General features: G+C 43.6%; 3 protein-coding genes and 1 pseudogene across 3 annotated transcripts; 1 reads left to right on the plus strand and 3 right to left on the minus strand.

Annotated features, from left to right (window-relative positions):
• Nucleotides 1–29,775: 29,775 nt before the first annotated feature.
• LOC134407088 (5S ribosomal RNA) lies at nt 29,776–29,884 on the minus strand (annotated as a pseudogene).
• A 325-nt stretch (nt 29,885–30,209) lies between these two features.
• On the minus strand, nt 30,210–82,168 carry IKZF3 (IKAROS family zinc finger 3). The gene is made up of 8 exons (XM_063138775.1): nt 82,031–82,168; nt 74,128–74,181; nt 73,603–73,716; nt 53,598–53,861; nt 52,884–53,051; nt 52,122–52,238; nt 42,984–43,100; nt 30,210–31,173 (listed from the first exon to the last, which is right to left on the minus strand). The coding sequence occupies exons 1-8, from the start codon at nt 82,035–82,037 to the stop codon at nt 30,464–30,466; spliced, it is 1,551 nt and encodes a 516-aa protein (XP_062994845.1). The 5' UTR covers nt 82,038–82,168; the 3' UTR covers nt 30,210–30,463.
• Nucleotides 82,169–83,809: 1,641 nt separating this feature from the next.
• On the plus strand, nt 83,810–103,334 carry ZPBP2 (zona pellucida binding protein 2). Its single transcript, XM_063138153.1, has 9 exons — nt 83,810–83,849; nt 85,057–85,140; nt 87,952–88,032; nt 94,618–94,743; nt 96,278–96,439; nt 97,641–97,859; nt 99,624–99,709; nt 101,545–101,722; nt 103,237–103,334. Exons 1-9 carry the CDS (start codon nt 83,810–83,812, stop codon nt 103,332–103,334), a joined length of 1,074 nt encoding a protein of 357 aa, XP_062994223.1.
• Nucleotides 103,335–108,320: 4,986 nt separating this feature from the next.
• Nucleotides 108,321–126,466, minus strand: LOC134406522 (gasdermin-C-like). Its single transcript, XM_063137988.1, has 10 exons — nt 126,256–126,466; nt 122,941–123,115; nt 119,402–119,564; nt 117,828–117,931; nt 116,561–116,598; nt 115,505–115,537; nt 113,545–113,684; nt 111,635–111,812; nt 110,155–110,228; nt 108,321–109,220 (listed from the first exon to the last, which is right to left on the minus strand). Exons 1-10 carry the CDS (start codon nt 126,464–126,466, stop codon nt 108,990–108,992), a joined length of 1,347 nt encoding a protein of 448 aa, XP_062994058.1. The 3' UTR covers nt 108,321–108,989.
• Between the last annotated feature and the right edge of the window lie 17,713 nt (nt 126,467–144,179).

Below are 144,179 nucleotides of genomic sequence, written 5' to 3' on the forward strand. Positions count from 1 at the left end.
CACTGCTGCTTTATGTTTTATTTGCATGCTTTAACCCTATGGCTTTAATATAATATTTTAGGCCCTTCTCTGCAGAAGCTGAGGGGGTTACGGGAAGTGGGACATGTTGTATCCGAGCCGAGCTTGGATAGGAGACCACTTGGGAACTCTGAGTAAGCTGCTCTAAGATCCCAGGAGGAAGAACAGAGTAAAAAACTAACAAAAAAGAAATCTATTAAATCATTTTAAACTTCCTCATTTCCACACTTCTTTAATCCTCCAGTGTGCATACAAGAATGTTTGTTCTTCATTCATTTTCACCTTTTAAATCAGCCACTTTTTCATCCCTCTTTTGTCTGTTATTGTTATGTGCGTGCGCCCCACCTCTGAACGGGAATTAGTTTCAGGGCTTCCACTGCTTACTCAGGGTTCAGTTTCCCTAGAAGAAGGTGCCTGGAAACCTATTGCATGTGTTTAGCTACACATATATACAGGCTGACCATAAGATGGGGCTTCACAGCATTAACCCACTGACAGATTCTTGTTCCCATCAGATCTTTATGGGAACCCAGGGTGCCAAAAGATTTCCCACAGAGAGCCAACTCAGCTCTCTGCCTCCTTTTCAAGCCTAGTTCCAGCACATACTGGCTTCCTGTTACTCACATGGCCCTCTCCCCCCATCCTGTTGTCTGGTGGGGGAAAGAAAGATGACTAATCTCTGCCCATCTCTGATGCCTTCTTAAATCATCTTACCTCCCATTGAAACACATCATTAGAATGCCACTGGCTCTCAACTGTCCTTTGCCAGATCTTAAGAGGTATTGACTCAGGGCACCCACACGGAAGAATTTTGTACCACCTAGCCTGATGAAGAATTCTGGAGAACTTTAGAGCTTGCACTTTTTTGTGGAATTTTGGTTGATCCTAGTAAAGGTATTACCCAACTGTGGAGACTTTATAGGAATCCTTAATCTCTTTACACTCAGGGTCATTGGGTTAGAACGACCCCTGAAAGATAATTTCAGACCAACTCCAAAACCCGTAACGTATTTTTTTTACCTTTTGGTTCATGCTCTTCTTTCATTTTCACTCTTTTTGCTGCCCCATAGTCACAATATATTAGTTGTTATTTGGTATTTGAAAGCTTTGGCCTTTCCACTCAGTGCAATGGCTTTTCTGAGCCATTCTGAGAGACAACGAGAAGGTGTCAGTAAGTTAGGGTGACCATATTTTGGAAACCAAAAAGGAGGACAACATGGCCACCCCTAAGGGGGCGTGCCCTTGAACATGACCAGCTCCCAAGGGGGAGTGCCCACCCAAACATGCCCTTGGTCATGTCTGATTTCACAGCACACAATTAAGACAAACATGTTCTACATAACATCTTAATTAACACAATTATCAGCCATTGTTACAAAATATACGTCCTGCCAATTATAGTAAACAAACTGGAGAGGAAGGTCTATGGGTCAAAATGCATTATTTAATAGGAATATCACCTCCAAATCATTCCCCCCAACTCACACAGGAAACTACAGCCCTCCTCCCTCACACACTGCAAACATGCACATGCATTCATTCATAGTCAAACACCCCATGCACCCCATTCAGACATCAATACACACACTGCCAGCAAGAGCGAGTGCACACACACACAGACACTCAGGATTACCCACTCCAAAACACACACATGCACACATCCATTCACTCAAATACCCCATGCAGACAACAATACACACACTGCCAGCACACACGCTCACGCAACCCCCCCACACCTTAGTCTTACCCGCTATTTGCTTCTTCTCTTGTTGCTTGCGTTTTCTTCTTTTTTTCTTCTTCTTTTTCTTCTCCGGAGGAGAAGGATCTGCGCCAGTGCTGCCAGTGCAGATCGAGAGGCAACGGGCGATAGGAAACAGGCGGGGCTCCATTTTTGCTCCCTGTCCCGGGGCAGGCAGCAAAAACTGAGCCGCCTAGATCAGAGCTGGGGGGCGGGGGCTGGGAGACGTGTTCTGGACTTCTGGGAACATGTCTCCCAGCCCCCGGGAGATGGCTCTGGGAGGGCTGCCACATGTGTCCATGGCCATGCCACATGTCTTTTGCCCAGACATAACAGGGAAAGCACGGATTTCCCCACAGATCAGGTTTGTGCCCCTCCCCCCAATTCCGGACATGTCCGGGCAAAACCGGACGTATGGTCACCATAAGTAAGTATCTGTTGCAGTTTCACTTGGGGTTCTGGAATTAACTCAGACTGTAGACTCCTGGGGGGGTTCCATACTAGTGTTTTTGTCTGGAATTGCCATACCAGGTTTACTCAATTTTTATAGGGCATTCAGATATGGAAAGCTAAACTCACATATGTTATTCATCCCAGAGCCAGAAGTGTTCGGAAGGAGCAGAAAGCTGGGCTGGGAGGAGGAAGGTGAGTGTTGGAGTTGAGCAACAATGCTTGTGAGAAGTCATTTGAACCAGTGGGGGGCGATAGACAGAGAGGGAACCTGTTTTCTTCCTCCATAATGGCTGCACTCAACTCTCTCTGAAACCACTTTTGTTTCCCCAGGAGCTATAAGGTCTTAACACCACTATCTTTTAACTACAAGTAGCAGTGTGTGTGTATTTCTTTCTATAGCCTTGCCTTACACCAAATACACGCTGAAGTTACGCAGCTGAACTTTACCAAACAAAACATAACTAACAGTGAGGGCTTCAGGAAGGAATCCTTCCCTCCGATCTTTCCCAGAAGGCTCTGCCACCATGGTGACCTGGCTGGCCAGCAGCAGCAGCATAAGCAGAGGGAAGAGCTCTCCGCCCCCACCTCAGTTCTACAAGTTACTGCTGCTGTGGGAAAATGCAGCCAGGGTGCAAGTGGTCAGTGATCCTGACCCAGGGTGTGCACCAACAGTTTGGGTCCTTCCCTCTCACCTCACCTCCTTTTGCTGCTTTGGAAAAGATTGGCCAGGGGGCTGGGATGGATTGGGCCGTTGGGTCGCTTGGCCTGCGCCAGCTCAGGTCTTCCCATCTTGCCTGCCCACCACCACATCTTGTGAACTGAAAGAGGCTGCACTGTGTCCACACATATACATCCAGCCTCCCCATAGTAGCAGTGTGGGCATTGGGGTAGAGACTTGATCTTCAATTTTTTTAAAAAAATATATTTTTATTTTCACTTTGGCAGGTGCAAATAAAATATATAAAAACAACGGTAGGAGCTGAGGGCAGTTGAAGAACCAAATGTTCTTTCCAATCAAGGAAAGAGTTAAAGGACCAATTTGGATCATGTTGGGAGCTGAAGCCCCTCCCTTTTACACTGCAACAGTCAGGCCGACTTTGCTCGGTGGAAGTCAGCAATCCTGAACATGCTTACTGGAGAGCCCCATTCCACCAAGTGGGGTTTACTTCTGAGTCAACAAACTTGCCCATGGGGATTGCACAATTGTAAACAGGGAATATAGCACTTGCCATGTGGAACCAAAGGTATAATTGTGCGGTTGGACAAGACTGATGTTAACACTGATGCTATGAAATCTATAAATGGAACTATTCTTTATGGAAGATTCTGTGGCTGTTGAGGATTTTCCATTTTCTTTAGCAACATCTCAGCAGCACTTAAGGGAGGCTAGTGTGGGGAAAGTACTGGGTCCAAATCCCTACGCAGCCCATAGACTCACTAGGTGACATTTCTCGCAAGTGAATGTACCCCATTTTCTCCTTGCCACAATCCAGTGAGGTGACAGATACACTGCACTCCTCCGAGTGGCTCTGGTGTCAGTGGGGTGTTGAATGTGCCCCGGTTTTCAGTGAGAACCAATGTGAAACACCGTGGACAGCTCCTTTAGAGTTCTGACTGGTTCTGACTGAAACCTGTAACTGATTCATTGCTCCACTGATATCGGAGACACCAGCCTCCACTGGCTGGATGCAAATGTGATTAATTCTGAGAATGTTGCCAGAAGAAGAGAAGTAAAAAAGAGAAAGAGGATTGCAACCGTGGTGTGCCTTCTCTGCGTGTGGGTTTCTCATGGTTTCTTACAATGGAGGCAAGAAGCTTACTTGCCTAAATTTGAAAATCCAGAAGAGGGAGGTGTTGGCCTCCTTCCTCACTAATCTTGATTTTTGATTGTTGCCCACTCTCTCTGTCCGACGAGCAAAGCGTTTCAAAAATCCAAGGTCTATAGCGTCCTTTTACATTCAGTCAGATCCATATTCCTTAAAAAGGGTCAGAAGTGATCCACTTCTGGGGACTTCAATGTCAAGATGCCAGTTTTAACTTATAAAGTATTTTGTTTTGATCCAGCACAGTGGCTTTCCAACTTATTTTTCATTTTCTTAACACTTTTTAGAACGGTTTGCACACTGTGCAAAACAGCAACAAAGTTATTCTTGTCTATAGCCCATCCCTTCCTCTGCCTCAAACTGCCCTAGTTGTAGAGATTGACTGAATCTTCTCTGGAACTGATAGAAAGGAATAAATAAAACAACCTTTTCTTTTCTTTTTTTTAAGGCAGGGTACATGGTGTAAATATAGAGTAATATCGAGTCAGCATACATATCGAGTCGTTATTATTATTATTATTATTATTATTATTATTATTATTATTATTACTATTTCTTACATTTGTACACTGCCCCACAGCCAAGGCTCTCTGGGCGGTTTACATAGGCTAGAAACACTTAAAAACAACATACGAAAATTTTAAATCACAAAAACATACAATTTTAAACCACAAAAACATACAAAAACAAACCCAAGCTAATTACATATTGCTAAATGCCTGGGAGAAGAGAAAAGTCTTGACCTGGTGCCGAAAAGATAACAATGTCGGCGCCAGGTGGGCCTCGTCAGGGAGATTGTTCCACAATTGGGGGGCCACCACAGAAAAGCCCCCCTCTCTTGTTGCCATCCTCCGAGCTTCCCTCGGAGTAGGCACCTGGCCTTGGATGTTGAGTGCACTGTATGGGTAGGTTCATGTCGGGAGAGGCGTTCCATCAGGTATTGTGGTCTCAAGCCATGTAGGGCTTTATAGGTTAAGACCAGCACTTTGGCATTGAAGTTCCCAAAACTAGATCATTGAGTTGAGCCTTGCTAGTGCAAGTAAGATGTAGGGCCTAAATGTATGTTAATTTGTTTAATCCTAGGCATTTCCCTCAGGACCACAACACACAGGGAGATGAGGTTTAACCCTTCCCTCCCAAACTGCAATCCTGAGGAAAATCAAGCCTCTCTTTGCTGCAGTTAGTGATAGGGAAAAAAGCTCCTAGATTTCCCTTGGTGCTGTCTCAATGAAAATTGGGAGGCTCCCACATCTAAGGTTAAATTTAAACTATTCTCCCATCATTGAGGTGACACAGTTAATGTAATATGTCGTTAGGCAGTCCATTGACATAAATCAGGGTTGCTTCCTAGTGGGGATTCTGCAACCGAAATGAAACCTCCCAGAAAACATGAAAAATGGTGTCTGTGTCTGTGTGTATGAGGACACCTAGTGGTCTGTATGGGCGATTCTCTTCATTCTTTCTGGCTTTTGCCTTGAGATTCCCCAGCAAAAATATTCCCTGAGCTCGGATGAGAAATACCTCCCACTGCGACCCTGGACAGCTGCTGCCAGTCAGAGCAAATATCCTGATTTGGTACAAGGCAGCTTCCTCTGTTCCCTTCCTCTGAGGCTTCAAGATAGGTCCCAGCTAGAGATTGGGTGATATGTGTGGAGTCTATTCACCTACGGGTTTTTTTCCCCTTTGGAAAGACTGCTGGAGCATCAGCTAATGCTCACACTCTCATGTTATTTAGGGTGACCCTATGAAAAGGAGGACAGGGCTCCTGTATCTTTAATAGTTGCATAGAAAGTTGCATACAAATGACACCTGCTGAAATTCCCTTTTCAATACAACTGTTAAAGATGCAGGAGCCCTGCCCTCTTTTTCATAGGGTCACCCTAATGTTATTCACACTTTTAGGGCTAGGCAAGAATTTCCAGCCTAGCTTACATCAGCTAGGGTTGTGTTTTGCAAACTCCCCAGCGCCAAGGGTGCCATCCACTCAGCACAATGAACCACAAACACAGCAGGGCTGGCCTGCCAGTCACAGTTTGAAGTAAGATATTGCCATCTAAAGTGGGGCAGTGGGTGTGCTCTGTAAGACCATTAAGTCCAGAGTCTAAAATTAACAAACCACACCAACATTAATAGGTGAGACTCACTTTCCTCTGAATTATCTTTGGGGGGATTTGTTGCTTTGGCACCACAAAAGGTTTACCTTTCTGTGTGTAAAAAATAAGGGGCCCTGCCCTCAGAAAAGCTCACCCACTGAGTTTTCTACTTGAGTCATTTCTGGGTGGGTTTTCTGATTGGAATAAGCCATTCCAGAACAGTTACTCACACACAGATGCAATGCTTCTCAGAGAACAAGGAATGTGGCTGCTTCTCTGCATGAGGAGCAAAGAATTGATCCAAGCATATGCAGTGAGGATGTAGAATCATCTGCTATACTCCAGCTGAGCCTCATTTGTAGAGGCGAGGACAGAGCATTCCATCATGCTGAGATGCAGCAGGCAGCCTCCTCTGTGACAGTACTTTCGATGCATTAACTATTTATTTAATGTATTTCTGCTGGCACTCTTGGAATTCCTTTGCCGCAGACTAACGTGCCCTGGAGCACAGTTTGAGTGAGTGACTGTAATGGCATTTATTCTTTGCTTTGAGTGGAATGTGTGTTTTGCCCCACTGGCTTAAATCATTGTGAGTGCTGTGCCCCTACAGTAGGGTGACCATATGGAAAGGAGGACAGGGCTCCTGTATCTTTAACACTTGTATAGAAAAAGGAATTTTAGCAGGTGTTATTTGTATGCATGCAACACCTGGTGAAATTCCCTCTTCATCACAACAGTTAAAGCTACAGGAGCCCTGCCCTCTTTTGTATCTGATCAAGTAGGCGGGGTTCCTGCAGCTTTAACTGTTGTGATGAAAAGGGAATTTCACCATACGTTACATGCATACAAAGAACACCTGCTAAAATTCCCTTTTCTACACATCTGTTACACACCTGTCCTTTCTACATGGTCACCCAACCCTACAGGCATTTTTCTCTGTGGTATAGTAACATGCTCTCTGCTTGGGGTGGGAATTATGCAGGTCCAGATTATGTGGGTTTCTTGTGGGTGGATCAGTGTAGTACATTTTGAAGTGCAGTTGCTCATCATGACATTCCCCAAACCCTCACCCTACCTAAGGAGAGTCCAAAATGTAGGTGTGTGTGTGTGTGTATTCACCCCCCTCCCCCAAAAGAGCAAGCAGTGCACATCATAGTACCCAATTTATTATGATCAGCTGGGAGTCACAGAATAGTGAGCAGTCAAAGAGCAGTGTGTTTGACTTTAGCTAGAGAGACTGGAGAAAGAGCGGGAGGCAAGAAGCCCCCAAACAGCATAAGACCACCAGCTCAAAGTTTTCCAGGAGTTCCTTTTTCCAACACTAGGGAGAAACATTTTATCTCAATGTCAACAAAACAGCTCCAGCAGTCCTCCCCCACCACACACACATCTCAGGACCAAGCCATGGCAAAATACTTTGCATTGATAGATCATTACTGGGAAAATGACAAACGTCCCCGTCATCAGAATGTCTTGGTGTTTCAGCCTTGCAGGGTCACTACATCACTGGAGGTGGGGATCGGGGTGTGTGTGGCTGAGTACAGGCAGTATGGTTGGGTAAGATTGCTGCCGGCCCTTCCCAATGATGCTATGAAACGTATAAATGGAACCATTCTTTGTGGAAAGGCCTGTGGTTCTTGACGTCTTTGAGGAATCGGGGTTGTTATTGCTGTTCTTATTAAGGTGTCATCCATTTACATAGTACTTTACGGAGGAAAATAATGGACAGTTCTCTGTCCCAAACAGCTAACACAGGCCAGATCCTGTGTTAGCTGCCACAGTCTCTTCTGGAGCTGTTTTGCAAATCAATCAGGGCATAAGCAAGCCAATCACTTCAGCCTTTGCTATACTTCCTCTGGATCACTAATTGGTGGAGGAACATGTGAAGGTTTCCCCTTACTAGTATGGGCCAAAGGGCTCATCTACACCAAGCTGCATATTCCACTATGAAAGAGGTATGAAAGCAGTATATAAAAGGCAGGAGCCACACAACTGCTTTATAGTGGTACTGAAGTGCACTGATGACAGGGCCGGATCTACACTACTGATTTAAAGCACTTTATAACAGTTTTGACAACTGAATATGGAGTGTGTCTGGACCCCAACAGTTGTCAAAACTGTTATAAAGCGCTTAAAGCAGCAGTGTAGTTGGGGCCCATGACACATCTACAGCAAGCAGGATATAGTTCTATGAAAGGGGTATGAAAGTGGTATATGGGATGTGTCATGGGCCCCAAAAGTTGCCAGTGCACTCCAATACCGCTATAAAGCAGTAGTGTGGCGCCTGCCTTTTATATACTGCTTTCATAGTGGAATATCCTGCTTGGTGTAGATGAGCTCTTAGTCACGGGCAAGAAAAAGGAGTCCAGGGAGGGGGTTGCAGGCTCTCATTGTGTTTATCGGTCACATGGTTCTGAGGTAGACAGCCCATGACCAGCCTTAGGAGTTTCAGTTCCCAGTCCCAGACAGAAATATCTCCAGTGAGCGGTGCTTATTAGACCTTGACACAATATTTTTAGCCAGCTTAGTGTTCAAGTGGTAAAGAAATGACTGCAAAGTGCCAAATTTCCTTTTTATGACTGTATGGACTTAAACACAAATGCCACATAGAAGGAGGGTTCAAGTGTTGTGGTTTGCAAGGCAGAAGGATCATCAGCTGTAAGCAGAATAGTTTTTTTTAAAAAATGAGATACTATCATGGTGATGACGACAACGATGGAGTTTTTTAAAAATGGTTTCTTTAAATTGATATTTTAAGGGGGGGGGGAAAGCTCTTCTGTCACATTCTCATTAGAAAGCAAAACCAGGTTTGTTTTTCACTGAATTTGAAAGGCGGGCGATGGGGGAAGGAGCCCTCCTCAGGCCACAGAGCAGTCAATCTGTCCATATTTACTAGAGCTAAGAGAATTTCTCAGAAGACATTGTTCTGAGAAAAGTTCTGAGGTTTTTCTTTCCTTATCTCCCTAGAAAAAGGAGGCTACTTTTCAGAATTTCCTCCCAATAGTCTCCACCATTTTTTGAATGGCAGCTGCCATTTGTGTCTACTAGATCCTTGCCCTTCCTGGCTTATAAAAGCAGCCAGAGGGGGACTGGCCAAGTGGGTAAGTGGAGTGATCAATGCCTCCCTTCACCAAGGTAGGGTGCCAGCCTGCTTGAAGGAGGCAGTGATAAGACCTACATTGAAAAAGCCCTCTTTGAACCCCACTGTATTGGATAATTACCTGCCAGTCTCCAATATTCTATTTTGGGGCAAAGTGTGGTGGCCTCCCAACTCCAGGGATTCCTGGATGAGATGGATTATTTAGGCATGAAGATGTGGACAAGATGCTTGGCCAAGTCCGGTCGACCACCTGTGTGCTTGACCCTTGCCCTTCATGGCTTATTACATCAAATAAGGAGGGGATTGCCGGCTGGGTCCAGGAGGTTGTAAATGCCTCCTTGAGAGAAGGAGTGGTAGCCTCTTTAAAAGAGGTGGTAATCAGACCACTCCTGAAAAAGCCTAACCTGGACCGGGAAGATGCTAAAAACTATAGGCTGGTGGTAAACATCCCCTTCCTGGGCAAGGTGCTTGTGGTTGCAGGACAACTCCAGGCACTCTTGAATGAAACGGATTATCTAGATCCATTTCAATCGGGTTTTAGGCCTGGTTTTGGAATGGAAACTGCCTTGATTGCCCTGTGGGATGACCTTTGCCAGGAGAGAGAGACAGGAGGAGTGCGACCCTGTTGGTTCTCCTGGACCTCTCAGTGGCTTTTGTACCATTGACCATGGTATCCTTCTAGATAGGTTGTCTGAGCTGGGAGTTGGAGGTACTGCGTTACAGTGGTTCCGCTCCTACTTGGATGGCCGATTCCAGAAGGTGGTGCTGGAGGATTAGTAAAAGGAGTAGTAAAAGGCAGAGGAAAGAAATGGTGGTTCAACTGCTTAATGAGGATGGCAAATTGATAACAGACGACAAACAAAAGGCTGAAGTGCTCAATTCCTACTTTGCCTCGGTCTTCTCCCAAAAGCGGGTCTATGACCCCCCTGGAAAAAGTGAAGCAGAAGTTGAGGGGGCAGGATTGCAGTTTGAGATTGATAAACAAATGGTCAAAGAACACCTAATTTCCTTGAATGAGTTCTAATCTCCAGGGCCCGATGAACTGCATCCAAGAGTAATGAAGGAGCTAGCGGAAGAACTCTCAGAACCTTTGTCTATTATCTCTGCAAAATCATGGAAGACGGGTGAGGTGCCGGACGACTGGAGGAGGGCTAACGTTGTCCCTATCTTCAAAAAGGGCAAAAAGGAGGAACCTGGGAACTACAGACCAGTCAGTCTGACATCCATCCCTGGGAAAATTCTGGAGCAGATTATAAAGAAGTCTATCTGTAAACACCTTGAAATCAATGCAGTGATTACTAGAAGCCAACATGGATTTGTCAGGAACAAATCCTGTCAGACTAATTTGATCTCATTTTTTGATAGGATAACCTCCCTTGTGGACTGTGGGAATCCTGTGGATGTCATATATCTTGACTTCAGCAAAGCTTTTGACAAAGTACCACATGACATTCTGATTAACAAACTAGCTAAAAGTGGGCTAGATGGAACAACTATTAGGTGGATCCACAGTTGGCTACAGAATCGGACTCAAAGAGTACTTATCAATGGAACCTTCTCAAACTGGGGAGAGGCAACAAGTGGGGTGCTGCAGGGCTCAGTCCTGGGCCCAGTGCTCTTCAATATTTTTATTAATGATTTGGACGAGGAGGTGCAGGGAACGCTGATCAGATTTGCAGATGACACAAAACTGGGTGGGATAGCTAATACCCTGGAAGACAGAAACAAACTTCAAAGTGATCTTGATAGGCTGGAGTGCTGGGCTGAAAACAACAGAATGAAATTTAATAGGGATAAATGCCAAGTTCTACATTTAGGGAATAGAAACCAAATGCACAGTTACAAGATGGGGGACACTTGGCTCAGCAATACTACAAACGAGAAAGATCTTGGAATTGTTGTAGATCACAAGCTGAATATAAGCCAACAGTGCGATATGGCTGCAAGAAAGGCAAATGCTATTTTGGGCTGCATTAATAGAAGTATAGCTTCCAAATCACGTGAGGTACTGGTTCCTCTCTATTCGGCCCTGGTTAGGCCTCATCTAGAGTATTGCGTCCAGTTCTGGGCTCCACAATTCAAGAAGGACGCAGACAAGCTGGAGCGTGTTCAGAAGAGGGCAACGAGGATGATCAGAGGTCTAGAAACAAAGCCCTATGAAGAGAGACTGAAAGAACTGGGCATGTTTAGCCTGGAGAAGAGAAGATTGAGGGGAGACATGATAGCACTCTTCAAATACTTAAAAGGTTGTCACACAGAGGAGGGCCAGGATCTCTTCTCGATCCTCCCAGAGTGCAGGACACGGAATAACGGGCTCAAGTTAAAGGAAGCCAGATTCCGGCTGGACATCAGGAAAAACTTCCTGACTGTTAGAGCAGTTAGACGGTGGAATCAGTTACCTAGGGAGGTTGTGGGCTCTCCCACACTAGAGGCATTCAAGAGGCAGCTGGACAACCATCTGTCAGGGATGCTTTAGGGTGGATTCCTGCATTGAGCAGGGGGTTGGACTCGATGGCCTTGTAGGCCCCTTCCAACTCTGCTATTCTATGATTCTATGATTCTATGATTATTGCTCTGTGCTGTGGCATCTAAGCCATGGGGTTCCACAGGGCTCTATTTTATCCCCTATGCTTTTTAACATATACATGAAGCCACTGGGGGAGGTTATCCGGAGATGTGGACTGAGGTGTCATCAATATGCAGATGATACCCAGCTCTACCTTTCCTTTTCATCAAACCCAGTTGAAGCAGTCCCTGGGCACAGTAATGGACTGGATGAGGGCTAACAAACTGAGACTCAATCCAGACAAGACGGAGGTACTGTTAGTGGGTGGTTCATCTGTCTAGCAAGGTGATATTTACCCTGTCCTGGACAGGGTTGCACTCCCCCTAAAGGATCGGGTCCATAGTTTGGGGGATGCTCTTGAATGCAGAACTGTCACTTGAGGCACAAGTGAACTCAGTGGCAAAGAGCACCTTTATCAGCTTAGGCTGATATACCAACTACGCCCTTATCTGGACAGAGATAGCCTAGCTACAGTTATCCATGCTCTTATAACCTCTCGTTTAGATTACTGCAATGCGTTATGCGTGGGGCTGCCTTTGAAAATGGTCCGGAAACTTCAGCTGGTACAAAACAGGGCAGCCCATTTACTAACAGGGACTGGCCAGCGAGATCACATCATGCCAGTCAGTTTACAACTTCATTGGCTGCCAGTCCAGGTCAGGGCCCAATTCAAAGTGCTGGTATTGACATTCAAAGCCCTAAACGGTTTGGGGCCAGGTTATTTGAAGGAACGCCTCCTCCCATATGTACTTGCCTGGACTTTAAGATCATCCACAGGGGCCCTTCTCCGTGAGCCCCTGCCAAAGGAAATGAGGCAGGTGGCTACTAGGAGGAGGGCTTTCTCTGCTGTGGCACCCCAGCTGTGGAACGAGCTCCCCAGAGGGGTTCGCCTGGCACCTACACTGAACTCCTTCCGTCGCCAGCTGAAGACCTTTTTATTTTCTCAGAATTTTAACACATAATTTAACTTAAATTTAAACTCTGCTGTTTTAATCTCATATTTTAACCTATATCAATTTTTGCTGCGTAGTTTTATCCTGGTTGTGCTTTTTATATTTTATTTTGTAATTGTGTTTTTAGACTGTTGGTTGTTTTATTAATGCTTTTCTTGGTTTTAATTTTTGTAAACTGCCCAGAGAGCTTTGGCTATTGGGCGGTATAAAAATGAAATAAATAAATAAATAAATAAATAAATAAATAAATAAATAAATCTGGCTTCACGCCTGGTTATGGGACAGAAACCATTTTGGTCGCCTTGGTGGATGTCCTATGCTGGGAACTGGACAGGGGGAGTGTGTCTCTGCTGGTTCTGCTTGACCTCTCAGCGGCGTTGATCTAACGCAGAAAAACTTCCAAAATGCACCTCTTTCTATAGCCACCCCCTCACCATTACTCTTCAGAGGTAACAGTGAGAAGTAGCACAGTGCAAAAATCCACCGTATCAATTTCTACTCCCAAGTAAGAAGGATCAGTAAGAGCATAGCCAGCAGGTTCTAAACATCCAAACTCATTCTAACCCTTTCACTGAGCTTCTTCACAACCACCACTCTCAATAATTCCTTAGACATAACTGTGAGAAGCAGGACAGTAAAATCCCAATTTACGTATCTCTTCTCACAAGTGAGAAGGACTGGTTTATTCAGGAGTAAGCATGGACAGCAAGTTCTGAGAGCATCCCAAAATCTATCCTTTTGCATGAGCCTCCCCAAGATTGCCTCCTTTAGGCCTATTCAGAAGTAACATTGAGAAGCAGGACAGTACAAACACCCAGCAAATGCATCTCTACTCATAAGTCAGAAGGACTGGATTACACAGGGGTTAGCCACTGCCACTCTCAATGCTCTGGGTGTGACATGTGAATACATGTAGGTAGGTGCACATGTCATTGTTGGCTGCTGAGGCTGCTGCTGAGGAGACAGTCAATATTGTCCAGAGAGTTGAAGTAGGGATGCTAGAGGCTCTGCTTCCCACAGCACAGGCACACTCCTGTCTTAGGCCTCACTGCCATCAAGGGCTGGACCGATCTGTCACTTTCGCTTTTTCTCGCAGTCTTATTTTTTAAAATCTCAAGTGCTTTCCATCCCATTTCTGAACAAATGTGTGGATTTTGGCAGGGTTAGGGTTAGGATCTAAATGAAATTCTCACCCATATGCACTGGTCAACTACCCCTATTCCCAGCATGGAAAGGATTCCCATGCATGTAATTGTAAAAGATTAAGAGTGTAACAGGAAAAAAGAGAGAGGTGGCAACACTAATTCAGTACCAAAAACAAGATGTGGGGATTCAAAAACCCAGACATTCATATCTAAGCAATCAAAGCCCCACTGGTCGACTAGATGAATCTCTTGGTTTCGCTTTCTCTCATGTTCCATTTTTTTAAAATCTCAAGTTCTTCTCTTTTTTATGCCCCATTTATGAAGATACTTGTGGATTTTGTTATTATAAAACCCCGAGATCAAAATAAAATCCTCACCCTTCCAGGGGCTTGATTTGACAAGGGGTTGGCCCTGGGGCGGATCCACAGTGGCAGCGGGGCATCTGCATGATGCTGCCGCCATCGTAAAGCCATCGAGGGTTAAACAAGTCAGCCACTTACCGCAACTTTTTTCTCTTGGAACGAGGCAAAGACGGCATCTGCGGCATCTGTCGCATAGGACAGCCAATGGTGAGCCCTGATTGGCCACCCAGCCAGGACAGGGGAGAGGGGGCGGGGGAGAAGCTGAAAAAAGGGCAAAAGAACAAACAAGCTTTTATTAGGGGCAGGTGCACCTCCGCTAAAGAAAAGGTTAAAAAAAAAAGGACGCGAAGGAGAACAGATGCAGGGATTTGGGGGCTTGCAGCACCAAAGCGCCATTGTCGAGATGAACCCCAGGTGAAATAGGTTTTGGAAGCATTTTCATGTCACAGTTCTAGAAAAACTGCACCAAGAAGGGACAAGAATGGCACCCAGTGTCAGCCACCACTTAAGTGTCTGACAAAAACCTGTAAACAACAGATAACAGTGGGGCCAAAGAAATGGGTGAGCACCTGAGAACCAGCGCCTCTATCACAGCCTGCTCCAACCTGGTGCCCTCCAGATGTGTTTGACCACAACTCCCATCATCCTCCAGCCAGCATGGCCTTGCAGCCTGGGGGTGATGGGAGCTGTAGTCCAACACATCTGGAGGGCACCAGGTTGAGGAAGGCTGCCCCATCATCATATCTCCTTCAATTAGTGGGGCAGAGTGCGCGGCCCAAAACATCCTTTGCTTCCTGCTCCAGCCTAAAGTTCTGACCCTGCTCTGCATGTCTGCTCTGGCGTGCCCCCATGGAATGAGGTGAAGTGGGGGACTGCAAGGAAGATGGCCTTTCCAGTAGTGGCACCCAAATTATGGCATAGCCTTCCCAGAGAGGTTCACCTGGCGCCATCCCTGTGGTCGTTTCAGCACCAGCTGAAGATCTTTCTGTTCAGCCAGACCTTTTAAATATGTGAGGTACTCTGGGACACTCTGTTTGAACATCTGTGTGTTTAATTTTGGGGTGCTGTGAACTTTCTTTTCTTGTCTTTTATGTTGGTTTTGATAGTGTGGTTTCATGTCCTATTTTTCTATTTAAATTATTGTTTATTGTAACCCACCCAGAGATCATTATGTTCTGAGGCAGAAAACAAATGCCATAAATAAAGAAATAGTGTATTACAGAAAAACATTGGGCACAATCCATTCCACAGTCTCACTGATTCAACTGGAGACTTAAGCATATTCTGAAGTTGGTGGAATGTTAAAGTTAATTGTTAACCCTGCGAATTCTTCTCAATCTCTCATCAGCTTTTGCTACAACCAACCACGGTATCCTCCTGGATCAATTCCAAGGGATGGGCATTTGAAGCACTGTGTTACATTGGTTATGGTCTTACCTACGGGCCCAATTTCAGAAAGTAACATTAAGTGACCAGTCCTCGGCCCCATGGCAATTGAGCTATGGGGTACTGCTGGGCACCATCTTGCTCCCAATGTTTTTTAGCATCTATATGAAGCTGCTGGGAGTGGTCATTAGGGGATTTGGAGCTAAATGCCCTCAATATGCTGATGACATGCAGCTCTATATTCCTGTGACAACTGAAACAGGTGAGGCTGTGCTGGTCCTGCTGAATAAACTGAAACTGAATACTGGCAAGACAGAAGCCCTGTGGGTGAGTGGTGCCTGTGTCCGGGAGCTAGGCTCATTGGATACTCCTAGATCCACTACTGTTGGCTTGGAGTGCTTTTTACCAGCTCTGGCTGGTTCACCAGCTGTGGCCTCTCCTGGGCAGGGATATCGTGGCCAAAGTGGTACAAGTGCTAGTAACCTCAAGGCTGGATTACTGCAATGCACTCTATGTGGGGCTGCCTTAAGGCTGCCCTGGAAGCTAGAGTTAGTGCAGAACGCAGCAGCTCAGCTGTTATTGGGAGCTGTCCCTATTCAGCATTCAAGTCCTTTGCCAAGGAAGCTGCACTGGCTGCCTCTTCCCAACCGAGCCAGGTTTAAGGATTTGATATTGGTGTACAAAGCCCTAAACAACTTGGGAGCAGGACACCCGAGAGAGCGCCTTCTTCCTTACCAACCTGTCTGGTCACTGAGGTCATCTGAAGGCACACTCCTGGTGGTTCCACATGAATCTATGGCCTGACTGGAGTCCACCTGGAGAAGAGTTTTCAATGTGGTGGCTCCCTTCCTATGGAACTCTCCACCTCTGGAAGTCAGCCAGGTGCCAACGCTCTGTGTGTGTGTGTGTGTGTGTGTGTGTGTGTATGTATATATATATATTCAGCACCTCCTGAAAACAGCTCTTTTCCAGGATGCATTCTTTGGCTGATCAGCCTTGGTTTTTTTGGCACTGTTTCTTAAAGAATATTTTTAATATCATGTTTCATTCTTTTTACCTTTTGTTCCTTTTATCTCTTATTGTTTACTGCTCTGGAATCTGTCTAGATGTGGAGCACGATACAAACGTTGTAAATGAATAATAAAGTGCAGAACTTTAGCAGGGTGGTCCTTTACTCGCTTCTTTATCTTTTCTTTTCTCTTCTCAGACATCTAGTCTTCTGTACTCCCTACATTTTTGAACAGAAGAAAGTTTTATTCAAATTCTCTGAAACCACAGAGTCAGGGCTGGCTGCATCTTTTAGGGTCTTTGATGGGAACACATCTGAACTGTGGATCCGGCAGGTGTTCTTCCTGTTATAGTGGCAGCGGAGGAGGAGGCAGCTGACTGCCAGGCAGCCAGGAGGGGGGGGCCCTTCTGGGCTTATGCTTTTCTTTTTTAAAAGTAAGATTCAGCAAGCACGGAATAATAACCTGTGGAGAGAGGTAAGAAGACCTCCTCTGATCCTTTGATGAAGAGAACAACTGGGAAAATGCCGTAGTGCTCAGTTTCAGTAAGATTAGAGAAATACATAGTCTACATTCACAGTTTATTGAGTTGGATCCAAAATCTGCCTTCTATGGACAAGAGGCCTCCGCTTACAGAAGGTTCTTCAACCCAATTTTTAGGGCTTCCCTCCCTCTCACAGGTCATCCCATTCAGCAGAGCCCCCTGATCTTCTGAGGAGCCTTTTTAAGAGGCTGGAGGGACTTTGTGGGGGAGGGAGGGACATATGCTTCCACCAGCCTAGTGCATAAATCTGGACTCACCCCATTATTATTATTATTATTATTATTATTATTATTATTATTATTATTAATAATAATAATAATAATAATAATAATAATAATAATAATAATAATTTAGATGGTGAAAGTTCCAGCCATTGAAAATAAGCAGCAGAATGATGGCTAGAAGGATGAGAGAGATTGTTAGACCATTTCCCCTCACTTGCCTCCTTCTCCTTGGACTAGGGTGGCCATATGAAAAGGAGGACAGGGCTCCTGTATCTTTAACAGTTGTGTTGAAAAGGGAATTTCAGCAGGTGTCATTTGTATATATGGAGAACCTGGAGAAATTCCCTCTTCATCACAACAGTTAAAGCTGCAGGAGCTATACTAGAGTGACCAGATTTAAAAGAGGGCAGGGCACCTGCAGCTTTAACTGGTGTGATGAAGAGGGAATTTCACCAGGTTCTCCATGCATACAAATTTCTCCAGCTGAAATTCCCTTTTCAACACAACTGTTAAAGATACAGGGGCCCTGTCCTCCTTTTCATAGGGTCACCCTACCTTGGACAGGAAAGAAACTCTTCTCGTTCCTGGAGGCATCAGAGGCCCGAGACTGGAATGGGCGAGGGCAGACTGGATTCATTCCCATTCTCTGAACTCCTCCCCTTAGCTCCAGAGCTGGTGTTAACAGAGTGATGGGCAGAGCAATCCTAGACTTGAATTGCATCAAGGTGGAGACATGCACTGCCACAGATACACAGCTGCCATCATGGCCAGCGTCAAGGGTAAGCTTGGTTGGGCACTGGCTCAGGGCCCACACCCTAACCAGGGCACCCTGACAAAGGTGCTCTGGACTTGCTCCTCCCCCTCCCCATTGCAACCTGCTTGTTCACCTGCGTCTTGCTCTAGTCCAGACAGCAATGAGGAGGAGGAGGAGCAGTAGATCCTGCTGCCTGCTTACTTGCTGGCTCTCTGCCTGTCAAGCAAGCAAGTGGCCACAATGATGAGAGAAAGGCTAAGGAGCAATAGCAGCTGGTGACCATGGTGATGATGTTTTAGGGTGCATCAACAGAAGTATGGCTTCAAAACCACGGGACGTAATCGTTCCACTCTACTCTGCATTGGTCAGACCTCACTGCATATACTGTGTCCAGTTCTGGACACCACACTTTAAGAAGCATTATGATAAATTGGAAAGAGTTCAGAGAAGGGCACCAAAGATGTTTAGGGGACCAGAAAGCTAGAGAGTAAAGTAAAGTCCCATGAAGAACGATAGAAGGAAATGGGTACATTTAACCTTGAGAAGAAAAGAATAGGGGTGGGGTGGGGGCGAACCTAAAGTGTTGTCACACTAAAGAGGGACACAACCTGTTTTCTAGCATCTAAGACTGTAGGACACAAAAATGGGCTTTAGTTAGAGGAAGGCAGACTTCAGTTGAAAAATGTCCTAGCAAAGACTGGACAGCCATTCGGCAAGGATGGCTGGACATGATGGCTTAAATGGCCCCTTCCAACTATGATTCTGTGATTCTCTCCAGCCCTGACTACTTGCTTGTTGCCCAGCTCCTAGTTCCTGACTCATCATATATTGGTGCCCACAGCCCAACCCAGACAACTAGCCATGTCAGGAGGTAAAAACTGCCCAAATTGGGAAAGCAATAGGATCCATCTCATGTCAGAAGCAGGTGCAGCCTAACTCATCTTCATCCCTGCATGGGTTAGATGTCAATCACCTAAACCTTACTGGCTGACGAGCTGTTCATGACAAGGGATTTGTAAATTTTTCTCCATACCCATATCATCAGTAGCCAGATTGGGTTTATGCACTGCCAGATGTGTTGGGAGTCAAGATGATTTGGGATAGCCCCATGGTTGTCATGGTGGCCATGAAGTCCTGCGTTGCCCTTACATGCTGGGTCTTGCCAAGGATATCAGTTTCCCCAGGACCAACAACATCATGGGAATCCTCAACATGAAGTCTAAGACCACCTCTATTAGCTCAGAAAGGGAGACTGTTGGGCAGTGAGGTGGATGGTACACCAAGAGTACATTGATGGTGCTATATAAATAAATAATAATAATAATAATAATAATAAGAGCACCCCCAATCTCTCCTTAAACCTCAGCACCAGATGCAAACACGCAAAATGGGGACTCTGCCCAACTGGAGACCTGGCAATGGAGATTGTGCTATCGTGACAGGCCAAGGCACTACTTCTTCTGCCAACCATCACAGGCAAAGTGCTGGCACCAAAATGGGGTTGACCACAATGGGAAGAAATTTCCCCTTCAACCAGTCAGTTTCTCTAATACAGCGAAGGTTGGTGCCTTCACCCAAAATTTTGGCCTGGGTGAATTGTTTTTAAATGCAGTGGCCTACATTTAATAGAAGCACTGCCAACAACCTGGGATTCTGTGGCTGGGAGAGAGACCGGAACATACCCTTTTCCACTGAGGGGAGCAAAGCCATTTCTGAGAATGATAGAGAGAGGCACTGCTGATGTAGACCAACCTTCCCCAATCAGATACCACCCAGATGTGCTGAAATCCCATAATTCCCAGCCAACATGGCCATTGGTCATGCTGGCTGGGCATGTCGCAGGCACCATAGCAGGCAATGATGTCCATACTGCTGAAGTACTTCAAAAACCTCTTTCACTGGAAATTATGATGGGTCAAAAAAGAGAGTGAGTACCCTACAACCACATGAAACTGCCTTATATTGGGTATAACCATCTTGCCCAGTACAAACTCTACTGGCCTCACCTCCAAGATCTCAGGTGGCGAACATCCCCAGGCCTGCTACCCAAGAACCTTTCCAGCTAGGGACATCTGGGACATTCCACTTGCAAAACATGAGCTGTCACCACTGAATTATATGGGCCTTCTACATAAGCACTGGTATTTCTGTCATTCCACCTTCAGCCCTTTTAAACTATTGTGTGTCTCCAGCTTAAGGCACCTTGAACTTAAAATTCCATTTCCTTGTTGCTACACAAAGAGAGAACATAAGTGAGACTGCTGGAAGAAAAAAGAATAGTGTGTGTCTGCTTAAATCCTCCCCTCCTCCCAAATGATAGGAACATGCCTTCTGAGGGCTGTGAAAACCTCTTTAAAGAATTTTAAAAGATACAAATCGTTCTTAAACTTCTCACCTTTTCAGTGGTTGCTTGCTCACTCAGGGTGGAAACGCATGTGTGGGTGGTTTAGGCCTAACTCGGGCCAAGGTGGCTGGCAAGAGGAAGAGAGAGAAGAGTTGCAAGGCAAATTCTCAAGGATGACAGAGTAGCATGGGAGAGGAGTAGCTTGGGTTGGATGGGTTGGTGCCTCAGAGTTCTGCTAACAGGTTCCTCTGCATCACTGGTGTAAAGGGTTGGCAACTGATCAGAAAAAGAAGGCTTTGATGGTTTTGCTTTCGATGCAGTTGTCAGAAAAGCAAGAGGAAAGAAAGGCCCATTGTTGTTTTTGCTGTCCATTCTTAGATGAACACATAGCTTTGGAGCTGCCAAAATCCACCAAAACCTGCTGAGCTCTGCCCCTAGAACCGTGCCCCCCCCCAGCTCTACAATGGGCTACACTTTCAAGTACAGAAGGCCCTAACTCAGGTCCTAACTAGCATATACTTGCTTATTGCAATAGTTGACAATTCTATTTAGGATTCCCCTCTACATTTCACAGTAGCACAGCTGCTTGCAGGCTTCCCAGGGCATTTAGCTGGTTTCTGTTAGATAGGGTGACCATATGAAAAGGAGGACAGGGCTCCTGTATCTTTAACAGTTGTACTGAAAAGGGAATTTCAGCAGGTGTCATTTGTATATATGGAGAACCTGGTGAAATTCCCTCTTCATCACACCAGTTAAAGCTGCAGGTGCCCTGCCCTCTTTTAAATCTGGTCACTCTAGTATAGCTCCTGCAGCTTTAACTGTTGTGATGAAGAGGGAATTTCACCAGGTTCCCCATATATACAAATGACACCTGCTGAAATTCTCTTTTCTATGCAACTGTTAAAGATACAGGAGCCCGGTCCTCCTTTCCATACGGTCACCCTATGTTAGAAACAGGAAGTGGGACTAGATGGCCCTTAGATGCCAGCCAGCAGGGCACTTTCTGAGGTATTATAATAGTGTAATATGTCTTTCGCTGGGGATCAAGAACAGGCAGTCAAACAGGAAATGGGCTGTAACAATGTATCCTCTTTCAAAGTTGACATTCTTTCTTGACCTTAGAGTGTTTCCCTATGTGGGATGTAGGAAGTGACCCTGTTGCAGTGGGTGGGAAGCATAGGGAGGAGGAGTTTGGGGAGTTCATGGTCATCAAACAGAGATGAATTGACAATTTTTGGTGAAAAAAATATGAACATGGCATTGAGGCATCTGCTAGGTGGGGAATTAGGCCCTCCAGCGCCTTTGGATGTTACCACCTTGCACGTTCAGGCATTAATACATTCTTTTACAAAGAGTGTCCTTTCCAGGGGTTGGCTCTTCCGACCTGGACAATCCCTAGGGACAGCTGCTGGGTTTTGGAGGTAATTCATGTGAGTGCATTGATGGGGGAAATGGTGTTTCAGGTGGACTTTGAGGCACCGATGTAATATTCTGGCCACTATGAGTGTAGCCCAGGGAGTCCACAGTTCAAATTTTGCCTTAGCCCTGAACTCTAGGCAGCCTTAAGGTTGAACTATGTGCGACACACAGTTTTTCCTGAGGTGGCATTTTTTAAAAAATTATCAGCCAAAAGCAGCTGCAGATGTTTGTGTGGGTACTAGGTTTGTCTCTTTCCTGTGGGTTGTTTTTCTTATCCAGATTATCCCCGCGATTCCACAAAGTTGTTTTTCTCTCTATAGAGGGTATATATATTTCCAGCAGAGGGGTGACATTGGTAAGAAAAATGGGGAAGCGATAAATGCCCCTTCCCAAATTTCTGATCCAGCTGTGTTGGACTATAACTCCCATCATCCCTCAGCCAAACATAGTACAACACATCTGGAGGGCACCAGGTTGGAGAAAGCTGGCACAAAAACCTCAGGGCAAATATTCACATGATAGTACAATGTGTAGTTTGATTCCAATTTTTCTAAGGCTCTCTCCCTACTTCTCAGCTTCCACGCCTTGATCCAGTGGGACTTGTATGGGACTAGCAAACCCATACAAAAGCACAACGTAGGCTCCATCACACCTACTTTTTTTTCTTGGTTTGCCTCCGCGATTTCCACCTCCGTTTCATTAGTGCATCACGCTAATGGTCCCTTTCACGTTGTTTATGGTATTGTCATTGTACCAGTGAAATCTGTTTTGCTTGTTTGTTCTCTCACTCCACCCTCCAGTTCATTGGTTCTTGTCATTGATGGACATTGTGATGAACGGGTAACTCCTGCCCCCCCCCCCCCGCTCTGGCTTTGTTGACTAGCAGAAAAATCCATTCCATTGAGTCAGTACAAGCCCATTCGTTCTACACAGTGTGCTGGAGGAGGAGAACCACCCTGCCCTCCTCTTTCATCAGCAAGACCTCCCTTCAAAGCACCCAACAAAGGACATGGCAATACACAGGGGTGGAAAGGCACTTTAATCCCGCATGGAGGAAATAAATGACTTTCCCAGCTCTAGGAAAACACAGGAAATGGAGGGGAAGAGGTGGGGTGACTGCAGGACAGGCACGACGTCATGTGAGCATTGTGCTGCAAAATGGCAAACCCGGCATGACGAGAGTGCAATAAAATGCTGGTGTGATGGAGCCCTGTGTGTGGGATAAGACAGGATTATTATGTTACTGGATGCAGTCTCCTGTTCATTTTCTGCACTGCAGACTGCAAATTCACACATGCGCAAATTGTGCTCACTGGTTCAGAAAGGAGGCTATGCCCCTGTTTAGTCCACAAACTGTGCTCTGCCTTCCCCTTTAATATTGGGATGAAATAATAATAATAAATTGAAACATACAGAGTCATGGATACTGAAAAGTACATTGTATTAAAAACAAATGCACCACTTAACATTTTAGAAAAGGCTATTTAAAATCAAACATGCCCAGCAAACCTGGTGTAAAGTTACCATCATTGTTCAATTACTGAACAAATGCAGAAACCTATTTTTAAAGCACCAACATGCCATCACACTGCCTTTGATGAAACAGCCATTTTCAGAAGTAGCTATGTTCACGCGGAAGGACATTTATAGGTGCCCCAAATTCTTAGCTGTCACCCAAGGATGCAGGAACTATTGGAGCACTAACTTTGATGTCTTCCTCTCCCAAAGCAATAAAAGCTTCCTGCCAGGATTTGCAGACTGTGAAGCCAGCCTCCCAAAGGAGGCAATGAAAGATTACAAGCAAGGATATGCAAATCTCACCCCACACTGCTGAGATATTAGTCTTACAGAAACCTCTTTGCTCCTCCCCCCCAGCTTCTTGAATGCCCCCACTCTCACAATAAAAAAACACTTTGAGATATTGCATTAGGCAAGTGCTGGATCTCTCCTGGCCCCAGCTTCATCAGTGAAAGGTTTTGCTACTCATCAAAAACATTTCTGCTTCCCTCAACACCCCCCCCCCGGCAGAAACTCCGTATTTAACTCTATTTTTGACATTGGGTGAAATTTGGTGGAAACTCTTAGTTTTCAACACCTCCCCATCCCCAAATCCTGATTTAGTTTTTTGGGATAGTAGACAATGGACCTGCACACCTCGGATCACTTCTCTTGAAAGCAGGCTACAGGCGGTGGTGAGTGACCATCTCTCCCAAAGGGCCCGTTTATGTTAATTGATATTGGCTAAAAGAGTATCCCTTGCCGACCGGCTTGCAATCTAGCTCAGTGGTAGGGCACGTGCTTGGTGTGTGTGCCTTGCCATGGGCAGCAGTGACTTTATCAGGCCACTACTTCAAATCTCACGACGGCCATTTCTACACATTTCTAGACCATTTCTTTCCCCCCCGGGATAATCCCTGTGCATCCAAATGACACACAGGGGGCATGTCTAGACTTGCCGATATCCTGGGGATTGCCATGGGATCATCCCTGTGCGTGGAACTGGGCTACTCGGGGGGGGTGGAAGTGGGGGCAAAGTCTTTTTTTTAAAAAAAAATTTAAGACTCACTTTTTTGTAGGAGCGCTCCTGTGCTCTTTTTTGATTAAAAATGTGCGCTGCATGTAGAGTAAGGGGGAGGATTTCATGATCATCATATAGCGAGCTCATCCCCCTCCACCCCCCCTCATCTAGCCTTGCCCAGGAGATCCCGGGAGCAGGCAGGGATGATCCCTTCATTTCCCTGGGATAATCCTTAGGTGTAGAAAAGGGCCTCTGTCTCCAGCACAAGCAGTATTTAGAGGGAAGCAGGAATGTTCATAAACCTGGGGGGTGGGGGTGGAATAGAACCACCAGAAGATAAAATGTGATATGCACACAAGTGACAGCAGAGTACGTGGATGCCTGATGAAAGCTATGAGCATCCAGGCTGCTGGCTGATCACTGCAGTCCAGGGGTTCAATGTTAGATTTCAAGAGAGAAGAAAGGTTTTAATAGATGGGAACTAAGCTTCATTAAGGTCTAGTGGCCCGCTCTCAGGTTCATAGCCTGAGAGGGCCTAAGAGAACAGGAAATAATTACATTACTGCCAGAACATAAATACAGTTACTCTAATATGTTTTAAAGTTAGGCAATTGTGTTGGATACCACTTGCATACGTGTTCTTACGTTTCTGCAAGTAAAAGAGTTACAGCTTTATTTTGTAAAATTAATGCTGAACATTCCAGGGGAGGTCGAAATATGCCTGAGGGGACAGGTGTACATCTTCCCTGTGGCTATAGCATGGCCCACTCTTAAACACACTCAAGGTTGAATTGCAAAAAAGCAGTATAATCGTTTGTTTATTTATTGCATTTCTATACTGCCTAATAGCCAAAGCTCTCTGGGCGGTTCACAAAAGTTAAAACCATCAGACACAAATCAAAATATAAAACAAACAACAGTATAAAAGCACAATAAAAATACTATATAAAGCACAACCAGGGTAAAACCAGCAGCAATTGAAAGATTTATACGGATTTAAAATACAGATTTTAAACAGCAAGGTTAAAAGACTAAGATGATAAACTGTTAAAATACTGGGAGAATAATAAGGTCTTCACCTGGTGTCGAAAAGAGTATAATGTAGGTGTTAGGCAAACCTCTCTAGGGAGCTCATTCCACAGTCAGGGTGCCACAGCAGAGAAGGCCCTCCTCCTGGTAGCCACCTGCCTCACTTCCTTTGGCAGGGGCTCATGGAGAAGGACCCCTGAGGATGATCTTAGGGACCGGGCAGGTACATATGGGAGGAGGCTTTCCTTCAGATAACCTGGCCCCAAGCCATTTAGGGCTTTAAATATTAATACCAGCACTTTGAATCAGGCCCAGACCTGGACTAGCAGCCAGCGAAGCTGAGAAAGGACTGGCATAATGTGGTCTCATTGGCCAGTCCCTGTTAACAGTCTGGCTGCCCTGTTTTGTACCAGCTGAAGTTTCTGGACTGTTTTCAAAGGCAGCATAATGCATTGCAGTAATCCAGACGAGAGGTGTAGATACCTGTAGCTAGGCTATCTCCGTCCAGATAAGGGCGCAGTTGGTACATCAGCCTATGCTGATAAAAGGTACTCTTGCCACTGAGTCCACCTGTGCCTCAAGTGACAGTTCTGGATCCAGGAGCACCCCAAATTATGAACCTGATCCTTTAGGGGGACTGCAACCCCGTCCAGAACAGGGTAAACATCACCTAGCTGGATAGACGAACCACCCACAAACAGTACCTCTGTCTTGTCTGGATTGAGTCTGTGTTTGTTGGTCCTCATCCAGTCCAGTACCATGCTCAGACATTGATTCAGAACTGCTAGTGCCTCACCTGGATTTGATGAAAAGGAGAGGTAGAGCTGTGTCATCCGCATACTGATGACACCTCAACCCACATCTCCGGATAACCTCTCCCAGTGGTTTCATGTAGATGTCGAACAGCATAGGGGATAAAATAGAGCCCTGTGGAACCCCATGGCCTAGATGCCACAGCACAGAGCAATAATCCCCCAGCACCACCTTCTGGAATCGGCCACCCAAGTAGGAGCGGAACCACTGCAACACAGTGCCTCCAACTCCCAGCCCAGACAATCTATCCAGAAGGATACCATGGTCGATAGTATCAAAAGCTGTTGAAAGCTCCAAGAGAATCAACAGGGTTGCACTCCCCCTCTCCCTCTCCTGGCAAAGGTCATCCCACAGGGTGACCAAGGCAGTTTCCATTCCAAAGCCAGGCCTGAAGCTCAACTGAAATGGATCTAGACAATCTGTTTCATTCAAGAGTGCCTGGAGCTGTCCTGCAACCACCAGCTCAAGCACCTTGATGTTAGCCACCGGCCTATAGTTTTTAGCATCTTCCCGGTCCAGGTTTGGCTTTTTTAGGAGTGGTCTGATTACTGCCTCTTTTAAAGAGGCCGGCACCACTCCTTCTCTCAAGAAGGCATTTACAATGGTGTAATGAGCCATGAAGGGCAAGGGACGAGCTGAAAACAACAGGATGAAATTTAACAGGGATAAATGCCAAGTTCTACATTTAGGAAATAGAAACCAAATGCACAGTTACAAGATGGGGGATACTTGGCTCAGCAATACTACAAACAAGAAGGATCTTAGAATTGTTGAAGACTGCAAGCTGAATATGAGCCAACAGTGCGATATGGCTGCAAGAAAGGCAAATGCTATTTTGGGCTGCATTAATAGAAGTATAGCTTCCAAATCACGTGAGGTACTGGTTCCTCTCTATTTGGCCCTGGTTAGGCCTCATCTAGAGTATTGCGTCCAGTTCTGGGCTCCACGATTCAAGAAGGACGCAGACAAGCTGGAGCATGTTCAGAGGAGGGCAACCAGGATGATCAGGGGTCTGGAAACAAAGCCCTATGAAGAGAGACTGAAAGAACTGGGCATGTTTAGCCTGGAGAAGAGAAGATTGAGGGGAGACATGATAGTACTCTTCAAATACTTAAAATGTTGTCACACAGAGGAGGGCCAGGATCCCTTCTCGATTCTCCCAGAGTGCAGGACACGAAATAAGGGGCTCAAGTTAAAGGAAGCCAGATTCCAGCTGGACATCAGGGAAAACTTCCTGACTGTTAAGAGAGAGCAGTACGACAATGGAATCAGTTACCTCGGGAGGTTGTGGGCTCTCCCACACTAGAGGCCTTCAAGAGGCAGCTGGACAACCCTCTGTCAGGGATGCTTTAGGATGGATTCCTGCATTGAGCAGGGGGTTGGACTCGATGGCCTTGTAGGCCCCTTCCAACTCTGCTATTCTATGATTCTATGATTCTAGGTGGACTGGACTTGGCCAAGCACCTTGTCCACATCCTTGGGCCTCAGTAACTGAAACTCATCCAACAAAATTGACCCAGACAGTGCTCTGAATGCCTCTACTAGTGGAACTGCATTAAACGTGGTGTCCAATTCCTGATGAATCTGAACGACTATCTTCAAGGTGCTGTGCCAACTCGCCACAGCATGCTACCGAGGGTTTCACAGCCTCTCGCCTTGGCCCAGAGTGTAGCAGGCCATATGTTGTGACATTTTAAATATACATATAAACATACCTCACTATGACTATAGCTGTGTTATTTATACAGGGCAAACATATAGACTCCCTTTCTGAAGCAAAAGGATTTGTGTGTTTGATATGCACACATATCACATTTCCAATTGTTTATAACAATAGTCACTCAGGGTAGCTGACCGGCCAGTATTTTCTAACCAGCAAAACAGTGTTTTGCTGGCTAACCGGTCCTCGGTTCCGAAAAGGCCGCAATACACCAGAGTCTGCCCAGCACCACAAATGACCTGTCCTGGAGTACATACTTTGTTGGACTCCATCAGACCCCACCTTTCATTCACCACATTCTGACTTGGCTCTGCCTACTGCCCCCTTCAAGGGGGGGGGAATTATGAGCTGGAAAGCTTAAATGTGCAGAACCAGTGGGCTGGCCAGAAATAGAGGTACTTCAGAGGGGGAAAGATGTAGAGAGAAGAGGCAACACACACACACACACACACACACACACACACACACACACACACACACACGTACGTATAATCACCCTTGGATGGAAATACAACATAATGTCAGACTACCACTTTTGCATCTTTGCTACTTACAGGGAAAACTGACATTTGCTGCAAACAAGCTGTTTTAATGGCAATGGGACCCTAACAAGGAGCACTGGGAGCTGCAGCATTGTGAGAATTCCACTGTATGCAGAAATACAACTTATGGGGGCCAGTGTGCGATTTGTGGCAAGGATAAAGTATGGTTCTTATCCCCAGAACTTCTTTTCAGGGTCATAGTCCAAGAGAGAATGACATGGTAAAGCCTTGCTTGGAGTGTACTGCGTGTGTCAGACAGCCTGTGGGGGGAATCATCTGTTTAAATATGCTCCTATAGAAAAAAATTTCCTCCCACAGAAAAAAGGATGGCAGGGAGACAGGGTCCAGTCTACCCTCCTCTCTGGCATGCTGCCGTTCTAAATGCAGGGAGTTGTTTTGTGCATATTTTATTTATTTATTTGCTACATTTTTATACTGCCCGATAGCGGAGGTTCATATGGTGAACCATTCAGACACGCAGTTACTTATTTAATATACACACTTACTATATTCTTCAGAAAAACTGGAAGGGACTATAGATCCACGATGAAGCACAGGCTTTGGGTGCAGACGCTCTTCATGCGAGGGATGGCCCTGATAAAGAGCTGCACCTGAACATTCACAAAGTGCTTTCCCATCACCATAGGGTAAGTTCAGTCATCACCAAACAACCTAAAATTAGAAAGGAAGCTCTAATAGACCTTTCTCTCTTTTTTTCTTTTATAAATTAAGCACTGTTGGGGTGACCCATGGCAGTTGAAGCAGTTTCAGAGGGCAATGCCTAACAGTTTTACAACTGGTACAGAAAAATACTGAAGTAATTTCTCTGAAGAGTTTTGTGGGGTTTTTTTTTTAAAAGTGATCCTCTACACTACAAATAGAACAAAGAGGCTTGTGGCACCTTAAAGACTAACAAATTTATTTCAGCATAAGCTTTCATGGACACCACTTACTTCATCAGATGCATGAAATGTTCACTTCAAATTGCCAGAGTTATATACACATGAAACATAGGAAGTTGCCTTATAGTGATTCAGACCACTGGTCCATCTCCCCCAGTATTGCCAACACTGACTGGCAGCAATGGCTCTCCAGGGTTTCAGGTAGGATTCTTTTCCTCCTCCTACCTGGAGAAGCCGGGGATTGAACCTGCCTGGGACCTTCTGCATGCAAAGCATGTGTTCTATCACCTTGAGCTATGGCCCCTCCCAACTAAGGAAGAAAAGCCTACAGCACCCGATATTCCTAGGCAGTCTCCCATCCAAGTACTAACTAAGCCTGACCTTGCTTAGCTTCTGAGATCAGGCACATTCAGGGTAGTATGGCTGTAGACACTGGGGTGAGATAGGGTGGGAGAGATGGATGGGTAAAGATGTAAACTGTGTGGTCAGGGGAAACTGAAATGCAAAAAGTCGAGTCCGATAAGTTGCCATTCACAACATTGCTGGATGATAACAGATACAATGCTGCATGAAGTACTTTAAACATTTCAATGTACTTTATACATTTCAATTCCCTCTTACTACATGGTTTATATCCCACCCCAGAGTGTGTATATAAATCTGCCAATTTGAGGTTAATACTTCATGCATCTGATGAAATAGATAGTGTCCAGAAAAGCTTATGCCAAAATAAAGCTGATGACATGTAACTGCCGTAAAACTCTTTGTTGTTGTTTTTGGAAGAGACTAACATGGCCATCCCTCTGGAAATTGTTACACTACAAATGTAAAATAATATTAAATCAGTTTACCTGGGAACTGTAGTTTTATGAAAGCAAGGAAACATAAGAAAACATCCACATAATCTCCAGGGTTATTTGGAACAAGCCATAATACTTAAATTGGTTTCAAACTGGTTTACATTTGAAGTACAGATGTGCACTCTAGAATATACTCGAGGCATTCTACTCTCATTTTAGTCCCATTCTGTGCTCACCACGGACTATGTGGGAGGAGAACTCATATTTGTTATGGCTCCTGTGGCCACACATATTACATTCAAAAGGGTCACGGAAACCATGACATCCCATGTGGATGGTGAACATTACATAATCCAGAAAGAGGACACGACAGTGGTCACATCGGTAGACCCCAATGAGTTCACCTTCCTTGTTGAAGACTTTCAAGACATCACGAGGACAAATGGTTGGTGGCCTGAAGATGTCATATGACCTGGGGTGTTCCTTGAAGGCCAGAACCCCATTCCGGGCCTGCAAAGGAGGAGGGACCACTTGGTTTTGATGGTAGGCATGATTCTGGTGTTCCTCTTGGTTGCTGTCTGAGTCTGTGGAATCTTGGCCACTGTTTGGAGAAAGAGCTCTTTCAGAAGATACGGTCTTGTCTCTCAGCTGCGTGTGGCTCTTTCCCCCTTCCTGTGGGTTTCCATTGGGCACTTCAGTGTGGGTGAGCGCAAGGGGGTACAGGCTGCTGATCACAGGCACCATCTCAGACGTTGGGGCTGCTGGGGGCTGCACAAGTGGACGCAGCGCTTCTGCACCAAGGTAGCCAATGGCATTATTGATGGCTTGGTCCAGCACGCATCCTTGCAGCATGGCATTCCTCTCCTTCTCATACACAAAGCCAGGGCTGTAATTCACTTCAAAGCTGGGGCGTTTTTCACCTATGGGAGGTAAGAACACTTGAGGAGTTACACGGTGAAGTTCTAAAGCCATAGTATCTGTAGTGGATGAAACTGTACAAGCACTGAGGCCCTACGCTTGAACACTGGAAATTATACTCAGCACCCCATTCTTTCACCACCATTCCCTGCACATTCAAGATGGACTTAAGGAATAGAAACTTGCCTTTAAAAAGGGACAAAAGAACATAGAAGAGCCATGCTGGATCAGACCAAGAGTCCAACTACTCTAGCACTCTGACACCATGTCCAACCAGCTGTCAACCAAGGACCCACAAGCAGGACATGGTGCAGCAGCATCTTCCCACTCATGTTCCCCAGCAACTGGTGTTGAAACCTGAAATTCTCCAGCTGCTGAATTCTCCTCCCAATACTGATTTCTGAACTTAGGAACATGGGAAGCTGCCTTATACTGAGACACACCTTTCATCCATCTAGCCCAGTATTGCCAACACTGATTAGCAGCAGCTGCTTGCCAGGGTTTCAGGCAGGATTCTTTCCTTGCCCTACCTGAAGAAGCCTGGGATCAAAGTGGGGACCTTCTGCATACAAAGCAGGTGCTCTGTCACACTGAGCTATATCCCCTCTGCTTGTACTTGGGTGGTGCAATCAGGGAATGGCAAAATGCATTCAGTTTTGGTCACAATGGAATTCTGCTGATATGGCCAATTTGTTCATGTGGAGCAGGCAACTGAGTCTTTTATATTAAAATACTCCAAGCTAAAGTGGTAAAAACTAGAATGTCAAAACCCTGAGATACTTATCACTGACAGTGTTATGACTCAAGGACCGTGAAACTCTCCAGGTTGTTCTGCAGCTGGGGGTGAAACCAACCACTCACGTTTCTTTACTAACGTGCTTGATAGAGTGCTGACAGCTCTCTGCCAATCTCATGATCCATCTGAAACTTAAAAGGAATTTAAAAAAGAAAAAAATCCCTATGACTCATAATGCCGGTTCTAGAAAAGCTTAATCAAATAAAATTTTGGGGCTAGTTTCTCAAGGGATGCAAAACTGTTTTAGTTTTTTATTTGAACTTGTAAATATAATTAGCTAGGAAAGTGCCCATCATTATGGCGGGCAGTGTGTATGCAAAGGGAAAGCTTGTAATACCTTGCGTATTCCAGCCTCTGTTCTGGAAGGTACAACGATTTTCTGTGCATTCTGCAAAGAGACACGCTGTACACACACCCTGTCCATGAGTGCCAAGCCATTTAGTTTCAGGGATGGAGGGAAGATGTTGCCATCGCTACAACAGTGTCCTCAAGTTCACTGCTTTATCTTTGGTTCTTACAAACACTACAGGAGAGGGGTTTAACCTCAGTTACTGCCCCTAATGGTCCTAGCCATTAAATTATTAGCATATTTCAATTTATAAGTGTTTGTCTGTGTCTCTGGGTACACATGGCCTCCTACTCATTACTCATGGCTGCATACAGCCTGCTTACGGCACTGCAGATGATCCATCCCAATCTACTTGATGAGTGATAAGTACAGATATCTGATCATATTTCTGGCCCTGCAAAATTTACATTACATTTCTCCTTTTGGTTATAGGTTTGTGTGTGTGTCATGTTAAATGAGAAAATTGTTCTCATGGACCTTAAGATAATAAATATTGAGGGCTGGGAAACATTAGGGTTTTGAAACAGAAAGTATTTTATTTCCCTGACAAGTAAAAATGTGTGTTGCAATCAGATAATCAGTACTGGGGTTGGAAAAGCCAGTAAAATCCACATTCTGCCATGCTTTGCATATAACCCACCAGGTTCCAGCCCGGTTTGCTAGACTCCTTAAGGCAATGTGCTGAAAAGGGGGACAGGAATTTCCTGAACCTCATTTGTTTTCAGTGACATCATCCCATAGCGAAGTCATATTGTCTACCTTCCTATTAGTCTATTTCTAGTCTGGGTCACTTTTGCTTGTGTTTATTCATAAGTTTGTTCCATTCAGTTTTCATATTCATCTGTGGTTGTTTTTGGTTTTTTAAAATCCACATGAAAATTCATATTTAAATACTTATTTACTTTTTGAATGTATTTTCTCACACATTTCTAAATGTATTTTATCCCAAATACATTTTTTGAGTACAATTTTTGAGTTGAGAACTGCTTCACAAAATTCAGAGAAGTGCAACACCCAAAGGATGATTGCATTCATTTATATCCACGCATTTGTCTGGTTGTGTGTGTGCAGATCTGGTCAGTTCATATGGAATTCTGCAAAGAACAAATTCTCCATCCAGTCTCTATTTCTGACTGGTTGGATCTCTAGGAGAAAGAGATTTGACATGGAAAATGGCACCAAAAAGTAGTTGAGGGAAGCAGTAAACAGGCACGAAAAAGAGAAATTTCTGGGGCACAATCCAGCAAAAGCTCTCTCCTTTTAAGACCCTTTCAATGCGAGAGAGATAAGCAGGTACTTAACTGTCAGATTTTGATCACAGAGTGTTACAGGGAAGCATCTCCAAGTAAAGGGTTCTTTTTCAGTGGGAGAAATGCCTAAGTCCATCTATATGAGACAGACTGTGGGAGAAGGGATATAACATACAGCATGCTCATTGTCCCATCCACCACCCCAAAAAGACAACAACTGAGAAACAATGCACATTTCAGGGGAGAGTAGGAGCTAAAAGTTTCCACCCAGAGACAAACCCCAAGCTAGAAAGATTTGAGTCACCACATAAAACATAGGAGACTTAGGAATTATGGTTTCCACCTGCTCATCTGTACCCAATCTGATCCACTTAATTCAGCAGCAGCAGCGGCACACGCCCATGTGTATTAATCACAGGTGGCAAACCACAAGGTGACCCAGAAAACCACAAGGTGACCCAGAAAACCACAAGGTGACCCAGAAAACATTGGTGCAATTTCAGCTATGATAAAGAATGTGGCATTTTTAAAAAACACACACCTTACAATGCATATAGTTGTGACATTATTTTAGGGGTTGGGTTGGGTTGGCTTATTATATTTCACTTGTCTCGCTACTGGGCACTCGCGGAGTTTGCTCAGGTCCCTCACATGAAATCGTCTGCCTCCCGTGCACCTTCTGCCCATTCTGGCCTTCCTTGCATGACAAAAAACCCCCTCATTAAGTCCGATGGTTTTTTTTTAAACTCGGAATCGCTGCTCTCTCCTGATGTGTGCAGGAGAAGCAGCACCATTAGAACAGCAGACTCAATGGGCCTCGTGCTCGTTCTGTACTTCCTCTTTTGAAAAGAGGAAGTAACTGAGGAACGCAAACACGAAGTTAGGGAGCGTGTTCACCCCCGGTGTGATGGAGCTTTTAATCAGGAACCATGGGTCTTGAATCAAGAACCGCAGCTTCCACCTTTCTCTCCCGAGTGCTCATTTATAACATGCAGGGAGAAGCAGGGGGCAGGGTAATATTAAAAAATGGAATCCCACACCCGTACAGAAATGGATAGTACAGAATTCTACTACCACGGGTTACCACCTCATACAATGTCTCTACATGTTCAGCAGAATGAGGTGGTAGAATCATGACGTGGTAGAATAGACTGCATGTGAGAGAGGCCATTCCCCACCCTCTCCATGTGTATCCCCCTTCTTGGCGCGCGCGCACACACACACACACACGCAAACAAAACCAAAACCCCAGCACATCAGGGAGAATGGTACTTGCCAGGTACTCACCCTCTGTAGTGCTAGTTTTCTACTTGCAGAATGTTTCCCCATTGGGAAGCAGTCAAAATATGATCCCCCGTCTACAGTCTGCGGTGGTGTACAGTCCATTTTACCGCTTCTTATGAAACATGGAACTGCCCCGGCTGGCCTCCTCTTCCTCGTAATGTGTAGGTAAACATACTGCATGGCAGTGACATCCCTCTGTACTTGACTCACGTCACTGTCTGTCATGTGTGGCAGCAGGACAATGCACAGACTATATAATGTCATATTGGTCTCTTCATGTCTCTCAGTGTCCAGATAGGGGGATTCTACACGTCGTACTGAGGGCGCTTCCATGCGCCCCCAGTGCGGCCCCAAAGCGATCGTGTAGCTTGCCTGGAGAAGAGACGAGGAAGAGGCGTCCTTGCCGCCCCCGCCACCCACCTACTTCCTCGCCGGCCGGGTCGGAGAGCTTTCTTCCGTCAAGCTCTCCGACCCGGCCGGCGAGGAAGTAGGTGGGTGGCGGGGGCGGCAAGGATGCCTGTTCCTCGTCTCTTCTCCAGGCAAGCTACACGATCGCTTTGGGGCCGCACTGGGGGCGCATGGAAGCGCCCTCATTACGACGTGTGGAATCCCCCTAGCTCTGCAATAGCAGTGTTAAGGTGGTAAAATGGATTGTAACTCTTAAGAAGGCAAGTTGGGGAACCACAATTTTTAATGGTTCCTTATGTTTTAAAAAAAAAATCCCTGTAAGGAGAAAACTAGCACAGTGGGACATGTACATGGATAGGACCTTTCTCTCCATTTTAACATGGTGGTGGTGGTGGTGGTGGTGGTAGTGGTGGTATTCTGCAGTCTGAAGTTGTACTGTCTATCTCAATTCTCTACTGACTCAGAACTCTACCACTGCATTCCCACCTTACTCTGCTGCAGGTGTGGACTGGGCCCACAATTTTGTACCTGCCCATCACCCTTGTTCTGGTTAGAGATTTACTCATCTGGATCATTAGCAGTAACACCCACATCCTAGTAACCTTGAGTAAATATCCAGCAAGAGAATCAACCCTCTTCCTCCAACCAGGTTTTTCACCTCAGCATTTAATAAGAAGTCAAGTTAAGGTCAGACAAGGGGTTGGTGGGAGTGTGCCTTGGAGGGAAAAAGGGAGTGAGTCACTCCTTGGATCACATTTTACATAACACCACCACACCGAGTGGATTTTTTAAAGCAACAACAACCTAGAGACAGAAAACAGTTGTACTAAGACACCTATGCATTTCCTTCTTTCTCACACACTCCACAAAAAAAACTTTTGCCAGCCTGTGAGCTTCATCCCATGTACCCATTTCCCTCAAATTATCCCCATAGCGTAGAGCTGTCGTCATTGTTGTTGTTGTTGTTGTTAGCTAAATCACACCCCAAGCGGCGGCGCTCCTAAGATCCTTTGCATACCAGGAAAAGGGTTTAAGGCAGAGAAATGTAAAAAATCATTAAAAAAATCAATGGATGACCCAATCCGATTCAAATTTGGTATGCTTAAAGCCCTCCATAATATTTATTTATTTATTAAATTTATATACAGCCCCATAGCCAAAGCTCTCTGGGCAGTTAACAAAAGTTAAAAACAGTAGACATTAAAAAAAAAGTATAGAAAATTTAAAACCATCAAAAATATATAAAAACAACAGTATAAAACAGTATCCATTTTAAAAGCAACAGTTCTGGGATCCATTAAAAAAACACACAACAGCATATGTTGTTAAATGCTGTTAAATGCCTGGGAGAAGAGAAAGGTCTTGACCTGGTGCCAAAAAGATAACAATGTTGGCGCCAGGCGAGCCTCATCAGGAAGATCATTCCATAATTGGGGGGTCAGTTATGGAATGTGCCAATTGATGTCTTTATCTTTAAAACGTATGTAAGCATTTGTTTAATTTGTACTTTAACCATATCAAATCCTCCTCCTGTGCCCCAGTGGCCACTCGGAGAACAACAAATGATTTGCTCCTAAAGAGGTAGCAAAATACGTTGGTTCTTTTGGCTAAGAAGCACAATTAAAGCAAAATGCTTGGGAGTACTTCACAGTCAAAGCAGATTATAAGCTGGAAAACTTCAGAGTCCTTTGCACACAATTCTCAGTGATTGCACAGTATAATACTGGTGTGATGAAGACCCGTAACGTACAGAAGTTACATAGCTGTAGTTTTGCAAACACTCTTGTCCCAGTTAGGCAAGTTCTATCTCAGTTTCGTTCATGCTGTTGAATTTTCCCACACAGCCTTGTATGTAGATATACAAGCACACAAAGAAAAGCATCTTGGAACTCAGTCCTGTGCATTTGATGCATTTTTGATGCTTATATTTGATGCATTTTTGTTTGTTTGTCTTTCCATTTGGAAAAATAATAAAATTTAGTTTTAAAATAAAAAATGTTAAAAATCCAAAGGGGAGTTTCCCATTTAGAGATTTGTTTGAGGGTGCTACCCTCCTTGTCTAACCTTACCTTTCCTTACCTGACTAGCATCTAACTCAGCAGAAGAAATCTGATGAGGGACGGAATATTCCGGTGGGTGGAGGGGGTTGGTTGATGTGAGGCAAATGGGGAACAGGTGTGAACTGAGCTTCCTTTGGTAGGAGTTGTATGGGGCTTAAATAAGGTCAAACATGTTTGTTTGCTTTAAAGGAACAACTTAACCATTTTTGGCCAAACTAGATGACTGATGAGCCAGGCTGTCCTGTGCTTTTAACTATTCTGATCTGCAGAAATCAGTGGGCAAAGCGTTTTCCTTCTTTACTCATGTTTGTTGCCCAAGTTTTTTCCTTCTTTTTTTAATGGCAGCTCAGTTATATAACTAGGGGGCTGACTTCAGAGCGCTGGGCTGGTGCAGCTCCACTGCCAACCCCTCGCTCTCAATGGTACGCGGCAGCGGCAACTAGGGGAAGCAGCGCGCTGCGCCCTCCCCCTCTTCCTCCCACAGCTTCTGGCAACCAATAGGAGGTTGTCTTCCATCTGGGAATGCCCACGGAGTGGCTCCATGCACAACCTAAGCCAGGTTGCAAAATGAGCCTCAAAAGCTCATATATTGACAGTTACAATAACAAAATGATGCTCTCACACACACACACACACACACACACACACACACACACACACACAGGGTTTGAAATGATCTGATGCATTTATATGGTGTCTAATGAAAAACTAGGTATCAACTTGCTTTGGGCTTGGTGAATGGGACCATCTCAGCATGTAATGGGTTGGGTGCTTCCAGCCTAAAAACACATTCTACCATTTAAATACTGCATTTTTATCCTGCCCTTCCTCCAAGCAGCTCAGGTTGGATTACATGGCTTCTCTTGTACACCACCCTAAGGGTGAAAGAGAATGACTGGTGCAAGGTTGCCAAGTGAGCTTCATAGCAGAGTGGGGATTGAAACCTGGGTTTCCTTGCCATAAATCCCATATTCTATTCACAATTCACATTGTGTTGGATCCAGGATCTGCCTTCTGAGGATGGAAGGACTCCGTTCATGGAAAGTGTCTGCCTGATTTTCAGGGAACCCCCTCCCCATATCACACTGCCGCTCACCCCATTCAGCAAAGGGGGCTGGAGGGTCTGCCATGGGGAGGAGGAGGAGGAGAGGTATGCTTCTGCCAGCCCAGTTGCACCTAACTTTGAGCGTCATCACACGGAGGAAAACCGTTTACCATTTGCTTACCATCTCTTCTCTGCCCATGTGTTTGTCCCTCATTACTTCCTCTTTTGAAAGACAAAGTAAGCAATGTACACATGGCCCATTCAGTGGGCCGTTTTGATTGCACTGCTTCTCTGGCAACTTTCATCTTTAAAAACAAGTTGGACTTACTGGGGTGTTTTTTTGTGGCATGAAGGAGCGGGAGGCACGCAGGAGGTAGACAATGCTGTGAGAGGGACTTGCGAAAATCTGAGAGTGCCCAGTGACGAGCATGCAATAAAACGCTTGTCTGATGGAGCTCTAAATCTGGATTCAATCCATTGGCTCCACTAAATATTGGAGAGGAAAGAGGACATTTATATAGCTATTATATATAAACTCCAGCTGATCTTTTCAATCATGTGTGATCATTGATGGGTGGGTAGAGGGGCTAAAATCTGAAACTTTGTGTCAACCCCCCTGAAAGCTGTCAATCTCAGGGACAAGCAAACCTTGCTACACTACCTTCGCAGTCACAACTGCATCTGGGTAGTGCAGCTACTTTCCAATATATGAAATGGTTGTGTGGACTGTAGAGGCAATATAGCCTGTGCAGCATGCATATGTATGATCCTTTTCATATATGCACAAGTGACTGAAAGCTCTTGCTTGTAAATGTCTGAAGGAGCTCTCTGTGATTGTGATGATTGTTCCCTGTCTGATTTTGCACCGTTGGAGGAAAAACTAAGGTCAACTTTATCTCTGTTCAAGGCATTAAGAAGAAAGAGAGAAAGAGGAGGGAGACTGGCAGTTAGTCATAAGACTTTGCAGCAAGATCAGATAAAAACACAGTAACAGAGATCTGCTTATAAAATTATGGCAAACGGTTGCTTAATTTGGGTGTGGGGTTGCAGGGAAGGAAGAAGAGGATGCTCAGTGCAGGCTTTGGATATTTTCACACCTGGAACAAAAAGTCTTCTTGCTCTGGATTGAAATTTATTTTAAAAAATAAAGATACACAAGTATGAGCATTAAGGACAGGAAAACTGGACCTGTTCTGGGGTCTTGTGATCAAACCTACTGCTTTATATGGGGAGTTTGGCCACTGACCTGCTGAGGCTTCAATAGACTTCAAATTTTGATTAGCTTGCCTACTGGCCAGGGTGAAAGAATACATCTCACCTGTTCCTGTGCTTTTAGCAGCAATTCTAATCTGCAGAAATCAGTGAGTAAAGCATTTTAAAGCATGTAGATACACAACATCACTTGCTAATGTCACTCAGTGGTTAATGGAAGAGCTGCAGAGGCTGGTTAAACAGCTGGAAATCCTGCCTTTAATCAACTAAAGGTTTAATTGATTAATTCCCGAGTGAGCAAAAAATCAGTGGAAATGGGCAGTAAGGGAATGGTCATTTACTATTTTCTTTTTTTATTATTCCTTATTAAAGAAGCCCACTAGAGCCTAAATAGCCCAAAAAAATTAAAGACAATTTTGCACTCAAACAATGAGTTGTGGTCTAGGTTGATTAAATTGTTCCATCTATTTCTTTAAAGAATCCTAAACTGAGGTTGTAATAATGTGCAAATATACGTAAATGTTAGTAAGTAAAGGGCAAACAGAGCTCCATCACACCTACTTTTTTTTCCTGGTACGCACCCGTGATTTTGACCTCCATTTCACTGGTTCTTTTCACGATCGTTGCTGTACTTTTCACTTGTTTGTTCTCCCACTATTGTGCCTACCCCACCCCGCCTTTTCTCCTTCCCCCTCCAGTTCATTGGTTCTTGTCGGGTAATGGACGTGGGTGCTTCCACTTGAGATTGAGCATCAGAATGATCACAATGGTTAAAGTTTGGGGAATCACAGGCAGAACTTCCTTACGTCTCAGAAGTCCCCAAAGTGTTTGGGAAACGCTTGGGTGGTGGTGGGGGAGCAAGAAGGACTTTAAGCCAGGCGCGGAGTCCTCCTGACAGCACAGGGGTGACTTTCTCCACCACATCTTTGCTTAACGTCAAGCCAGCTTCCCAACTTTCACACACTCTTTTCCCCATGCCTTGTTGGAAAAGTATCTCCATGGCTGCCCCCGCCCCTTCTTCGGCATTTAAAGATCTCAGCGCATCCCCTGTTTTCACACTCTGCACCCCAGTTATTTTATCCCTCCTCTCGCAATCCCAGTTAATAACACTTAACAACATAGGATCACTGCATCCATTCTTCTCAGCCAACGTCTCAATGAAACAATCAACAAATTTGTAGGTAACGGCGGAAAATCCCAGACCCATCAACCAATGTGATAGACGTAACCAAAATGCTTATAGCTCCCTCATTTTTAAAGCTAAGGAGATGAAACTTGGTAGCATGTTAGCTCTTACATTGGGCTTTATGCATGCCAAGCTTGAATGAAATTCCTTCATCCATTGACTTTTTACGATTTTTAAAATTCCCCCCCTCAAACCATTCACCCACATCCACCCACCCACACATACACACACCTCTGTTCTGCCTTAATCTACCCCTGCACATTTATTTATTTAAAACATTTGTATCCCGCCCTATATCTTTAAGATCTCAGGGTGGCATACAGATAAAAGCATACAGTATACACAATAAATATGCACGGTTAAAGGGAGTTTTTATCCTCCAAAATGTGCAGGGGTGGATTAATACAGAATCAAATAGATGTGTGTGTGTGTGTGCTTATGAGGGTGAATGGCTTGATTGTTTTTTTAAAAAAAGATGGGGAAAAATCAAACCCGCTCTAGGAAAACACACACACCAAAAAAAAATGGAGGGAAGAGGCAGGGTGACTGCAGGACAGGCACGACGTCATGTCCAAAACAGCAAACCAGGCAGGACAAGAGTGCAATAAAATGCTGGTGTGATGGAGTGCAAACACCCTGTTTGGGTGTCATAGTGGTGTCCATTTGCAATTAATTAGCTAACACACAAATTGCAGGGATGCATGCCTTGCGTGAGCAATGTAGAAGCTGCTTCAAGTTTCCTGGGACAACCTAAAAATGCAGCATTCGTAGGTTCTTTCCATGGCATCTGAACAGGGGCATTTGGGGTTGTTCATGGATTATCCCCGCCCCCCTCAAGTCAACCAATGGCTTGTTCTTTGATGGTGCTATATAAATTAATAATAATAATAATAATAATAATAATAATAATAATAATAATTGTTCTTGGATTAATTTGGGGTTGTTTAACCCACAAACAAATTCATGTGCCTCTCTTTGGAAGTCATGGAAAGAACCTGTGAATGCTGCACTCATCCTTTGTTCCAGGAAACTGGAAGTGGCTCGTATGCAACACACATCACCACAATTCATGAGTTAATTAATTAACCCACAAATCGCTGCTGGATGCTGCTGTTACTTCAAAACAGGGCCAATGAATCAACTATTTTCAGAGCTGGCTATTTTTTTCCATTTCCTTTTGAAGTTGTTTTCTTTTGCTTACAATGCAAAATCTATCCAAGTTGCATAAGGTCATTCTGCAAATTGAAACCTCATTATAATAATCCTGTTAGAATTATAAAATATCAGCAATATTACACACATGCACACACACAGCATACCAGAAATTTAAAAAAACCTAACAATGCTAATACTACTACTAAAATACTAATATGTTATTATAAACAATAGGAATAATTAATACTAATAATTCATAAGATAACTGAGCAAAGAAATTACTGTAAAATGATCATAGCTCAAGCTATTGATTTTTTAAATTGCTCTTATGTTCTCAATGAAGATTTCATATTCAGAATACTTTAAAACAGTAAAGCTAAACATAAAATAGTTTCTATGAAGCTGTGTTGTGGGTGCCTCTTACTTTTTAATAATGTAGCTGTGAGTGATTATTATTTTAACAGTACTTGATCCTGATATCCAACAGTGATAGGGAATGAAAAATAAAAGATTAAAGCTGTTTTCTCCTGCTAGCAATTGTAAGTTATTATGCAATGACTTCCATATTTTAAAAAGGCACCTATTATTGAGATTTTGGAAATATACATACATATATATATAGAGAGAGAGAGTTGATCAATTAAACAATTAGCAGGAAGATAGCTAAAACAGATTTCCACAAAATATATCTGCTATAAATCCTGCTATCGCACCCTGCAGTGGAATAACTGATGCAGAATCTCGTCCGCTGCCTCAGAGGGATCTGAATGCATCTGTTTACATGTCCTTTGAATCATGGTTGTCTGGATTTGGTCTATATACTTGGAGAAGCACCACTTCATTGAAATCAGTAGAGAAGACCGGCACAGAAGACTCACTACAAACCTTTCTGGGCCCATACAGGGGTTTGAATGTGAATGCTGTTTCTGGTATTTGATACAGTATTAATTCCTGCATCTGACAAACACACAATTCTGAACTGACCCTTGCAGAAGAACCATTGCTATATCACCAACTCTTTCAATGGCTGTACCCCAAAGAGATTCCATTTTTAAAAACACTCTTACCAATAAATTTCTGTGGCATGGAACTTTTCCGTTTGGCAACATTGCTCGCTAAGCGGTCCAGCACAAGGGCCCTTTCAGTCCCCATCTCAGTTTTGCAGTGCCTCCCCTCTGTGCTTTCTAGATTGGGAAAAGAAAAAAGAAAAATCAAAAAGAGATTTAAAAAGGAACCAAAGAAGGGAAGAACAAGCAGTTGCCGAAAACGGTTCAGCCAGGAACTTGATGTATAGTGGTGGTGATTGTTTCCTCCTCCTCCTCCTCCTCCACCACCACCCTTCTTCTTTCTGTTCTTATACGCAGAGCTGGGGGCAAAACACCACACATCCAAACCTTGCAATTCACAGACTCACAAAGGGGAGCAAAGAACTTCACAGAATTAACATCTTGACGGAACGCTTCCTCTCGCTAATGAACAGTCTGGACCTGGTAGTTTATGAAATGCAGAGGGAGACCTTGTCCCGCCCAACTTTCCATTTGATTTTGAGTAAGACTGCAAGACACCTGCAGACAGGCCCTGCACACTTACAAGGCAACTGCAAAAGGAAAACATTCAGCCCTTTGATTATAGGAACACTGAGGTGCCAAAAAAGGAGGGGTGCAATTTGATGAAATTTTCACACCATGAAACATCATCGTCATCATCAGGTTGGATCATACTTAGAGTAAGACCCATTGAACTCAGTAGATTTTTAATTTGTCCTAACTAACTTAGATCGCATTGATTTCAATAGGTCTGTTCTCTGTATGACTAGGGACATCTTCAGATGGATGTTTTTTGGTGCAATCATCATGGTTTCATCACTGGGTTTTCTGTGAGCTTTATACAATGCCGTCGCCATGCAGTTGCCGTCTCATGCCTTCCCCCCCTTTCCGCGTATTATTTTGCTATGGGGAAAATGTGGTATTTTTGCAGTCATGCGATGACACTGCCATCGTTTCCCCATGTAATCTTTCCATCGCACTATGTCCTGCTTTGTGTGGGTGGGTGTTGAGCGTTGCCATCAGTACCGATGAGGATCAGTTGGGAGTGTTTCCTCCCACATCTTCACCCCTCTGCTCCGTATTTCAGGAATGCCTACACAGATGGGCAGTGGGGAAGGGATGGTGGTTGCAAGGGACGAGAGCATTTAATCCCCCTACTCAAACGCGAAAAGTGCTACTGTTGCTTTGAGGGCATTTTCAGACGGGAGGGAAATCGCATGGCTGGGAAGCATGGTCATAGCTGCAAAGATGCTCTTACAGGGAGAATACTGATTGGCACATGGGGCTGGGGGAGGTGGATCTCTGAACATGCAGACTCCTGAACTAGCAAAGAATCAGTGCTTAGCAATGGGATGGGGGCTGCTCTGCACGTGCTGCTTGGAAAACGTTTAGCCCTTTCTATTCAATCCTCACCATACACACACACATGGGAGAAGTGTAACCCCCTTCAACACAACCCCCTCTCCCAGTGTATACACAAGCGAGAAAAATGTTATTGCAGCTTTTACAAGGACATTACTGACTTGCATGGGCAGACTTCTGAACTTGTGAGGAAGTGTTTCATTTCACGCCAAGAGAGAGGAGGGGCTACGCCAGAGGGACAACCAGTAGCACCCCGCCAGGCTCCACCCACCCTTGCAAACGGCATATAGCGTTATGCATAAAAAGAAAAAATGGCTGTATAAAGATCCTGTTGAAATCCCAAAAAGAATCCAGAACAGGAAGAAGCGGAAAATCATGGGAGAAAACGCCCAGCTGAAAACGCTCTAGGTGTGGAGTCAACACATTATTTTTACTACAAGTGGGATGAGCAATAAAACATTGCAGTGTGGAGTGCTATGGTTCAGTGTTCCAGCCAGCCAGTACCTTTCTCAAAATACCCCATTCAATTTCCCCTCCTCAGTTTCCCATTTTGCCTCTCAATAGACATTCAGCATTCTGTGGCCATTGAACATGCTCAGTTCTTGTTGGCCTGTTTTAGGATTTGTTCTTTCTTTCTCTTCTTAATTTTTTTCTGCCCTAAAGACTTTTTGTACTTCTACAACCCTTGGGTTTCCTCTGAGCACACTGCTTTCTTCCTCTTGTTTCTCAGTGCCCCCATTTTGGCTACAATCCTATTGGCACTCATCAGCCGAATTTGCTAGTAGAGGGTGTGGTGGTGGTGGTGGTGATAATGATGTTATCACTATCATTATTGCTTAGAACAATTAAGATACATGGCATTTCTACAGAATCACATGAGGAAAAAACATCTCTTTGCCTTGAGGAGGTTATATCTAAATTCTTACAGAGCAGAAGACCGGAGGGAAGGAAGGGAGAGAGAAAGGCAAGTGTAACAAGAAAAGAATGTATGTCCCTGACAGTCCTGGCCATAGCTCCACACAAACCAAGGGATCACCTTAGGATATAAACAAAAAACAAAGAGTGTGTCTTGTGGCACCTTAGAGACTAGCAATGTGTTGTGGCATATGAGCTTTTGTGGTCAAGAATCTATTTCACCAGATGCTTTGATCCATGAAAACTCATGCCACACTGAATTTGTCAACCTTTCTTTATAACTCTATTTTTCTTAATTTCCATTCAAAGTACGATGAAATTATTGCAAATATTAATACAATATAACAATTCAAAAATTAAAGGAATCTATTACATTGTTTGAAATTAATCTGAAATTTAGATTTAATTCATCTTTATCCTTCCAGTGTTCTGACTCAGTACAACCAATTCAGGGAGACAAACTCCACATTAAGAACATAAGGACTGCCCTTCTAGGTCAGACCAAAGGCCCATTGACAGGTCGCCACTAACACTTCCTGCTGTGTTTGTTTCCCCCCTTTGGTTTATCCCACCCCCCACCCCCCGTTGAAAGATACTAGCATAACCACCTCTTTGGAATTTGTTCCCATGGAAGTTCCCTGTAACGAAGGGAAAATAGTGCTTTAAAATAGTAATACAGCATGAACCACAAAGGCATAATATAGTATGATTTATGAAACTTGCAACAATGTAAGTTAACCAACCCTTTGGTTGTTTTGACAACTCAAGTTTAAAACTCACCTCAGACATATTTGAATTCTCACTGAAATTAGTCACAAAAAAGGACCTCAGCAGATTACTTAATTTGCTGGCTTGCACTTTACACAACATTTTGAAACTGAAGGTGAAGGGCCATCAAAGCACTCATCTCCCAAATCACTCTACAGAAATTAGTCAAAATGGATGAGGGGGAGGGGGCATGATGAATCACAGTGGTGACTGTTTCATTTTTAGGACATTATCCAGATTGAAAATGCTGGGGCCCAGAACATGGGTGCGGCACGTGCCACGATTCTGAAGAAGTACATAAAGTGCAGAGTGTGATAGTTGGGACAGAAATCACTTTCCTAAGAAACTCAGGTTGCTGGGGGGGGGGGGGTTGTTTTGTTTTTAGCCCCTATGGTTGCGTAGCCATCCTTGAAAGAGTGGGGGGCAATTTACTGAAATCTCAGAACCTAGAAAGGTGGATGAATAAGGTTTTCAGTGGTTGGGGGCAGTACCGTCACCCACCCACCCAGAACTAGCAAAGCCAGAATAAACAATACAAAATAAGCTCAACAGTGCAAATTTGCTCAAGTTGTGTAATTTATACAGATCACAGAATGCAGCCTTTCTTGGTGCAGAATTTGGATTGCTTGGTGCAGATTTTTAGTTTATATATGAATGTGATTATATAGTCTATCATACATCTTGGCCAGTTTGAAGGGCTGCAGCCTGCAGGAGCCATTGCCTCAGAAGGGTGAGCTTGGGGATCTCTATGGGATAAGGTGGGAGTTATGCATGGAAGATTGGATGGCTGGGTATGTTCATGTATGCTTTTGTACATAAAACTTTGTTTGTGCACATGGATGATGCTCTCAGAACTAGGGGGATGGTCCCAAAGAGAGACTTAGGGAGTGGAACAGAAAAAATGGTCTGAGAGGGAAAAGAAAGAACTTATTCTGAACAAAACAGGAATACTACTTAAAAACTGAACTCTCTCAGAACTGGCTTAGAAATGAGGCTTAAATTGCCTTAGCTCTTGCAAAGGAGTTGAACTCTTGGATACGTTAATGGGGCTGTTCTCATAACATGCTAACCCATACTCTGCGTTTGAGTGTGGGTTGTTTTGAACTGTGGATTGTTTGTTGAACCATGGGTTATCGTGTTGTCTGAACACAGCATGTTTCCCACAGGGTGGGTTATCATCTTGTCTGAATGCAGCCAGGGTGGCTTGTTAACCACCCTGAACAGCCCTACAACAAACCATGGGTTCTCAAGGTGTCTTGTTCAAGTCACACTGCAAGGTATCTTGGCTGTGTTCAGACAACATGATAACCCTCGGTTCAACAAACAACCCACAATTCAAATCAGCCCACTCTCTACACTCCCGCGATCTCGGGCTCAACCCGAGACTGTGGGAAATACCAGGCCACAAGCAGTGCCAGTTACCCCTGGGCCAGGGAGGTTTGACCCCTGCCTGAGCCCGGGATCCCCTGTGCGTCATCTGGATGCACAGGGACGAGCCCGGGCCTCACACTGGGCTAACCTCTCGTCTAGCAAAGGGCAAAGTCTCCATGAGATTCCGAGGGGCCTTCTCCCCTTGGGCAACCCCCCATGGGCCCCTCCTTCAGTGAGTCTACCTTTTCATCACCACTGGCATCAGCTGCTACTGCTCCCTCTCGGAACATGCTCTTCTGTGTGACAGCACTTTAGGCACTTGAAAAGTGCGATCATATCCCTGTTCCTCAACAGTCTTCTCTTCTCAAGATTAAACATATCCTTCAATTTTAACTCATGGGACTTAACTCTCTAGCTTTCTGGTCCCCTAAACATCTTTGGCGCCCTTCTCTGAACTCTTTCCAATTTATCTTAATGCTTCTTAAAGTATGGTGTCCAGAACTGGACACAGTATATGCAGTGAGGTCTGACCAGTGCAGAGTAGAGTGGAACGATTACTTCCCGTGATTTTGAAGCCATACTTCTGTCGATGCACCCTAAAACATCATCACCATGGTCACCGGCTGCTATTCTCCTTAGCCTTTCTCTCATCATTGCAGCCACTTGCTTGCTTGACAGGCAGAGAGCCAGCAAGTAAGCAGGCAGCAGGATCTACTGCTCCTCCTCCTCACCACCAGCTGTGTCTGGATCAGAGCAAGAGGCAGGTGAGTAAGCAGGTTGCAATGGGGAGGAGGAGGAGGAGGAGGAGCAGCAAGTCTAGAGGGCTTTTGTCAGTGAGCCCCTGGTGGGATGTTGGTTCTTGGCAGGTGCCCAACTATGTCTACTCTTGATGCTGGCCCTGTGTCCACCACACAATCACCTCAAAAGATATATCAAAACGCATTTCCCAAAGTTTGGTCTGCAAAGCATCCCACATAAATGCACAATATTCCTGCCAGTCAAGAGCTGGAGCCCAGCATTTCTTTGAATGCATAAGTTTTAGGGTTCTCCGTCAATTAAATAATTGTAGTTGATCAATTTGTTAAATGCTGGCAATTTATCAGCTATTGAAATGATAAATACATTTGCATTTGTGACTGTAATTCTTAAACCTATCAGTTAGAAAGGCCCCACTGACTAATAAACTACAATTTAATCTACCAATCAAGACAACAAAAGTTTGTAAGCCTAATATTTGTTTACATAACATTAGCTTAAAAAGTTTTCCACCCCCACTTCCTTATCCATTTACTAAACTGCCACCGCTGTGATGTCAGAAGATATTCAAGATTAAGCTAACTGTAAAGTAGGAAAGGTACTGTCATGGAATGTTAAGAATTAGTATAAATGCTGTGAGAAAAATGAAAGATTAGCTTGGCTTGTAGCGGCTGGGAGCTCATAGTGGCCACAGTTGGTCCACTGGGAAAAAGGGAGATGAGGAGAAATGAATTTCACTATGTTTCTCCACCTGGTCACTTTTTTAAAAAAATCTCTCTGCAATCTTTGATCCTCCATTCTAGCAAGGTCATGATGGCGTGCCTTTTTGGGAGGAAATTCAAGCCGTTCCCAACATGTGACTTCTGTCAACCCAAACCCACGGCTTCACATTTTTCAGAGCGAGAGGGGATGGTTAACAAAACCTCAAAGTGCTAAGTGAGACCTGAATAAGCACCATTGCTTCCTGTCACACCAAATGATGTGGTCACTAAGGGAATGGAGCACGGAACAAGACAACCTGTTAATGGCCTGATAAGAATCTCTGATCAGGCATGGCAGCCACATTTGAATGTAATGTTGCATGCAGAGTTTTTTCCCCCTTCTCAGCCATGTGGTCACAAATGTTAACCTTTTCATCAATGACAATTTCCAGAAGAGCAGTCAAAGAGTCAAATATAGCTGATGTACCCCCAAGTAGACAAGCATTATGCTCTCTCTTCTAAGAAGTAGTTAAATTACATTTGGTGTACCCATACAACCCCCCTGCTTATGTCAGCCATGATTTACTTTCCTCCACTATTTAGTGACAAAAACAATACATATGTTTCTACATTGGCATTAAGTGATCATTCCAGTAATGCCATTCTTTCTACCAGGATCATGTTTTCATAGAATCATAGAATAGCAGAGTTGAACGGGGCCTACAAGGCCAACGAGTCTTTGATTAGGTGCTTCTACTGGAGCTAAACTAAACACTGACAGATATTTTAAAATTACCCCATTTTGCCAAAGTTCAAAAGTGAAATTCAAAATGTTGAGAGACTACATCTCAACATTCAAAATTTTAGTCCATTTTTTAAAAGAACATTTTGGTAGTTATAAGTGTTATAAGAAGCAAACTACTAAATACTATCATGTTCAGTCCAATACTGAAACCAAATCTCAAAACTGCTACCCAAAACACAGAACATATTGGAGCTTAACCATGCCAATGACCTAAAAGAAAAAGGGAGATGTAATTCTCTTTCAGTGTACAAAGATTTCCTTGTTTGATTACCCAAAAGCATTTCTTATTTGACACAGATGACCAAGGGAGTGGCTATTTACAAGCTTGCTTTACAGTATGCCCAGTGGAATAATTATCCTCCCATCATGGGTATCAACTAGAGATGTGAAGGCCTGGGGGAAAAAATGGAAAAATTAGAGGGGGGAATGGGGGTGGTTTCCATTTTTTTCAGGGTTTCTCCAAAGTTTTTTTGTTTTTTTCCGAAAAATCGGAAAAGAGAAAAAAATGAAGAAAAAGTGGATTATGGAATGTTTTATTTTAGCATGATGAATAAAATGTTTAAGACAAGGTATTCATATATTTACTTCTCCAAATGATTTCTAAAAACCATGTACAGTATCAGATTATTACAATTTCTGTTTTCCCCAAGGGCAAGCAAGTCCTAGGTTGCAAACTGAGACTACAACTCTCAAATGCAAGAGCAAGATGCATTTCTGCCACTAGGGGGCAGTGCTGCCATTGAAGCAGAGACTGAAACTAATAGTGATAGCTATAGCTCAGAAAATGAGTCTGATTAAATTTCATGCATATTCTTGCATCTTGGTCCCCTCTTTTTATCAGTTCTTTTTATGGGAATGGGTGCTTTATGCCTGTTTGATACTGTGGAGGACTAGCGGAATAACTAACATAAATAATTTTCTTTGTTATTAATGTTGATGGTTTCTTCTGTTTTTTAAAATATGTTTTTTTGCCTTCTCCTCATAAACTGGCAAAACCAAAGAGGTTCCTTACAGTTCAGGTGTCCCTTACAGTTGTAGCTTCATTTGTTACCAAAAAAAGGTAAGAATTTAAAGAAGTAAATTCAATTTGTTTGAATATACTGTACTTTTAATATACCAAAAGTGATAATTTTATGCCAAACCAACTTGTACATAATTACATTTTATGTACCTAAAGTAACAAAGTGACTTTCAATCTGTAAAAAGTGCCAATATTGCATTTTTTATTTCCCCCCAAAACATTCTGTCCCATTCCCCCTCAAAAAAACTGTGTTGTCCCCCCCCCATGGCTTCAAAATTTCTAGAAATTTTACATCTCTACTACCAACCATACTAATGTAGGGAAATAAAGCAGTTTCTGGCTCAGCTAAGTGGAATATGAAGAATATTTAACATTAAAATTTACAGAAGAGAAAATTATTTTCAAATTCTAGTTTGAAAATATTTTATATAAGTTTTTTATGAAGGTGTGGTCTACAATTACATTATAAATCATAAATTGTCTTTGGAGAGTTGTACTCCTCAAGACAGACACCGTGCTTTTCCATCCCATTCCTGCATCAACAGGCGACCTCTCTACATTTGTGAGGTAAAACTAGATGTCAGTCTGGTACAGGAGGCAGGATGGTTTGGAATTGGATAGGGCTGCTGGTGAGATGGTGGCTATGAGTGTCATCAGACAAGCATTTTATTGCATGCTTGTTACTGGGCACTCATGGATTTTCGCAGGTCCTATTCACAATGTTGTTCATCTCCTGTGCATCTCCCACCACGTCTAGCCTCATTCCCGTGACAAAAAAAACCCCAGTAAGTCCAATTATTTTAAAGATGGAACTTGCTGTTATCTCCTGCTGTGTGCAGGAAAAGCGACGCAACGGAAATGGCCCACTGAATGGGCCACGTGCATGTTGTTTATTCCTCTTTCCTCTCTCTGAGAAAGAGGAAGTATTGAGCAACAAAAGCAAGTGTGGAGAAGCGACTGTAGGGAAGCATGATTCCCCCCCCCCCCCGTCTGATGGAGCTCTATATCTTCTCCCACTGCCTCTCGACATTTAAAGGGACACCTCTGTATAAGGACATGACCATCCTATGCTAAACACCCCCTTTAAGACTGAATGAGTTCCTGGTAGCATGATAATTTGCACCCATCTGTTTATACCATCCATGCACAAAAATCACCATTCAGGGAGAGGGTCGATATGCCCATGATTCCTTCATTCCCACAGCACATTAAAATTGTAGCACTGCATTGGATTTTATCACATGAGATTTTAGTATGTAAGATGCCTTGAGAAAGTTCTTGCCCTTACAGGCAGCCTAGGAATACTTTAAATATAAATAAATAAATAGCCACACAGATCTCACATCTCCTTCAAAAGGGAAGTGAGATTATTCCTCATAGAACTCTGTTCCAGGATTTCCCCATCAGCAGCCCCCTTCAATTAAGAATTTTCTTCATATAATTAATTTTAAGGAGCTCACCAGGTTCACTGAGGCTAGCATTTTGCAGATAGGTCCGACATCTCTCTTTGTGTTCTTCCAATGAACTTCTTTGCTTATAGCTGCGTCCACAGAATTCACATTTGAATGGTTTCTCCACTAGAAATAAGTAAACAAAAAGACCGTTATCGTTTTTCTTTTCATTTACACACCAATTTTAATATGTAAAGTGCTTAAACCATGACCTCATTCATCCCTAGAACAGTCTTGCAAGGTTGATCAGATTGAACCCAGGATTGAAAAAATCCTGGGCACCCAATTGCCCAGTGTACCTAAATATTTGACAACGACAAAAATATTTTCCCTCTGCTTCCAATTGTACCCATTTTAAAGATGGAAGAAACTGAGGCAGAGCAAGAAGTGCCTAGCTATGAGACACTAAGATCAATAAGAATGTCACTCATAGTCCCAGATTCTCTAATCTCTTTTGCCTATCCACTTTTTTTCTTGTTGGCCTTACTGGTTACTAAGCCTAACCATCATTTCTTTTTATGCTATTCATTGTGTACAACAACAACAACCAAGATTAGCTTCATCATAGCCATCTTTACAAGTAGAATACACCAGCATCAATTACCTTGATCAACCGTAAGTGATTAGTTGACCCTCATGTAATCTCATGGTGCAAAATTATTATTCATAGTTATGGGGATGGTAAAGGGTTTGGAAAACAGACCATAAGAAAAGAAATGAAAGAACTGGGTCCATTCAATCTAGAGAAAAGTTATTTTTGAAGCCACTTACCAGAATGTGTCCTTAAATGACCAGTGAGCGCATCTCTCCTTTGACAGGCGTAGCTACAAAGGTGGCATTTGAATGGCTTTTCTCCAGTGTGAAGTTTAACATGACGGAGAAGGTTGCCCTTCTGAGTAAAGGAGGCCCCACACTGGTTACAATGGAAAGGGCGCTCACCTTAAAAACAGCATGCATAAGGGGGAGGAAAAGCTGTTTACTTGTTATCTTAAGAGCAGATAGTCTCTGCTAAATTGTACACATACAAAACAACAACTAATTCATCCCTAAGGTGCATGAGGGATATCAGGCAGAGGGGTCTCGTCACCCATCTCAGGTCAAAGAAGAGAACTGGAGGGAGGCTTCATAAGAAACTCAAACTAGAGGAGTGTTCCCCAAATTCTAATAGCTGCAGCACACTTTCCCCTCTTGAATTAAAATTAGTGGCATATTTCCGCAGAAAGCAATAATTTTAGAGTGTATAAGAGTAATAACTACCAAACCTGAGAGCAACCTTGTTCCCTGTGTTTCTGCACATATCACTCTACTGGGTATGCCTCCTAACTGGGCATGCAATGCAATGTCCTGCCTCAGCCTCAACCTTGTCTCATGCCCAACTTGAAAGGGAAGGTAACCTTATGAGACCATTACTGGTTTCTAGAACATCCTCATATCAAATGCTTTCAACATTCAGATCACACTTTGGGATTGCCTGAAATTACTTACCAGTGTGGCTGCGTTTGTGAACCATCAAAACGTTGAGGCTGACACAGCCCAATCCACAAATGTCACAATTCAGCTTTCCACTAGTTGGCCTAACAAGGTCATATGGCCCAGAATGCCTCTCTAGCTCAATGCTGTCATACTCTCCGTACTCCCGACGACAATTATAAAGGATCTCAGGCTCTCCTCGGGCTTCCATTTCCTCAGATTTCAAAACACCATCTTCCTTTTCAGTGTATTCACCTTTCACTTTAATCAAGACATCTTCTGGGGGAGGGAAGGTAAAAGAAAGGAGATTGGTAAAACCAGATGGCACTTCAAATAACACTAATAGGTTATTTTCTGTTTTCTTGTTTGCTTTTTCAATATCTTTTAAACATTTTGGGGGCACAGATTGGATTTAAACCATTGCAAGTTTTAAACTATTACAGTACAAATGAAATGAAATACATGCCAATGAAACCCATCCACTTTCAAGTCAATTTTCCATAATCCACAGCTGCCCATAGTAAGAAATATCTAGAGAGGAGACAGAAAAAGAAAAAAGGAAAAGAAGAAAAAGAGGAGAGCAGCGAAGAGAAGATAGAGAAAGGAAATAGGGACTTGGAGTCAAGAAGGGTCTGTCTGGGCTTTGGAGTCAGATATTTGAAAGGCTTAGTGCTGCAGTATTTTCCCCCCAAAATGGGGATTCAGGTTAGTCATACTTAGATTTCATTAGGTCTACTCTTAAATATGGCTAAATAAGGATCCAGACCAGGGTTTCCAGATAAAGTCATAGATGTTGAGCGTATTTTATTTATTATTAAGCCACTATTTCCTTGATGAGTAATGTTAATATTTCTTCCACCCATTGATTGATCCAGATTTTTACATCACATGATTCAAGACCCTCATTTGTGGTCACCAAAGATCAGGAGGGGTTCTGGATTTCTGTGTAGCTGCAACAACAAGATAACAATTACCTCACTGCATGGCCAGAAGCTACCAAGTCCATCCGTTTGTTGCATCAGAGCACCCAGAAAAGGTTTTTAAGCAGCCACCCAAAATAAGCTGCTTGAATTTGACCACTCTAGGAACAGAATTTAGATGGGTGGGTGGGTTACCCAGTGCAAAGTGACGCATATCCCCTCTGTAATAGTGCATGTAAACCTCTGAAAAGCTTATAGTTTATTATGTATGAGGAACCTTCAACAAAATACTGCAGTGTGGAGTTCTTCTATTCAGGTTTCCACCCACTCCATGTCATTCCACCTCCCCACTAGTTTTCCACACACACCCCACCTGCCAACAGTCAGATAGCAAATTAGCAAATCTGTAGCAAATTACAGCTGTGGGGAGGGTGTATTTCAGTGGGATGACAGCGATGGAGGGGATTGAGCTCCCTGTCCTCACTTGCCACTGTCCCAGTGCTGATTGCCCCTCCCTGCATTTGTATTTGTCCTTTGAAAACAGTCTCATTAAATGCAATAATGCATTTAATATAACATTTGATTTGGCCCTTAGTCACCATGCTACACCAGCTGTACTATTAGTAACCCTGAGACATCATCACCACGGGGCAGGAAAAATCTAGACAAAATCAATACAAAATCTGGGGAAATCTACCTTGGGTCAAAATCATAGAGAAGGATCAAGGGATTATAAACAAATCTTAGTCTATATATATGAGTCAGCAACATGAGTGATGAGTCAAAGGCAAATATTATTTTGGATTCTTCGAACAGAAAAGCTGTACACATGACTTGGGAGGTCTTATTTACTATTCAGTTTAGCTCATCAGAATTTGCTCTCAAAATGTTCCTCAAGATTGTCTTCAGTAAATTTTGATTATGAATAAGTTCTGAATGTGTGGATATATATTACAAGAACTTTTGGCATTTTGTTTTGTAATTTGACATCTAGTGATATTTGATGTTTGGCTATGGATATTTGAAAGCTAAGAGGCAGCAGTATTTAATATTCTTTGTATTTTGCCGTTCACGTGAAATGATATTCAGTACTCTGATAGTGTTTAATAGATAATGTGCAAATTGTACATTCTGGCAATTTTCAAATATTTGCAAATATTCATTTGAGCCACAGCTCAGGTGACTTGATGGGGTTTAATGTGCCTTTCCTTTGGATGAGGAGGTACAGTTACATCTCCCATGAATTCCCCTGGTCTGTTACATGGACTGCCAGTGGATTGGGTGCATATTGCCTATGGATTGTGCCTTGGGGGGGGGGCATGAGTAAATGCGGAGATGATTCTGAATTGAGCTGAGGGGTTCTTGCCCATCACTACTTTCAACTTTCCTAGAAACTATTGTTTGTCTCCAGTCCAAACAGTGTGTTGGTGGGTTGTGGTTATTCAAGTGAAAGGGATGCATTCTGCACATCTTCAGAAGCACTCTTCGGAACTACATATTACAGAGCAAATATCCTGGCATTCAGAATGGGTTCAAATAGTGACTTCCTCTTAGGAGATGATTGCCACCAGGAACTAACTATTTTGGAGACACCTGAAGTAAGATGCATCTATCACTGCAATTATCCTGAAATATTTAGTAACAGAAGGGGGATTTGTGCTAAACTAATATATAAGCCATAAGCCATTCAGTTAAAATTTCAAGACTGGAGGATGGGATTTCAAAAGCAATGCACAAGAAAGAAAGAAAGAAAGAAAGAAAGAAAGAAAGAAAGAAAGAAGGAAAGAGGCACATAGCAGATAAGCTGAGATTTGCCAGAAGTGTCTTGTTTGCATTTTGCTGAAATATTTGTTGTAATACACTTTGAGTCTCTATAACACACTTATGGAAAACTAGATAAAATGTGCTCACTTCAACATTTTAAAACACCCCAAGATTGCTTGTGAATATCTGTTCTACTATTTCATGCATCCTCATTGGATATGTGCAATGATCATCCCTCAAGGCTTTTGTATAGTAGTTTGCTAATGAAAAGTGCTTGCTTGAGGAGCACTGAACACACCACACTTACGTGGGTGGAGCTGAAGGAGATGCGTTTTGGCAGTTGGAAGTAACCAGTGAAGGAGAAACAGGCCTTGAGTTTTTGCAGCTGGCTGGCAAGAAGGAGACTTGCAAGTGAAAGAGGGCTCCAAAGAGGAGTTGTAGCTTTTAGGAAACTGACGGTGGCTTATAGACTAGCACTATCTGCCTAGGTGCTTGCCTGTTTTCCAATGCTGAACTTGTGGATACCAAATAAATACATATTACAAATCCTGTCACAACTCTCCAGTTCTGTATTTTCACAAGAAAACTGATGGTGTCAAAGGCTCCTCTGGAATCTTTTACTGCTACGTCAAGTGGAAGAACGAAACAATGCTATACTCCTATTTGGGGATTTTGCCCAGGGACCCCTGTGTGGATGTATGATTCTTACTGCAAGTTCTTTTACGGTTCATCCGTGAAAAAAATACCTGGTTTTTGCTTTTGTTCCATGCCACCTGCCTTTGCACAATGCATCTCTACTTTTGATAAGGAACTGAAAGGATGCACCTGAGTCTTCCTGACTGAAGCCTCCACTATGCTCCAGCTGTTGAAGGTTCCCCCAAGCAAAAGCTTGAGCGATTTTTCAGTTTGCATGTAGGTGCTTTTTAAAAAGTTCAGCGGAAAACACGTGCTGACCGAACTTGTAAAATTGGCAGAAAGCAGAAGCTGTGAGAAAAGAGCAGTTTTACAAGTAATAGTATGATATCCCATAATCGGTAAGAGGGGGGCTGTGAAAAATGGGAATAGCCCTGCAATTACTCAGTGCTTAATTTCAAGAAGAAGAAGAAGAAGAAGAAGAAGAAGAAGAAGAAGAAGAAGAAGAAGAAGAAGAAGAAGAAGAAGAAGAAACAACAACTGGGGATCAAGTTTGCCTGGGAACCGGCAGCATTTGAACTGGAAGGCTTTCCCTTAAAGCCTGGCTACATGTTACACTCACCACACGAGAGCTATGCTTATTGAGAATTCTGAAAAACTTCCTCACCAACAAGCAGAGAAAGCTGGAGGGGATAGAAATCACAAACTGTATCTGCTTTTCACCCTCCCAACTTCTATGAAAAATTTGCTCCTAAGAAGATAGAAGTCTTTCCCTCACTCCACCCCACCCCATTTTTAGCTGGCTAAATATTCTTTCCAATATAAAAGAGGAAGGCTGCACAGCTACCTTTAAAAATTGATTTGATTTGATTTATTACATTTATATACCGCCCCATAGCCGAAGCTCTCTGGGCAGTTTACAAAAGTTAAAAACAGTGAACATTAAAAAGTATACAAAATTTAAAAACCATTGGAAATAAATGGAAATAAAACATAGTTCTTGACTAAGCTAGATGAACATTTCTGAGCTGGAGTGGCATATGGGTGCACTGCATACACCAAAGGGGGAAACGATTTGATTTAATTAATTTTACCAAACTGGGCTTCACAAAAAAGTGAGTATAACACGGGGGAAGAGGACAATTCTGCAGCACTACAGTCAAAATGAAGTTTCATACACATTTTAAAATTGGAAAATGCTAAAATCTGAACTCACTTTTTGAATTTCAAAGACAATCAAATTTTGCTTTTGAAAGTCAAATTTGAGGGATTTGGAAAAGAAAAAACACTATCCTGTTCTTTTACATAGCTATCTAGGCCAGTAGCCATCACAACTTCCTATGGTAAGAAGTTTGACATGTTAATTATGCCCTGAATAAAGATAGTTTCCTTTTCTCTTCCAGACTCTGTTGCCAATCATGTTCATTGGATGAGCTCTGTGGGCCTGTTCAGATGACATGCTAAGCCATTGTGGATTGCTCAAAAACATGGACCATGATGAGTTAGTGTGACATGTCGCAGATTTCCCTCCTCATGGGCTTTCAAGTACCCACACTCATTACACATCTTCAAGATGGTTAGCGGGCATCCACAGTGGTTTCCATGTCACCTGATGGGACCCCTGTGGATTTTAAGCCCCGGTCTGACTGGGTGGGTCCAGGGGGTGATAAATGCTTCCCTCCGGGAAGCGGTGATCCCTGCTTTCCTTAAGGAGGCCACTCCTGAAGAAGCCCACCCTGGACCCGATGGTATTAGGCAACTACCGCCCAGTTGCAAACACCCCTTTTTTAGGGAAGGTACTTGAGAGGTTTGTGGCGGTGCAACTGCAGGCACTCTTGGAGGATACTGATTATCTAGACCCATTCCAGTCTGGGTTCCGATCTGGTTACGGGACTGAATCAGCCTTGGTCGCCCTGATGGATGGCTTTTATCGAGAGAGGGACAAGGGGAATGCAACCTTGTTAATCCTGCTCAATCTCTCATCGGCTTTTGATACCATCGACCATGGTATCCTCCTGGATCAGCTCCGTGGGATGGGCATTGGAGGCACTGTGTTACAGTGGTTCCAGTCCTACCTACGGGGTCATTTTCAGAGAGTAGCATTGGGTGACTAGTCCTCGGCCCCTTGGCAATTGAGCTATGGAGTGCCGCAGGGCACCATCTTGTCCCCAATGTTATTTAACATCTATATGAAGCCGTTGGGAGCGGTCATTAGGGGATTAGGAGCTAAATGCCATCAATACGCTGATGACACGCAGCTCTATCTCCCTGTGACAACTGAATCCGGTGAGGCTGTGCAGGTCCTGGACCAGTGCCTAGACTCAGTAATGGGCTGAATGAGGGCCAATAAACTGAGACTGAATCCTGGCAAGACGGAAGCCCTGTGGGTGAGTGGTTCCTGAGTCTGGGAGACAGGCTCATTGTCTGTTCTGGATGGGGTTGCTCTGCCTCTGAAAGAACAGGTTCGTAGTTTGGGGGTACTCTTAGACCCATTTCTGTCGTTGGAGGCTCAAGTAGCCGCCACGGCTCGGAGTGCCTTTTACCATCTTCGGTTGGTTTGCCAACTACGGCCTCTCCTGGACAGGGATAGCTTGACCACGGTGGTACAGGCATTGGTAACCTCAAGATTGGATTACTGCAACGCACTCTATGTGGGGCTGCTCTTGAAGCTGCTCCGGAAGCTGGAGCTAGTGCAGAATGCTGTAGCTCGGCTGTTGTCTGGAGCTGCCCCTTTCCAGCATGTAACTCCTCTGCTGAGGGAACTGCACTGGCTGCCTATTCACTACCGGGCCAGGTTTAAGGTTCTTGTACTTGTGTACAAAGCCCTAAACAACTTGGGACCAGGATACCTGAGGGAGCGCCTTCTCCCTTACCAACCTGCCCGGTCACTGAGATCATCCGAGGGCCTGCTCCTGGTGGTTCCACCTAGATCCATCCTCCGATTGGAACCCACCAGGGGAAGAGCCTTCAGCATGGTGGCTCCCCTCCTGTGGAATTCCCTGCCTCTGGAGGTCAGGCAGGCGCCAACTTTGTACTCCTTTCGGCACCTCTTGAAAACGTCTTTATTCCAAGAAGCCTTTCCTTAATATGCAGCTTTGGATCTCTTTTTGCTTCTTTTAAATTTTGTTTTAACTGTTTTATTCTGTTTTTATTTGCATTTTATCTTGTACATGCTCCGACATTTTTCAATGGGGAGCAGTATATAAATATTCTAAATAAATAAATAATAAATAAAAAAGGGGGGAAATGGTGCCGATCACAGGGTTTGCCAGCAAGCGTGAGTGCCACTTCTGGTGACATTCTTGCCGCCACAGCCATTTTCTATGGTCACATGGCCCTGTTGGCAGCTGGGGAGGCTCTCACAGGTTGAGTTGGGATATGTGGGCATTGCGGCAGGAATCCGTGAATTTATCCATGGAGCGGTGAGGGATTAAGTAAACCACAGCAGTCTACAGCAGTAATGGTTGTCTGGAGGCATGCGCAGCATGGTTTTCCTACCTCTTGCTGCTCTGTGGATGATTGACCCTCCCTCCACTCATGATCTGCATTGAGCAGGTGGTTGGACTCGATGGCCTTATAGGACCCTTCCAACTCTACTATTCTATGATTCTATGATCTTGCGAATGTGGCCTCTGTGTTTTAAGTGAGTGCAAATCTGCTCAGTCATGATAGCTCATAAGGAAGAAGGCAATCTCTGAAGGTATGTAGGACTCACACTGTTTAAATACTCAGCCACAATCCAGATAGTGTGGAGTACCAACTTTCCTCATGAAAGAATTGTGCAGAGAAATTACACTACATCCAGACAGACTATTGTTCCCTTTAGCAAACAATGATACAGCTCCATATTTGCTTGTGCTGGAGCCTGTGCACCTATATGGAAAGAAACTTATCTCTCCCACATGGCTCAGTAGATTTCAGTCTTATGTTTACACATGATATAGCTTCATAGCTGCAGAACTCTCTGCACATGTGACATTTAAAAAAATTAAATTAAGGATGCATAAACCCATCTAGATAACAAAGAAATTTAATCATCATAATGTGATGAGTTAATGTCATGTCTGATTTACTAGAACAATTCAGAGATAAAGAAAACTCATCCTTGCAGATGTTCAGATAGCCAGATGGGTCTCCCCTCCATATATATGGTGTATATATAGTAACTTCATTTGTATGACACCATTTCCTAACTACCCAATTAAAAAAAAGTGAGCATGCCTAAATGGCTTAACAATGCTTTGACAGCAGCTAATTAGTTTTAGGTGTTTGAGCAGCAAAAGCCCCAAAGAAAACCATCTATATAGAGATGTAACAAATTTGGAACAACACTGTAGGTAGGCAGAAGTGGATTAACAACTGATTCAGGCCTAACTAATTTTTGTAGGGTATATTCACGTATGACACTATTAAAAGCACCCTTGAGTCTTTTTTGTGCTATTCATATGAGGATACTGTGTATATGTCTAGCAGGCAGAAGAGAGCCATTTTAAATATGGGCCAGCTAGTGACTGGCAACTAGGACTGGGGACCTCCCATGCCCTCCCATGCTATAGGGAAGCTAGAACTTTATTTATTTATTTATTTATTTATTACATTTCTATACCGCCCAATAGCCGGAGCTCTCTGGGCGGTTCACAAAAATTAAAACCATTCATAATATAAAACAACAGTATAAAACCATAATATAAATACAATAAAAAAGCTCAACCAGATAAAAACAGCTGCAATGCAAAATTACAAATTTAAAACACCATGTTAAAATGTATTTATAGATTGTTAAAATGTTGGGAGAATAAAAAGGTCTTCACCTAGCGTCTAAAAGCATATAATGTAGGTGCCAAGCGAACCTCCTTAGGGAGCTCATTCTTGTGAGAGCCTAACTAGTTTCCTGAATCCTTGATGGGAGGCTGGGCTCTAGCTTTCTTTATATAGTAGAGCAGCTTAACGACAGTTTCTGGCCAAATCATGCACATTGTGATACAAGTGTGAAATCTGGTATGGTGGTATTTATTACCATGTAGATTAAAATTACATATAGGGGCAATCTTGGGAAATCATCTTGGGAAATCTTGGGAAATCATCTTGGACAATGGCACCCAAAATTCAGTTTTCTCACAATAACTTATTTTTAATCACACAGAAAAGATGGGGGAAGGGAGTAAATGAAAATAATGTGAAATTTCCATAAGAGGTCACTTTTTACTTGAGATTCATCTCAAGTATAATATGATTTTTTCTTCTTATTTTTTAACTTTTCTTTCTTTTTTGTTTCAGATTAGATCACAGTGAAGAAGTTTACAATGGAAAAAGTTTCAGATATCTCAGCTTGGCTGCTTCATCATCGTTTGAAACTTAATATGGCAAAGACTGAATTGCTTGTTTTTCCTCCTAAACCTTCTCCTCATCTCTTTCTCTCTTACTGTCAATTATGTTACACTTACTCCAATCAAGGAAGCTCGTAGTCTTGGCTTTATGTTTGACTCCTCGCTCTCCTTTATTCCTCATATTGAGGCAGTAGCTAAATCCTGTCATTTTTTCCTGTATAATATTGCCAGGATTCGATCATTTTTGTTTGTCTCTTCTGCCAAGACTCTTGTTCATGCATTGGTTATTTCTCGGTTGGACTACTGCAACCTTCTTCTCTCTGGCCTTCCTTCTTCTCACATCAGTCCGTTGGTTTCTGTTCACCACTCTGCCGCGAAGATCATCTTCTTGGCTTGCCGCTCTGACCATGTTACTCCACTTCTGAAATCTCTTCATTGGCTTCCAATTCACCTCAGAATTCTCCTGTTGACCTACAAAGCTTTTCACAGTCTAGCTCCTTCCTATCTTTCCTCTCTCATCTCACACTATTGCCCCGCTATTGCCCGTGCTCTTCGCTCCTCTGATACCATGTTTCTCACCTGCCCAAGGGTCTCTACTTCCCTTGCTTGGCTTCGTCCATTTTCTTCCATTGCCCCTTACGCCTGGAACGCTCTTCCAGAACATTTGCGAACTACAAGTTCAATCGCAGTTTTTAAAGTTCAGCTAAAAACTTTTCTTTTTTCTAAAGCTTTTAAAACTTGATTTTGATCTTACTTTTATACTGTTAGTTTTACTCTACCCTGTGCCTGTTTGGTGCATTCTCTTCCCCTTCTTATTGTTTTATTATGATTCTATTAGAATGTAAGCCTATGCGGCAGGGTTTTTCTATTTTATTGTTTTACTCTGTACAGCACCATGTACACTGATGGTGCTATATAAATAAATAAATAAATAATAACCCAACAGAAGTGAAAATTATTGTACAAAATGCGTATTTTGCCAAGAAGACAGTTCCAATGATCTTCAGTGTCCTGCTAATTCCAAAAGAAAAGATAAAGGTGTTGGTTACAAAACAGTTGCTGAAATGCTGATTTTGTTTGATGAACTAGGAGCTTTACCACACAATATTACACTCACAAGATTAAACTCTGGAGAAGGAATAGAAACTACACTAAGAAAACACACTGCCAAGCTGCACAAAAGCTGCCGACTAAAATATAATGAGATAGAACTAAAACTAGCATTAAAGCTCTGATTAATACTGGCTTACAGGTGAGATGTAACAGGATGGGAACCTAACAGGGTGAATCCTGACCTTGAAGTAAAACAAGGCTGTATACTGGCGCCTACATTATTCAACTTTTACATCAACAAACTAGTGAATGATTTGGTGAAGGAATAGAAACTACACTAAGAAATTAGCAAATAATTAGCAATCACCCCAAAATTAGCAAATAAACCTCTCCCTATACTCCTCTATGCAGATGATGCATCACGGAGTATAGGTTTAAGACATCTCTTAAGAGCTTTAGACTGTTATTGTAAAAATGAACTATTGACTATCAACTATGCTAAGTCCAAGGTTATGGTCTTCTCGAGAAGGAGAATAAAGCATAAGTGGAAGATCAACAACCACCCTATTGAACAGCTCACCATTTTCAGTATTTGGTTATTATATTTCACTCTTCCGGTTCATGGCGCACACAAATTAAAAATGCAATTGAAAATGCTCAAAAGGAGTATTAAGGTGTTCCTGCATTTCTTCTGTATGAAAGGACAGTATTTTCCCTCAGCCATTCAACTATTCCAGGCTAAGTTTATCTCTCAAATACTATATGGATCCCAACTCTGCATATATAAAAGCTCTGCCCAATTTGAAATCATGTTGAACAAGTTCCCCCGCACAGTACAGAGAGTCCCATGCTGTGTCCCTAATGCATGTGTGCACTTACAGATGGGGCAAATCTCCCTGGAGGCCCACACATGAATTCTTAAGATCCACTATTGGCTAAACCTCATTTTCTTCCCTGTGGGCCTGGCTCCTATGACATTAATTGATGCATGCCAGACAAACTGGAAATCTGTGCTTTATGATGAACTCTGAAACTTGGGCTTCACACCCAGTAACCGAATCGCTTTGGGTTACGCAAAAGCCAAAATGCTAATTCAACAATGTATCTGGGATGTGGAGCTCCAAACACATTTAAATAATACCTCTAACCACTCTGATTATAGAGACAATGGAAGGGCATCTTTGCATGCAAATTATCTGACTGAGCTGTACATCCCAAAATTCAGGAAAACTTTTACCCTAGCAAGATGCAATGTATTACTGTCCAGCTTATTGAACAGAAGGTTTAGAAGGAAATCATATCAGGAATGGGTATGCCCCTGTGGGCTGGGAGAAGTAGAAAGCGTAGGGCACATTTAGCTTTTTATCAAGATTTGTGCCACATAGTTATAACTCCTATTTTACAATGGTTCTTGGGAAGAACAAATGAACAACATGTAACACATCTACTTTCAGATAATGACCCCCAAAGTGGCAAGTTTTTGTGCGTCTGCAATTAATCAATGGAAATTGAAACTAATTGGTATTACAGAATCACAATCATTTTAATTTTAGTTCTAGACTGCTCTGAATGAAGATTGTAAGTATTTTATTCATTGGCATTTATGTTTTATGTATTCTATATTTTATTCACATGCTATATTTCTTTTGTGCTGACTGTTTGACTGGTCTATGAAAGTAATAAAATCAGTCAGTCAATCTTGTGAGTGTAATATTATGTGGTAAAGCTCCTAGTTCATCAAACAAAATCAGCTTTTCAGCAACTGTTTTGTAACCAACACCTTTATCTTTTCTTTTGGAATTAGCAGGACACCGAAGATCATTGGAACTGTCTTCTTGGCAAAATATGCATTTTGTCCAATCCGTTTCACTTCTGATGGGTTGCTGGCCTGATGTGGATGTACCTTGTAAAAGTAACCTGTTGGCACTTTTTCCATTGTAAACTGCCTGAAACCCTGGAAAGCCAGTTTATTGAAACCCTGGAGAGTTCAGGGCTAACTGAAAGAACAAGCAGCTTCTCAAGAGGGAACTCTGACCCTCATCATCAGAGCTGCTAACTCATCAGATTGGATAATAATAATAATAATAATAATAATAATAATAATAATAATAATAATAATATTTATTACCCACCTCTCCGATTGGATCGAGGAACAACAGCAAGCATAAAGTACATAAAATGCTGATTAAAAACATGGCATACAGTGTTTAAAAACATCATAAAAGCATCCTAAAAACATACTAAAAATGGCCCTGTCAGTTTATCATCTGTTGCCAGGATAGCTGATGGCAAAGCTGGAACTGTAAAGAAATGGATGTGAGTTCCCCCATTTTAATTTTTTTTTTTTTTAATTTACTTCATTTCTATACCGCCCAATAGCCAAAGCTCTCTGGGCGGTTCACAAAAATTAAAACCATGAAGAGCACAATAAAACAACCAACAATTTAAAAACACAAATACAAAATACAATATAAAAAGCACGACCAGGATAAAACCACACAACAAAAATTGATATAGGTTAAAATATGAGATTAAAACAGCAGAGTTTAAATTTAAGTTAAATTAGGTGTTAAAATACTGAGAGAATAAAAAGGTCTTCAGCTGGCGACGAAAGGAAAACAATGTAGGCGCCAAGCGAACCTCTCTGGGGAGCTCGTTCCACAGCTGGGGTGCCACAGCAGAGAAAGCCCTCCTCCTAATATTGTACTTGTGTATGCAGTTACAGCACACATATGTACTAAGGCACTTCAGTTTATCAGGGTTTCCATTTTCTTCTTAGATTATTGCATATGCCTGAATTCTTACATATGCACAGTATGTCACCAGATCACCACCATTATAAGGCTCAGCCTTTAGAAGGGACACAAAGAGATAGTCATGACCATTTCACAGCATGTGATCCAAGGAATGTGTGTTCATTGCCATGAGCACGATGAAGGAACAAGCCAGGCCAGACCAGGCCAACAGCCAGTGAAATGTCTGTGTGGCTGTGTTTGCTTACCTAGCCAGGCACCAGCCTTGATCCTGCTCAGGGAGCCAAAATGGTTTGTAATCAAAATTTGGCAGTGCTACTCAGGCCTTAGCTAGACCTAAGGTTTATCCGGGGATCGTCCCAGGGTCATCTCTGTTCATGTAAATGACACACAGGATATCCCCGGAGAAGGCAGGTATGACCCTGGGACGATCCCGGGATAAACCTTAGGTCTAGCTAAGGCCTCATTGTGCCACAAACTTATAAATGGCATGGAGAGGAAAGTGTCAATGTATCATCAGCTGCTTACTGGGGGAATATGTCTTCGCTATACAGTTAGAGTAGGTTTATATCAGCTTAACTGTCATGGTACTCCTCACCAAAGAATCCTTGGAATTATAGGATATTTCTTTGCTAGAGAGTTCTGGCCCTAATAGAATGATTGTTTCCAGGGCTCTCCAGAGAAGTAATTATGGTTAAACCAGTTTAAGCCTCTCATGTACATATGCTTTCTTGTAATCTGTAAGAATCTGTAATAGTAGCCTAATGGCTACTAGTAACCACACTTTCAGGACTGATTCACTAATTGCTACAGGGGGTAGGAGACATTCTCCCATGGTTTCTTCCCTCACCTCTCCACATTAATGTCTATATTTCAGAACCATGTCATCCCACGCACATGGTTCTGACACACAGCCGTTACTAGAGCAGTGTGGGAAGAAGCTACAGGGATGTGGTTCCCATACGGTTGCGAAAGGGTGTGACTCATGCCTCACTCGTTTGTGGTTCCTCTCCAAATCCACTGAAACACTAGTGCAAAAAGGGATTACTTTTTGATCTTATCTCATTTTTCATTTAAATAACTCATTTCTAAGGTGATGCCTCAATGAACCCAAACAGACAGTGAACACCTGGTGGAAATTTCACATTCTAAAAATAGCAACAAAAGTTTCTGAATTCCCTATCAAGCATGAAGGCTTATTGCCAGTTAGTTTACATCCAAGAAAAGGGGGGGGGGAGAGAAACACTCTTAGGAAGCAAAATAAGAAACAAGCAAACCAGATCAGAGGAAAGTATTAAGAAAAGATTTTCAAAAACTGGTTGCTCGTGCCTCAGTTGTAGAAGATATTAAGATACTTGAAGCAATTCTACCTCAGAAAGTATAACTAAAGTATAACTACACTGGTGGTTTTCAGACTTTCTACGTTCGTTCTAGATGAGCGTCCCCATAGCAAAATCCCTAAATGTTGCAGAGGATTTTGGAGAATTCTAGGTCATTTTCTCAAGTTGTATGGCTTGCTCCCCAGGCCCACTGGGGCTCATTACTGCTCCACATGAGAACTCTAAATGCATGAGGGCCACCAAAAGAATCTGGGGGCAATGTTGTTTTTTTCAGGTGGGGAACTCTCTCTCTCTCTCTCTCTCTCTCTCTCTCTCTCTCTCTCTCACACACACACACACACACACACACACACACACACACACACACACACAAAATGCTTGTTGTGGGGCCACTATGTGGGGGGTGAAGACAACACAGGGCAAATTGCCCCCTTTGCTTCCCCCTTCCCCCATGGGCAGGCCTGAATGTATGCAAGAATGCACCTGACACTTTGTAAGGGCAAGCTATCTTTCAGAAATGTTTCTCCACCAATATTACTCCCAACCAAGGAATCTTGGGAATTAGATGGCAGAATCCAATGAGGTACTTTAACGCAAGTGGCTCCCACTGTTTGTGCAATGGTGATTTAGCACTTCTGGGGCAACCCAAAATGAGTGGAAACGCTCATTTCTGAAAAGAGGGAGGTTGGCAGAGCTCTCAGAAGGGAGCTCTGCTGATGCCTCCTTCCAGAAAGAGTGTTTCTGCTCATTTCAGGGCTTCCTCTATAAAGCGCTAAATCTTCATTGCATAAGCAGTGGGTCCCACTTGTGCAATGTAATCAGCGGGACCCACCACTTGTGGAAGAGAATTGGCAGGGTAGAAAAGACCTGGTGGGGCCATTAAGCACCCTGTTAGATTCTGCCCATAGTGACAGATGAAAGGGCTAAAGATTTCCAATGAAGAATGTGGCAGTGCACATGGAAAGGGGCAATAGCTCAGTGGCAGCAATCTTTGCTGCATAAGGTCCCCGTCTCCATCGCCATTATCAAAAAGTCAGGCTATAAATGTCAGAGCTGGGAAAAACCTCTGCCTGAGACTTTGGAATGCTAATGCCAGTCAAAGTAGACAATAATGTTGGCTTGGTATCTCTTCCTCTCCTCCCTTCTCTCTCACCTGCAACACTGTCAAAAGTGGGACTTTAAGCTCCTTAGGAACGGGAACCTGCATTTTGTGGGGCTTGTATTACTCTGTACATTGATCGGACTGTACAGAGAAACAGTAATTTGTGTATTTTGACTTCCCTGGTGCAGAATTTTAATTTCAAAAACAAAACAAAACAACGAGAATGTAGAGCCCTGACTGTGAGTTTCAAATCAGAAACCACAATCAAAGGAAGGCAGTGCCAATACAGTTCAAGTTCCACACACTTTGTGTGTATTTTTTAATCCTTTATGAAATCCCCTGTTAAGTGAAGCTCTGCAGAAATGTACTTGCTGAGGTTGCTAGATAAGCCCCTTGCCTCCCCAATTTCGTCCCACTGACAGGACGATGCTAAAGATGTAATATTCTGATAAAAAACACAGCACTTCCTTTACTCAGACAGCTACATGTCTTCTAAGGCAACAGCGGCTGGAACCCCAACCAAGCGCCAGAGAGAACTTTTAGCAGATTCTCCCACCTTGCTCCAGCTTCTTGCTTGCTCCACTTCTGCACTCGTGAAATGACACCATCACCACACCAATCAGTTTAAAAGCTCAAAGCTCAAACATTTCAATTGCAAACCTTTTCCCAGTTTGTACACACAGAATCAAGGATGCCAAAGTAACTGACAAGGTGTTCAAAAGTTCAGTAGAAATCTAGAGCCAGAGTTGTCTAGTTTGAATCAATACATACAATTTGTCCCTTCTGTACCACAATGTACAACTCCTAGATCTGGTGGTGTTGTTCTTCCAGACGCCACCATGTGCCCCATCACACCGGGGGTTAACACACTCCCTACCCTCGCTTCTCTGCCGCTGTTTGCGTTCCTCAGTTACTTCCTCTTTTCAAAAGAGGAAGTACAGAAGGAGCAGGAGGCCCATTGAGTCCGCTGTTCTAATGGCGCTGCTTCTCCTGCACACAGGAGAGAGCAGCAATTCCGAGTTTAAAAAAACATCGGACTTAATGGGGGCGGGGGGGGTTGTCGCGGAAGGCGCACAGGAGGCAGATGACATCATGTGAGGGACCTGAGCAAACTCCGTGAGTGCCCAGTAACGAGTGTGCAATAATGCACTCATCAGATGGAGCTTTTAGTCTAGAACCTTCAAATGCCCAAGTCTCCTGTATCACATGACCCCTCTTCTGTCAAAGCCATGTGTGAAGCCCCATGTGGGGCCAATAGGTGAGGAACTCACTGAGCCAAGCCCTGGCATTATTCCTAAATTCACTCAGTGCTTGGGAAGCGAGTAGTGTGGTATTACTGGAGGAAGAAACTGGTTTCCTGTCTGAGAGTAAGATGCCATTAGATGTCTCTAACTACATTTTATGGAGCACACAAAAACCTAGAGCTGCACTCATTTTCTTTACTGATAGTCAGGAACAGGCTACAATTTTATCATTTTACACAAGTTGCTCACTTACTCACCAGCAGAGCACAGACATGGTCTACTCACATGAGCAATGCAAGTATGGGAAAGGTTCTCAAACAAAATTCCTGCTGATACTTCTGTGCAAAAGAGTTGCTGCTTGTGAACTCACCATGTTCTTGTTGAAAATTAAAGCTCCATCACACCAAGGGTTAATACGCTCCCCACCTGACTTCTCCACCCATATTTTCCTTCCTCAAGTTACTTCCTCTTTCAAAAAACAGGAAGTACCCAAGGAGCACGAGGCCCATTGAGTCCACTGTTCCAATGGCGCTGCTTCTCCTGCACACAGCAGGAGAGAGCAGCAATTTATTTATTTATTTTATTTATTTATTTAAAACATTTATATCCCGCCCTATATCATTAAGATCTCAGAGCGGCGTACAGATGAAAACATACAGTATGTTTTAAAAAACATCGGACTTAATGAGGGTTTTTTTTTATCATGCAAGGAAGGCCAGAAGGGGAGGAAGGCACACGGTGGGCAAATGACGTCATGTGAGGGACCTGAACAAACTCTGTGTGAGTGCCCAGTAACAAGCGTGCAATAAAACGCTCGTCAGATGGAGCTTTTTGTGAAGTACCAATGAAGTGGGAGGTTCATTTTATTGAAACTTCTTTTCATCAAGTACTGCATTCCTTCAGGATTAATCTGTCAGGGTCTGCCTGTCAGCAGTGGGCAGTGTAGAGCTAAAAATGGTTTCCCTTTCTTCTACATCCCACTAAAAGTTAAAAGAGTGGAACATGAGAAGTGGTTTATAAGAGTGGCCAGAAGGCCAAGGTACAGAGAGGAAGGATAGACTGTGGGACTTTCAAGCCAGGCTTGGACTGGGGGAGGGGGAAGGGGAGTTGCAGTGGCAACTGGGAATGCAAGTCTGAAAATGGGACATGCCACACAGAAGAGTGTGGAAGTTACTTCTTCTTGTGACTTGAAAGTCCTTTGATAGCGGGAGGGGAATATTTCCAGTGGCAGGCAGGGATTTTCCTTGCCTGCAGAAAGAAAGCACAAGACTTATGGCTACTGCATGATCAAGGCGAGTTCAGATGTGGCAATCCTTTTGAACAGAAGTAATCAATGACAACTTTTGCATATACCTTCCTCAAGCTTGCATTGCTCATGTAAGTTAGGGTGACCGTATGGAAAGGAGGACAGGGCTCCTGTATCTTTAACAGCTGTATAGAAAAGGGAATTTCAGCAGTTGTCATTTGTATATATGGAGAACCTGGTGAAATTCCCTCTTCATCACAACAGTTAAAGCTGCAGGAGCTATACTAGAGTGACCATTTTAAAAGAGGGCAGGGCACCTGCAGCTTTAACTGTTGTTATGAAGAAATTTCACCAGGTTCTCCATATATACAAATGACACCTGCTGAAATCCCCTTTTCTATGCAACTGTTAAAGATACAGGAGCCCTGTCCTCCTTTCCACATGGTCACCCTATGTAAGTAGATCACTGCTGTGATCTCTAAAATGTGCATGCTAGAATATATTAAACACATGGATGGGTCCTTTTTCTTAACAGGATCTTCTGAGAAACAAGACCAGTACATTTGGGGTTTTATTTTAAGACTTACAATAATATCACTTACAGCAACTGCAATGGGGGCATAAAGGGGAAGTTCATGGCCTTCCTCATTATCGCCTTAGTTGCTTATCTCTTCTCTAGGTGTAGACAGTTACTGTCCTGCTAACGCCACAGATACAAGCGAGATAAAGACAACGTATCTGGACCAACATCTGTTGGTGCAAAAAAGGGCTTGGTTGGCCCTGGGAATTGCTAACAGGCTGTGCTGAGAAGATGGTAGTTGATGGAAGGTCAGGTACACTCCCATCCCCTACCTTTCTGATGGAGAGGGCACCCCTGACTTTAGGAGGTGTAGAAGAGGGCATTTCAGCAAGCGGAGCTTATCAGGGCAGAAGCAGGGTGATAAAGAGCTGCACCTGTTGAAATTCCTGTTGTTGTAAAGCTATTAAAAGTACAGAAACTCTGGGCTATTTCTCAGTGAGCATGTGATGAAATATGTTCTTCTGTACAAAGAACACTTCCTTCACATAGAAAACTAGCATGTCAGAGAGAAGGCTGGGCTAGAACTTTTCTACATGGAGGATACGTTTCAGTGTGGATGAGCATTCAGTCAGGTTACGCCAATATTACCCCTGAAATAACCGAGACATTCATGCCCCGGTGAGAATTGGGCTCTAGTCTCTGGGTTAACCTGTGTGACATTTTTGTGCCTGAGGCACAAAATCCAACAACACTCCCTCCCAAATAGTTAACAAGGAGCACAATCCACTGGAGAGTTCTCCTTCACAAATCTCATAGAAATAAATGGAAACTCTGCAGGGGCAAGCTGAATTAAGACCATGGGTCAGATCTTTCTGTCTGCCACTTTGCTACCCTCTGTCCTCAATGTCACCCAAGATAGTTTCCTCATCTTGCCCAATAGTAGGGCAGACTTTGCCCCTGTTTCCCTCTTTGACTGTTGCTTTATGTATTTTATATTTACTATTGTTACCCGCCTCGATCAGAATGGAGAGACGGGTAAGAAATTATTATTATTATCATCATCATCATCATCATCATCATCGATAGTGCCATGACAATGCTGCCCCGGCCCTGCTCCTCAATCCCCTGTCCCAACTGTTGCTATTTGAAAGCTGGACAGAAATCCCATGTCGGGCAAGAGTGTGGCATAGGTTATTCCAGCATTGTCCAGCCTTCAGGGTCTTGTAACAGCTTGACCTAGTTGATAGGTCAGGCTCATATGACAAATGACAACTCTACTGTGGCCACTGCTTTTTTTAAAAAAAAAATCTACATCTTGTCTTGACCTACAAAAATTTGCCAGGGCTAAATTCAAATATCATAGTTTCTCATCTCCAGGACATAGTGCTCTCCCTCGGTCACTCACCTGCCAACCAGGGTTCTAACCCAACAGCCTTCAACACAGTGGTTCCACATGTTCTGTTCTGTTGAGTTTTCTGATCATTAGAGGTGCTGCAGAATAGGCTTCCTGACAGATATTTTGGCAAAGCCCCATATCAGATGAATTCCCCTCAGAGCAAAAGGCAGAGGAGTAGAATTGCAGTGGTCACCTGATTCAAACGACTGGATAGTCAGCTAAAGGCTAATTGGCCTTTTCCCTTGCTCAGTCAACTCCTCCAAGAGCAATGCTGCTGCATGTAAGAGAACTCTGAGCCTCCCTGAAACCTTTCCCCTTCCCTATCACTCAAGCTATAGGGAGGGGAAGGGAAATAGTAGGTGCCACTTTAGAAAGGGAAAGAGAGAAGGGGAATACCTCTTCTAAAACAGTGCCTGATTAGAATCATAGAACCATAGAATAGCAGAGTTGGAAGGGGCCTATAAGGCCATAGAGTCCAACCCCTTGTTTAATGCAAGAATCCACCTTAAAGCATCCCAGACAGATGGTTGTCCAACTGCCTCTTGAATGCTTCTAGTGTGGGAGAGCTGCCTTTTAAATCAGAGGCATTTCGTAAAATCATGTGGAAGGTCTTTAATTGATTTTTTCCCCAGTTCCATTACCTCAATTAAAAGTGGCAGCTCTTGGTGGCATATGTCATTTTACCAAAATTATTGGCTTTAATTACACAATTTCCACATTACCTTCTCTCCCTCCTCCATTAGTCAGATGATATTCCTTTGCATCTTCACTGTTGTCCATGTTTTCCATTTCATGGGGTGTGTGAGAATTGCTATCAGTCAAAACTTCTTCAACATCTGGAATTTTTTTAAAAAAGATGACATGATTGAATGACAATGATAAATAATAATTTAGAGAGCACTTTTATGCACTTTAAGATTTTTAGGTAATTTACTTGAAGAAAATATGCTCTCATTTTATAGATAGAAGAAAATAGGGATAAGCGAACCTGACAAAGGACACACAGCTGAGTTGCGAACCCTGGTCTTTTGGATTCAAACCCAACACACTAGCTTTAGAAATATAGTCCTGGGGCCTAGCATCAAATAATTAGAAACCTTCACATTTTAGGTATCAGCCCTGTGCACTGAAAATAAATATTTCATATAAGTATCAAGCCTACATTTTAGGCATCCTGAATCAAGGTTATACTTAGCCACTCATCTGGATCCCAATGAGGGATAGGAAGGGGCCTTATGGCACTGTACCTGTACGCTCCGACTGTTCCTGACAATGGCTGAGGTTCATGCCAGCAGGTGAATCTGGAAGAGGACACAAAAGAATGAGTTCAGTGTCTAAAAGTTGTGTAAATCAATGGCAACTCTGCAATGGGATTTGCAGGGCTGAAATACTCCAAAACCACGTAGTTTAGGCATACTTACCCCTTTGCCTAACATAATACTAAACCACATTTTTGAACCATATATTAAACTTCTGAATGATCGATTGACCCTTCAGTGATGCTGGCAAACAGCCTTGGGCAGGAAAGCCAGTCAGTACATTTTTCAAAAATATATTTTATCATTTCAATATGAAGTGTTGTTATTTATTAATGAAAGTTGTTTCCAGCTTTTCATGATAAAATAATCTGAAAGCAAGATAAAACCAATAAAACACAATACAATCATACAACAACCACTAAAAAAAAACCCAAACCCAAGCAAACAGCGGAGAACATTAATGCAGATAATCATTTTCATGATACATCAGAACAAATCCAGTTAAAAGCCTAGACAAACAAATAGCTCTTTATTTGGTGCTAAAAACTTGTAAGACTCAGCGGCAACCATATATGAGGGTGGGTTGGGTGGGAATTTCACAATACAGACGCCTGTATCAACAATGCCTTCTCTTGGGTTGCTTCATATCAACCTCCAGGCCAATGCAGCACTGTCAATACGGCATCCCCACATTTTTCCGTCTAAACATGCAAGGATTGTGCCCTAAATGACTCAAGTTTTTAAGGTGCTACTAGACTCCTTGTTACAATTTGCTATGAGGATCATATGGATGACTTTTATCACATCCCCAGTATTAGGGTGACCATATGAAAAGGAGGACAGGGCTCCTGTATCTTTAACAGGTGTATTGAAAAGGGAATTTCAGCAGGTGTCATTTGTATATATGGGGAACCTGCTGAAATTTCCTCTTCATCACAACAGTTAAAGCTGCAGGTGCCCTGCCCTCTCTTAAATCTGGTTACTCTAGTATAGCTCCTGCACCTTTAACGGTGGTGATGAAGAGGGAATTTCACCAGGTTCTCCATATATACAAATAACACCTGCTGAAATTCCCTTTTCTGTGCAATTGTTAAAGATACAGGAGCCCTGTCCTCCTTTTCACATGGTCACCCTACCCAGTATCCCCGTACTGACCTTTTACAAAGCCTTCCTGAACTCCCCCTAGACATCTGTTTTGCCCTTCTCTTATCCCCATTTTTCATTTGTAAGGGCCAAATTACATGTTACATTAAATGCATGATCACATTTAATATGGCTGCTTTTTTTTCAAGAAGCAGTTGTGGGAGGGGTGCAATCTGGATCAGCATCATGGGTTATGGTTCCAACAAAATCCCCACTTTCCAGAGAGAGATGCTGATATTAGCTGGCATGGGTTTGAGGGTGGAACCCAGTGCAAAAGCTACACATGTACCTTTGGCGACAGCCATGGAAGTAATATGGCTTCACCCTTTGCCTTCATGGCAGGTGGACCAAAAACCTCAGCCAAGCCAATTTGTTTTAATGGTTGCTTGGCACCCTTAGCTGCCCATTCCAGGGGGAAATCAGTGATGATGAACCTGTTAAATTGCAGGCAATTTGTCTGCCATTACTGATCTTCTGACCAGGAACCCCTGACAAACTGCTGAGAGAATATGGACTGAAAACTACTTTTGTGTGTGTGTGTGTGTGTGAGGGGTGTTAATCAAGTATTCGTCTTTTTTAATGGAGACACTATAGACTCTCTGCTTCTTTTTCTTCTGTCTCTGTATCTTCTTTTCTCCTCTCTTTTGATATCCTTATCAGAGAATCTGATGTCTGTTTTAAAAACAAACAAACCAGAAAACAAACCCCAACCCTTGCTCCTGGCTGTTACATAACTGCAAAACTTAGCTCACATAAAGCAGCAGGAAAGTGTTAACCGCTTCCCTTGCTTCACCACCAAGGTTTATGGAACATGCAGGGGGCCTCTGCAACATCCGAGTAGAAGAACTTTGATAACTGAAGACCTTTCCAAACCACCACCACCACCACCCCACTTAGTTTTTCTTTTCTTTTCTGAATTTCAAAGCATTGTTCCTCTGGAACCAGCACTAACAACACCGTTTCTGTCCCCATACAACAGACTGGATGGGGTGGAGAGGAGAAAGGGAGGGAAGGAGCAAGACGTGGAGGCTTGTTGGTAGGTTAGTCTTTTGGTAGGTTAGCAACTCAGTCTTTTCTCCGTTGGGGCCAGTGGCGAGAAAAGCAAGGGATAAAATTGCCCCTGGTCTGGCCAGAAACAGCTGGCCCTGACCCAGACCACCCCTGGACCTTCCTCCACACCAGCTAAGCTCTACCCAGGTACCAGAATGTTTATTTCATGGGAAGACAACCCTATGGGGAATCAACGGATGACTGCTTTCTTTCTCTCCTCATCACTTCCATTAAACAGGATAACTGTGTGTTCCATCACTGGAGAAGCAGAGTCCACTGGTCTGAGCTAATTTAAATACACAGGGTTTGATCTGGATTTAACCATATTTAGAGTAAACCCATTGAAATCAATGGGGCAAGTAAGTCGACTAACTTAAATCACATAGATTTCAATGAGTCTATAAGTATGACTAAATCTGGATCTAACCCCCTAACTATTAGTAAACTGGTGGGACATCCACACGTCTAAGCAGAGAGGATTTACCTTAGGAAAATTTAAAAGTTTAAACATGTGAGGCAACACCTACGAACTGGCCCCTGTCTATATGACAACGTGATTGCTCCTCATTGAATATAAACCTGAATTTTCGTAGATTTGAATCTACGCAAAGAGCGTCACATTGCAGCAGCAACAGCGATTTATCTCCTGAATTTTTTTGTAGTGCAGTTATTAATGTGCACATGCACACATACGCGCATATGATGCTATGGAGTAGAGATGAGTGAAGCTATAAATTCTATATGCGAAGCTCCACAGATTCATAGAATTTGTATTTGTGTTTTTAAATTGTTGATTGTTTCTATGTTCTTCGTGGTTTTAATTTTTGTGAACCACCCAGAGAGCTTTGGCTATTGGGCAGTATTAAAATGTAATAAATAAAAAATAAATAAAATAGAAGAGAAAAACTGAGGGCACAAAGGAATGAGGCAGCAGAGGGATGCTAGAGGGGGACGTCTCCTCTCTCTTGCTACTCTTTTCCCCTCTTTGTTTTAATTTCAAAAGCTCTATCTGCCCATTCCCCATGTAGGACGAAAACCGAGTGAGGAAAGGAACAAGGCAGCAGAGGGATGCGGGTGTGGGACTGAACACATCTCCTCCCTCTCGCTGCCCATCCCCCCCTCTTTGTTTTAATTTTAAAGCTCCATCAACATGAAAACGGCAGGAAGGAACAAGGCAGCCAGAGGATGCGATAGGAGGGAAGGTGGGAAATCGGCCACTCACTTTGTCCTGCCCTCAAAGTTATGCCCACATGTCCAAATGTGATTTAACTCCCCCAAGGACACATAACTCTAATGAAGTGCAAACTCAGACATTGATCCAAAAGTCGCGGTAAATTGCGACTACGAATATGCACATTATCGTGCTAAAACCCCTGCGCTGTGGCCTGAAATACAAATCTGCGCATTTACGTTGGGGTAAAGAAGCCATATAGACAAGTCCCTGGCCAATAGTAGAGGGCCAAGAGGAATCAGCAACTGGCTGGGTCTGGCCCATGTCTTCAATAATCAACTGAGGCTCTCTTAGATGCAACTCATTGACAGATTATAAGCAAAGGGAACTTAATTTGAGTTAGAGATCACCTGGATTTAGCCCCAGATGTGTACTGAATGTAAATGCTCATTTGGGGTATGTTGGATATAACAATAAAGATCGCCAATGCCTCTGAACAGTCACAAAGTTTTGTTTCCTAACCATACCCAGGGATCTCACCACACATCTGGGACTGGAGGGATGGACTTTTAGGGCAGAGGATGTGTTTCTAAGAAGGCTTGAGCCCTGTCTCCTCACTCTTTACGAAATTAAACACAGCAACATTTTCTTTTTACCACTGCAAGAATCAACATCAGCTGAGTAAGGTCAGCGATTCTTTGAACACACACGCACACACACACACAGAGAGAGAGAGACTAGGAGCATTGGGATTTGAGCAAAGGGGCTTCAATTCCTTCTAACTCTCCAGGTAAAAGATTGCATCCCTTCAACATTTCATATATTAAAAACTGAGACATAGGGCTCATCTACACCTACAGCCCTTTGGGGACTCGGGAGGGACAATCATGGAGTTAGGGGTGGCGTTTGTGTGTTTTTTAAAAAAGAGGAGACATTTGCGCAATTGCGTAGGTGTGATCCTGTGTGAAGGTGATTTTTTTTAAAAAAATACCTCAGCGCTGGAATATGCCGAGCACCATCCCGAAGATGACGAAAATACTCACAATGCCCACAGATTCCCCTTGCACAGTTTTGTGCCCGTTTCCTGAGCCTTGCTACTCATGGGGAAGAGGGAGGATCCCGGGATGGAGAGCCACACTGCCTGCGGAGCTTGGGATGGTCCCAAGACAGCAGAAAAAACAGAAAAAAAGCAGTCCCAGCTATCCTGGGAGAACTGAGTGCTCGTCCCCAGTTCACCTTGAGATCAGCTGCACGTCATTTGGATACGCAGGGATAAATGGCAGGTATAGATTAGGCCATAAATGTAAGACACACACCCTTTTCACACCAAAGATTACAGTTCAAGGGAATCCTTTCCCCAAATTACAGATTGCTGATGAGATCTGTAGCCAGGCAAAAAAATTTTTGGAGAGGGGCATAGGAGGGCAGTTCATCTGGTTTACAGGCCTTTAAAGACAAAATTGTAAACTTTTAATTATGTGTTTGTTTAAAAATTTTTTTGGGGGGTAGCCCCTAGCCTTCCCCCCTAGCCCACTCCCTCTGCCATGGCTACAGCCTATTGCTGAAGAATCTTAATTTTCTGCACCTGCTCTTATTTACTCTGCAGTGGCTGCCTTCTGAAGCAACCCTAAGAGATCTCAGGAGAGGGTCAAAATTCAACTCTAGCAATTTACTCTAACAGTTTTGGAAAGGGACCAGAAACACCTAATTCTCTCCAAAAGACAAAACAAGAAACAATGCTTTACAGGGAGACATCAGAAAAGAGGATGGAAACTGCCTTTAATATAATTTTGTTAGATTAATTCACAGTATTGGAGTGGCCAAATGATAGGTCTCTGCTGAACAACAAAAAAGCAGTGGGTAAACATCATAATATGATTTGAAGAGAAAATAGAGTATAAGAGGATGTAATTTTGAGCAAAGGGGTGGCAAGTCTTTTCCAAACCACAGATACAAAAAGCAACATAGAGAGCACCGCGCAAACTTCAGCGGTGAGTCGGTAATGGCATGGGAGTGAAAAGCAGCTGTGGCGGGGACGTTTATAATTTTGAGTGGAAAAACAACCAGGAGGAAAGGGTTAAGTAACTCCCCTCCATGCCACCATTCCTATGTTCCTTCCCTAAAAATCTTAGCCTCCTGACGTTTCTTTCCAATTAAAAAAAGACTCAATTGGAGCTTCGTTATACACACTTACATGATGTAACATGTATTTTGCTCCTCTTGATCTTCATAGCTTAGTATAGTTGAACTCAAAGAACAAGAAACAAAGCAAATGCCAGGGGAGCCATTTCAGTGTTCAAATTTGGGAGGAGGCAACAAATAGACGGAGAAGAGATTCAAAGAAAGGTTTTAAAGCCTGCAAAAGGTTTTAAAGCCTGCAAAGATGAAATTGTAACAACAACATTTTAAATGTATATGTCATAATTAACACTTTTAGGAATGCAGGTCGAACAGTCATATGTGTTTCCCACACACACACACCATATTTTTCTTAAGGAAAGAAATTTGAGCCTTTGCCATTCATACCTACTACGTAAGCCTTTTCAATGTTTTATAACAATTGAGACTCAGTGTGTAGAATTACTGAGGAGACATAGTGCTCCTGAGGAATAATGCCATGTCGTTTGAAACAACAGTTTATTGGAGTGCCTTTCTCTGCCCTCTCTAAATGGCATCCATGGCAAATGAAGCAAAGTTTTAAATGTTGGGAGCAAGTTTTTGAGTAATTCAGTGCTCATCTTCAGGCTTTCAGAGAAAGAGGTAAGTTGTACACTAGACCAATTGTTATCCACAGAGTTAAATTATCAGCAAAGGAATATAATTTTAAAAACAAAACAAAAATACCTTGCCTGAAACTAGGAAGGATGCATTGGAGATGTGCAATAGTGATGCTATCCATGGTTCTACATTCCCTGGGAGAGCATGAAAATATCAAACCCTTCTGTATATCTCATTGGATTGCCTATTCTTCTGGCAACTGGAATCCCAACAATTTTTTAAAAAGTGTGTGTGTGTGTTGTAGTGTGTAAGTCCTCTGGAGGGAGGGACCTTGTCATCTCTGTGTAAAGCACTTAGTGCTGTGTTTTGGCACCAAGCAAATATCTACGAGTTGATCCTAATCATGTTGAGTCAGAGCAATATGCCATTGGTTTCAAAGAGACTTATGTCTAAGTAAACACACAAAGGATTGAAGCCTGCATAAGAAGAAGTAACTAATTCTTGAAGAACATATTTGGTAGTATCTAATGAAATTTGTAAAAAAAAAATTTTAAAAATAGAAGTACTTAGGAGATGGGGAAGTCTGGAGTAAGGATAATCTTTTATGGGTTTACAAAGAATTTCAATCTGCTGTGCTGGATAAATGCTCCTTGGTAAATCAGAATCCACCTATCTGCTTTTCTGGATGAAGCGTTCTTTGGAACCTAAAATTCTTCGCATTGACAGAGGTTGGTCTGATGACAAATAATCGCCATCTCTTGGGACAACCCTGGCAAACTGCTCTGCACACTAAGGGAAAACGGTCAGATTAACATTTAAAAAACAAGCGGCAGTCTTGCAATTTCACATCTGAAGCAAGAGATACTTACAACAAGGTAGTATTCAGTGATGCTCCAGAAAATGGGGACACGTGTTAAAAATAAATCATAGGAAAGAAAATTCAGAATTGTTACTGTGCAGGCAGCCAAACCTGATGCTTATTTACTTGGAAGTAAGGCTTGGTGAGTTAAACAATGCTTCCTTTCAAAAACAAATGTGCCTAAGATTGCAATCTTAGTGTGTTATGTAAACCGATACACCTGAATTTGAACGTTTTGTTGGGTATGTGTACACATCTCTGCATTTGTGTCTGTGTATGCATGTACAAAGAGAAACCAAAACACTTTTGATTACTAAAAAAGGAAAATGGGAACAGGAGAAAGTAATTCCTAAATTATAGTCAGCGATCAACCTACATTACAAATGCATTTTGTATGGTTATCGGGACCAAAAAAAAGTTCAGTTCTATCTCCTTAAGTATTTTAAAGGATGAATTTTAATATGTTGCCCCATGACTCCAGAAATTTACAATATTTTGCTAGGTAGAGATAAAATGTAATCATCAGTCTTGTCATTCCAAAAGGAGTGCTTTACGGAGGTTCAATATTTTCTTCAATATATTTTGTTGAATATAGTAGAGATAGGGTAGGATTAGAGAAACCTAAGTAAACTTTGAAAAATCTGATCAAACAATAGATTTTCTAATCATTTCTATGGAACAAATGGCCTTTAGGTATTACTGCTCTCCCAACATTTATTTTGAAATTCAGTCTTGGCAAATATAACTTGGTGGTCCTGGGGACATTTTCTGCATATGTGCCAGCACACATGTGTGTATACATATATATTTTTAAAGGAGAGAAAGTTTCAAACAAAATTACCCTTTAGAAATGGGGCGGAGGAAAGATCAAAGCACTACTTGCACAGAAAAATAAAAGGAATAAAAGTTTCCATAAATTAAACCCAGTAGAATTCCAGCAAATCTCTCACCTTCCATTTTGTTCTACAGACGCTGCTCCAGATGCTTCTCTTCTGGGGTGTGGGATTCCTCTGAACTTCAGAAAAAAAATGGAAGATTCCCAGCCAGACAGGTTTCTGCTTCAAAAAGGAGCTGGCTTGCATTGTGACAATGACATCCAAAGCTTGACAAGGACAGGAAATGGTTGTGTGTTGCATAGGAACAGAGCACCCTCAGGTGGTAGGGGAAGGTGGCAAAAACACACAAATGAGGTACAATAATTTTCAGTTGTTTTCACTCATTTGTTGGGGGAAGGAATCCAACCATCATTCTCCAAATGTCTGTTACAATGAAACATTGTTCCCTCAGCATTCAAACTACAGTATTTTTACACTTTTAATTTGTGGAAAAAAGAAATGCTGGTTGTGGTCCATTCAGCCTGAAACCAGTACGGCCTCTGATCTGGAGGGAGGCCTTCCCCCTCTTTTCATGTGTGGGGGTGAGAGATGGGGGTTCCCTGTTGCATTCAGATTATTTGAAAACATTTTAAAAATGTCTGAAGGGGAAGCCACATTGTCCTGCTGTATCAAAAACAACAGACTTTAAAGTGCCACAAGACACTTTAATAACATATGGTTACTCAGAAGTAAGATGCACTATGTCCAATGGGGCTTTCTCCCTGGTAAGTATGTATACGATAGCTGCAGAAATTTGCAAACACAATTTAAGCTAGTGAGACAAGAATAACAGGAACCTCTATATACTTGTAACTCAACATAACAGTACATGCATCCTCAGGGGTCATCCTCAGGGGTCCTTCTCCATGAGCCCCTGCCAAAGGAAGTGAGGCAGGTGGCTAGTAGGAGGAGGGCCTTCTCTGCTGTGGCACCCCAGCTGTGGAATGAGGTTTGCTTTTATATGCCTTTAGACGCCACGTGAAGACCTTTTTATTCCCCCAGCATTTTAACAGTTTATAAATAAATTTTAACTTGGTGTTTTAAAGTTGTAATTTTGCATTGCTGCTGTTTTTATCTTGGTTGTGCTTTTATATTGTATTTTACATTATGGTTTTATACTGTTGTTTTATACTTTGAATGTTTTTAATTTTTGTGAACCGCCCAGAGAGCCCTGGCTATTGGGCGGTATAGAAATATAATAAATAACCCTTTAGACGTTGCAGAGGATTCTGGGCAGGATCAGCCCAACACATTTTTTCTGCTTGAGGTGAAGGACAAAATGGTGATTTCCCCCTCACTGATTCCATGTACAGAACCAGACCAGACTGGCAGTTGATTCCTCCTTCAACATTGGGGACAGAACAGTGTCCTGCGCTGCACCTGAAGGCAGCAGTCTAATTTAGGGAGCGCAGGGCGGGCCATGTGCCACACACAGTCACACTGCAAACTGAGAAGGTGACTGAGAACCCACCCAATGTTTTCCTATAAAATGCCCATTGCAGGGGAAGGGTTGTGATGCGTGGCCAAGCTGACTTTCAGGGATGCTTGTTTTCCATGACTGATGTCAATAAGCCTCCAAAGAATCCCAAGGTTCTCTGGAACATTGTTGGATAAAAACTGAGACAGAAAGGTAGCCATGGTTACTTAAAAGCATGCTGGGAAAACTGTTGGTGTGACAGTTGGAACTCCAACTGGAAGGGGGAGGGGCGCCTATCTTTCTTTTCCTCTTCCTTCTGGACAGAAGACGGAGTGGGCCTGAGGAGGAGGGAAGGATGGGCTCTCCCTTGCACCATGCAAGGCGGCAGCGGTTGGTTGTCCCTTCCCCTGTGCAACGCCCCATACCTTCTCCTCACTATGGGGGTCATGCTGAACGGTTTCATGGCTCTGGACCAAGGTAATCAGCATCCATTTTTTAATAATTCAGTACACTGGGGCAATAATGCCATAACACAGACACCCAACCTGGGACAGTATTTTTTTTTAAAAAAAATGGGTGCTGTGACTCAGGCTGATCGAGACATTGTAGCCTTCTCCAAACCCAGAAGCCCTTTTCCTTCAGCTCAGCTATATGTGAAGGTGTGCTGTGGTTACTTATCCCTTGCTCAGATACACTCTTCTTTAGTAACCCTTCATATGTTCTGGGCTGAAAATAAGCTCTTGGCACAAAGTAACTCCTGGACCTAACCTGATGGTTGATTTCAGAGGAGGTGGAGAAAATCTCTTCATGTTCCTTGATAGAGGTATCCCAGGTTAGAACCTGGGTTTTAATGTACTCCGTTCATGTTTGTCACACTACTAGATGTTTAGTATTCATTTTTGATTATCCAGCAACCATTTATTTTGATCAGCAGTTATCTCTACTTATATTTAAAACAGGTCGGATAAAGCAGAGATAGCACAGCCTGTGGAAGTTTGCAGGAGAACTCGTGATGGGCTCTTTATTTCCCAATGCTGTAACCAGCCAATTCCCTTTACCATTAGCGTAATTTGTGTCCCAGGGAACCCTGAAGTTCTCCTTAGAAGCTTATCAGGTGTTCCTCAATACAAAGGGCAGTGTGGTGATCAGGGGCACATGTACATGCAGGGTTTGCCCTGGGGTGGCTTCGCAGTAGTGGCACGTCATCTACATGACGCAGCTGCCATTGCGAAGCCCTCTGGGGGCAAACCCTGGAAACTCTGCACCAAAAGAGGCGGGCACTTCCTCCAACTTTTTTGGCAGCGGAGCCCACGGCACCCCGGATTGTTCACCATGGGCGGCTCCGTGCCTCTAGAAAAGTAAGAAAAAGTTAAAGGGGTGGGAGAAGAGGGCTGGGGCAGTTCCTCCCCCCCTTTTAAATTTTATAATCTCTATTCCGCAGAGCGCCGCAGATACATATAATAAAAATAAATGGGGTGGGTGGGGAGGAACTGGCAGCCATTGGGAGGAGACATGGGTGGGTCACCCAGTCCCTCTTGCGTCCTCCTCTGGCTGCCTCGTTACTCCCCCCCATTTTTATTTTTAATTATACGTATCTGCAGAGCTCCACAGATAGAATTATAAAATTTAAAAAGAGGGGGGAGGAACGGCCTTATTCCTTTCCTCCCCCGGTTTTGTTTTTTAGTTTTCCAGAGGCGCGGGCCAGAAAAATCACACTTGCCTGCCTTCCTGTGCAGATGCCGGGAGAGGAGGCAAGTGCGGGTGCAAGGTGCCTCGCGGCGCCAAAGCACCACCCTAAAGACGGGGCCCAGAAAAAGCATCTATGAAAGACAGCTTGATCACCACTATCAAACTTCTCCCACAATGTGCAGCTGATTAATGTGGAATTAATGTTAGAGGCAGTCCTGCAGCCATCACAGGTGACAGAGTCCTAGGGGCACAAAGGAGCAGCAAAGTGATGGCAGACAGAGCTGTGTGTGCTGCATGGACTACCCTTTTGTAAACCGCCCAGAGAGCCTCGGTTATGAGGCAGTATATAAATGTTAACAACAACAACAACAACAACAACAACAACAACACCCTACACTCCCTAGGCCCTGGCATTCAAGCTTCAGCCCTGGGGGAATTGAAACTGCCAGACTGGTCAGCTCTTATATATGGAACAGGAGGAGGGCGCCATCTTGTCTTTAACCTCAGGCATCTTAGGCCAGTCCTAGTTTGAGTGTGTTGTATGCCCAGCTCATGAGGAGCAATGGTAAGGCATATGCCCCTTGTGAACTGAAAGTGCACCCTAGGACATGCCTACAATCATCTGCAGTGTGCTGGGGCTCTGTGGGAAATGCTTAAGGGTCTTCCACATAAATGGGGAATGCATTTAATGCATGTGATAGAAAGTCTGGAAGCACTGCATTTATAGGACATCCACTTAATTTGCATCTCAGTTCCCCAGGGCTGAAGCTTGAATGCCAGGGTTCATCCCTAGAACATGTTAAGTAGGGTGGGGACATTTTAATGACAGGTAGCAAAGGCTTCCTCCCCTCGCTTTCTTTCCTTTAAAACAAAAACCACCCAGAGAGCTTTGGCTGTGTTGCGATATATAAACGCAATAAATAAATAAACAAACAAACAAAAACGTTGTTGTTGTTTTTACCCAATGGCATTAGTGCTCCTAGCTCACTCCAGGGCCATTTCCTTGACCAGACATTGGGCTCATCTTGACGATGGCACATTGGCGCCGCAAGCCCCCATCCCCCGATCCGCATTTATTTATTTATTTATTTAGAATATTTATATACCGCTCCCCATTGAACAATTTTGGAGCGGTGTACAAGATAAAATGAAAATAAAAACAATAAAACAGTTAAAACAAAATTTAAAAGAAGCAAAAACAGAGATTCAAGGCTGCATATTAAGGAAAGGCTTCTTGGAATAAAGATGTTTTCAAGAGGTGCCGAAAGGAGTACAAGGTTGGCGCCTGCCTGACCTCCAGAGGCAGTGAATTCCACAGGAGGGGCGCCACCACGCTGAAGGCTCTTCCCCTGGTGGATTCCAATCGGAGGATGGATCTAGGTGGAGCCACAAGGAGCAGGCCCCTGGATGACCTCAGTGACCGGGCAGGTTGGTAAGGGAGAAGGCGCTCCCTCAGGTATCCTGGTCCCAAGTTGTTCAGGGCTTTGTACACAAGTACAAGAACCTTAAACCTGGCCCGGTAGCGAATAGGCAGCCAGTGCAGCTCCCTCAGCAGAGGAGTTACATGCTGGAAAGGGGCAGCTCCAGACAACAGCCAAGCTACAGCATTCTGCACTAGCTCCAGCTTCCGGAGCAGCTTCAAGGGCAGCCTCACACAGAGCGCATTGCAGTAATCCAATCTTGAGGTTACCAATGCCTGTACCACCGTGGCCAAGCTATCCCTGTCCAGGAGAGGCCATAGTTGGCGAACTAACCGAAGATGGTAAAAGGCACTCTGAGCCGTGGCGGCTACTTGACAGAAATGGGTCTAAGAGTACCCCCAAACTAAGAACCTGTTTTTTCAGAGGCAGTGCAACCCCATCCAGAACAGACAATGAGCCTGTCTCCCAGACTCGGGAACCACTCACCTACAGCGCTTCCATCTTGCCAGGATTCAGTCTTAGTTTATTGGCCCTCATCCAGCTCATTACTGAGTCTAGGCACTGGTCCAGGACCTGCACAGCCTCACCTGATTCAGTTGTCACAGGGAGATAGAGCTGCGTGTCATCAGCGTATTGATGGCATTTAGCTCCAAATCCCCTAATGGCCGCTCCCAACGGCTTCATATAGATGTTAAATAACATTGGGGGCAAGATGGTGCCCTGCGGCACTCCATAGCTCAATTTGCGCTTCTTCGCGTTATCCCCATGCAAAGGAGCAAGTGTTGGGGGTTGCACGCGAGGAGGAGCGCTTGTACACTGGGCACCTCCTTGTCTCCAGTTTGTTTTTTGTTTTATTGTTTTTTTACCTTTCTTTTGGAGGAGGCACCATGTCCGTGCACCGGAGCGCTCATGCCTCCTTGCATCTCAGTTTTGTTTCCCCCCCCCCTTTTCTTTGGCGGAGTCCCGCGACCGTGCACCAGGGCGTCTGCACCTCCTTGCATCTCCATTTGTGTTTGTTTGGTTTTTTAACCTTTTTGGGCTGCTCCTCATGCTGGAAAAGAGCAGAGGTGAGCCAGCGGCCATTCAGCTCACTGTCTCGCCCCCACCCCCGTTTGGGCAGATGGCGACCAATCAGGGTTGGCCATGTGCCCAGACCTGCCTCTGAAGCAGCTCCGTAGCAAGGTGATAGTCGGCAGATGCTGTCGTTGCCTTCCTTCAAGTTGGTAATTTCCCAACTTTTTAAAATCAGAGCTTTGGGGGAAATCCCTGGGACTGCTCCACGATGGCGGCTGGGTCATATAAATGACCTGCTGCCACTGCGGATCCAACCCAGGACAAACCCCTCGTCAAGACAGGTCTATTGTGTTAATTTCAGGGCTTGATTGGAGGGAAATCACTGCCCCAGCTGCCCCAGTGAGGCAGCAAGAGGACTCATGTAAATTAATTATATCCTTTTATTTTCCCTGCAGTAGGAAAAGGATTGGACAAGGCACAGTATTCTGTTAAGTTAATCAAAAAGAATTACATTTACGGCAATATCAACCATAAAGGTAACATTTCATTATTCATTTTAAAAGCTAATATGATACAGGGGTGTGGAGGGGTGTACAGGATCACCAAAGAAAAGGCATCAAAGTTCAGCAGCAGCAATCTGTCCCATTTGGGTCATTTTAAATAAAGAGATAACTTATGGTTTGTATACGGGGCAGAGCTTTACTTGCCAAAATCAGGTTCCAGGTGGGGCAGTATCTGGATTCTGAAGCCAACATTCTTCTTGAGGTCAGAGGAAGCTGGGCAAAACCTTCCAACCAAAGCAGCAACACATGGCCTTTGCTTTCCCTTTAGGCCTAGTTCTCAATGAGTTGAGAAAATCTATTATCTGGGGTCATACCACTGCAGACTGCAAGTGGAGGCACAGAAAGCATAAGAAAACGCTCCACGAATAAATTAGCATGTCAGGGAGATAGCTAAGCTGTGAACTCCTTCCTGACAGTAGTAACTGGGCATTTTGACTAACAGTTAGGGAAACTGCCTGTTCTTCTTCGTGGTCTCTGTGCATCACACAAAATGGGCTCTGCGCCTGCGCGGAGTCTCGATCGGGAAAAACTTCTATAGCTGAGGCTTTTTTGGCGGGAACCCCTCCCCCACGCGCGGAGTGCGCATGTGCAAGCTGAGGGGTTCCCGCCCAGATGTTCAGTTCTCTTTCGACCGCCATTGTGGTGACCTCGTTGGGAAAATTCTCTGTAGAAAATATAATTGTAAGAGGCGTTTTATTCTTCTTCTTCTTCTTTCTATCCTTCTCATATTTCTACTTTATTATTATTATTGTTATTTTACATTTTTCTTTTCCTATTTTTTCGCGAAAAGCGAAAACACCCGAAAGGGCGCATGGCCCTCAAGGCCCCGTTCAGGAAGTGTACGAAGTGTGGAAGTAAACTTCCCCCCTCAGACGGACACTCCTTGTGCCTTTTGTGCTTGGGTGAAGCCCATATTGTCGAGACCTGTCGTTTTTGCCAAGCTTTTTCCAAGCAAACACGATGACACAAGTCAGATAGGCTAAAAGCCCTGCTTTGGAGCAAAGCCTTACAATCAGTCGAAAAACCCTCGACATCGACTTCCAGCACTATAGAGCCTGTTGAAACTTCCCCAAAGTCTCCTTTATTGGCTCAGGAACAACAACAGCCGGAGATACCTGTGACGCCTGGGAGAAGTGTTACGCTTTCCATTGCCAAACGATTAACAAAGAAAGCAAAAAAGGGCAAAGCATACTGCCTCATAACCAGAGGAGTGCAGGAAAAAGAGAAATAAAAAAATCTCTTAAAAAGAGTGTGCCGAACCCTACTCGGCCGTCTTCTCCTCCTCTGATGACTAATATACCGATGTCGACGGTCAATACCGTACAATCCCCATCGGCATCGAGGAATCATCCTTTGCCAGAAAACTTCGGCGGCCGAGGCTTCGGCATCGATGCCGATACCGGCACAACCTCTGCCACCTCCACCGCCGCCACCGCTTCTGTTGTCGCCTATACTGACACTAAGACCGCAGTCGGCACACGGTCCGAGATTGACTTCAACGTCTGAAGGGGAAATCAGAGACATTTCTCCAACTCCTATACCACCGGGACAGACGCGACCTGAGGACAGGCGCTATAGACACGACTCCCCAGAGTCCATGTTTTCGGTTCACTCAGGGAGAGGCTACTATTATTATGACAGACCACCCCTGTCGAGAGACAGGTCCCGTTCACCACACCATGAGAGATGGGAACGGTATCCTTGCAGTGACAAATATTACGGTCGAGACATGTATTATCAAAGACCTTATGAAGGACAGTGGGATATTCTCCCCAAGCCTATCACGCCCGACTACCATACTATGGGGGACATCCACGGGCTGAACCTGTAGCTAGACCGTCCGCTACAATGCCTAACCCTCAATCCAGTCTCATCGATGCCAGTACACAGCCAATGCAACCGCCTTCAACTCTACCTCCCAGTATACAGGCATCCCAACCACAACAACCGGAACCACTCATGCCGGTTCCTAGAGTCAATTCTCCATCGTCTCCTCACGACGATTATGAGTCTGATTCTTCATCTTCATCGTCGGCACGACCATCCATTGCGTCCCCGGATATAGAGGTCGCTCCACAAGGGGGCACCTCTCCATCAGATGATTTGGGTCATTTTTCCGACCAGATTATTAGAATGGCTCAAGCATTAGGTCTACAAGTCGAACAATCCACATCCTCGATACAGGATCCGGTCTTCGACTCCATCTCGTCCGATACCTCGAAACCAGTGGCCATTCCTATGTTACCAGCCTTACTGGAAACTATTAAACAATCTTGGAAGTCACCTTCGACTGCCCCGCCAACTTCTAAGAGACTAGAAGGGATGTACAAGGTCCAGAACGCAGATGTCCAGTTCCTTTTTGAGCATCCGCCTCCAAACTCCATCGTCGTCGAGGCCGCTCAGGGAAAAAGCAGGCATCAGCATTCATCACCTGTCGATAAAGAGGGACATCGTTTAGACCTCCTAGCAAGCAGGTTATATACTTCCTCATCCTTAGGCTTAAAAATTACAAATTACCAAGCAGCAATGTCTGGTTACCAATTACTGCTATGGGACAAGATGGGGAAATTGATGGAACACTTACCTGACGACAAGAAGCATTTGGCTAGACTCTTCTATTCCGAAGCTTCACAGCTATCTCGTCAACCTCCAAACACCAGGTTGACTGTATCGCAAAGACCCTGACAGGAACCACAGCACTCTGTCGACATGCTTGGCTCCACTCGGCGGGCCTTTCTCAAGAGGCTCGCTCTAGAATAGAGGACTTACCATTCGACGGTATCGGGCTTTTCAATGCCAACACCGACAATTCGCTCGATACCCTACAAAAGGCGAGAACAACAGCCCGCCGTATGGGGTTCAACCAACCCCAGCAACAATTCCAACGACGCTGGTTCTGACCACGTTCTTCATATTATCCTAATAGACAACAATACCAACAAGCTCAACCGCGTCAACAACCACAACAGCAACAACAGGCCTTCCAGCAACGTAAGCAATTCTCGGGCTACTGAGGCAGAGCAACTCCTCGAAGGACTGACGTAGGCTTTAAACGGCGTCTTTGATTTTTCCCCCTCACCTGTGGATAATCCCACCATTTTCTTTGATGATAGACTCTCCCACTATTACCATCAATGGGAGACTATCACTACCGACACCTGGGTCCTCTCTATAATTCAAAGAGGATATCGGATAGAATTTAAAACCCTCCCTCTTCTTGGTAATGTAAAGGTTACGCCACCTACTATACCCTTACTCCAGGAGGTCGATATGCTTCTTAGCAAAGGCGCTATCGAACCTATTCCAGGGAGTCAGCTTCAAAAGGGTTTCTACTCTAGGTACTTTACCGTACCGAAAAGAGACAGAGGGCTTCGCCCTATTTTGGATTTACGTTTACTAAATTTACATATCACAAACAAAAAGTTTAGGATGGTTTCTTTAGCTTCTATTACCCCTTTATTATTTAAAGGACAATGGTTTGCATCCATTGATCTTCGCGATGCGTATTTCCACATCGCCATGGAGGGCACATACCGAAGATATTTACGTTTTATAATTGGCCATAACATCTACCAATACAGAACTCTCCCGTTTGGCCTATCCACGGCCCCGAGAGTTTTTTCAAAATGTATGTCTACAGTCTGTGCCCACCTTCGTCTCAAGGGAGTAGAAGTCTATCCATATCTTGATGATTGGCTTTTGGTAGCACCAACAAAACAACAACTACAAAATTCAATACAAATTGCTGTTTATTATGTAAATTAGGCCTCTATATCAACTATGAAAAATCCCAATTAAACCCCTCACAGGTCATCCAGTTTATTGGGGGGATCCTCGATTCCGTAGCCGCCCGAGCCTTCTTGCCAGCCACTCGACGCGAACGCATCATTCATCTCGCTCAAACTTTTCGACGTCGATCCCACATATTGGCGTTCAAAGTACAACTTTTAGGCCTCATGGCTTCTATCACTGCAGTGGTCCAGTATGCCCGCCTGAAGATGCGACCACTTCAATCTTGGTTTCTGAAACACTTCAATCCTCAAAAGGATTCAAAAAATCTCTTACTGTACCCCCCGGCTACAGTAAAGGACTCTCTTGTATGGTGGACGGTAACCAACCATCTAGCACAAGGAATCCCGTTCAGTCAAGAACAACCAACAAAGATATTGACTACGGATGCTTCAATGAGGGGTTGGGGCGCACATCTAAGCTCCCTAACTGTCCAGGGTCTATGGTCCAAAAAAGAAGCCAGACAACACATAAATCTTCTCGAGCTGCGAGCAGTGCAAAGAGCCCTCGTTGCATTCGAATCCCAGATTGCGGGACATTTTATACAGATAACCACAGTGGTTGCGTATCTAAACAAAGAGGGTGGCACCAGATCGGAATGTCTTCTAAAATTGACAATGAAAATCTTCGACTGGTGCATCCCAAGACACGTCACTTTCACTGCCATCCATATTGCCGGCACCGAAAACACACTGGCCGATTTCCTGAGTCGACCCATCATCTTGCACACGAGTGGCAACTCAACAGAACTGTGGCCAAATCAATATTCCAAACATGGAACATACCAGATGTCGATCTTTTTGCCACGGATACAAACAAGATCGGCCACAGTTTCTGCAGCCGAGCAGGTCTAGGCAGGAACTCCTTGGGCGACGCCTTCACGTTGCAATGGACGAACGCTCTCTTTTACGCGTTTTCTCCGTTTCCCATCATACCCAGGGTAATTGCCAAGATAATTGCCAACAAGACCAATTGCATCTTGATCACTCCCTGGTGGCCGAGGCAAACGTGGTTTGCCCCACTCCTACGACTGTCGAACAGCCGATACCGACAGCTTCCACTGTTACCAACACTGCTGACACAACAACAAGGCAAAATCAGACACCCCAATCTACAAACCCTGAGTTTAACAGCATGGAACATTCAGTTCACCAACCTGATGTAACCTCCATTCGATTACAGGACATCCTAGACGCAGCTAGGAAACCATCCACTCGAAAATCGTATATACAAAAGTGGACTACCTTTGAAAAATTTGCCAAAGACAATCATTTCAACCCTCTTTCTTCCACCATGGACCAAATTCTCATGTTTCTGTTATCTCTCTCAGAAAAAGGCTTATCCACGTCCTCCATACGCGTATATCTCGCAGCAATATCATCAGCCCAACATCATCAGCCCAACATAGAAAGCTCAACTGTGTTTTCACATCCTCTGTCAAAACGTTTTCTGAAGGGACTCAATAATTTAACTCCACCAATCCGTACACGTATACCATCTTGGAGCATCTCAGTGGTACTAAAGTCATTAACTTCAAAACCATTCGAACCACTGGCCACAACAGACCTTCGGTTACTCTCCTTTAAGACAGCCTTTTTAATAGCCATTACTATGGCTCGGAGATCGAGTGAGCTTGCAGCTCTCCGTATAGATCCTCCTTATCTAACTTTTCATAGGGATAAGGCAATATTAAGACCTGACATAACTTTTCTGCCCAAGGTGGTTTCAGAATTCCATCTGAATCAAGATATTATTCTCCCTGCGTTTTTTCCTTCTCCATCATCACAGATGGAAATTACTCTTCATACATTGGATGTACGAAGGACCTTAGCTTTTTATAAACAGTGTACAGAACCTTTTCGCAAGTCACCCCGTTTATTTGTCTCCTACTCTGGTCAACATAAGGGCATGCCTATTTCGTCGCAACGACTTGCACGATGGATCGTTGAGACTATCAAGCTGGCATACCAACTTGCCAAACTCCCTCTGGACTCAAATGTCCAAGCTCATTCTACGAGGGCGATGGCCACATCGACAGCCTTCAGCAAGGGCATCTCCATCCCTGAACTTTGCCGCGCTGCGACTTGGTCAAAACCATCGACTTTCGTGAAGCACTATCGCTTGGACACGAGAGTGAGAGCCGACTACTCTTTTGGGAGAGCTGTTCTTTCATCGATACTGACATAAGGACACCGTCCCACCTCCAGTAAGTCAGCTCGCTAATCTCCCATTTTGTGTGATGCACAGAGACCACGAAGAAGAAATGCAGGTTGCTTACCTGTAACCGTAGTTCTTCGAGTGGTCATCTGTGCAGTCACACAACCCACCCTACCATCCCCACTTCGGTGTAATAGGTATAGTAATTTATGTCTTTCTTAATAACATTTATATATATATATGATATAGTAGCATTGCTTTGACAAAACTTTATTTTGGTATCGACACCTTCATCGATACTAACGTTTAATACTACTGTAAGGACACTCGGTTCGGCATCGATGTCTCCATCGATGCCGGCAGCTTTTATTTTTGCTCGGTTTCGAGGCCACAATGTCGGTCTCCATGAACTGAGATTCTGGGCGGGAACCCCTCAGCTTGCGCCGAGTGTGGGGGAGGGGTTCCCGCCAAAAATGCCTCAGCTATAGAATTTTTTTCCCGATCGAGACTCCGCGCAGGCGCAGAGCCCATTTTGTGTGACTGCACAGATGACCACTCGAAGAACTACGGTTACAGGTAAGCAACCTGCATTTTCATCTTCTTGTTCTGCAGTGAATGTCTATGTAAAAGTGCCCAGAAACAGCCCCTTTCTAGTCTGCATGGATGTGTCCCTTTCGCAAAGTGAAGTCATAGACCCCAACTACCTATGGATTGGGCCAGATGGAGCGACTCTAAAAGGTGAGTTACGTTTTGATAGCCTCTTGAAGCTTGCCCTTTCAATTTCTATCTGGTTTAAATTCCTCCTTGAATGCAGGACCATAAGCTCACCCCTTCCCCACAAAAAAATCACCAAATATTGATTAGTTCTGAGACAAAGTATTCACCCCCAAAATGTGTGAAATGAAGCATTAAGCTTTTAGAAATATTTGCCAGGATGGGACAGGATGGAGAGTAGCAAGAAGCCAACCTGTGCTGGAACTAGGCCTGAAAAGGAGGCAGAAAAGGAGCTTACGGCTGTTTGCAGGAAATCCATTGGCACCCTGGGTTCCCTTCGACACCTGATTGGAACAAGAATCTCAGTGCATTAATACTATGAACCCCCATCTCACGCTCAGCCTTTAAATATGAGTAAATAAATCTTATATCACAGAAATGGCAAGGGCCTGCCATGACTTCTTCATAAAGAAATTGAACCCTGGGTAGGTTTTGGAACCTCTGAAACTTCTCACCACTTCTCACATGTGTATATCAATATCTAGTTTGTTCATTAGGTGCTAATAAAACCAAGCTGCTTGAGCATATCTTGTATAGATTTGAAAGTAGTCATTCCTTCTTGTCAAGAAAGCCTAGAAATTGTGGTTCTGTAATGGAGGAATTCTAGAGGTCACGAAGATAGAATTCTCCGCACCTTCACCACGCTACAATTTCCAGGAATCTTTGTAGGAAGCTATGACTGTTAGGTTGATACAAAAACAAGATAGCTTTGTAGCACAGATTAACATAGGCTGAACGTTCTCCCAAATGTACTTTTGGCTGAATTGGGGAGGGGGTGCTTCCATAGGTGTTTTGCACCCTCCCTCTCCCAATGCCCTAGAACATCACATCATGAATTAGCATCATTCCATAGAAGAATTTGGGGGGGGGGGATGAGGGCCCCAGTGTCCATCCCCCCAGAATACACCTTGAAATGATACTTTGGAGGAAGTGAGGATGACACCTGCCAGTCAGAAGGAGAACTGGGTAACTTCCCCCACCCGTTCCCCCAAAGTTTCACTCATCCCCAAATTGCCGAAATGTCCCCTTTGGTGGTCTGCAAATGAGGATGTAACATTGGGGGCCATTTTAGCTCAGTGTTAGTGTAAATCTGCCTTAAGGGTTGTAGTTTTTTACGATTTCTGAGTTAAATTTGCCAAAGGTCAATTTTTAGTGACTGAATTATTCTATTCCTAACATTCTTTTAGCTAAATAGCTGGTATTCCTCTTCTGTATTACCCTTTCTCAGATTTTTATAGAGTAGTATCATATCTCATCTTCAGGAAAGTGAAACATCCTTTCTGCTAAATTTTAAATTTCTGCTTCTCATCTCTGCAGTGACAATTACTTCCAATAGTGGTGCCTCTCCCCTGGCCCAGGAAGCAAAATTCGTATGCCCCTTGGATGAGTGCTAGAATTTTCCTTCCTAATCCTATGTATCCCTGCTGCTGCCTTAAAACACAGAGGCTAGAGGCTCCTGCTGTATGCCTGTTGACCTGGCTTCACATTTCTCTTTTAGGAAAAAGCTATGTGAATCTCACAGAAACTGGAAAGTTGATGGTGCTCGGATTTAGAGAACACATGTCCGGGTCTTATACTTGCACTCTTACTTACAGAGTTTTCCGAAATGACATGCAGGAAGAACAAGAAAGATTCAAGACATATAAATTTATGGTTTATGGTAAGAGAAACAAATCCTGTCCAAGGCTTACAAATAGAATTGAATTGGTCTATTCTGAGCCTCAAACCCAAATAAAAAAATCACAACACAAAACAAATTTGGATACTCAAAAATGTACAGTCCCCTAATGACCCTGCCTCCTTCCACAGCCCCCTGTCTCCTTAAAATAAATTCTTTTAAGAGGACATTCCAGTTAGTTGTTTTGCAGTGGCCCATTTAAATGTATAAAACATGCCTAGATATTATGTTTAGAAGCTGAGTGACAGAGGTTTGAAATCAAGGTGTAGATATTTATGTAAGAGTTCTGCGAAAAGTCCCACCACCAGTTGCCTTCCTGCATTGAAAAAGGTATGGGGACACAGCATCCCCTATGGGAGGGAAAATACTTTGGTGCGTGTGAGTGAGGAGGATGCTGCAAAGCCTTGGACTGGAGGTGTAGAACTCTGCTGGATTGACTCTCCCTGCCATCAACCCCGGGGCCAACAAGAGATGATGCAAGTGATGTGGAAGTGTCTCCCAGCCTTTCTTCTTATTTTCACACACTCATCAAGAATTTGGTTGGATCAATGGCATGGGAGTGAAACTGCTTAATTCTTTCTCTCTGGTCCATTTTTCTGCTAAAAAAAGCTCCCTCCCACCCTTCACTACTTTCCCAACTACATGAAAAAAGATACTGGGGTGCTTCCAGGCTGAGCTTTTGTCACGCCTACGCCTTCCTTTATGCACATAACTTTGCAGGGGGTTCAGACAACTTTGTCTTCAATTTGTAACCCTCCAGTGTTTTTTTCACTGCTGCTTCCCATTTTTTTCCTTTCCCCAAAGAATCCAATAAAGAGGGAAATATGGAATAGTTGCACAATGGCTTTTGATTGCTAGTGCTAGGAACCCTCTGTCTGGAAGTTCCCAGGTCTATGCATTTTTTTTCCCTTTTGGGGAACAAAGTAGCTAAGGGGGATTTTAGCTGGACAAATGGTCCATGAGGACAGGATTAAGAACCTCTCTCCACATAGTGTTGTTGAAAATTGAAGTTCTCTTTGGCTATAAGCCTGAGGGAGCAGGGGTGTGTGTGTCTTCTATATTGTGTGTAACTACTAGTTACTGTGGGTGCATTATAAATTAAAATATGTGATTAGAAACAACCAATTATATTGCATGCCATTTAGATCCACACATATTTCCTTTTCCTTCTTATCTTTTGAAGCATACCGAGAACCAGATTACGCTTATCAAATGTCTGTTCACTTTACAACCAAAGAGTGCAACCTAACAGCAAATGAACAATTCTTTGAAGAGCTAAAGAAAATCTTGAACAACCTGATTTCCTATCTGACGTGCCACATCATTGAGTCATCGTACAAGTGTTTTTCTGTCAAACGACCCAAACATGGGCTGGTCAATGAGCTGTTTGTTGTTTTTCAAGGTAACAGAAGGGGGTGTTTCTTTTCTGCCGTCATGGCCTTTGGTCATCAGGAGCTGGATTGTATTTCCTACCTGACATACCACAAGGTCCCATGAACATTATCTGTGTGCTTTCAGTGATTATATAATCACATCAAAGACACAGGCCTCATCTACACCAAGCAGGATATTGCACTATGAAAGCGGTATATAAAAGGCAGGAGGGAGCTACACCGAGCAGGATATAGCAGTATGAAAGCGGTATATGGTATGTGTCAATGGGCCCCAACAGTTGTCAGGGCACTTCAGTACCACTATTAAGCAGTTGTGTGGCTTCTGCCTTTTATATACCACTTTCATACTGCAATATCCTGTTTGGTGTAGATGAGGCCACAGTCCATTTCTGATAATCCAGTTCCACATGGATAGCATGGCATGGCAATGACAAAAGTTAGCCTATGACTATCTAATACAGACCTAGCCATGGTCATTTTGTGGTGTTTGATTTCTGAAATAAGGTCCCAGGGCTCAAGATCATCAGGCAGTCCCATGCTTTGTCCCAGAAGACCTTGCCTCTAATCCCAGAGTTTTGCTGTGGTTATTCAGGAGTGAACTCAGTAGAAACAGAGAATGATTTCAAACTAATCACTGTCTTTATAATCTCCACATATTATGTGGGGAGTCCTCAGAGGCTAAGTCTTAATTTCACCAAAGCCTCCTTTCAAATTTCATTAAAACGTCAGCTTAAAGGTGGTTTTGGGTTGTGGGCTCACATGTGAATGAACACCCCTTTCTAAAGTGCATTACCTGTATACCATCCTTTCCAAAGAGGTTGCTGCTTTTACAGTGGAGTCATAGGTTGGTAGGGTGAACTATGTATCAGGACACGGCTTTGATGGCCTTAACATAGGCTAGCTATTGGAGCAATTATATGATCCAACATATATAAAGAACTTGGTGAGTCACAGCCAAGTAGGTTTTAAACTTGTTCTGGAGAATCTTGAAGTTCTTAGGAGAATGATCACGGGTTCCAAAGTAAGACAAGCTTCCTGAAAGATAATTTTGCTCATCACTATTGACCTTCCATTGCAATATGCAATCGCTGGAGTTTTAATTCTTAGCTCATACAGGGCTTTACAGCCCCAAAGGCCTGGTCAGTGCACACCATGTACTGTGTATGTACATAAAACATCCCAGAATTCACTGCAATGCACAGGGGTTCCATGGCAGATGAATCAATGTGGAAATTGTTCCTTAAGGAAGGACATTTCAAAAAACACTGTTGTGGGTGAATACCTTCTGTTGCTGTCCATGGTATCCCATTATAATAAAACTGGAGCGAGACATTCTTTCAACTGTTGCTTGCTTTTCTATTCACTTTAAGAGTTGTGATATTTTTTCCTTGCTGGCCCAAAGATGGAGCTACAAGTCAGGTTATATGTCTCTTGAATCAATCATTCCTTGTTAGTAGCAATCTTGCACAAGGCAGAGATTGTATAGCCTTTTGTGAACCGCCCAGAGAGCTACAGCTATTGGTCAGTATAAAAATGCAATAAATAAACATAAATAAATAAGGAAGAAAACCTTTATGGCTGCAATCCTAAGCATTCTTACCTGGAAGTAAGTCCCATTACAATCCACAGGTTTTAATTGTGAGTAGATAAGGTTTAGGATTACATGAAAAATTCCAGTGCTAACTCCTTAGTGATTTTTAAAGTAACTTTAGGCACAGTTTACAGAGAAATGATTTTTCATCTGCAAACATGCACCTTTCTTTGCCTCTCAGTCAACCCATTTGCCTCTGGTTGGGAAACTATCTGCCACCAGGTTACTGCTGACTGCGAAGATGTGACTAACAGCCGTGTTCAAAAGGTTAGAGATCTTTTCAAACTTTTCCAAACTTGTATATAAATGTTTGTACATTCCAAAATACCAGGTGGATCATGGGAAAATATGCATGCTCAGAATAGCTTATGAAACATAAATTATCTTTCCTTGTTCCTTAGTATATACCCTGCTATCCACAGTAAATAGTCATAATCATTCTCTCATGCCATGTTACTAATTATGACTTGGAGGGGGAATGTGTTACTAAATTTAATTTTAAAGTGAACCCCTCCCTGACAGGCAGTCCTGTTCTGTGTACCTATATGAGGTGTAGTTGTTGATTTACACTACAGTGCATGCATAATATTATAAGCAATGGCTGACATGGCAATTTACTTAACAGGAAGGTGGACAGTGTCAACCAGAAAAGGTGGGAAGATGGCAGGCCAAACAGTGAGGCTTAGTGAACCTGCATAGCTCTAAAGCTGGGATGGGGAACTTCTGGTTCATGTTATTATTATTATTATTATTATTATTATTATTATTTATTTATATAGCACCATCAATTTACATGGTGCTGTACAGAGTAAAACAGTAAATAGCAAGACTCTGCCGCATAGGCTTACAATCTAATAAAATCATAGTAAAACAATAAGGAGGGGAAGAGAATGCAAACAGGCACAGGGTAGGGTAAGCAGGCACAGGGTAGGGTAAAACTAACAGTATGGAAGTTCCCTATCTGCCCCACACACTTTTCCTGCAGGTGTCCCACCTCTTCCCCTCCAGCTCTGTGCAGGAAAACCTCACTCTTAAGTCCAATCATTGAGCTCCATCAGATGAGCATTTTATTGCACCCCCGTTACTGGGCACACATGGATTTTCGCAGGTCCCTCTCATGACATTGTCTGCCTCCCACCCCTTCTAGGCTTCTTTGCGCTCCAAATAAGTCCAACTTATTTTAAAGATGGAAGTTGCCGCTATCTCCTGCTGTGTGCAGGAGAAGCAGCAGTATCAAAATGGCCCAGTGAATGGGCCACCTGCACGTTGTTTGCTTTCTCTTTGAAAAGAGGAAGGAGTGAGGGACAAATGCGCGGGCGGAGAAGTGACGGTAAGCAAACACAATTTCCCCCCTGTGTGATAATGCTCATTGATTGGCAATAAGGTTGGGATTTCCCAAGAAAGACAGTCTTCCTTCAGCACAGTGAAATCCACTCTCTGATAACTGATCAGAGATAACAGTGATTTAAATACTCAATAGGATATTTAAAATGTAAATATCTTTAAATTTTAGAATTGAGCTGTACTTTCTGTCCCTATATATTGCGCTGGAGCTTATTCCAGAGTAAACAGTAATGGAGCTGAGCTGTCCTTTGCATGCCTGAAAACTGTTGCCCTGGGGCTTATGCCTGAGTAGACATGCATAGAATTGAGCTGCAGCTTGTATGCTTAGTAGTAAAATGTCCAAATTGGAACAAATTACATCTGGTCCCATCCACTTTGCTTTGGCCCCACCCACCCTGTACATGGCTGCATGCCTAGTGCCCTTAGATTTGTCCACTGCCAGAATCCAGCCCTGAGGACCCTTCCCAAATTAGTCTTTGGGCAAAAAATGTTTCACCATCCTTGCCCTAAAGAGACCAGATGCAACCAGAGGCCAGGGGTCCTGTATCTTTAATCATTGTGTAGAAATGGGAGGTGGATTTCAGTGGATGCACTTTCTCACGTCACACTCTGCAGGGGTGAGAAAACCTGCACTTGGAATACTGTTGGCCTTCTTATGTGTGTATTTAAATATAATGACATTCTGTGTGTGAAATCTTGATGAATCCAAACAACATAAACATTGTAATTTTTCTGACTTCATTGTCTGTATATTTTAGGCCCGATTGCTCATTGAAGAGTTTTTTCGCAGGCAGCAGTACATCTTGAAACATGAGTATCAGAACATCCCTGTAATCCATTACATAGACCATAGCTTCCAAGTCACTCGCCTGGACAGCTGTCGGCCAGGGTTTGGAAAAAACGGCGTCAGCCACAATGACTGTGCAAATTGCTGTGGTATTTATGTATTTATTTATTTTCCCCACCTTGTCCCCTACTAAAAGGTAACTAGGATGGCATATATGGATTTTTTTTTAACTCCCCATTTATCCTCATGACTCTAGGAAGTAGATGAGGCTCAGAGTTATTAACTGGTCACAGATCACCCAGAAAGTATTAGCTGCTTGGCTTGACTGTTAAATCAAGCAATGGAAGGGCAGGCATTTATCTCTGCCGACCACCTTTGACAGGAGAGTTTTAGAGAAATATTAAGTGGCCAAATTGGTGATTTAGAATTTTTCTGTAGTATATTAGCTAGTGCTAAAATGTCCATAGCTGTACAGTGGAAATACTTTGAAGAATCAACAAACTACATTAAATTGGTACAGGACAGTGCTTTCAATTTGTGTTCTGGGACACCTTGGGGTTCTTTGGAAGTTAACTGGGATTCTTCACTGAGAAAATCAGTAATGATGGACATACTTCCCTTAAAGTTAGCATTTTTTTAGGAACTACCATATTAGTCTTCCTCTGCCATGACAATGTTGTTCATTGTACAAACTCTCTACACAGAACAGGGTGACCATGAAGTGCAATGGGTCTGGCCAGAACCAAGTGAGTGTGCACCCAGGGATATGTCCTAGAATCCTGTACCCAGAGGCAGTGGTTGCTTTAAAACAGGAATGCCTGAGGAACTCATTTAGCAAATTCCTGTACTGCATGTTTCTGACTAATATGTGGATCAGAACTTAGCTGTCCACCAGATTTCACACTTCTTCACATGCTGTGACACAGGTTTTAGACATATCAAAATATGCATTTTGAGAGGATTTTTTAAAATAAGTTTTTAAACTAGATTAAGGCAGAAACAAAATTGAATTTTTGGCAAAACATGTGTAAGGAACAGAGTAAATAGACAGATCTGGCAATCTCTACTTTAAAAAGCAGTAATTGAGCCTATCCGCTGTTGAGAGTAGAAAGGGAGGCCCTCCCCAAATTGGCGGGGGGGGGGATTATTAATACTTTTTAAGAGGCTATCACACACATAGTCACAGATGCTATATGTGCGCACAGTTGACTCAAGGTCTTAATTGTATTTGTGATCCCCAACTTGCTAATCTTTTATGCTTCCCATTGTCAGCATGATGATGCTTTGATGTTGCAAATCCGTGGGCTATATTTGGGATACCTTTTTAAAAAAGCCCTAAAGGTATGTCAGCAAAAACTTAAAATACCTCCGCAAAATTAATTTATGGAACTTATGGAATAAATGCATTGCCACAAGGTATGTGAATAGCCACTAACTTTAGACAGCTTTAGAAAAGGATTAGACAAATAATTTACAACTACAAATCATTGCTTTCTTTATATGCAAGGATTAGACTAACGTTTTGCAACACTTTTCTAGATGATTTTATATGTGTATGTGTCTTGTGTCTCAATTATTGCAAGAATATCAATTACAGGTAGGCCTTTGAATCACTTAATTTCTCGTATCTGACATATCCTCTGTTTATTCATTTGGTTTGCAGTGGCCTGCGACCCTGGGAGCTACAGTCCAAACAATGATGTGGTCTGCCAGACATGTACTAGCATTCGGATTAAATACTATGGGGCAAAATCTTGCTAAATAAATTTTTTTAAAAATAGAGTGTAGCTGCAAAAACCTTGTTTATTTCATCATTTTTACCTTGTAATCTCCTAAGAAGAAGGCATTTTACTTGAAATGACTATATAGTAGAAAAATATTAGCCAAATAATATTATTAATAGGTGTCCTCCTCATCCCCATTAAATGTTACAGTCCCTCCCAATCACACCCACCCTCCTTTCATCCAATTTTGGATGATTAAACATTTGATTTTATGTGGAAATGGACAGAAAGAATGAAGGTTACAAGGAGGGGAGGGGGGAAACCCAAAACATGGGATGCTCTCAGCATTTGCAGTCAGGATGAGTGAAGTTTAAACAGAGAGCAAAGTGGGCCGGCCGCACAATGGAGGCATCTTAATTATAGAGAGGTAGACCAGTAACGCAGCAGAATCTAGCAGAAAGCGCTTGCTGGCCTTCCCGATGGTCTTGTGTGACTATAGATGGAGGTGAGGGAGGGAGGGAGGGCCTCTTTTGCTTGCTGTATGAAGTCAAACCTGGACTAGAAGTGCTGCTATTGTTGACCGCAGAGTGAATGGGAAACACAGGAGACAGCTGGATGAAAACCCCAAGGCATACTGGCAGAGATGAGAAGAAGAAAACACCTGACAAGTCAACTTGACAGTCCTACTTTCCTCAGCCACCTGATCAGAAATTCTCCTTGAGAGGATGCTTGATTACTTCTTCAAGCAAGTGCCTTACTTGCAGCAGCTTTCAGGATTTATCTGTGGTTCCTTTTTCATATTAATTGCCAGCACTTTCTGCATGGTTGTGTAGGCCAATTTCAGCACCTTCTATGCTCAATAATGAGCATACTGCATATTCAGATGTGTAAATATGGAGACATAGGCCAGGCGCTGAACTGAGAGGTCCTTGTAAAGGGGATAGAATAAGGATGCAGAAAGGCTGAAGGAACAAGTTTAGTGAGCTATAGAAGCAAAGCTGTTGCCCAGGTAAAGGCTTGCCACTGAATCAGGAGCATTGCAGCTCCAAGGTCATTGTTCTCAGCATAGACTTACAGTATGCGGAGACTTGGAAGGACAATACTGAGCCTTTTCCTGTCAGCATTTGCTAGGGGTCAGCATCCTAAGTGATGACAGGATTGACCAGGGTTCTGAAGTCGAGAGAGAAGGAGCAATGGATCAACCTGTTGAGGGCGTGGTTTGAGAAGGGCAGAAGTCAGGTTCCCGAAGCAAGAGCTAGCAGGCAGATGTGCTAGAGACAAGCAGTAGCAGTCAGGTTCCAGAGGTATCAGCTCTGAAGAGGAAGGGTGGATAGCAGATGCTGATTCTCACAGGATCTTCTTGTAAGGAGCCAACTTGACCAGAGTGAACGGCAGGGATCCAGGGTGGCTGGGGCTTGACAGAGCCAGATGAAGCTGCAGGGGGTGCCCAGGTCACCTGACCTAATGCTGAGTCAGTTGGTGGGGCTTGGGTTGCCCACTTCTGGGTTGCCCACTTCTGGGGGCGTTACTAGACGGGGCTCTAGCGCGCGTTACCTTCCGCAGTCACGTCGAGGCTTCCAGATGACGTTCACGAGGATCCGCCGTTATCCTGCGGTGAAGCCTCTTTCTCCCGACTTTAAAAAAGTGAGTTCTAGTGTGCCTTTTCCTGCCGTCTCGCGGTAATTCGGAGTACGTGTGGGAGGATGTGAGGTCACTGCGGTCCGCACTGGGCAGGAAAAGGCGTGCTAAGGGGGAGTGGTCAGCGGCTTCGGTCAAGCCGCCTCCGCCATTTGTGCCCAGTCCGCCAGCTGGGGCAGCGCGGCGGAGCGGCTTTTTTTTTTAATTCCCCCAGTGACAGTTTGCACAGGAACGGAAAAGTGGCTGGTGACTCCTTGCGGTGGGCAGCTACCGTGGCCGCATAATGGCGGTGCTGTACGCTGCCTGTTAGTGTGGGTACCAGGCTGGCAGAGGGCAGAGCTGTTTGTGGGCTGCTGCCATGGCTACGGCCAGATGTGGGTTGGCTCCTTGGGATGGGGCACAGGGCACAGAGGCAGTCATCGCCGCCGACACCTCAGAGGCATGATGGGAGATGTAGGCACAGAGTGCCCATGCAGATGATTGACCTCGGGTCATATTACACCCACCACGACCCCCATCAGGAAGTGAGCGCATCAATGCCCTCAACAGCACCAGCAGCACTTCAGCTGGCACTGCCGCCGCTGGCTCCGCCGCCGCCGCCACCGCCGGGGCCGGCGGCGGCATCGCTGATGGCTGCGCAAGTTTGAGGTCTTTCGGACTTGCGCAAACCGTGCAGCGAGCGAAAAAAAAGCCGCGGCAATCAGGCCGGTGTGGCTGCGCAACCGTGCTCGCAGCAGCAGCAGCACAACCGGCGCAAACTTCTGCCACAAATCGAAGGCAGGTGTGGATCATGAGGCGTCACGGCTGAATGGGAAAATCCGCTTTCTCCGCTCCTCAACGACGGAACACCCGGTAGGTCTAGCAAAGCCCTGGGTCACCAGGCATGCTGTCTTGGGGGGTGCAGGGAGACAAGGTGCTGGAGCCTGACTGCTGGAGGGACTCCTGGTTCAGCACCTGTTCTGTAGCCTTAAGGAGCTCAACATAAGGACCTGTCTTGAGTTCCAACTGATCTTTGATCTTGACATAGAAACTATCTGTGACCATACCACCTTTAATAGTCTGTTTTCAGAGAGTTAGCAAGCTTGGGCTTAATACTTGGGTTAGAGACTTTTCATCTCTCCAGTTTATTGGGCAGAAAGGACTTCTTCTGCTGTTAACTGAATCTTTTTTAACATGTTATGGGTTAGACCTGGCCTGGTCCCTTCTAGATACAAACCGCTGTTCTACTGGGAACTATAACATCTCCCACTTACCATACTTAGAACCCAATACAATTTTATAATGGTTCCAGCATAATAATCTTTATTTGTTTCTCCCCCTCTCCCTGGCCACCTAGCATTGCCTATCTTGAGGGAACAAGGCAGGACATCATTCTGGAAACCAAATATGAAACAATACACTACTAAAATATTTTGAGCTAAATATGACTGCTTCATATCACAGAATAAAAGTACAGTGAGCCACCAAATGTGGCTTGATGAACATCCCTACGTGTCCAAATGATGAAAAATACGTTGATTTATGAATAATTGAAGTATGCAAATTGGCAAATCTTCTCAAGATCTTCCAAAGATTATCCTTTCCAGCCCCACCATCCATATGTTAATGTTTACAATATGTTTCTCTCATTTGAGGCTTGCACATTTAAGTCCAGGTGTGGCAGGCTTTCCATTCCTGGAAGTACAATATTGTACCCAAAGTGGACCACTGAAAGTGTCTGGCACTCAGGGAAAGAGAAAGGATTACTCCAGCCCTCATCCTCTCCAAACCTAGGGTAGCATTTCTATGGGGTTTGACTTGTACCCTTTCTTTCAGGAGTAGAAAATGACTCTTGTGATCTTGCTAGGATGCTGAAGACCGAAGCTTTCATATTTCCAACCCTCATTGCTTCAAACATACATTTGAAAACATAGCAGAATCAAGTGAAATCCAAAACAAATACTAAATCATTGTGACTCCCCTCTGTCCCCCAGGTCCAAGAACCAAGGCTTTTCCTAGAATGGGCTCCAACATTTTTCTTATGTAAAGTATTATTATAAGACTTAATAATAATACTTAATAATAAGTATTATAAGTATTATCATAATTACTAGCATGATTTGCCTATAAGGGTGCCAAGGTATTGTTATTAAACAACTAGAATTCCCCTCTAGTTGTTTAATAACAATACCTTCGCACCCTTATAGGCAAATCATGCTAGTAATTGCAGCCAGATAAGCAATGGTACTTTAGTTTATATTACATTTCCAAGATGGCCCTTATTACTCAGTGGCTTGGTTCAGACAACACACTAAACCATGCTGCTTAATCCAGAATGCATTCCCTTAACCATTTTGTGGTTAAGCAGCATGGTTAAGCGTGTTGTCTGAACCAGGCCAGTAAGTTGGCGCCCCTTGCCTTATGCAATAAAGTAATTGCTCGGATAGGAGGTGGGGTCCACTGCTGACAGTCACAATAACATAGGATTCTGGCTAACCTTAAACTTTGAGGGATCAAGGGGTGGTGGTGGTTATCTCTTTAAAAACAATTCCTTTGTAAATGAATGGAGCAGTTGAAAGTGTCAACTATTTCTGCACCACTGCTGGCGCAAGGAAAATAAGTCCTTTTTCATTTTAGTGAAATGCCATTGTATTTTTTACATCCATTCTTGCAAGTCCAAGACATCTGGAAGCCAAGTTGTGCTGTCCACATTTCAGCAGAATTCCCTGTTAAAGTCACTTCCACATATGAATAATGGCATTCAATGCAGCCCTTTGACAAACATCCCTCTTTCTAACCATGACTGACAGGAGAGAGCCTTGTCCAAAAATATTTCCAAAATTCCTGCAACAATTCTAGAATATAACTTGGAATCTAGGCCAGGAGTATGGATTATGTGAATGCAACCCACAAAGATGTAGCATAGGGGAGAAATCTACAGAATTTAGAAAGCAACCAGGATGGCAAACATCTCTTAAGCAGTTTAGTATCCACCATGTGATACAAACCACTTCCTATTTCCAAGGTCTTTTGATTACTTCGTTCCACTAATGGGGATCATCTGCCACTCTGGAACTGAATGGTCTCAAGAAGGTCTAAAAACTAGACATTGTGCTGGATTTTACAACTTAGTCCACAGTCCAGCTGACAGCTTGCAGCAAGAAAAGGTGTCATCTTTCTGGAATCTGTTTTTCTTTTCTTTTTATAAATTGGTTTATTAATACATAAAACATTATACAACATATTGTTATACAATACAATAATTATACACAATTATTTTAGCTACTCAACAAAAGCAACCAACATAACACCACATATAAACACCCAAGAGTGAGTTAAATAAGTTTAGTATCAAATAGATTAAATTCTCATAACACCACATTAAAACATCCAAGAATGAGTTAAATCTAAACTAAATAGATAGTACATAAGATCAAGTTTCACATATCTTCCAAAACTAATGATTTATAAAATAGCAATTTCTATATCATGGCTATTTTTCCAGTATTCAATAAAAGGTTTCCAATCCTCCATAAATTTGGGGATCTGTTGTCTGCCATCTCTCAGTCTGACTACTTCACTGATTTTCAATAATTGTGCAATTCACCAAACTTTAATAAACCATTCTTTAGATGCAATTGGTTTTCTATTTTTCCATTTATTGGCTATAATCATCTTTGCTGCTGTTACCAAATTTGGTATCATTGGCTGATGGAATTTTGGGGCCTTGGACTGAAAAAGTTATAAACATTGGGTTAGGGGATAAATTATATCCTGTTATTTTAAGAAATTCCCTCTTAATGTGTTTCCAAAATATTTAGACATTGGATATGACCGCCACATATGCATATAATCAACCGAGTGCATCCTACATCTCCAACATACACAATTATTCAATTACTTTTTCTGTATATTTAATCTATGAGATGTTAGATACTAACAGTAAATCAATTTATAATAATTTTCTTTTAAGTTTTCACAGATTGAGTGGGTCATTCCTCTTGTGAAAGCTATTCTCCATTCTTCTTCATTAATTCTTGCTGCTGTCCCAAAGGAGTCTGTTTTACTTCCTACTTTATCCACTTAGAATCGCTAGGGCATACAAGCTGGAATACAGAGCAGCCAGTTCTGAACATGCTTCCTTGTTCCACCGGCAGGTGATGGAGTCTTTCCCAGCTTCTAAATCCAGCCCACAATTTTGCAGCAGCTCAGTGGTTAGATCAGCTTCATCCATTAAGGAATCAGATGGAATAGTAAAATTGCCACCTTCATCTCCAGAAAGAATCCACTCCAAAACACCATTCATCTTTTGATGACAAAAATGAGAATGGAACCAGTTTAGACATGTCATTTCCTTTGTTATATGAGCAGTTCCAGCCATGCCTGGGCAGTCAGAGATACAGCTGGCAGCAATTCCTATGATGATCATGGGGATAACTGCTAGCTTTAAAACATGATCATTCTCCACCCAGAAGAGGTGTTCTGGGCCAAGATTCAGACCCTGAAATAAGAATCTAGGGACTCAAGAGACCCTGAGATTGGTGGAGACCCTCTTCTTGGACTGCCTCAGGAAGAAGCCATTAGGGCACTCTCTCCTACAGAGACTTTCTAGTATGATGAAGGAAAAGAATCTTAATGGGCTTCTTCTGTCTCTTGTCCCTGAAAATTAGAATAGAGAAGTGGTGGATGGGTGGTTAACCCTTTTTCTGACCACTGCTTCCCCATACCAGATCACACACACAAATCCCAACTGTCCCACATGCCTTTGTGGGAATCAAAACACATTTGCCCACACAACAAATATTTGGAACTTTCCAGGAGGAAAAATTAGCTTGGGAAGAGGTCTTTAGTCAGTTCAAAAAGTGCTTTTTTGATCCTTTTCACACAGATATGCATGCAGGTACACACACTACTGCTCCCCTTATCTGAGGGGAGAGGGGAGTCACATTCCCCAAGCTCTGATGACTCTCCCATTCGAAACACTTAATAGTGATCTCCCAACGCTTTCCTGATCATTAACTCCCATTGAGGACATATCAACCAACTATTCTAGACTATCTGGATGACCGAGGAATGGCACACCAGCAGGGATAACAATATGTTAAAACTCTTAAGGGACAAGTATTCTGCTGTAATGAATACTTTCCAGGCATGCATGTTTGGTATCAGTTTGAATAGAAGTTTTTCAAATCAAACTAGTAAAATACAACACAGAAGGAATTAAGTTATAAGGGCCTCACCATCTCTAATTGTTTGCCCATATCTTTTTTCTCCACGATTGTCTCCAACAGGGGCAGCATCTCATAGTCCAAGTCTGTGAACACAGTTCCCAAGAATAGGGACAGGTGTCATTAATAAAATGATATAGCCACACCTGGAGTGATTCGGAGATAGCTGGCGATTTAATTCATCCAATGTGGATAAAGCATTGCACTGCACATGGGATCTAGGAAGTGGAGGTTCAAATGAACTACCAGCTCAGCTATGGCAGTTGTTGCTTGGGTTCATATATTTCCCTGGGAACAGGGCTGGAGAAACACTGCAAGGTCTTTCAGCATGCAGATAAAGCTCCATCCGATGAGCGTTTTATTGCAGAGCACTCATGGAGTTCGCTCAGGTCCCTCACATGACGTCGTCTGCCTCCTGCGTGCCTCCCGCCCATTCTGGCCTTCCTTGCACGACCAAAAAAATCCCTTGTTAAGTCCGATGTTTTTTTTTAATTAGAATTGCTGCTCTCTCCTGCTGTGTGCAGGAGAAGCAGCACCATTAGAACAGCGGATTCAATGGGCCTCGCGCTCATTGGGTACTTCCTCTGTTGAAAAGAGGAAGTAACTGAGGAAGGAAAACACAGGCAGAGAAGCAAAGGTAGGGAGCATGTTAACCCCTGGTGTGATGGAGCTTATAGACTCTGGTGTGAATTAGGCCTTTTGTACGAGCACCCAATTACATGATGGCCCAATTTGTGTGATTCTCCCCACCACTACCACCACGTGCACACTTTTTGGAGGGGGAGAAGTTGCATGAACCCAGTTTCCACACAAGTGCATTTATGCAGAAGGCTGGCCCTCATACTGTCTTGGCTTGTCTGCCAAGACAGTATGGCTCACAGTGCTCCTCCAGCATGTTATTTCATTGTGGCCTTAGCTCAGTATATTAATTGGGGCACTGTCTCTTTTTCCGCCTCAGTCCCTTCCATCTGCAAAATAGGAATAATATCATATCAAACAATCCATCATCAATCAAAATGTTGGCACCCAGCAACTAGTTTGTCTCTGTGGTTGGGCTAGCCATGACTATGGCCATAGCTAGACTTAAGGTCTATCCCAGGATCATCCTGGGTTTGTCCCTGCCTGAGCGCTGGATGCCCTGTGTGGCACTTAGATGAACAGGTTTGACCCCAGGACAATCCTGGGATAAACCTTAGGTCTAGCTACGGCCTCTGTTTCCTGCTCTGGCCTTGCACTTGCTTTACAGCTGGATTTCTGCCATGTCTCCATCCCCCATCTGTTTACCAGAGTCCTAAGGTCTTCTGAGTTTCTCCCACCTCAGTTGTTATCCCTCTGTACGCTTAACTATTCTCCGCAAGAGGCTAAGAAGCTGAGTGAACTACACACACACACACACACACACACACACACACACACACACACACTCACTCCTCCTGCCTTGGGAAAGCAAGGATGGCACACACTGACAAGCAACTGATAGTGTTTTCCATACCATCTAAAGAAGAGCAAAGGAAGTGCATTGGTCCCCAGAGAACTCTATTTTCTTCTCTCTCAGTGTCTTGGAAAATCCCTAAGCGGGACAGTAGCATTTCCACTGAAGAACAGAGTTCCTCATCCAACGACTCCAGCATGGAGTGATCAATACTTTCCCCTGCCATGGAAAGCTCGAGCTGGTGGGAAAAATTAAAATAGACAGTCACTCAGACAATAGAATGAAATAGGCAGCTGCCACACATGACACAGCGCTCAGCTCTCCCAATGCCTTTTCATTATTATTTTCAGAGTTAAGAAAAGTGCTTCTGCTAAGAATCAGTCAAGGGCTTCTAGGAACATAAACACCATAGCTAGATCTAGGGGCTAAGAGGATATGTTTGGGCAAGACCAGAACCTTGGGACAGAGAGGCAGGAAATAGGCTAAACAGATAGACAGGAAATTGAAGGAGGGATATATTTCTTCAGTCAGCAGTGGCTTCCTTGAATAAGCATCCAAAATGGAATTAATCTGGGTTAAGGGCATATACAAATTTAGGCTGAGTCTACACATGCAGCAGAATGAGGTTGTAGAGTCCTAGGGTAGTAGAATATGTGATTCCCCCACTTCAGGCAGCAGGAAGATCAATCAATTATAAGAATGCTTCCTTTTGTAAAAATCTCCCTGCAAGTAAAAAAGCTAGCATAAGAGGGAGAGGCCACATCTGGAACTCCTTTTTCTGGTCTTCCGGTCCTGTAGTGGTATGCAGAACGTCCCAGCTTCATTTCTCTTGACATCACTAGTTTAAAAGGGATATCTGGCAGCAGGTGCTGGGGAAACCCTCTGCCTGAGAACTCTGCCTGAGAGCTCTCTGCCTGAGAGCTCTCTGCCTGAAAGCTGTATGTGTCTGGACTAGATGGTCTCACTCAGTCAGCATAAAGTGACTTAATGTGTACTGGGCTGAGTTTCTCTTAATGGGGGAGTAGGGGATGGAGAACTCGCAGGGCGCCCCACAAGTTCACAGAGCGCCGCCTGGCCTGCCCTGTTCCGGGAGCCGGTCCGGCCAAGCACTCGGCAATGCATACTTTCCGGGGCCTCTGGAAAGTGAGCAATTCCCCCGGCACGACGTTAGCGTATCTAGGGGGATTGCACACTTTCAAGAGGCCCCAGAAAGCGTGCAATGCCTTCTCCCCACCCTCCGCCAATCGTGGCCTTAGAGCAATTTCCCCGGACACGCTAATGGCCTGCCAGGGGAATTGCGCACTTTCCAAGGGCCCCAGAAAGTGTGCAATGCCTTCTCCCCAACCCCCGCCAATCCAAGTGGGCTTTTAAATCCATGATTGGCATGGGGTTGGTGTTGGGAGTGGAAATGCAATTTCCTAAGGCTGCAGAAATCACGTATTTTCCCCTCTGCTCTAATGGCAGTTACATGATTTCCCCTGTCTTGCGGAAGTTGTGTTTCTCCCCCCCCCCACCCCACCAATGGGAGAGGAGGACAAAGGGCATGCGCAAGTCTGGGAAAAACTGAGTTCTGCCCAGACCTGCCCCCCTTTCGCCTTTGGCAGCGATGGGACGAAAATCCCCCAGGTGCATCTGTTGTGCCCCATGAGGCCCGGATGCAGGGGCGTCCGCTGTCCTCGCAGGCCCAGGCGGATCTTTGTCCCATTGCTATGTGGGAACATTCAAAAGTTGTGCTGTTTCCCCACCCCCACTCAGAGTCTAATGTGGCACAGTCCATTCTGCCATCTTAAAATTCTCCCACCTCATTCTGTTGCATGTGTAGACCCAGAAATTAAAGGGGTGATGGCGACAATGAAGAAAAGGACAGGGCTAGTTAATAGAGAGGGGAAGAAACAAAGACACCGAGAGGTTCAGGAACAACCAAAAAGCTTTAAGTATGAGCTGCTGAACAGCAGAGCAAAGGGAGATACCACCGACTGAACAGTGGAGGCAACATCTCTGTCCTGCAGGACAATAACAAAGGATTCCAGAAGATGCCTCTTCAAGGCCTGGCTCAGGTACATCAGTGGCTCATATGCCTCTTTAACTGCATCTTTCACGTGCTGGACAGCTAAAGGTTGTTAGAAAACATTATTAGCACCATCACTTCTACAGCACTTTTAACAATACACAGAGCACTTTGTAATCTTTGCCTTGCCCAAGACCACCTGTTGAACTGGTGGCAGACAGCTAAAGTCCATGATCAGGAGAGTCACATGATGTAGCTCTTGCAAAACACTCCCCTCTACACAGGAAAGCTGCATATCAGAGAAAAGGAAGGCCTAGAATCCTACTCCGGCTTTTCTCTGTGCAGAGAACTTTTTTTTTAACCTATATAAAATCCGGGGGCATTCATACATGCAATCCCCCATCTGCACTCAGAAGTGCTACAGCTCAGCTACAGCTGGCCTACATATTTCTGTTATCCATATAGCTTGCTTCAGAGAACCATTTTGCACTTCTAGCTCACACAGTTTACTCAGGTCCCTCACATGATGTTGTCTGCCTCCCGCCCCTTTTGGCCTTCTTTGCACGACAAAAAAAAACCTTTGTTAAGTCCGATTTTTTTAAAAAACTCGGAATTGCTGCTCTCTCCTGATGTGTGCAGGAGAAGCAGCGCCATTAGAACAGCGGACTCAATGGGCCTCGTGCTCCTTCTGTACTTCCTGTTCTTGAAAAGAGGAAGTAACTGAGGAACAAAAACATGGGCAGAGAAGCGACGGTAGGGAGCTGTTTTCCCCCCGGTGTGATGGAGGTTGTAATGTGACAGCTTGGTTCAAATGGTGTAAACCTGGCATGCACACATGAATACACCACAAAAGCAAGGGCACATTCTTGCTGGACTGAACACACAGAGGGGCATGTCTGCTCTGTGAGCACCTTGTGGCAGTGCTGTTTCACGTTTCAGGACACATGATGCAGCTGCTCATTTGCCGCAGCGCCGGGTTTTTAACACAACAATGCACATATTCGCAGTTGTGATTTACCACGACTTTTGGATCACCGTTACAAATGGACTTTTCAAAGCTTCCTGGTTAAATGTGCTTGGCAGTGAGCTCCAGATGGCCAAAGCTAGATGTGATGTGGGAGAATCGTGAACAGTATTTCCTGTTTATAAAAACAATAGTATTCAAAAGCAACCTTGGGTGTGTGAGTGCTGATTCTGTCTGGAACGCTGCTACTGAAGGAAGGGGCTTCGCTCTTTCCTCCAGGCAAATTTCCTATTGAAACAACCATGTGGAGCCCTGCCTGGCTTGACGTTGCTCAGCCCAGCTCTTGCAGAATTTCTCATGCCTCTTGGACTGGCCAATGAGGGTCTCTCTCTCACTCACCTCCCGCCTCCAGCAACACAGCAGCTGCTTCCCTACGGTGTGACCCCACACACCATGAGAGAGAATATATGAATTAAGCAAGCCTTCACATGGGCAGGGCCTATCACCGGATTGCACTTCACCTGGAGGAAAGGAGCTGAGCTGATGGGTAGGATCTGGATGACTGGAAGAGACATTAAGCTCCATCACACCAGGGGTTAACATGCTCCCTACCTTCGCTTCTCCATCCGTGTTTGCCTTCCTCAGTTACTTCCTCTTTCAAAAAAGAGGAAGTACAGAACGAGCACGAGGCCCATTGGGTTTGCTGTTCTAATGGCGCTGCTTCTCCTGCACACAGCGAGAGAGAGCAGCGATTCCAAGCTTAAAAAAACAGCGGACTTAACAAGGTTTTTTTTTGTCACGCAAGGAAGGCCAGAGGGGGCGGGAGGCGGGCGACGTCATGTGAGGGACCTACGCAAACTCTGTGAGTGCCCAGTAATGAGCATGTAATAAAATGCTCATTGGATGGAGCTTATTATCCAAGTGTGAAATTGGAAGTCAACAGATGACGAACACTTGCCTGTGAGTGAGGAACCCAGCTCATCCTGGAATGCTAAAATGAGAGAAGGAAAAATAAATATGGGCTTGAGATTGAACTGTACCAGATGTTCCCTCTATGAAAGAACGAGAGGAACGCATCTTTTATTCATCATTTATTCCAAAACTGTTTATTTTGCCAGAATTGTGGTTTGCAAAAGATGGAGGTTCTGCCGTCCTTGCACCCATGTATAGAGAAAGGACTCTAACCCACTCTTGCCCAACATTTGGAGATTCAACAGAGGCAGTAGTAATAGTAAATTGTTGGTAAACAACACAGAGGTCAGCAGGCCTCTAACTGGTGGCTGCTATGCTAGGGAATGCATAGGTTGCGGTGCTCTATTGCCCTCTGCTGGTCATTCTAGCAGGGGTGATGGGCTTTAATAATGAACTATGGGGCTACTTACATCTGATCCTATGCCTGCTTATCCAAAGGATGTCCTCCTGAGTTAAATGGGCTGTGCTTGTTAAATGTGTTTAGGATTCTAGGCACCCATTTATAGAGCTTGTCAAGTCTACACGGCTGAAGTCCCCTAATTCATCCAAAAATTCACGTGGCACCTCGAAAGAAGTCCATTGTGCCATAAGTTTTCACGGATTAGAGCCTACTTCATCAGATGTGTGAGCTCTAAATACACATTTGGGCACGTGGAAGCTTATGCCACAACACAGGCTACAGCTAGACCTAAGGTTTATCCTGAGCACTGGATCCCCTGTGTGTCACCTAGATGAACAGGTTTGACCCCTGGACAATCCGGGGATAAACTTTAGGTCTAGCTATGGCCCCAGTTAGTTTGTAAGGTGTCACAAAGCTCTTTGCTGTTATTGCTGCAGCAGACTCACACAGCTCCTCTTGTTGGAATTAATGTTACCCCAGTTACCTTTACACCTCCTCATTCAGATTATAAGATCCTTCGGACCGAGTCCTATCTTGTTGTTGTTGTTTTTCCTTCCATTACTCCACACTGTGCCATGTATTCTGATAGTTATGTGTAAATTATGTGTAGATTATGAATAGCAATAATGTTAAATATCATACCATCGTAAGTGAGCGAAGGAAACAACGTCCTTTTTAACCTTGGGCAGGGAAAAACTGAAAGGAAAACAAAAAGCAAAGAAACTGTAAGGAAACAAAGACAGGATGGAGTTTTTCATGTTTTTTAGGGGAGCAGCGGACTTTGGATGACCCACAGTATTGGGGAAATTTGGGTACTGAACTATGTAGTTACAGACGACGAGTGCTGCAAACACCAGCTGCTGGGTCCACACACATTTTGGGGGGTTTTCTTCTCACATGATGGGATCATCCCTACCCCCTTGAGACACGTCAGGTTATTGCTTTTAGATTGCTGGCTTTTATAGGGATGTAGAGTAAATCATTTCATTTTGGATCCTAACCCTCCTTGAGGACTTGTGGTTGAATAAATGCTTTAAATAACTAGAAATAAAATGGTGGCAACAACTCTTCTGTCTGTTCAGTAAGTAGCGAGTCACTGTGCATTAATGGTCACAGGGGGCCATTTAAAATAGCCTCCATATATCAAGTCAGACAATCTCTCCATCTGTTCTGACTGGTCTCAGTGATTTTTCCCAGCCCCGTAACCCAAAATCCTTTAACTGGTGCTAACAGGACAGGACTTTGGAGCAGATGATTAGGGCTCAACTCAGAAGAATGAACAGGAGGGTCCCAAATGCAGCAGGTCTGGCTTACCACACTTTGAAGTAACTGAAGTAATGTAGATGCCGTCTGATATGTGAGGCAGCCCTGAGCTACTTTCCCTAAGGGGCTGTTCAGGGAGAGCCCATACGCCTCAGACATCTCCCCCTGCTAAATGCACTCCAGTGTAAAGACACAGTAGTTCATTTAAAAAAAAAGCAAAGTGCTGGTATTCAAGTTTGTTTGGAAATCCTTCCCCAAATCTCAAATGCATGCAAGGGCTGGCTGAAATTATGTACAGGTGAGGGAAACGCACTCTGCGTATGTACAGAGGCATTCTCCTCTTGATTGCTCTGCATGGTCAAGGGTTGGACACTGGCATTTGCAACAGGTTCTGGTGAGCCCTAACTGAAATCAAGCCCTGTCAACATTTGACCAATAAAGCCCACCAAAACAAAGAAAAACCTACACACCAGTTTGGAGAGACTCAGGCTCAAACATCGGCAAAAGTCTCCCTGGAATCTCTCCCACTTTTCTGCACACTTGCTTACAACCGTGGCTCCGGTGTCCAGTTTCTTGACCCACGAGAGCTCCCCTTTAGATACTTCCACATCTCTTGTGAAAGCTACATCCATTTCAATGTTTATACGCACCCGGGTCTTCCTCTTGGGCCTGTAGCTTCTCAACACCATAAGCTATCACTGTGCCTTGGGGAATTAGCATGGACTTCTTTTTCACTCTCACGTTCAGGGCCTGAGGATTTGAGCAGAGATTGTTAAGGGTGCCGTCATCTAGAGTGGGCAGACTTTAGCTTGGCTAGATCCATTAGTTTTCCTGAGGTTCAGCAGGTAGATAATAGTGGCTTGGGATGCTTCTGGCCAATACTCATCCCAGAAATTGTTTTGGTACCAGAACTGAGTTTGCAGTCCTCTCACACACAAAGCCTCTCCTGGTTTTCCCCTAAAGTCCCCCTCCCCACTATTTCAGACCTATTGGGGTGAGGGCAGCTTCTGTTGCTATTGTAAAACAGCAGGGAGTCAGAACCCATTGTACTATAATCACCAGATCTACAAGTAGATTCTGATCTACCTACTGTCCACTCCTGCCTTACACCATGTCATAAATTCATAAAGAAGGCAGGCAGGAAGCCAGTTTTCCGGTGCTACCAGACAAGGCTTTTAGCACCATCCCTGCCTCATTCACAGAATTTTATGGAGGATTTGGTCAGATAGTATTGTCTTCTACTCTTATGCTTTGATGTTTCCCCACTGTTTCTTCTGCCTTTCTCTTACTGCAGAAAATCTGCAAAAGAGAAAAGAATGGACTAGCTGAACCAAGCTTTCTAATTGGTAGTGTTAGGAGCCCTTCATTTGGAAGCACCCTGGTGACAGCTAGGCCTCCCCTACTGAGGCACAGCCAGTGGCGAATCAAGGCCCAGTATGCCTGACTGGAAACCCCACAGAGGGATCTTAGGCCTAAGCTAGACCTAAGGATTATCCCAGGCGAATGGAGGGGTCGTTCCTGCCTGCTCCCGATATCCCCTGTGTGTCATTTGGATGTACAGGGATGATCCCAGGATACAGGCCTGGTCTAGCCATGGCCTTGATGCTAAGGCTCCCAGATTGAGAGAAAGGCTTCTTCAGGAATGAGGAGCGCTCTGCCCAAGACAAACAATAACCTGGCATGCCGGCCAGACTCTACTTCCAGCTGAGGAGCCTCTCCTGTTCCCTTCCAGGCTGAAGAGTGAGCACTGCCCCTCTTTCAGCTGACCTTGTTACGTTTACTTTGGAGTATGCGAGCCGTGAATTCATCCCATTTTGTTTTTTAAATATGGCTGCTCATTACAGCAGCTACCTTTTAAAAATGCCTCTTTCCTGCACATACACTTTATGTTGCATACGATTTATCACTTTTTTTTACATTTCAATAGCCAAAGCTTTACTTTAAGAAGTCCCATGTCTCACTTATCCTTCTTTCCTCACTTAAATGTATCATCTTATGGACTGTGCTCCAAAAGCACAAAGTCGTGGTCTCCCTATAGCTGCTGAGCAAAGGGAGAGGGCTTCCCCCACTCCTATTTCATGTATAGTTCAAGAAACAAGTCTGCCATTGGAACAACTCTGGAAAAGTTCTTGCATGGCATAAATCTGCCACATTTATTTATTTATTATAGGAGAGAGAAAGAGAAAAGAAAATGGGCCAAGCCAGAAGCCACAAACAAACCTGTATCTTAAGTATCTCCATGGCAGAAACCTCTCCCTTGCCTCCTATTTGGACAGTCTCGTCAACCAGAAGTGATTTCATTATCTCAAAAACTTCCGTCACAACATACAATTGCAGTTTAGGGGTGATTCGCTGAATACTGTTGAGGGACAGCTCAGTTTTCCTAAAAGCAATATGGAGGAATGTCACACAGTGGCATGGGCCCTTGACTCAGGAGGGATAGCTGAGGCTATCCCTGGGAGCTCCAGTGCTCCTTGGGGTGGGCCACTCAGGCCTGCACAGTAAAACCCTCCAAGGGGTACGACATCCTCCCAGGGCAGGGCAGACCCAAGACATTTTGCTGACTCAGGCCAAGATCAGGATGGCACCCACCTAGCCACCTGTTCCACATACAGTAGGGTGACCATATGAAAAGGAGGACAGGGCTCCTGTATCTTTAACAGTTGCATAGAAAAAGGGAATTTCAGCAGGTGTCATTTGTATATATGGAGAACCTGGTGAAATTCCCTCTTCATCACACCAGTTAAAGCTGCAGGAGCTATACTAGAGTGACCAGATTTAACAGAGGGCAGGGCACCTGCAGCTTTAACTGTTGTGATGAAGAGGGAATTTCACCAGGTTCTCCATATATACAAATGACACCTGCTGAAATTCCCTTTTCAATACAACTGTTAAAGATACAGGAGCCCTGTCCTCCTTTCCATATGGTCACCCTACCATACAGAACCTGACCACACTGCCAGTTGAATCTGATTTCAACAGCGGTGTCAGGACAGCTTCCTCCAGTCCACCTGAGGGCAGCAGGCTAGGTTAGGGGGTGCAGGGCAGGCTCTGTGGCATACGCAGCTCTGCCCTCCAAAACCTCACGACCGACCGCTCCTCAACTCCCGGCATCTGCAACCTGAAAGCAGGCAGAGACCTTGTGGCAGCAGAGACAGCCTTCAGCAGCCACCCACACAAGGAGGAAAGCTGGAAGCCCCAGGAAGCTGAAGAATGGGAAGGTAGAGATGAGAGCCTCCCTCCTTCGATGAGACCAGGCGAGCACAAGGCAATAGGGCAGGCAGGACTCTAACCCAGCAGCGGCGTGACTCCTGTCCCAACCCCGTTCAAGAAGGCTTGCTTTGTTTTTCTTATCCTTGTCTGTCCTCTAGTGGAGACTGCTGGAAGTGCAGGGATGCTTTCCTCAAGGGAACCTCTTACGTTTGTTTTCATATTTTGAAATGCTGGACACAGCTAGCTGAAGGACACAACGGTAGGGTGACCCTTTGAAAAGGAGGACAGGGCCCCTGTATCTTTAACAGTCATAATGAAAAGGAAATTTCAGCAGGTGTCATTGGTATATATGGGGAACCTGGTGAAATTCCCTCTTCATCACAACAGTGAAAGCTGCAGGTGCCCTGCCCTCTTTTAAATCTGGTCACTCTAGTATAGCTCCTGCAGCTTTAACTGTTGTGATGAAGAGGGGATTTCACCAGGTTCTCCATATATACCAATGATACCTGCTGAAATTCCCTTTTCTATGCAACTGTTAAAGATACAGGAGCCCGGTCCTCCTTTTCATAGGGTCACCCTAAACAACGGCTATCCCCACTGAGAGATGGGACTCCCTAGGATAGCATCATAGAGCTGGCTGCCCTCATAAGAAGTGGCAGCCTCTTGTTTGCAGGCTACCTGGCCCTACCATTAGGCAGAGTAAAGTAGCAGTTCCAGGCAACTGATTGCAAGTGTCATGAAAGGGCAACAAATTCTTAGTAATTTAAGTTGTTATCATTCTATTTTTACTGCCTGGGAAGGGGAGAAGGATTTGTGGGGCTTTCTGTCTCAGGGCCCAAGCTACCTTGACCAGACTTGGATACTGTGCGCCGTGATTGGGGATGGGGCGGTAGGGTTGCAGCCCTGCCTCAGGCGGTAAAACCTTTTGGGCCAGCCTTGCCTGTCTCTATGCTCTGGCCCTTCCTGTGACCTGAGTCCAGAGGGAACCTGCTACAGTAAGGATGGGCAAGTTTCCTTTAAAGATACTTTTTGCCCACTTTGTCATGCAGCTGCAGGGGAGTGTTGGGCATGTTCTAGGCAGGCTGGCCAAGAAGATGTTGGTGCCTGAAGAAGAAAATCCAAATGTCATGGTCCTCTTCCATTAATTAACATTGGCACAACCAGCTAGGACATTTTGCTGCACACACACACACACACACAGAGAGAGAGGGAGAGAGAGAGAGAGAGAGAGGGAGAGAGAAGGCTTCATCCCACTAGCCTTATATTGTGCTGCTGCAGTGAATTCTATGCAATGGACTCAAGTGACATGGACATTATAGTCTGCTTTCCCAGCGAAGGACTCTGATGACATTGACTATGTCCTGCTGTGATTGCTGTTCTTCTGCCCTTCATAGCGAAATATTTTGTTGCGTGGAGAGGTTCATCCCACATACACTTTTGTTCTGGTTTACCCTTGAATTATCCCATTTCGGTTATATAGTGCTTATATAGTGCTTATATAGCATATGAAAACTTGTGGGCTCTAATTTGGAAATGCATTCCGTTGAACTCAATAGGATTTGTTTACTGAGTAAGCATGCAAAAGAGTTGACTGCAGTCTTACGTAATGTTCTACTTTGGTGTTCAGTAACAAGAGAAGCAAATCCCAATCCCTGTTGTCAGAGGGGGAGTTGTCCCCACTTCAAACAACCAATAAATGGTAGGAGGAGGTACAAAGAAGATCTGGGGGTGAGGATAACAACATGTGTGAACAAACCTCAACGGATCTCCGCAATGCGCTACAGCAGAGGTGTAAGTTTACAATTTTCATATGCTATATAAGCACTATATAACTGAAATGGGATAATTCGAGGGTAAACCAGAACAAAAGTGTACGTGGGATGAACTTCAGAGAGAGAGAAAGAGAGAGAGAGAGAGAGATGTGAAATGAATGGGAGCTCTATAGGAGTCCTGCAGATCCTGTTCATTTCCCTATCAATTGCACAACAGAATTTGTAGATTGTACCACACAGTGGAGGCTGGTGGCTCCAATATCAGTGGCACATGGAATCCATTCTGGGTTTCAGTCAGAACTCTAAAGCTACCCCTTGGATAGCTCCTTTAGTAGAGTTCTGACTGGTTCTGACTGAAACCCGGAGTGGATTCTCTGTCTCACTGATATTGGAGCCGCCAGCCTCCACTCGTGCCACATGAATCAAAAATCAATTGTTCTGTCCCATCCGAAAGGCACTAAAATTTGCTGCCTCTTTTGGCTGCGTGGTAGGGTTGACTTGGTGCTAGGGAACACTCCAGCAGGATCTACACTCCTGCTTTATAACAGTATTGACAATTGTTGGCGTCCGTGGCATATACAGTTCCATATACAGTTTTCAAACCACTTTCAAAGTGTTATATCCTGCTTGTTGTAGATCTGGCCTTCATGTATATTTGCATAAATCAAAAGCAACACCGCCTTGCCTTTGATTTATGCAAAACACCCAGCAAGTTAGCTTCTGCTCTTCCGTTATTTCCCACCTCCACGTAGCAGCAGGCAAAGACATGCTCACCCCAGCTCTCTGGTGTCCACGTAGGTTTTCCTCACGTATACTGGAGAGGCAGACAAGCAGCCACAGCCCAAACCACCTATGTCCACTTCTGCATACTTTATTTTAAGGGTTAGTCGAGCTCCAGATTTGTGGTAACTATTTATGGTAAACAGGATTGGATCCGAGTGTTTCAGCTCTGAAAAAACCCCACAGCAAAACAAAATCCATGTTCAAAACACATTGGTCTGGTTCAAACAATCTGTACTGGGGCTGTGCCTCGGGGGTGTGCGATCTCTCCTCTTGTTCCCTTTGATGTCTCCTCAGTGTAAAATAACCACCGTTTGTCATTGGTGTCTGATTCTGAATCAGGCAAAATATGGTTCCTGCATATCAGTTGCCTGTAAACCAGTAATGGAATCCACAAGTTGTACTGGATACGGGAAGCTGAGGCACGGCCCAACAACCAGTCCATGGTTCAGTCAAGATATCCAAACCTCTTAATTCCCTTTTGTTGGATTTATCCCCTTGAAACTCCAATGTCAATTAAGGACTGTTTAAATTGTTCTGCGTAAGGCCAAATGGAGCCCACGCAAATCATGGATTGTTGTAGCCTCCCAGCATCTTGGGTAGCCTCGTGTGGCGCAGAGCGGTAAAGCAGCAGTTTCTGCAGCTGAAACTCCCCACGGCTTGAGTTCAATCCCAGCAGAAGCTGGTTTCAAGCAGCCGTCTCGGGTCGACTCAGCCTTACATCCTCCTGAGGTCGGTAAAATGAGTACCCAGTTAGCTGGGGGGAAGGTTAAAACGACTGGGGAAGGCAACGGCAAACCACCCCGCTATAAGGCCTGCCAAGAAAATGTCAGCGAAAGCTGGCGTCCCTCCAAGAGTCAGTAATGCCTCAGTGCTTGCACGAGAGGTTCTTTTCCTTTCTTTCCCAGCATCTTAACTAATCTTCTGCTTTTCAGCCTATCTGAAAATGCAATTTTATCATGGTTGGCAGGCTAAGACGTTTGAACCATCCACAGAGTTCCAAGCTCAGTGAGGAATGGGGTTGATTGTCCCCCTCTACCCCTCCTTGGAGCTCTGTACCTGAGGTCAAAAGAACTGCCTATGCTGGATCAGACCAAGAAATCCATCTACTTCAGCACTCTCTCTGCCCAGTGGCCAAATATCTGTCTATCCTTATTATGTAAAAGGATTTATATCCCATTTTCCTATCAAAGATCTTCCTGGCAGCTTACAATTCCATTACAACAATAAAATACTGAAATCCATACCAATTTAAACACTTGTCTTAAACATGGAAAACCGGCTGTCAAGCAAATCAACTTCTCACCACTCTTGAGAATAAAAGAGTCTTAACCCTGTTGCCTAAGGGTGGGGGGAAGTGGTGAAGCATAGTCACTTCTCTTGCAATGGGTTTCTGCAATTGGGGAGCCACTGCAGGAAAGGCCCTATTCTTGGTAGCCATTTGTCTGATATCAAAACAGCAGGGCTTCCAAAGAAGATCTCGGAGGCCACTGGAAAGATTGCAAGCAAGGCATGATGAAGAAAGCCATCCCCTGCTGCTTAGCCTCAGCAAGTGCGAAAAGAAGGAAAACCCCGTAGGGGAGTAAAAAATAAGCCAAAGGCAAGGGTGGAACCAAGGAATCTTCTACAATAATATTATTAGTAAAAGTTTTACTATAGTGCCAGGTGCCTACGCGTTTCGAACGCGGTTGCATTCTTCCTCAGGGCTTTATAACGTTATAAAGCCTAGCAGCTTCTGCAGACAACAGCACTAATATTATAAAGCCCTGAGGAAGAACGCAACCACGTTCGAAACGTGTAGGCACCTGGCACTTTAATAAAACTTTTACTAATAATATTATTGTAGAAGATTCCTTGGTTCCACCCTTGCCTTTGGCTTATTTTTTATGCTTGGCCTCAGCACCAAGCTCAGTTAGAGGTGCATTGCTTCTGAACATGGAGGTTGCATTAATTCCATGTGGGTATTGGGATCAATTTAATCCCATTTTAAAAAGCCATCTAGGTTCTAGTGGTCATCCCCACATCTTGCAGTTATGAATTCCATACTTCAACTTGCCTTCCCCAATCTGGGGACAGCATGGCCAATGACTGCCCTAAACCAGGGATGGGCAACGTTGAGTGCTCCAATGAAGGGTCAGCAGGGGAGATAGCATGGGCCATGCTCAAGGCCACGGAGAGCTACACGTTTTGTACCCTTGCCCTAATCTTTGTATTATGTGATGTAGGGACTTCCTTATGTCAGTTCTCAATCAGCTACCAATCCATTTTGTTAGATGGCCCCAGGATCTAATACGATATGAGTAAGAAAAATGCTCTCTACTCACTCTCTTCATACCATTAATGATTTGATTGACCACCACCATGTCCTATAGAACTGTTCATTTTTGTTTAAATTTACCACTGGCATTTCCTCTTTCCCAGGACTGGTGAGCCAAGGCATTTTGCTGCCTGAAGCAGAGCAGCAAATGTAGGGTGACCATATGAAAAGGAGGACAGAGCTCCTGTATCTTTAACAGTTGTATTGAAAAGGGAATTTCTGCAGGTGTCATTTGTATATATGGAGAACCTGGTGAAATTTCTTCTTCATCACAACAGTTAAAGCTGCAGGTGCCCTGCCCTCTTTTAAATCTGGTCACAGTTTAGCTGCAGCATAGCTCCTGCAGCTTTAACTGTTGTGATAAAGAGGAAATTTCACCAGGTGCGATATGCATACAAATGACACCTGCTGAAATTCCCTTTTCTATGCAATTGTTAAAGATACAGGAGCCCTGTCCTCCTTTTCATATGGTCACCCTAGCAAATGGCACACCCCTCACCCCTCAAAGTGCATAATGCCCAGACAAACCAAGTTACCTTAGCACCTGAGGTCAGAAAACCCCATAGGCAGGAATTCACACAACCCCTTCCTTGGCAGTAAGTAAGCAAATTATTTGTTGTGGTGGTCATTGTTGCTAATAACAACAATAATTATAATTAATAATAATATTACTAACAGTTTGCTGCCCTTTCATGACACCCGCAACCAAGTGCCTGCAGCATCTGCCTCAGTCTGCCTAGTTGCAAGGCCAACTCTAGCCTTCCCTTTGCCCACTCAAGGCAGAATTAGTGAATCTGATTTTGCTTCACCTCTGGATCCCTTTCCTGGCTTGCCCATAACAGTTGTTGAACAGAAAAAGTTCTTCCTTATCCCATAGTATACCTGGCTTAGAGGTAGCTTCTAGTAAGTCACCTTGTAGCTCCTCAGCCCTATGAATCCTGCAATGTTGCCTAGCCTGCTGAATGCCTATTCAATTATATGAAACAACATACCTATTTCCATCATTGCTCCTTCCTGGAGTACATCTGCCAGCTTGAAGGCGGTTGGAGAATACCTCCGGGTACGCCAAGGCAACCTGAATTGCTCTTCTGTCACCAGAGAGAGGGGCTGGAAGCTATGGCTGTGCGCCAGGCTCCTCACAGGAATCAGCTTCCTGTCTGAGTCCAGCTCTTGTACAAGCTGCTTGGCAAGACTCTTAAACATTTCACACACACAAACACACACACACACACAAATTGACAAATGAGGCAAAAACAGGATCAACGAGAAGATGGCTAACAACCTGGAGAAAGGAAAGGAACCAAAGTTATTTTATAGATTTATATAGATTTGAAGCCCAACAGATTCCTAGGGCTGAGGAGCAGGGTGAGGGTGGTCAGATCAAACATACCGTACTTCTTCAATTGTAAGACACCATCGATTGTAAGACGCACACTAATTTCAGTACCACCAACAGGAAAAAAAACCCTAGGACACACCCATGATTCTAAGATGCACCCCGGTTTTAGAGATGTTTATATGGAGGGGAAAGTGCGTCTTAGAACTGAAGAAATACAGTAGATAAAATTCAATATGGTTGATGACAAAACTAGTCTGCAATAAAACCTCACCCTCCTGAAAAGATTAACCCTGGGGCCATGGAAAAAACAGTCAAAATCCATTTAACCAGGGCCGTCCCAAGGTATTTCACTGCCCCCAAGTGGCTGCATGGCTGGGGTCAGCACTGGGCATCTTTGAGCAACTGCTGGGGCCCTTAGCCCGCCCTCTGGCAGGGCCCAGTGGGGGTGATGCCTACCCTGGCCCACTTACCTGCCCATTCCCATGCCTGCAGGGTTATTTGGTAGAGGAGGTTGGGGCTGGGCTCTGCTTGCAATTTAAAAATTTCCCTCAGTTCCCTGAAGAATGCAACATTAGGGCATTCTGGGAAATTTAAACTAGCTCATTCTTACTTGTTGCAGATTGTACAGGCGTCCATGGTGCCCTCACCAAACTCACTGCCAGTGATAAAGTGGTGTGTGTGTGTGTGTGGGTCTGGGTGGGTGTGGGTGTGAAAGAGAGTGTGGTGGCTGATGTGGTGCATTGCTTGGGGGCTTCTCAAATCCAGAGCTGGCCTTCAATGGTACACTCTGAGTGTGAATCTACGCCACATTTCCTCAACCTGTCTCATGTTGATCAAAGTTGTAGTCCAAAACTTCTGGAGGGCACCAGGTTAGGGAAGGTTGATCTACACAGTGGAATTAAACTAGTTCAACCTTCCGCAACCTCGTGCCCTCCAGATGTGTTAGGCTACAATTCCCAGCATCCCCAGCCAGTTATTCTGGGACTTGTAATCTAACATATCAGAAGGGCATCAGGTTGGGGAAGGCTGAACTACTTAAACAATCATTACGTCTCCTCAGTAAACCTTGAGAATGTAGTTCGAGAGGACTGGCTGGAACAAGACCCCTTTTGGCACCTTAATTAAAATACTTTCCCCAGGATTCTTTGGGGTAAGCCATGGCACTTAAAGTGGATATTTCATCCTGCAGTCATCCTATGGGGCAAATCTCCATGCAACGTCAAAACGTTTGGATTGTGGAGTGCACTTTTCAGAGCACTCCTACGTCATTGGCTCTCCTCAAATTGCTGCCACAAGCAATTGTCGGAGATGGCTTACGCAACTGAGAAGTGTCGGGTCTTGAAACACTTCTGAAAAAGTGCTCTTCCCATTGGCTTGGGAATGGGGGGTGGGGATGAAACCAGCAGCATGAAACATCTCCCAAGCAACATGTATAAACCATTTGGATGCAATGAAAGAGCTCTGCTGCACTGTGGAAGTTTTCCTCCTGTAGTTTGTCTGCTACATTTAATAAAGTTTTAGTTAAAGAAAACCAACCACTCCCCTAAGCATGCTGAGGGAAAATTTCGAAGGGAGGCAAAGTGTTGCTGTTGTTTTTGAGGCTGTTGTCTTGCTTGTGATGATGTGACCACTGCATTGGTCTTTAGCTGGGGTGGGGTGGGGCAGGGTGGTGGAGGTCATGGCATCACCATCAGTGCCTCAGCCATCTTTTGGAGAGCGAGAGGAGGAAACACAGGGAGATGATGAGAAAGAGAGATGTGGAATGGGTGGGGCTAGTCATGTTTATGGGCTTATCTGCAAGGCTGATCTAAACACTAATGAAGTTAAGGCTCATCTGAAAGAAAAGTTAAGGAACACACAAGTAAGTTTTTCAGCTCCCCCACCCCCCAAGGGCTTTCTTGCCTTTAACAGCCTCATCAGTCAGAAATTCAAGAGGTACAGCTTTTCTTGTGGTATAGATGCCATAGCTGGAAAAGTCATGGGCTGCTGAATTTCTGCCTGTCAGGTAACTCTGGCAGATGCAAGGACAGGACTCTTAATTCCAGTGTTTCCATCTGGGAACCTTTTAAAAACATTCCCCTTAAAAATGAATGACAAACTACAGTCCTACCAGCTTCATACCAAAACAGAAAATGTATTAGTTAATATAGAAGAATAAAGTTGGCAGTTTAGAAGGGAAAAAAGCAGAATGAAAAGTTCTTTCAAAGTGAGAGGGAGTAGGCTGCGGATGGGAATCAAATAGTTCTTATTACAAATTTCATTTATTCAATACAAAAAACAAAACAAAAAAACCCTCAACAAAACCAAACTAAATGGACTTTTGCTAAAGGATTTCAATAGCTTTGTAATTAGTAGTGATTTCTACAGAACTTTGGAAGGCACAAAGGACTTTGTTTTTCTCCCTGCAAGAGTGCTGCTACTATTTGGGCATTTGGGGGTGGCCACCACAGCTGCCTGGCCCAGCAGGCCCACACAGACCTTTATAACAGTTCTTTTAAAAAGTGCCTGCATCCATCGCAGTAAGTCCCACTGTGTTCAATGGAGCTTGCACCCAGGTAAGTCTCCACAGGATGCAGCCTCAGCAGCCAGCATGCTATTCACATTCTAAGCAGGTTTTTCATTCACTTTACTGGCCCCCTATCTATACAACAGTGGGATTGCATCTCATTTAATTTTAACCCGAATTTTCATTTATTCAAATCTAGGTAAAGCGCATCACACTGCAGCAGCAACAGCGATTTATCTCCTGAATTTTTTTTTATAGTGCAGTTATAAATGTGCGTATGCGCACATATGCACATTCGAGGCTATGGATTATAGATGAGTCAAGTAATACATTTTATCTGCAGAACTCCGCAGATTCATAGAAGAGGAAAAGCGAGTGGGGAAAGGAACAAGGCAGCAGAGGAGGATGCGAGCGGGGGACTGAACAGGTCTCCTGTCTCTCGCTGTCCATTCCCCCCGCTTTGTTTTCATTTTAAAAGCTCCATCTTAATTCAACATGAAAACAACAGGAAGGAAAGAGGCAGGCAGAGGACGCGATAGGTGGGAAGGCAGGGAATAGGCCAATCACTTTGTCCTACCCTCAAAGCTCCACCCACATGTCAAAATGCAATTTAACACCCCCAACGACACATAACCATAATGCGGTGCAAACTCAAACGTGATCCAAAAGTCATGGTAAATCGCAAATGCGAATATGCGCATTATCGCATTAAAAACCCAGCGCTACGGCTGCATCATGTGTCCTGAAATGTGAATATGCGCATTTAGGTCAGAGTAAACAAGCCATCTAGACAAGCCCCAGGTTTAAGACATTGAAGTGCCATTCTTACCATTACGTTCTAGTTGGTGAAGGGCAGAGTTGTATAGGGCTTACACTGGCGACAGATGATCATTTTAGAAGAGCTGTATCAAATGTCCGTCATTTAGATGTTCTGAACTACAGAGGCCCTTTTGAGAGGGGATTAAATTGTCCCACCCACCCAACCCTTTAAATAAATCTGTTTCATGGATGAATTAGTTTATGACAGCCTTTGTTCCTCTCTCTACAACTGCTGCAGTGCCATTTTAAAGGGCTTTTTTCTCCTTTGCTGCATGATCCCTGCCAATCAGGGATTATTTATTTATTTATTTACAATATTTATAGACTGTTTCCCATCTAAAAGGTTTTGGAGTGATGAACAACAAATAGAATAAATGACTAAAACACCATATTGAAATTTACTATATTTAAAAGAATAAATTTTCTAATAAACCTGAATCATTATTATTATTATTATTATTATTATTATTATTATTAATTTATATAGCACCATCAATGTACATGGTGCTGTACAGAGTAAAACAGTAAATAGCAAGACTCTGCCGCATAGGCTTACATTCTAATAAAACCATAATAAAACAATAAGGAGGGGAAAAGAATGCAAACAGGCACAGGGTAGAGTAAACAGGCACTGGGTAGGGTAAAACTAACAGTATGTAGTGAGTGTGATGGCAACACAGCATTATGTGATGAATCAGGGCCACTGAGGGACAAAGAAGGCAATTCAGTGTGTGGGCAAAGCTTTCTGCATTGCCGAGCCCTCACTGAAAGTGCAAGACGTTGGTCTGACAAGTGTCAGTTCGAGACTTAAGAGCCAGAGGATGACATTGCCAAGTGGGAATTATGTCCCTTTGGTGCACTTACTTTTTTAGCAGGTTTTTTTGTTGTTAGTGCTTCTGAATTGCACAAATGGGTTCCTCCCGTCTCTTACTATTACTCTCCCATCCCACCCTGGTCCTTTGCAACTGTGTACAAATTAGCCAGCCTGCAGCCTCCTTGTCAGTTTCCTTGCCTGTGAATCAGCTTACTAATACCCTTGGTGTGCTGCTCAGAACACTATTGCCTCTGGAAAACAGATTTTGCAAAGTTTGTTGCGCATGTAGTGCTCTATTGACATTTTAAAATGTTTTTTTATATTGTACAAACCCTTTTTACAATGTGAAATAACAACAACACTATTTACAAATATGCAGAACCTGATTGATCAGAGATAACAATAGGAGAAAAGGATATCTGTGTACACCCAAGCCAACTATAACTGAATTGTACCACTCTGAGCACTCTTAAAAACTATTATCTCCGGCCACAGGCACTGGAAGGAAGAGAGAAAGGTTTCCTTGACATCTTTCCAAAAATAATCTTTGACTTACCTGAATTCTGAAGCCTTCAGATTTCTTTTAAAAATGCTAAACTTCCTTTGTTGAAAAGAATAACTCTGAATGCAGCGGACTCTACAATATCAGCTGGTGTTGTCAAACACAAGCTTAAATAAGTTGTGAAATGAAATAACGGAAGGGTTTTTTTCCTAATAAAGGGAAGTTAATGTTTCAAAAATCCCATTGTTCAGTCTGTCCCCCCTTTCCTCATGACTCATGTATGGACTTTTTCTCAGCAAAAGGTGAAGGGGTTCAAAACCCCAAACTTGCCTTGAAAGTATGCTATTTGACCTTGAAGTCATTCTCCGTAACAATAATCCCAAAGAAGTAGGTAACAGAATGGGTCTTCAGTGATGACAAGGACGCACTCTACACATGCTTAGAGAAACTTATTTCTTTTTCATTGCTTCAGTTGCATCAGAGTTGAATGTTACCAATAAAAATCAAACGTAGGGCCCAGGTTCAGCCATCACACAGAACTTCCGAGCACTGGATATATATTTTTACATGCTGTCATGAAGGCTTGTAACCAGTGTGCACCAGCATGCTGCTTGTTCACAGTAAAGCAGAAGTGCACTATTCTGGCTTAGTGCAAATGCTCCCAGAGAGTCCAATGCGAAACCTCATTACCAACCAGAGACATCTGAGTCGGCCCTCTATATATGTTTACAAGGGCCCTGTGACATCCAAGTAGAACTTAACCTTGCCTTTAATTTCTAGTGATTATCTTGCTATAGCTGTGGTACTCTGTTATGCCAAATACCCTCTTCCCTTGTGCAGCACACACACACACACGTGTAGACCAGAGTCTAGCATCGAGACCCCAAAATGTGCCTTGTCCTGTGCCACTCACTTGTTTGACACAAGTATATGCAAAGGCTTCCTCTGGATCTGCCTTGTCCCTGCATTTTGCATTCTTATGTTCAGTGTGCACAAACAACAGCTGGGGAATTATACGTGGGACTCACGGAACAGCTCTCACTTACAATACATGTACACATCATTACCCAACCTCTATGTTGCAGAAACTCCTTCAATACTCTCCTTTCCTTTCCTTTTCTATGATGAACCCCCAACATGCTCAGGATTGTAACAGGCTATTTAGAAACATCGTGGAAGCCATGTAAAGATTGAGGATAAAGATGTTGATTCAACAAGTTCACTGCGCAGGAAGCAAAATTGTTCATGCAAACGGAAAGCAGCTTTTCTCATCCATGATGCAACAGCTCTTGCAACGTTGCAGCTGGCTTCCTGGGTGACCTCCTCTCGGCCTGTCAAGTTCACATCCATCACCTCTGTGAACCCTGAGACACATGGAGAATAACTACTTTGCATATTTACTTTGCATATTTAAAACCTTTTTACCCCTGATCTGCAGCCGAAAAGGCTCCCAGAGGGGAAATTTCATGCAGGGCAGCAACAGCAGCAGCAGCAGCAACAGCAGCAGCGGGCGGTGGGCAAGAAGTTTGGAACCTTTCCTCTTGCAGCCCTCTTCCTGGAGCCTAGGTGGGCTCCAGTACTGGAAATAAGCCTGTCTGGTCTGCTGTGGTTGAAGGGTATGTATAATTGCTAGAAAGTGGTATCTGCATATGTGTGCATTTCAAATGTATTCATTGCTATGGATATACACAAATTCAATGTATGTATATTAAAAACACAGAGGAAAAAAAACCTTAGAAAAAGCTTGTCTAGGGAGAAAACAGGCAGGAAGTTTTAGGTTACTTGAATACTTTTTGCCTAGATTGGGTTTGTTTTAGAACACATGCTTTATTTTTACAATTACTTGCCTGGCACAGATTGTAAATCTTAATAACAAAAACAAATAAGGCTTTCATTTCCAGCTGTCTCCTTTTCTTTTCTTTTTTCTTTAAAGGCTTATGTAGGCTTATGACCGGATTTGCCCGGGGTTTTGGTGGCAAATCCGGGAGGGGGAGGCAAATCCGGATTTTTTTCAAAGAGCAGCTCTAAGGGGAATTAACAAAAATGCTTATAACTCCGTCATTTTTTAAGATAAAGACATGAAACTTGGCACAATGGTAGCTCTTAGGAAGGGCTTTAGTCATACCAAATTTGAAACAGATCCGTTCATCCATTGATATTTTAGGAATTTTTTTAAAATTGAGGTTTTAAAATCATCATTTTTAAAGATAAAGAGATGAAACTTTGCACCATGAAAGGATTTAGATAGAGCTTTAGCCACACCCAATTTGAAACAGATCTGTTTATCCATTGATTTTTTAGGAATTTTTTTAAAAATGAGGCTTTAACATTATTATTTTTTAAACTGTCATTTTTAAAGATAAGGAGCTGAAAGTTGGCACCATAATAGCTTTTAGGTAGAGCTTTAGCCATACCAAATTTGAAACAGATCTGGGGCCAGTAGCAAACCCTGGTAACAACAACAGCAGCTTGCAATGAGTGAAGACAAAATCAGAAAAGATATTTGAGGGAAGGGGAGAATGTAACACACAGAGTATAGCAAAAGCTTCAAAGTACAGCAAAACCTACAAAAGTAGGAGTGAGTGAAGTTAATTTCAGATACATTGAATCTCTCACGTTCTTTATTTCAGTGATTTTAACATTAAGATGTTATGTAGAACAGATTTGTCTTACATGTGTGCTGTAAAATCAGACATGTGACCAAGGCTATGTTTGGGCGGGCATGCCCCCTTGGTACTGGACACCCCCCCTTGGGGGCGACCATGTTGTCCTCCTTTTTGGTTTCCAAAATATGGTCACCCTAGCTTATGGGGCTTATTTTCTACTTCTCAGTCCCTACTCACGGTTGTTTATGGGTTCTTTAGATTATGATATGAGCCTGAGGTTTCGCTTCTATTTGTAAGCATCAGTTTCCACAAGGTTTTTGAGAGCAGGGGAAATTGGGTATTTTATCTGATGGTGAAAGAAAGTGTGATTTCCCCCTTGTCTATCTATGCTACACCGCAGGGCCACCTAGAGATTATGGAAATGAAAAGCAGGAAAGGCAACACTCCAAATGTCGTGCTTGGATTTCAATTCTGTGACAAAAACAAAATTAGTTGAAGAAAAATCCTTTATGTCTCAAAACAATTCATGCAATTAATTTGTTGCATTTATATGTATATTGAACAATCAATAGCATATAACTTTGGGCAACCCAGTGTTTGCATCTCTTATCCTTAATAAATATTTATCGCCTTATTTTTTAAAAAGTTGACTCCATAATTCTAATTCTAACAATATGGGCCAAACAAATCAACCCCTTTACATCCCATAACCTACCCAGACATCCTTCATTTGTTAGCAGATTATGATAGCTGCAGCTATTTACGTTTCAACCATCATAAGCACATTTCCAATAAATTCTGTATCTAAGATTCCTCACTCCCCTCCCCATATTTTTCAAAGAAGCCGAATAACAGTGCAATAGAATTTATATGGCCACAGATGCCCTTGAATAACATTTAAATAAGTTGGTACAGCGTACTTGAACTTTGCTCCAACATTTCATAGTTCAAACTAGTGGCAATATCTTGTAACGCTGTTGTGTACATATTTCAACACCCCTATTCTCACAAAGCCCCAGCACATCCTCCCCTCCCTCCATATTACTCATGACAAAATGATTATGCTCCTGCTATATTGTTTCGGTTTACTCTTCAATTGCCTGGCCTGAACTGGCTTCTGAATCATCAGGGTCATACTTTAAGGAAGCAGTCTTTAAGGAAGCAATGCTATGGGCTCTAAGCCCAAACCATGGAGTGCTCCAATGTCAGAGGCGCTCATTTCTCCTATCTCCTGCTGGCAGGGTGGGAGGAATGGTGGAGGTTTTTTAAAAAAATAATAATTAAAAAAAATAGCATGCCCACAAAGTTTTCAGAGCCTAACTAAACCCTTCTCTGTGTTAGGGGCAAGAATGGGGGCTGACAGGCAGATCCATAGCCTCTCCCCTCCTGCTGCTGCCTGCTAGCACACCCCTGACACTCCCCTTCCTCAGGAACCACTTGGGAGAGGAAGAGGGTGACCATATTTTGGAAATTAAAAAGGAGGACAACATGGCCGCCCCAAGGGGGCGTGCCCACCAACATGTCCAGCCTCAAGGGGACATGCCCACCAAAACAGGGCCTCGGTCACATGTCTGATTTCACAGCACACAATTAAGTCTAACCTATTCTACATAATGGTTTTTTTTTTGGTTAATATTTTTATTTTCTACATTAATTAAACATACAGCATTACAATAATAAAGAAAAGAAACATCAAACAACTGCTACATACATATTGAATAAACGTTGAGTACATATATGTTGAATAGATATTGCCTATAATTTATATACTACAACATAATCGTTCTTAACATAAAAGTGCACCCCCCACCTCGGGATCTATTCCTGATTCCAAAATCTTATCGTTTCTTCTGCTGGCGGTTTCCCACTTCCCTTAGTAAACACAAATATTAGGAACTGTTTCCAGATTCCTTCAAACTCATTTATTTTAGTTATGCCTTTTCTCCACTTAATATTACAAGTCAGTTTATCATTAATAGTTATATCCCATACTTCTTTATACCATTCTTCAATAAAATATTCCCCTTGAATCTTCCAGTTTCTAGCTACCATCAGTCGTGCTGCAGTCAGCAAACTCGATATCAGCTCTTTAATTTCTTTTCCACATTTTAAATCTTCAAATAGTGATAGTAATGCAATCTTTGGTGTTTGTTCTATTTTCATTCCCACTATTTCTTCGATTTCTAAAAACACCATCTTCCAAAGTCTTTGTACATATTTGCATTCCCACCACATATGTAAATACGTTCCTTTTTCCCCACAACCTCTCCAACAATTTGCTGAATGCTGATCATTTATCTTATTCAATCTTATCGGGGTTAGGTACCACCTCCACAAAATTTTAAAATAATTCTCCTTTATTCTCACTGACATACTTCTCAACACTCTTTGTTTCCATAGTCCCTCCCATCTCTGTCGCCCTATTTGCACCTTCAAATCTGTCTCCCATACCATTTTCCCTGAGCTTTCCCTTAACTCCTTTTCTAACAATATTTTATATATTTCGCTCATTAACCCTTTTAAAACTATACTACCTCCTTTACCTTTTTCCTTATTTACTATTAACTCTTCAAACTTCGTCATCTTTCTGCAATCTCCGTTGTCTTTAATCCACTTTTTATTCCATTGTTCTAATTGCCCATACTCTAACCAAGATAATTTTTTCTCCTTTAACAAATTTTCCATATCTTCTCTTGTTTTTATATCTCTTAACCAATCCTTTAATTTCATTTTATTTTTCTCTTTTAATATTTTAGACAATCTACCCTTCAGATCCTCTGGGAAGTTCTTTAACATTATTACCGGTGATAAGGGAGAGTTGCTCGGAAGCAACTTCCCTTTAAATTTACTCCAAATTTCCCATTGAGTCCTCAGGAGTGGATTATCTATACTTCCAACCCACTTTCTCCCTCCTTCCTTAAAAAAGACATTATCCAAACTCATCTCTATATTACTTGTATTTTTTTCCTTCATCCAATGTAAATCTCCTACTCCTATAATTGCTTCTACAATGTGTCTTAATCTATTTGCTACATAGTATAATTTTATATTTGGGAGACCCAATCCACCCTTTTTTTGGCTTAGATACCAATTATTTTTATTTACCCTCGCTTTCTTTTCTCCATTACAATATTTATTAATAATATTTTGCCAACTTTTTATCTCAGTTTCTGAGATTTTTATTGGTAACATCCTAAGCACAAAATTTATCTTAGCTAAAATCTTCATTTTTATTAATGCTATTCTTCCAAACCAAGATAACTTTAGTCTTTTATATTTCTCCAGTTTTTCTAATACCTCTTTCTTTAACCTCGTTAAATTCTCCTTTTCTAGATTCTCCAAGTTTTTTGTAAATTTAATTCCCAAATATTTAATCTCCTTCTTAATTCTCATTTCTATTCCCTTATGTTCCCATTCCTTTTCTTCCTTCTTAGTATAATTAAACAACATCATCTCTGATTTAGACCAATTAATTCTTAATCCTGTAACTTCTTCAAATTCCCTCAGTTGATATTTAATTCTATCTATTTTTCTTATTGGGTTCTTAATAGTCAATAAGGTATCATCCGCAAACATGTTCAACTTTATTTCCCTTAACTCTCCTTACCTCTTTCTTTTTGTGTGAGTCTGGCAAGCAACCTAGAATTCCTATTGTTATTTTCAAAATATTCCCTTTTCATATATATTAAATTTTTTTGAACCTCCTCTAAATTTAAATTTTCTAATTGTTTCTTCTTAGCTTGTATTTCTACTAATTTATATTTATTTTTACCTTGCCAATATTCTTCCTCCAAACTTCTAATTTCTGTCTCTAGCTTCTCCTGCTCTGCATGTTGTTGTCTTTTTAAGCTGCACATTTCTCTAATGAAAATTCCTCTTACTACAGCCTTCATGGTGTCCCCAACGACCGACCCAGCTGTTCCTCCCTTTTCATTAATTTCCCATGACTCTGACATTTCCTTCTGAATTTTTTCTACCACTTTATTATATTTCAATATTTTTGTATTCAATTTCCATCTGTACGCCTCTTTATAATTCTTCTTAACTGCAAATTCTAAACTTACCAATGCGTGGTCAGTTATTACCCCCATTTCCATTTTACAAATCTTAGTTGCAAAATCTTTTGAGACAAAGATATAATCTATCCTGGAGTATGTATGATGAACTGGGGAGAAGTATGAAAACCCAGGCTCAGCCCCGTTAAGTAAACGCCAAGAATCTAAATAATCATTTTCTTTTACAAATTTATTCAAAATAGTTATATTGTTCCTCTTTTCAACATTAGTGGGGTTCGACCTGTCCCATCTATTATCCATAACCATATTAAAGTCCCCAGCTAAAATAACATACCCTTCCTTGAATTCTTCTATTTCTTCAAATAATTTTATAAAAAACTCTCTATGTCTCTCATTTGGGGCATACACATTAATTAATGTATATACCTTTCCTTCAATTTTACCTTTTATCATAAGATATCTACCACTATCGTCCTTTTTTATATCTTCTAGTATGAATCCACTTTTTTTTTAAATCAAAGTGGCCACTCCATTTTTTTTGAAGTCCCTAACGACTTTTCATAATAAGCTAGCCACTTTAATTTTATCATATTCACATTTTCGAAGCCTTGATGTGTTTCTTGCACCATTATAATATCAGATCCTTCTTTATTAAACATTTGTTCTATTCTCCTCCTTTTCACGACTGCCCCCAAACCTTTAACATTGAGTGTTGATACTTTTATCTTTTTTTCCATATTCACCCTTTTGGAGTCCCTTCCGATCCCTTGTGCTCTGAAACTCAAATTTACAAACATAAATACACAAACTCCTTACTACCACCCCCAATCCCCTTACCCCAACCCCTTCCCTCCTCCCTTCCCCCCTCCCCTCCCCCAACTCTTCCCCCCCCACATCCCCGTGAGTCTAATACTCCAGCCATCTACTTTAAGGGGAGGGGGGGGAGGCAGTGCTGCGCCTGGCCAGCAAGGTTTCTATGCTTAACATTTTATCTACAATTATCTCACAATACAGTTAACAATTCTATTACACCCCAGATGTCCCAGCCTCATCCCCCCCACCTGTTCCAGTCACATAATGTTAAAATCACTGAAATAAAGAACAAGTGAGACATTCAATGTATCTGAAATTAACTTCACTCACTCCAGCTTTTGTAGCTTTTACTATTTTTGAACCTTTTGCTATACTCTGTGTGATACAGTCTCCCCTTCCCTCAAATATCTTTTCTGACTGAAAATCCTTTGATGGATGACCATAGTCTCACCTTTCCTAACATTTAACACTCTTTCCCCATCACCTTTCTCATATCCATACTCACAGATTCAGCATATTGCTACCACTGAACAAATGAAGCAGTTGACAAGTACAGAAAAATCTAGTACAACAAACACGCAAACAAGCATTCAGAAAAAGTATAAAATACTATTACACTGCAAACATTAGCCATGGAACAAAATGGACTAAAGGCTAGCACCTCTTAGCTTTTTTCAACCAGACATAACAGTCAAAAACAACCAAGAAAAACACACCTACCTCATTGACATAGTAATACCTAATGAAAAAAATGTTGTAGAAAAGGAAGAGGAAAAGAGAGAGAAATATACAACACTGACTATGGAAGTCAAGGAACTATGGCAACAGGAAAAAGTTACAATTATTCTGTTAGTCATATCAGTCACCAGCATCACATCATTATTATTTTTTACAGAAAACCTTCAGAAATTAGGCTTACCAAAATACATCCACACCAACATCCAGAAAGCAGTCATACTAAAAACATGTTCAATAGTCAGGCAATTTCTGAATCAGTAAAAGACAGCATGACTTGGCAAAGCCCATCATGTCCATCTATAAAAACCACCACAAGCAAGAAAAGAGAGATAAATAATGATAATAATAATAATAATAATAATAATGGCAACCCTGTTAATTTTTTAAAATATTTTTTTAAGAAGGATGAACAATTATCAGCAATTGTTAAAAATATACATCATTCCAATTATATTAAACAAATTGGAGAGGAAGGTCTATGGGTCAAAATGCATTATTTAAAAAATGAATTATTATCTTCTAGTACCGTCTAAAGATCCACTTCTTAGGCACAAATAACTCAAGCCAGTGAGCCAAACCACATACTACAAAGGATGGCTAAAAACAACTATCTATATCTATGTTGGGAAAGAATTTCGTTCATTGTATTTCTCTGTGACTTCCTAACTTTCATTCTACTTATTAATTCATCAGTCTTGGAATATATCCCAAAGCCAATCAAATCTCCCTTCTCCCTAAATGTAAATACAAGACATGGAGTATCTGTTTTTGTGCAAAGCTCTTTGTAAGCCAAATCCAGTGAAACTTATATTGTTTTTCCTTTTCAGCACTTCTTACAAATCAGCGGCTGCCGGTGTTCTGTCCGTTGATTCTCAAAGTTGGGAACTTCATAAACTTACCCCAAAACACGCAGACACACATCCATTCACAGACAAACAACCATACACCCCATTCACCAATTATCACATCAATACACTCACACACTGCCAACACGCACACAAACACACAGACATACTCTCAGGATCACTAACCCCCAAAACACACGCAAACACATCCATTCATAGTCAAACAACCCTGCACCCCATTCATCCATATACTCTCACACACACCTCTCTTACCTCCTATGCTTGCTTCTACTGGAAGTAGATGGGAGGGGAAGCACAGGAAATGCATCCTTCAAGCCCCACCCCTGCGCCAATCCAGGCCTTTTCTTGGCCTGCACAATCACTATTGGGTCTTTTTTCTTCCATTGATAGCAACTTTTTTTCCAGTTGGAATGTTGCTTCATTGACTCATTAAGGTGGCTTCCCTGTCTAGGAAGGGGTAGGCAACCTAGTGCCCTCCAGGTGTTTTGGACTATAACTCCCATTAGTCCCAGTCAGAATAACGGATGGTAAGGGATTAGGACAGTCCTAACCATCTGGAGGGCACCAGGTTGGACTAGGCCAATCAAGCTCAACATAGCCTGTGTGGTGTAGTGGTTAGAGTGTTAGACTGGGACTCAGTAGATCTGGGTTCTAGTCCCCCCTACCCCTGCCATGAATCTCACTGGGGCCAGTCACTGACTCTCAGCCTAGAGAAGGACCATGTGAGGTGCCCTGGGTTCCTTGCAAAAGGTGGGGAAAGCAGGATAGAAATGCAATAATAAATAAATTAAAACTATGGTGGTTTATCTATGGTTCAGCTTAACTCCTGGTTGTGTAGCCTCTGTGAGATAGCAAAAAAACAGAGCATGAGAGTTGATTACAGACATCCCCCCCCCCCATTTTACCTCATAGAAACAAGCTTTACGATAAACATCCAACAGCCCGTGGCTGTAGAAAAGCCCTATTTTGATTTGCACTAACACCCTTAAACACAAATCTTTGATTTCAAAGGGTGCATCCATTTCTGGTTTCGTTCCGTTTCAGGCTTCAGGAATGCCTTTTTCTAAAAAAAAAAAAATGCTTTTAGTATATACCGGCCAATAAAATTAGTTGTAAGCAATCTTCCCTGTAGATTCTAACAAGACTTTTATACATTTAAAAATACCTACAGTTTGGCAGACCTTGAATTTCCTGAAGGAGAATAAGTGGTCAACTACTGCATTTTCTAAATACTTTTGATGTGTTGGAGTCCAGGGGCAGGCCAGGACACTGCAAGGGTAGGCCGGGCTGCTGCAGTGATGGCAGTTCCAGAGCCAGGCCGGGCCGCTGCAGCTGCAGGGCTGGGCCAGGCCAGGACCAGGCTGCCTGCTGCCGACGCGCCCACCCACCACTGGCTCCAAAACTAGGCTGGGTGGCGGTGACGGCTGGTCTAGGCCGGGCTGCTGCTGTGGCAGCTCCAGGGTTAAGCTGGGCTGTAGCGGCAGCAGCTGCAGGGCCAGTCCAAGCTGGGCTGCTGCCGCCACTGCGCCCATGCACCTCCAGCTGCAAGGCTAGGCCGGGCTGTGGCAGCTCCAGGACCAGGGCGAGGCCAGGTCGCGGCAGCAGTGGCTCGTGGCGGTGACAGGTTGCTCCAAAACTAGGCTGAGCCGCCTATGCCGCCGCCGCTGCTGATCATGGTGGTGCCGCCACTTGTGGTGCCGCTGCTGCTGCCACTTGTCATGGTGCCAGTGCTTGTGCCACCACTCGTGGTGCCGGTGCTTGTGCCACCACTCGTGCTGCTGCTGCCACCACTGCTTGTGGTGCCGCTGCACCCTGGCTGACCCCATTGTTGCTGCTTCTGTGCCCGCCACCCGGGATCTTTTTGACGCGCAAAAGCACACCTTGCCTGCCCAGCAGTCTTGAAGCTTGCAAGACTTCCGGGGTGCCAGTAGACGCGCCGGAAGTCTTGCAAGATTTGCAGAAACTTCTTGGGAAAGCAAGCGGCAGCAAAACAAGGCCTGACCATCACTGCTGGGCACCCCTGTTCCCTGGTAAATTGGCCTCGCCCCTGCTTGACCCGGTCTAGCATCATTTTACCAGAAGTCTCTGGGGTTTTCCGGGTTATATAGTCACACTAGAGAGAGAGTGACTGACCTCTGTCTCCAGCATCAAAGGAGGAGATCCACTACAGGTTATGGCCCCTCGGTTTGCACTCTAAATGTATTTTAAAATGCTGTGCTAGTGACTAGCCATGTCTCTTTTTAAAAAAGCAACTGCCGCGACACACATTTTTAAAATGCCAGCGCTCTGACATTTTGTGTCCATGCATTTACACATATGCATGTTTTGCCATAAAATCAAGCTACATCTAGCCCTCTCTCATCTCTATCCACTTAACTGAGAGTAAGCCCCACTGAGCCCAACAGGACTTACTTCATAGTATAGGGTTGTGCTGTTACAGGCCAGCTTCTAGAGATCCAGGGACAGGGCTGAAACCTGAAGAACTCTAGAGCACTCTAGGGGCCTTGCTAGACCTCCCTTAAAATCTGGGCGTGTGGAAGGGCCAGCCTGTGCTAGAAGTAGCGTGGGCTGTCACTTTGTTTTGTATCTTAAGGGGCCATGTGCACAAAAGCGCACCAACGATAAAGGTAGGTGTTTGGATTTTTTAAAAAAGGGTTCCCTGCTCCCCCCTGCCCCCGATTTCCCCCCCTGCCCGCGATCCCCCACCCACCCGCAATCTCCAATGCCTGCCCGCAATCTCCAATTCCCCCCATCCTCCCTGGCTCCGTTTTCCCCCCCATCTCCCCATCCTACCTTGATGGCCGCAGCGCTCCTGTGGAGCACTGCGCACCACTTTTCCCGGCTACTCGCGAGTAAATGCGGTAGCCGGGAAAAGCGGCAGAACGGCCTATATGCCCGTGGTCTCGAGCTCAGCCCGAGACTGCGGGAAATACCGGGCCACAAACGGTGCTGGTTATCCCAGGCCAAGGGAGGTTTACCCCTGCCTGAGCCCGGGATCCCCTGCGCATCATCTGGACGCACCGGGCTGTCCCATCGTCTAGCAAGGCCCTAGATTGGAATACCCAACATCTCATGAACAGGACGAGTGATTTACCAGGGACAAGTTCCAGAAAACAGGAAGTGCTCCCAATTAGGGACAATTTCAGAATGTGTGTTCATGGATATTACTAACTTCTTTAAATAATACATCTGGCAACCTCCTTGATTGAACCTCCTTCCAACTCAGCCAACTCCACTATATTTACCTGATTTCAAGGCTGTAACATGATCTTAGGGGCTCTGACCATGACCTCATTTTCCTGTTCACAAAAGCCCATCAACTTTTATTGTTTTATTCATTCAGGGATAAGGTAGGATTACACGCTCTCACCTGAGAGAGGGATTACGGTGTCTTGTTTCTAAAACCTTCATGCCCAGAACTCAGCAAAAATGAGATGCTAGGAATGGATCTAGTAAAACCAGAAGAAGAGTGTCAGGAGAAGTCAGCCCTCGGCCCTGAGGAAACTTCAGAAGAAGCTGGAGCGGGAGGGGGGAGGGGGGATCCTATGTTGGCTTGCAGCGTAAATGGGGACTCATTCCTTGCAAGGCATGGACAAACGCCACTTCCCACCCAAGTTTTTTTTTATTATTATTATTATTTCAGACTCCTCTACTTCTTTTGGGACTCTGATCCTGGCTCTGGACATCTCCTCTTGGACCTCAGGAGCTGCAGCGATGACGGTCTGTGGGCCAAAGTTTATATCTGGTGAGGCAGTGCCCAAGATTACGCCATGCAGAGTAAACTACAGTTTAACTCTTGTTGAGGCATGTTAGAAAACAATGTTAGGGAAAGTGTATTGAAATATCAAATGGAATAGTTATGACATACAAAAGTTACAGTACTCCCAACTAGCAGCA

Source organism: Elgaria multicarinata, chromosome 11, assembly GCF_023053635.1.
Source record: "Elgaria multicarinata webbii isolate HBS135686 ecotype San Diego chromosome 11, rElgMul1.1.pri, whole genome shotgun sequence".
Classification (NCBI taxonomy): Eukaryota; Metazoa; Chordata; class Lepidosauria; order Squamata; family Anguidae; genus Elgaria; species Elgaria multicarinata.

Bases quoted from the DNA above. Each gene is read 5' to 3' on its own strand.
- LOC134406522 (XM_063137988.1), bottom strand. From the start codon at position 126,466: ATGTTTAAGAGTCTTGCCAAGCAGCTTGTACAAGAGCTGGACTCAGAC. The intron at 116,599-117,827 runs GTATAAACATTG...TCCCTGCCCAAG, and splicing joins CAAGAGGAAGACCCGGGTGC to GTTAAAAAGGACGTTGTTTC. The intron at 111,813-113,544 runs GTATCTCCCTTT...TTTTCCCACCAG, and splicing joins CCTCCACTGTTCAGTCGGTG to CTCGAGCTTTCCATGGCAGG.
- ZPBP2 (XM_063138153.1), top strand. From the start codon at position 83,810: ATGGGGGTCATGCTGAACGGTTTCATGGCTCTGGACCAAG. The intron at 88,033-94,617 runs GTAACATTTCAT...CTTGTTCTGCAG, and splicing joins CGGCAATATCAACCATAAAG to TGAATGTCTATGTAAAAGTG. The intron at 94,744-96,277 runs GTGAGTTACGTT...TTTCTCTTTTAG, and splicing joins AGATGGAGCGACTCTAAAAG to GAAAAAGCTATGTGAATCTC.
- IKZF3 (XM_063138775.1), bottom strand. The intron at 73,717-74,127 runs GTACAGTGCCAT...AAAAAATTCCAG, and splicing joins GGAACAGTCGGAGCGTACAG to ATGTTGAAGAAGTTTTGACT. The intron at 53,052-53,597 runs GTAAGTAATTTC...GCTGTTTTTAAG, and splicing joins TCACAAACGCAGCCACACTG to GTGAGCGCCCTTTCCATTGT.